Here is a 144,179-nt window from a genome sequence, read left to right as displayed (position 1 = left end):
GCATCTTAGAAATGTGTACCATTATTGACTTTTCTTGTTTTTATGGTTCTATCTTCTTTGATGCTCTGTCCATTTGGCTGCAACTTTGAGATTCGTTCCTTTACCTTACCTGTGCTTAGTTCTCCTATTTCTTTTTGCTTTTGTTTAAGGAAAAAGGGATAATGTTATACCCTACTTACTTGTATAACATGTACTCTAGCCCTGCTGCCTCTAGCTTCTCAGCCAGAGTGTGAGTTGGCCATTGGAATGTTGGTGTGCCTGTGATGCTTGGAATGCCTGGGTGTCTGAGTGGGATGAATGTTGGCAGTTTGATATGGGCTGGGCAGCTAGGCAGGCTGCTCCTGGTGGGGCTGGTACCACACTAGGCTGGCTGGAGTCAAGACAGATGTAACTTGAACTGGAGACTTAGTAAAGAAGACCTAAATATACATCCTGGCTCCTGGTGTTTTTCTACATAGGACACAACAGAAGGACAAGGGACTTTGCTGTGTGTTGTGTCACCCCTGCCTGGGAAGGACTTTTGCTGTATGCTGTGTCCTGAAAAGAAAGTCTCCAAGGGCCTGAGAAGAGCTGGTCTCCTGTTGTGGAAACACAGGGATATAAAAGTTTCCAAGACTACTTCGTGATCAAGAGAAATCCCTGCCAAAGAAGATCAGCTGAAGAGACTGAAGAGGAGTACTGCCCTTGCTGTGTGTCTGGGGTTGGCCTGCAGTTTGCTGTTTCTACTAAGGAGAGGACCAGGGGACTTCGCTGTGTGCTGTGTTCTCTGCTTGAAGAAGGACTTTGCTGTGTGCTGTGTCCATCTGTAGCAAAGTCTCCAAGGGCCTGAGAAGAGCTGGCCTCCTGTTTCCGAAGTCCCAGGCACACAAGGACTTCACCCTCAGCTTCCCTGAACTTCCTTACTGGGAGTTCCAGTCTGTCAGGAGGGCCTGTAACTGTGTCTGAGGCCTTTTTGCTTTGGGGATCTGGAAGCGCGACGCAACGAGAGAGAAGCCTGTCTGCTCGTGCCAATCTACCAAGGAGTTGAGCAGGGGTTATCTGAAGTGTGTATCCCCCTTACCCTGACTAGAAGAAAGGGTCCCTATTTGGTAAAAGGTACCTACCTCTGCCAACTAGAGACCCCCATTTATAACATTGGTGGTCAGCGGTGAGGATTTGAACCTGTGTTTGTACTTGACCCACAGTGATTGGTAAATCACTAGTTTAGTGCAGACCATTACGCAACCACATACTGTGTTTTGTTTTTGGTTCTATTTTTGAGTAACCTTGAAAGTCTCCACGCATCATTTCTCAGAAGGGTAAACCAGCAAGTGAGGCTGCGGAACTGGAGTTTGACATTGAAATGTTAAGTGATTACAAAGTAGGTCAACTCAAGCAGTTCTGCAGGAGCTTTGGATGTCCCATGAAGAGCAGCTCCAGGAAGGAGGAGATACAGAAGGCCTTAAGGACCTGGTGGGAGGTCAAAGAGGCTGGGGAGACAGGTTAGGTTAGGTTAGGTTAGGATTTGTTAAGCGCTCAAATCACCCTGCGGCATCTCGGCGCTGACTAGCAAATTCATCTGCAGCTAACAGGAACCGGGCAAACCTAGTTGTTAAAAGAGGAAGGCTTTCAGCTGTTTCCTGAAGGTACCATAATTCGAGATAGCTCGCAAGTCCTGTGGGAGCTGGTTCCAATACCTAGGAGCTAAGTAGGAAAATGCTCGACCACCAATCCGAGTCAGACGGATTCTTGGGACTTGTAATAGGCCTAGTGTGGTGGATCTAAGCCTCCTACTAGGGCAGTATTTAGTCACTTTACATTGTAAGTAGCGAGGGCCTTTCTCACTATGGGCGTTATGAGTTAGACAGCAGATTTTGAAGAAGGATCTTTTTTTTACATTAAGCCAATGCAATTCTCTAAGCAATGGAGCAGCTGTAGAGCCCGCCGGACGATTCAAAATCATTTGTGCGGCCGTATTCTGAACAATTTGTAACTTGGACAAGAGAGTTGACCCCACCTCTGCCAGTAGGGCATTACCATAGTCTAAACAACTTGTCATCATCGCATGAACCAAGGTTCTGCGGTGTGCGGTGTGAATAAATGGAAATATTTTCCGAAGAAGCCGGAGGCTATAAAAGCATATACCAGTAGTTGTTACGATGTGACCATCCATGGACAAAGACCGTTCAATTTTTATTCCCAAGTTCCTCACAGATAAATTAGGTGTAGGGGCGGCACCCAGTTGGTCAGGCCACCAGTCATCTGACCAGATAGCTGGGGCTTTCCCCATTAACATGATCTTGTTCTTACCTGGATTTAGTTGGAGATAATTCACCGTCATCCAGTTGAGATCAACTTCATACCATTAGCAAAGTGTGCTTTTTCTAGCTCAGGACATTTCCCGATAGTGAGCATGAGCTGTGTGTCATCTGCATATGAGATGATTTCGAAGCCCAACTATTCCACTATCTGAGCTAGCGGGCCATATATATGTTAAAAAGGGTAGGACTCAAACAGGAGCCCTGTGGGACCCCCTTGTCTAAAGGCAATTTAAGAGTAGGGACCTAAGGTGACCTTTTGTGTACTCTCCGACAGAAAATGTTGTAGCCATTTTAATGCTGTTCCTTTGAACAGGTGTATGGGGATGCACAAGGGGATGGTTTCAGGTCACAGGATCTGCCTGTGTCAAGAACAGCCTCTAGGGCTGGCAGCAACCATTCCGCTAGAGGTTTTTCCCCAGAGCATTGGAGGAAAACCAAAGGGTTGGAGACCATGAGTTGGAAATCCTGAGGCTCGAGGCCAAGTTGGAAGAAATGAAATTGACCTTGGCACTTGAATTAAGAATGAGGGAGCTTGATTTGGAGCTCGAGTGGCTTGAGGACATGAGTGTCTCAGCCCAGCAGAAAGAGATGTGTGTAGCTCAGGAAGTGAGTTTTGCTGAGTTGAAGCTGGAGTCCAGCTCTGATGGTGGCAGCAAGATTATGGCATCTAGTGCTGAGGGAGAAGTACACACACCCAAAGATGTCGGCCTGACTTGAGGGAAGGGGTTAACATACACCCGCAAGCTTGTTTCCTTTCCAGTTAAGAATTGGCTTGGTAGTTTGGTCTGCCCTGTTCCCATGATGCACTGGGCCAGGGTCAAACTAATTTACATATAGCCAGGTTCTGAGCTGGGATGGTGCAGTGAGCTAAAAAACGGTGATGGATCAAGCCCTGATCTTTTGACTGGGTATGAGTGTTCTGTTTAACTCAGATGCTCTTTCCATCACCACCCCCTTTTCTGAATCGTTTTGGCCACTATAGGAGTGGCAGGGTATGCTCAGATGTGAGTCCCTTGCTCACTGCACCATCAGGATTCAAGCAAGCCAGGCCGAAGACGGCTGTAATGCCAGAAACCGGTCCCGGAAGCTTGTTTCCTTTCCAGTAAAGAATTGGCTTGGTAGTTTGGTCTGCCCTGTTCCCATGATGCACTGGGCCAGGGTCAGACTAATTTGCATATAGCCAGGTTCTGAGCTGGGATGGTGCAGTGAGCTAATCAATCAATCAATCAATCAGGTCATTTGTAGAGCGCACTACTCACCCGTAGGGTCTCAAGGCGCTGGGATGGGGGGGGGGTGCCGTTACTGCTCGAACAGCCAGGTCTTGAGCTTCTTCCTGAAGGAGAGGTGGTCTTGGGTCAGGCGCAGGTCGGTTGGGAGTGAGTTCCAGGTCTTGGCAGCCAGGTAGGAGAAGGACCTTCCTCCTGTTGTCGCTCTTCGGATGCGGGGGACGGCGGCGAGGGCGTGGCTGGTCGATCTAAGGAGGCGCTTGGGAGTGTAGAAGTTGATCCGGTTGTTGAGGTAGCTCGGGCCTTGGTTGTGTAGGGCTTTGTGCGCGTGGGTGAGGAGACGGAAGGTGATTCTCTTGTTGACCGGGAGCCAGTGCAGATTTCTCAGGTGTCCGGAGATGTGGCTGCGTCGGGGGATGTCGAGGATGAGTCTGGCCGAGGCGTTCTGGATCCGCTGGAGCCTCTTCTGGAGCTTGGCGGTGGTTCCGGCGTAGAGGGCGTTGCCGTAGTCCAGTCGGCTGGTGACGAGGGCCTGGGTGACCGTCTTCCTCGTCTCGGTGGGGATCCACCAGAAGATCTTACGTAGCATGCGCAAGATGTTGAAGCAGGACGAGGAGACGGCGTTTACTTGTCTGGTCATGGAGAGGGAGGAGTCCAGGATGAAGCCCAGGTTGCGTGCGTGGTCCGTCGGTTTGGGTGCGGTGCCCAGGGTGGGGGGCCACCAGGAGTCGTCCCAGGCGGAGGGCGAGGAGCCCAGGATGAGGACCTCCGTCTTGTCCGAGTTCAGTTTCAAGCGGCTGGTCGTCATCCATTCGGCTACCTCTCTCATCCCTTCGTGCAGGTTGGCTCTGGCGGTGGCGGGGTCGTTGGTCAGGGAGAGGATCAGCTGGGTGTCGTCGGCGTAGGAGATTATGTTGAGGTTGTGTTGGCGTGCGATGGCCGCGAGGGGGCTCATGTAGACGTTGAAGAGGGTGGGGCTCAGTGAGGATCCTTGAGGGACGCCGCAGATGACTTTGGTGGCCTCTGACTTGTACGGTGGTAGGCGGACTCTCTGTGTTCTTCCGTCGAGGAAGGAGGTGATCCATTCCAGTGCCTTGTCCTGGATTCCGATGCTGCCGAGGCGCTGTACTAGGGTGCGGTGGCAGACAGTGTCGAAAGCCGCGGAGAGGTCCAGGAGGATGAGGGCCGCTGTTTCTCCGTTGTCCATCAGAGTTCGTATGTCATCGGTGGCAGCGATGAGGGCGGTCTCGGTGCTGTGGTTCGCTCGGAAGCCAGACTGTGAGGGGTCGAGGGATCCATTCGTCTCGAGGAAGGCGGCAGCTGTTTGTTGACGGTCTTCTCGATGACTTTGGCCGGGAACGGGAGGAGCGAGATGGGACGGTAGTTCTTGAGGTCGGTGGGGTCTGCTGTGGGTTTCTTGAGAAGAGCGCTGAGTTCGGCGTGCTTCCAGCTCTCCGGGAAGGTGGCGGTGTCGAAGGAGGTGTTGATGATGTCCCGCAGGTGGGGTGCGATGACAGCGTCGGCCTTGTTGAAGACGTGGTGAGGGCAGGGGTCAGTCGGAGATCCGGAATGGATGGAGTTCATTGTGCGGATGGTGTCTTCGGTGCTGATCGGAGTCCAGGTGCGGAGGGTGGTGGTGGGTGGCGTTGTTGCGGTTGTGGCTTGCGTTGGTTTGTTGCTGAAGCTGTTGTGTATGTCCGCGATCTTGTTGTGGAAGTAGGACGCGAGGGAGTTGCAGAGGTCTTGCGACGGGGTGATGTCATTGTTTCCGGCGCTGGGGTTGGAGAGCTCTTTCACGATGTTGAAGAGTTCCTTGCAGTTGTGTGCGTTGTTGTCCAGCCGGTCCTTGTATGTATTTTTCTTGGTGGCGCGGATCAGTTGGTGGTGTTTCCGGGTGGCGAGCTTGAGGGTGGTCATGTTGTCCGTAGTTGGTTCCCTTCTCCAGACTTTCTCGAGGGCTCGACAGTTCTTCTTGGAGCTCTTGAGTTCGTCGGTGAACCATGGTGTTTTTCTGCTGCAGGGTCTGTTGGGTGGGGTTCTCAGAGGGGCGAGTTCGTCCGCGCCGTTGTTGATCCACTTCGTGAGGTTGTCGGCGGCCTGGCTGGGGTTCGCTGAGCTGGCAGGAGGGTGCTGGCTCAGGGAAGCGGTGAGCTGGTTGGCTGTGATCTTGTTCCAGCTTCTTCGGGCAACCTGTTGCTGGTGGTGGTGGATCGTCGTTCTTTTGAAGCTGAAGTGGATGCAGCTGTGGTCCGTCCAGTGGAGTCCTGTCGCGTGGCTGAAGGTGACGTCTTTGCTGGATGAGAAGACGGCGTCGAGTGTGTGTCCGGCGAGGTGGGTGGGGGTGGTCACCAGTTGCTTGAGTCCGAGGTTGGCGAGGTTGTCGAGCAGGCTGATGGTGTTGCGGTCGCTGTTGTTCTCCAGGTGGAAGTTGAGGTCCCCCAGGAGGATGTAGTCGGCGGAGGGGAGGGCATGCGGGCTGACGAAGTCGGCGATGTCCTCGCTGAATCGTGTGCGTGGACCCGGGGGTCGGTAGATCAGGGTGCCTCTGAGGGTGGTCTTCGGGTTGGTGTAGATCTGGAAGTGCAGGTGTTCAGCGGTGGTTAGGGTGTCGTCGGTGTTGGTCGTGATGCGGATGGTGTCTCTGTGGATGATGGCGATGCCTCCTCCGGTCTGGTTGATGCGGTCCCTTCGAATGATCTTGTAGCCCTCCGGGATGGCGATGGCGATGTCTGGGGCTGAGGAGGCGTTCATCCAGGTCTCGGTGAGGAAGGCAACGTCAGGGGCGGTGGTGTCGAGGAGGTTCCAGAGTTCTACTGCGTGTCTGTGGACGGAGCGGGTGTTGAGCAGGATGCACTTGAGGTGGTTGCTGCTGGTGTACGGCTTGGCGAGTGCTGGTGCAGGATGAGTTCGGGTGCAGGTGAACTTGCAGGCGTGGCAGCTGAAGGGTCCGTGGGTGTGCTTCGGGGCGGCTCGGTGACATCCAGGGATGCGGTCGGTGTTGAGTGCGATGAGATCGGCGGCGTTGTAGGTTCGTCGGGTCGGCTTCCGTCGGTGGGGGCCAGGGGTCCTGGCGCTGGTCGCGATCCGGTCGCGGACGGGCGCAGACGGGCTTACCTTTGGCGCGCCTTCGGCGCACAATCGGCGCGCCCGCTGCGCGTCAACGCTGCGCGTTCGCACGGTCGCCATTTAAGGCGAAGTGCGCGGGTGGGCGGAGCAGCTGGGAGGCGGGAGCGGGGAGGGAACAGAAGAAAAAAAGGGGCGGGGTCGGCGGTGGAGGCGGGAAACACGAAGGGGAACGGGCAGACTACGAAATACAGGCACAAATGATGGTTAAAGCAACCCTAACACGGGCAAGACTACGAAGGAGAAAAACAAGCAAAATGATGGTCAGAAACACAAAACACGGGCAGAAGCTACGAGGGAAGAACAAGCACAAGTGATTATAAAAACAAACAGAGCAATGAAGGAGAAAAACAAGCAAAAATGATGGTCAGAAACACAAAACACGGGCAGAAGCTACGAGGGAAGAACAAGCACAAGTGATTATAAAAACAAACAGAGCAATGAAGGAGAAAAACAAGCAAAAATGATGGTCAGAAACACAAAACACGGGCAGAAGCTACGAGGGAAAAACAAGCACAAGTGATTATAAAAACAAACAGAGCAATGATAGCAGGGTCAGCCGGCAGCGCGGCTGGCAGCGAGGCAGAGGGCACAGCAGGGGGGCACACGCAGCAGCTGGTGGCCGTGCGGCGCGGGGGTGTCCCACAACAAAAAAAGCTAAAAAACGGTGATGGATCAAGCCCTGATCTTTTGACTGGGTATGAGTGTTCTGTTTAACTCAGATGCTCTGTCCATCACCACCCCCTTTTCTGAATCGGCAGCAAGATTATGGCATCTAGTGCTGAGGGAGAGGTACACACACCCAGAGATGTTGGCCTGACCTGAGGGAGGGGGTTAACATACACCTGGGGGTTCAAATTTATGAGGAAGCTCCAGTGGTGTGCAGTGTCCCTGAAGTAGATTGGGGAACTGACACAAGGGATCATATTCCTAGTGGTGGGAGGGACACTCTACTAACTCTAGATGAGTGGTACAGGGAGAGGGGTTCACCCATAGTAGAAGTCCTGTTGTGAGAGTGTGGAGACCACCCAGAAGAGTGTGGGTTGTGTGATAGAGCCAGTCAGACACTGTCTTGCCAATCTCAGGAGAGTGATGTGGGGTGCTTGTGTGAGGCACTGGATGGTGAGGCAAAGGGTAGCTTGGTTAACAACTGTGGGGGCTGTGTGATTTAATATTGGAGAGCATATTTTAAGTCCCTGTTTTCCTGAGCTATGCCAACACCCGGTGGATTGTGAGTTCTCTGAGCCCAGGGAGCTTGCACAGGAGGCAGACCTCTGGCTGTGTGACGGAGGGTCTGTAGAGGCATTGGGGAGTGATCCTAAAAGGAGTGGCTCAGCTTGGTTCCGGTCTTTGTGGGGGTAGTGGTTCAGAGTAGCCCAGCTCGGTCCCGGTGTAGTGGGAGGAGTGTAGGGGCTCACGTCCTGCCTCAGTGAAGAAGGAGTGAGTGTGGGCTGTGTCCCAAGGTGCCCGAAACCCAGTCTCAGAGCCTGGAGGGTTCCCTAAAGGAACGCCAGGTTGGGGGCCTTGGCTGTCCTAGCAGGCCATTTAAGGGTGATCTCCTAGTGTCAGAAGAACTTGGAGCGTCTGTAAACGGGGCTCTAGTGATTCTGGTGTCTGGTGGTGCCGCTCCTAAGTGGAGGGCGTAGAAGTCCAGATTGAGGGGCGAGAGGGTGAGTGAGTCCCCAGTGGAAGAACCAGTGGATCAGGGGCCAGCCAGTAGGGCTGAGCCTCCTAGGAGTGACCATGGTGACACCACTTCTGTCATGGGGGATTTTCGCCCACTGTCAGATGAACAGGGGTCAGGAATTCTGCGCCAGGCAGACTGTCACACAAAATGTGAGTCATGTGTTACCCTCGGGGGGATACTGTGTGAGTCCCCAGAAGGTCTGATGTGCCAGGCAAGTGCTCAGCCACGGGGTTCAGCCCCAAGGTTGAGAGGCCAGGTTCAGGATCTGCCTGACCTGGAGGGAAAGACATCTGTACCAGTGTCCTGACCGGTTTGTCTTCCAAGGCTACCACACCAGTTGGGAGTGTGCAGCACTCTGGAAGGGGGTGCAGAGCGAGGGAATCCTCGCCTCTGACCCCGGTGCAACCTGAGAGTTTAGACCCTAGGTTGTGAGACCAGTTGCAGGAGCGAGGTCCTGAATTGGAGGGGGAGTTGTGTCCTGAGGGTGCAGACCCTGGGCTGGTGGCCTGTGTCAGGATGCAATACCTGACTTGGCAGGAATGAAAGTGGAGAAAAGATGCCAGACACCTGGGGCTACTGCCCGCCACTTTCTGACACCACAGAGGGTAGAGAGGCCTGACAGGCATGAGGCCTGGCTCTCATCACTGACAGCTGTCAGTGGCCACTGTGGCTGGTTGTCTTTGTGGACAGAGTTGCCCCAGTGAGGGAGGCTGGAGTCACACCCTGGGGTGGACTGGGCCACACCGATGTGTTGGCCAGGAGGGTACTGTCTACCAGTACAGACGCAACTGTGGGCAAAGTAAGTTTAGGCGCTGCACAGATGGGGTCCCCAGGTGAGGAGAATGGTCCCCCATGGCTTAACCTAGTGGGCCCAGAGAGTATAGATAGAGGGATCCAACTGGGTTCAGGAAGGCATAGAACAGGAAGAGACCACTGCTGTTCAGTCCAGGTTCCATGTTCTATTGCCCCAAGTAGGGAATCTCATTGAGGTATTGATTAGTCTACCCTGGCTTTAGGCTGAAAGGGTTCGTTTTTTTTTAAATGGCCCTTTTTGCAGGGTTATCCTCAAACTTTTTGCTTCTTCCTCCTTTGTTTTTCCTGACCTGTGGTTGTTGGCTATAGGACTCTGGGCACTTTACTACTGCTGATCAGTGCTAAAATGCATATGCTCTCTGTGTAAATTGTTATTATGATTGGTTACCCATGACTGGCATATTTATCTTACCAGTAGGTCCCTAGTAAAGTGCACTGAGTGTGCCAGGGCTGGTAATTCAAATGCTACTAGTGGGCTTGCAGCACTGATTGTGCCACCCACATGAGTAGCCCTAAAAAGATGTCTCAGGCCTGCCACTGCAGTGCCTGCCCGCAGTAACTACCATGTCGACCTGGCAAGTGTATGCCAGACCTTACCCTTCCCTTTTCTTATACCTAGGATAGCCCTATGGTAGGCCCAAGGTACCCCCGGGCAGGGTGCAGTGTATGTAAAAGGTAGGACATACACTAGTGTGGGTAACATGTCCTGATAGTGAAATACTGCCAATTTCGTTTTTCACTATTGAAAAGCTATCTTGCCTATAGGACAGAATGGGGAATGCCGTGTAACATATTACCTGCATATCTTCCGATAGGAGTGAGATAGAAAATCGGAGTATGGTATCCCTGAACTCAGAATTTAATAACACATCTTTTAGGAAGGATGGTTTTGAAATTCTGTGTTTGAAAATAGCACTTTTAGAAAGTGGCTATTTTCTTATTCAACCTTTCTGTGTGCCTCTGCCTGTTTGTGGATTGAGTGTCTGGTTTGAGAGTGACAGGGGCTGGGGTGGCTCCAGGAGTCTGGGTGAGTCAGCACTAGGCTGAATAGACCTATCTGCATTTGGAGTGGTGGAAGGAGTAGCACCTGGGCCTGAATAGGGCTGTGCCTGCCTTCCACAATGCTGGCTCCACCTCCTGCGGTGTGTATGCTTACCCTGGCCCACACTAACAAAGGAAGAAGTTGTGCACTGGCAGTGCACCCAGAACTGGTTTGGACTGGGTCCAGGACCCCTTACACGTGGAGAACAAGGACTTTTGGGGTATAAATATGAGAGCTGAAACCCTTGAAAGTTAGACTACTTTGGAACCAAGGAGGAACCTTTGCTTAGGAGAAAAGCTGAAGAGCTGAAGTGGAAGTACTGCCCTTGCTGTGTGTTTGGGGTTGGCGTGCAGTTGCTATTTCTGCCAAAGGAAGGTGTTATACCCTACTTACTTGTATAACATGTACTCTAGCCCTGCTGCCTCTAGCTGCTCAGCCAGAGTGTGAGTTGGCCATTGGAATGTTGGTGTGCCTGTGATGCTTGGAATGCCTGGGTGTCTGAGTGGGATGAATGTAGGCAGTTTGAGATGGGCTGAGCAGATAGGCAGGCTGATCCTGGTGGGGCTGGTCCCACACTAGGCTGGCTGGAGTCAAGACAGATGTAACCTGAACTGGAGTGTGAGGCCTTTTTGCTGTGGGGAGCTGGAAGTGCGACGCAACGAAAGAGAAGCGTGACGCCACCGCAGCAGCCACTGTCGCATCATCGAGGAAGCGTGCTTTCGCTGTGCGCCGTCGCATCACCGGAGAAGCGTGCTGCCGCCACAGTGGGTGCCGTTGCATCACCGGAGAAGTGTGTCTCAGAGCCGTCGCATCGCTGAGGAAGCGCGCCACTGCTGATCGCCGCCGCAACACCGGAGAAGCGTGTCGCCGTCACCAAGGGTGTTGTCGCATCACCAGAGAAGCGTGATGTCTCAGAAAACCACTGAGTTTGCCGCACGACCATTGGGCATGCACGCATCGCCTCCACGTTGTCGCATTGCAACAGGGCCGCCATTTTGTCGGATAACACCAGATTGCTGCAACGCATCGAGGCGCCATCTTGTCGCATAAGAACCGGAGCGCAGGTAGAATCAACGCAACGCCTTCTCTGCGCCCCTTTTTTTTTTTTGCGTTACACATCCCAGATACTTTGAGACTAAAGTGTCGCATTTATAATCTACAAGTTAGTTTTGCAACAACCCTTTTTAAAGACATTCTACTGAGTATCTGTATGTTGGATTTTTGTGGTTCTGGTCTTGTGTAGTTTAGATAAAGATATTTTATTTTTCTAAACTGGTGTGGTGTCCATTTGTGGTGTTTTGACTGTGTTACTGTGAGTGTTGATACAAATACTTTACACATTGCCTCGGGGATAAGCCTGTCTGCTCATGCCAAGCTACCAAGGGGGTGAGCAGGAGTTATCTAAAGTGTGTATGCCCCTTACCCTGACTAGAAGCAAGGGTCCCTATTTGGTCAAATGTACCTACCTCTGCCAACTAGAGACCCCCATTCCTAACACTCACACATTTGGAGGTCAGGTTAAGCTCTCACACAGTAGTGTTAATGTTACATCAGGTGCAAAAGGATAGAACCTCTACATTTTTCTCTGTTCAGACGTTTGCTGTCCTGTATGCAGCTCTTGGGAGTTGTAGGGCGTTAGGGAGCATTCCCACCTACAGTTCCCTAATTGATTGGAGGAACTGCTTTAATAGCTGCCAAGTTTTCGGATTGCTGATGTGAGACATTTCCATATTCCGAGTGCACTTGTGTGCGACATTTTTGTGCATTTTGAATGACACTACTTTCAGAAATTATGACATGCAGTAAAGTTTAATAGTCAGTCTACCCCATGGAGAAGGTGTAACTACCTGTCCCAGAATGCAAAGTGTGTGCATACAAAATGTCAGGAACGGCCAAAGGTGTCAGCCATATGTGGCAGCCAGTTGGCAAATAAACTGTAATTTTACTATGGCACAGCTATGCTTTGAACACATCAGAGTGCTGATCAACTACTTAGGTAAGTCATGATTCCCAGTGGTGTAACGAAACTTGAGATGGTACCCCTGGAAAATACATGGAGGTGCCCCCTCCGCAGCCCACCAGCCCCTGGAGAGGGGCCCCTGAAGCTTGGGCCCCTCTCCACCTGTACCCTGGGGTCTTTTGTTAAGCCACTGATTACTCCACTTTACAATCATTTTGGTGTTATTATGCTTGTTTTAGATTAATTTTATATTTTAAATCAGTTTACGGATATCACTGTATTGTTATTGATAACAGAAATTGTGTGGCATCACTTCCTGTAACATAATTGAATATCCTAATTAGTTCTCCTGCCTGCTATTTTTTTTTTAACTTGAGAGCTCTGCTTAAATTAGCATTACCCCGGTAATAAGTAGGGTAACAATCATATACTCTTGAACAAGTTAACATCCAATATATCAGATGACATTCCTAAATGACTGATAGTTGCCATTAAATTTGTTTTAAGCTACATCATTGTAATATTACAAAGCCAGTCACCTCAAACTCATTCGGAGGGTATTGTAATGGTCTGGCAGGGTTTCTGGCAGGGGTGGCGGAATTGCAATTGTCTACAGGAATGTATACACTTGTAAATTGGTAGATGCCACTCAAAAAGATTGTGAATCAGCCCTATTTAAACTGACCATTACCCCCCAATTTACGTTGTCAGGATTATTGGTATACCGTCCCCCTGGGTTAGCGAGCTCATGGATAACATCATTACCGGATTTTTTAGCTCCAGTACTGCTCAAAGCGTCGAATTTTACGATCTTAGGGGACCTAAATATACATCTAGAAGACCACGAGTGTCCTTATAGAAATCAGTTTCTCTCCATTCTGGAAGCTTTTAATCTTCAACTTCAAAACACAGGTCCCACACATTGTGCCGGTCATTTATTAGACCCGATTCTGTCCAATCTTTCTTTAGACTGCTCTCGAGAAGCCCTACATATTGCCTGGTCCGACCATTTCGCCGTCCCTTTCTCTTTAGATATGGCTGAAACAGCAATAAGACCTGAGGTGGAAACTGCTAGGCCAGCTCGGAATTGGGGGAAGATCAACATGCCAGAACTCAATAAGCTGTTGATCAAAACACTTTCGTGCACTGAACTACCAGTTGCTGCACTCAATTGTGCCACTGAACTCTGGCTAACTAATGCTGTTAATTCGGCGTTACCGATGACATCGAAGTCTGCTTCCTTACATCATCCCCCGGCTCCATGGTACTCTGAACAACTTAAATGCCTCCGCTCACAATGTAAGACCTTGGAGCGTAAATGGAGACAAGGTTATTCCCTCTCACGTAAAGTCATCTATAAAGAAGCCTTGAAAAAGTACCACAATAGCTGTAAAACTGCTAAAGCAGATTATACTAAAAAAACTGTGACTGATGCACAAAATTGCCCAAAGGTACTATTCTCTGTTGTTAAAAAATTGACCGGTGCAAATTCTACTCCTTCCCCCCCGGCACTTGATGCCGCCCAGTGTCAATCCTTGGCAGATTACTTCATAAATAAAGTTGATCTTATCTACGACCATTTTACCACACTCCCAGGGACTACTTCTACTGTCCCTGATATGGTCCAGGAACCGGTGAACACCGCCATTGATGCAGTAATCACTACTTGGCAGCCTTTAGATGCCATCTCCTTTGTCTCCTGCTTAAATAGTGTGCGATCGGGCTCCCCACGGGATGCTCTCCCGGCCAAAATATTAAAACAATTAGATTCCCTCACACACCCTATTATTATCAAACTACTAAACGCTTCTCTGAGTGAGGCCCATGTCCCCCAACCTTGGAAACACGCCATGGTTGTACCTTTATTGCTTGGTCTTGAACATGTAACAGAGTGCCTTGAATTTAACACGTTCGCGGACGCTCAGCCAATGAAGGTCACGCAAGGCGGCAGCGGCTGAAGTGCGTCTAGGGACGTTCTTTAGCAGGCGCGCAGCCGCTGCCGCCTTGCGTGACCTTCATTGGCTGAGCGTCCGCGAACGTGTTAAATTCAAGGCACTCTGTTACATGTTCAAGACCAAGCAGGGTAGCGCTCCAGCTTATATTCAAGGGTTGGTAAAACCTTACAGACCCTTGCGCTCACTACGGTCATCGGACACTGGCAATTTCACAGTGCCAAGATGTAAGCTGACAAAAAAGGGAGGCCGTTCCTTTTCTATTTTGGGCCCTAAATATTGGAACTCCCTCCCACTGGCACTAAAGTTAGAGACCAACTTACTTCGCTTCCGTAGGGCTCTGAAGACACTACTTTTCACTAAGCGTAGCCAATAGTTGGTTGTGGCCTCAAGTCAGGTGCTGCACCGTCCTTTCTTCTACAGTCTATCCCTGGCGCCGGGAAACCCACTGTGGGTAGCTGTGCGCGATAAAAGCTTAAATAAATAAATAAATAAATAAATTGGCCGCGCATGGGGTGTTTCCTTTCACACCCCAGTGCCGTTCATCATGTTGGTTGTGTCCGCGGAGTAAAAATAAACGGACAGGGCAACACGTGGACAGTTTTGCAGCAGACCAAAGCCAGAGTGTGCGTGTGTTCATTGCGTGCCTGTTCTCATGCAAAACTCCATTGCCCTGCTAAGACCTACCATCACAGTCGAGGCCACCGACACATCAATTGGCGATGCAGGACGGGATCTACCACCCGCTGTTCGATGTTCGGCCGAGCCCGCCGCACTTTGCTGTCGGCAGCAGAGGGCAGTTTCACAGCAAACTGAGCGTGACTCCGTCGATCAGCCCGCACCACTTCTCCAGTAAGTGCCATGTGCCGATAGCGAACTCGCAGCATGCACTTTGTAACGGTCTAGTTGCTCTGCCGGCTGGCAGAGCCCCGGAAGCACCCACAGACATTGTTTCAACTCTCTGGCCAGGCGTGGCCGGAGGGTATAAATAAATGGGCCGGGGTCGCTCGTGGCTTCCGGTCCGACTAACGATAGTTCTGTCTGTTTTATTTGTCCCTCTGTATCCTTTGTTCCCTGTTTGCCTTCCTGCGCTACCTGGGAATTGGTACTGGTCCCTGGCTAGGGACCCCCACACTGGCGACGAGGGTGGGATGTGTGGCTGACCCCAGCGCCTACACCCGAGCCCTGTAGTCGGCGTCACCTGAAGCGGAGAAGCGCCGGCGACGAGCCCAGGGAGCCTGCAGTCGGCTCACAAAAAAGCAGAGAAGGAAAAAGGAGGTGAGCGGCAGTGCGACGAGGTGAAGAAACTCACCGGAGTGTCCAGCGCGGCTGTAATCCCGGCCACGAGGCCCGCCGCATAAAGGAACAGTGCACGCATGCACAATAGCATCCAAAGCCGCACGCGTGCAAAATGCCAGCCGCGCGTTGCGGTGATCATGCAGAGAGCTCGACGAAGGCAGGTCCCGGGGAGAGAGTCGGGCCAGCGTGAAGAGAGGCGCGCAGAGACTGAGAGCCAGTCTAGTACAACAAACATTGGCAAGATCAGGAATTTGTGCAAGCACGACCACACCACTGAAGTTTGCAAACAAGCATTGGCAAAGAAAAAATTAAAGAACTGTTGCTCAAGCACCTGCACGTGTGCCAGTGCCACAACCGGTAGGAGGAGAACCAGCAGCACACCGGGTTATTCAACACCGCAGGCCAGAACAGCTGGTCAATAGACATTTAGAGCAGATGGCTGAGATCAAAGCCAAGAAGGGGCAGCACAAACTCGTCACACATCCAAACACACCTTGCCAGTGACCAGGGTGCCCCATGTCCAATCAACCAGCACAGAATGAGCCTCCACAGCAGGCCGCTGCGCCAATTCATCCGCCTCCACCGCCAGCGCACTCACAAATCCAGGCACTACCTCCATTCAGTGAGTTGATTGATCCTTCAACTGCAGCACCAAGTTGGGCTGTGTGGATCGGGCGTCTGAACAACTACTTTATCGCAACCCGAGAAACTGACGGGGCAGTTAAGTGATCACTGTTATCAAATTTTGGAGGCGATGAGATATATAAGTTGTTCACGCACCTCCCAAACACTGGTCCCCCGAATGACTACGATGCGGCAGTCAGGGCCCTCAATGCCCATTTCGATCCACAGCTTAACCCACACTATGAACGTTTTAAATTTCGGCAATCCAGGCAAAGAGAGGGAGAGTCAATGGACGCTTTTCACGCCAGACTCAGAGAACTGGTAAGCACGTGTCCAGAGGATGATCAGACGAAAGAAGTCACCGCACAATTGATCCAAGGGTGTCGCAACAAAACATTAAGAACACTCATAGTCCGACAACCACGCATCACTCTGGAGGAGATTTTAATTTTTGCACGCTCCCACGAACTCTCTGATGTTCGGGCGACAGCAATGGAGGCGGCACTCAATCAATCGACGGGTGTGCAAGCAAGTGTGAAAACGGAGAGAGTGGACGCCGTCTGCACACCGGCACGGGTGGACGAGGAAGATGGTCTGCAAAGACGACACAACATGCCCCGTGTGGATATTGTGGCCGGGAGGAGCACAATCAGGATGGATGCCCAGCCAGAGGAAAAACGTGCTCCAAGTGCGGAATCCCTAATCATTTCGCGAATGTATGTCACGGAGGTTTTCGAGGCAGGAACACCAAGGGGAAGAAGTCCGTAGCTGGTGCGGTAAGACACCTATCGCTAGAAGAACCAACGGGGACACGAGCGGCGAGGACGCAGTCCACAGTTATCAGCGCCTGGATGACTCGTCAACGGAGGACGAAGAGGAATGCTACTTCGTATCGTTTGCGAACGATCTCAAGAGAAGTAGGAGGCCATAGCCCAAGTGCAACATCGAGATAGATGGGTCGTTAGTCACAGGCCTCATTACACAGGTCAATGTAATGGGACTGCAACACTACAAGAAATTAAACCAGAGGCCGCAACTCACCCCATCCAAAATCCGCATCCTAACATATGGGAGTCAGACTCCACTTCCACTCCGTGGGAAAATGGTAGTCCATGTGAAGGCGGAAGACAAGGAAGTCACGACCATGTTCCATGTGGTCGACTGGGAGGCGGACCTGCTTGTGGGAAGCCACACCGCAGAGGACCTTCAGCTAATAGCATTTGCCAACGCGGTGAAGATGCTCCAGACCGAAGACATTTTGGAGTTGTTCCCACAGCTATTCACCAGATTAGGCACGATCAAAAGGCCAACCGTCAAACTTCACATTGACCCTGCTGTACAGCCAGTGGCATTGCGACACCGGAGGATTCCTTTCCATCTCAGGCCGCTGGTTGAACAGGAACTCTTGAAGTTGGAGGAACAAGGGGTAATTGAAAAGGTATCGGGCCCCACCCCGTGGGTGTCGCCCTTGGTCATAGCAGAAAATCCGAAGCAGCCTGGCAAGATCAGAATATGCATGGACATGAGGATGCCGAATTGAGCAATCAAAAGGGAGAGACACCTCACGCCGACAGTTGATGATATCCTTGCAGACCTGAACGGCTCGCAATGGTTCTCAAAGCTGAATCTCAACGCCGGCTATCACCAACTAAGATTGGCAGAAGAAAGCAGATACATAACAACTTTCTCGACACATCTCGGCCTCCGCCGATACAAGAGGCTCAGTTTTGGTGTGTCTTCAGCCGCGGAAATTTTCCAGAACGCCGTAAAAGAGATCTTATCCAGGCTTCAAGGTGTGCTGAATGTAAGTGATGATATTTTGATCCATTCCAAAACCATTGAAGAACATCATCGACGCATCAGGGCCACGCTGCAACAACTTGCGGAGCATGGAGTGACACTCCACAAAGAGAAGTGCCAATTCTTCAAAAAGACAATTGATTTCTTTGGCTACGTCGTTAGCTCCGACGGGGTGAAGGTTGAACCTCGTAAGTCACAGGCCATTCAAGGTACTCCTGTTCCAACCAGTGCTTGAGAAGTCCGGAGTTTCTTAGGGATGGCAACATACTGCTCGAGGTTCATTCCAAACTTGGCAACCATAGCAGAGCCCCTGCGAAACCTAACGAAGAAAGAGACACCGTGGAACTGGACTTCCGTGGAAATCGAGGCATTTGAACAAGTAAAAGCGGCCCTATTGGACAGTACCACGATGGCGTACTTCGACACGACCAGATCCACCGAGATATTGGTCGATGCCAGCCCCGTTGGGCTATGGGCGCTACTAACGCAAGAGAGTGAACCTGGAACATGGGCACCGTTGTCGTTTGCCAGCAAAGCTCCCACTGCCACGGAATCGCGATATTCGCAAATCGTGAGGGAAGCTCTAGCGGTGAAATGGGCCTGCAACCACTTTCATCTTTACGTAAGCGGACACTCTTTCCGAGTGGTGACGGATCATCAGCCACTCATCCCTCTATTCAAGGGCACGGCGCCACATCCCACTCCCCGAATAGAGCAGTGGGCTATCCAGGTACAACAGTATCAAATGGACCTCATGTACAGGCCCGGAGCCAAGAATCCAGCTGATTTTCTATCTCGCCACCCTTCGGGGATCGATGAGTCTGAGGCGGAACATGAGACGACGACCGAGGAATTCATCAACATGGTTTCTCAATGGTCATGCCCGCGAGCCATGTCAATCTATGAAATAAAGGCGAATATGGACACTGATGTCGCACTCAAACGAGTGGTCCAAGCACTAAACAGTGGAAATGGGAAGGATTCCTCCGAAACGTTCATGGATGGAATGAGGCTGACAGAATCAGGTTGGGGCAATTATGGAGAATACACAATGAGCTCAGCATCACAGATAAGGGCGTAGTACTCAGAGGATCTCGAATCGTGATCCGAAGGATCTGCAGGAACATGCTACCCTTCTTGCGTATGAAGGTCATCAAGGAACAAGGAGGATGAAGTCGAGAATGAGAGAGAAAGTATGGTTCCCTAACCTCGAGGAAAGCGTGGACACAGTGGTTCGCAACTGTCAATCATGCCAGCTCACCAGCACGTCAGAGGCCCCCGCTCCCATCATTACGGAAGATCCAGCACCGTCCCCATGGTCCTGGGTGAGCCTTGATTTCGGAAGCTTCCCTGATGGGAGGGTAACAGTAGTGATGGTGGACAGGTACACCAAGTACCCTCTAGTGGAGGTCGTGCCATCTACGTCATTTGCCAACGTAAAGCCAATTCTGGCCAAGGTATTTGCACTATTTGGGCTGCCCCAGGTCCTCAAGACAGACAATGGACCTCCATTCCAAGGGAGTGAATTCAAGGAATTCCTAGAAGAGCTGCGGATTGGACATCACCGGATCACACCCCAGTGGCCGCAAGCTAATGGGGAGGTCGAGCGGTTCATGCGAACCATCAACAAAGTGCTGTGCATTGCCATGGCCGAGAACAAAGACCCTGAAACAGCTCTTCAACATTTTCTGAGGGAATACAGGGGTACCCCACATTGTACCACGCAACGCTCGCCCTGGTCACTCATGCTGACCGGTCCAAGACAGGACATGTTGCCCATGGCGGAAAACTGGGTCTCTGAGCCCTATGAACCGAAAGCAGCCCAGGAGAGAAGGCAAAACACCAACGAGAAGGCCAGTCGGAAGCGGAGGGCTCGTTCCTGGACGCTGGTCCCCGGGGACTCGGTACTGATACGAACCAGACGACCTGGTGGAAAGTTCCAGACCCCGTATAAAGCTGGCCCATGGACAGTCAAGTCAATTAACGGAACAGCCATCTCCGTTGAGAGGAATGGGGAAGTGGTGACCCGCAACGTATCATGGTTTAAGCAAGTTCCTCCAAGGGGTAACGTATCTCCCAGTGAGGAGGCAGCGTCAGCGGCCAGTCCGGATGTGAGCACAGTGGAAGTCGGCCTTAACGGATCGCTGGTGGCCAGCCCAGGCTCACCCGGGCAGGCTGAGGGCAATGAGAACTCCAATCGGGAGAATGAGAACAATCGACGGCCATACAACCTGAGGCCAAATCCTCGGCCTAGCCAGAGACTTGCTGATTTCATGTGTTGAACTTTTGTTAAAAGAAATGTTTACAAAGAACTAACTTGGGATGGAATGTAGTGGTCTAGTTGCTCTGCCGGCTGGCAGAGCCCCGGAAGCACCCACAGACATTGTTTTAACTCTCTGGCCAGGTGTGGCCGGAGGGTATAAATAAATGGGCCGGGGTCGCTCGTGGCTTTCGGTCCGACTAACGATAGTGCCGAGTCTGTCTGTTTTATTTGCCCCTCTGTATCCTGTGTTCCCTGTTTGCCTTCCTGCGCTACCTAGCAACTGGTACCGGTCCCTGGTTAGGGACCCCCACACACTTCACGGCCCACGCTGCACTTCAGCATTGCTGAACATCCCGTGCTCGACAAGCACACTTTTTGACAAATCCAGTGCCACCGAAGGGGGCTCAACTGCACACTTCTAATCTACATAACCAAAAGTGGATGTGTAAGCAAAAAAATAAAAAGAAGGAATAAAGAGAAAAAAGTAGGCAGCGCAGAGACAATGTCTGGTAAAATAAACCTTTAAGGAAGAGGTTCACTGTGCACCCTACAGGTGAATCGGCGTGAGTGACGAGCTCCATTCCATCCAGGGCAGTTGAGCATACAGGACGTCAGTACCCCCCATCGAACCTTTTGTCATAACCAATGATGTTCACGAACTGGCCAAGAAGGTATGTGAGGCTGGACCCCCCTACTAATACCACTCTCAAGGCTGCGCTGTATGCACATTTTGCCCCCTTGCAAATCTGGATTATGAATGCTTTCTGCTCAGATAAGCCTGCCAGGCACCGGAGGAGTCAGTAGATGAATTCTACATCAGGCTCTTCAAGTTGGCATCCACTTGCACCATCCCTGATGAACAAGATGAGGTCAACACATTGGCTAAGCTGGGAGAACACATTCTGCAAGTGCCACAGATGACATCGTTATCATCGACTGATCGAACATCTAGGACACCTAACATGGAGGCAATGCTCTAATGGGCCATTAAGTCAGAACCGGTCAATCAAATAGAGGCTGCCTCCTCAACCACAAAGAAAAAGGATCAACCCACGTCACAGCGAACAGGGAGGCCATGCAGGTGGTGCGGTGGCGCCACCACTCATACAGGTGATTGTCCAGAGAAGGGGTGGAAATGTTCAGCATGTGACAAAATGAATCACTATGCCAAAGTCTGCCAGTTGACACCCATCTCCAAAGGACAAAGAAGGAAAACATCAAATCAGGTGGACTCAGTCGATGATGGTGGATGATGAAGACATGGATGAAGACGAATCTGAAGGAACGGTCCATGTCATCCACATCATGTAAGAAGACCCAAGCCGCATCCGACGAGCTCCCCAGTGCAAATTTATGGTTGACGGTCAACCGATAATGGTGCTCATTGATACAGGAGCCTCAATAAACATTCTACCTCTGGCTCTACATCGAGGGATAGTGACACCCCCGGTTTTGCACCCGACCACCTGATGAGTGTATGCCTATGGCACTGCCAAGTGCCTCCCTTTGGTGGGAGTTTTGACCACCACTATCAGCCACCAATGTCAAACCATGAAAATAAAAGTTTATGTGACCAAGAAAGGGGCCGCCATGCTACTAAGCTGCCACACAATGGAACGGCTACAACTGGTTCAATTTGCTTTGGGGTGCATGTCAGCTCCCTTGACTCTTTGCTCGCTGAGTTTGAACAACTGCTTCAAGGCATCGGAAGTCTAAAAAACTACATGGTCCATCTCCACATTCACCAGTCAGTTCAGCCGGTGCACCTTAGACATCGTCAGGTGGCTTTCCACCTCTGCCCCAAGGTAGAAGTTGAGCTGTTGAAGCTGGAACAAGCAGAGATCATAGAGCGAGTGGAAGGTCCCACCCCAAGGTAGTATCCCATTGTGGTAGCACACAAGCCTAAAGGGAGGTGCACATATGCATCGACATGCAAATCCTGAATACTGCTATCAAGCAGGAGAGTCACCTGACCCCCACCGTCAATGACATTGTGGGAGAGCTCACCGGATCTCTTAGGTTCTTGAAGATATATCTCAGATCTGGATACCACCAAATTCTTCTTGCTACAAGATCACGGCATGTGACCACTTTTTCTACGCACCTGGGGCTATGCCGATATAAACGTCTCAGTTATGGCATCTCTAGTGCAGTTGAAGTATTTCAGGATATCATCAGGGGAGTGTTGACAGGGCTTACTGGTGTCCTGAACGTCAGTGATGACATTTTGGTTCATGCCCCCACCCTGGAAGAACATCTCCAACGTTTGCGATCTGCGTTTCAGCGGATGCGGAACTGTGGCTTCAGGTTGCACAAAGACAAGTGCGAATTTCTGAAAGAAGAAATCTGCTTCTTTGGCTACCGTACCTCTGCTAAGGGGATCAACCCCGACCCAGGCAAGGTCTTGCCATCCAGAATGCGCCTGCACCTTCCACCACCACTGGCGTAAGAAGTTTCTTAGGCATGGTCAGATATTGTGGCTGTCCCATACCAAATTTGACTCAGCTCACAGGGCTATTGCGGGAGCTCACAAAAACACTCAACCCTTGGCATTGGGGTCCCAAGCAGGAGGAATAAATCCAGAACACTAAGCAAGCTCTCTCTGCTGGCACCACGCTCGCCTACTTTGACCCCATCAACGACACTGAGTTGTCTGTTGATGAAAGCCCCACTGGTCTAGGGGTCGTGCTGTCCCAAAAACAACCGTGCAGAGAATGAGCAGAGAGTGGGCCACCATCGCGTATGCCATATGTGCCCTGACCCTGACTTAACAAAGATATTCTCACATTGAGAAAGAGGCGATCACCATCCATTGGGGCTGCTGTCATTTTCATATCTATCTTTACAGATACCCATGCACAAACCACAAACCCCTACTACCGCTGTTCAGAGAGTCAGCATCAAAGCCTCCACCCAGGATTGAGAAGTGGATACTCCAGCTTCAAAAATATCACTTTTCTGTGGAATACCGGCCTGGTTCACAAAATCCAGCTGACTATCTTTTGCGTGGCCTGTCACTCCTCAAGAGATTCAGGAAGCTGAAGAAGCAGAGGAGTATATCTGGATTGTGGTAGATATATCACGCCTGCTCCCTGTCTGGCTCACTGACATCATTGAAGTGACCCGAACCGATGACTGTCCCAAGCAGGTGATGGCTGTGGTCCAGTCAGGAAAGTGGGACATCATGGCGCCCCTCTCTGGCAAGACGGTAGAAGCCCAGAGTATATTCAAGTTGCTGCACCACATAAAAAATGAACTCTCTGTCTTGGCTGATGGATGCCTGCTCCGAGGTCCGAGGCTTATTGTGCCTGCCTGTCTGACTCAGCGAATGGTCGACCTGGCTCATGGATCCCACCTGGGAGTTGTGAAAACTAAAAACAAGGTTAAGAAACAAGATTTGGTTCCCCGACCTGGATGACAAGGTTGAGAACACTGTCCTTGTGGGTAGTGACCAGCCCCCATCCTTTATCATCGTACGCTCACCTGGTGTCTTGAGGTCAAGTGTAAGCGCTGAGTTTTGGCAGTCTGCCAGAAGAAAAACACTTCCTTGTTGTAGTGGATGACTATTCCCCCTACCCTGAGGTTGAGATTGTGAGACCCACCTCTGCGCAAGAGACCATCCCGAAATTGAAGAAAATTATGGCCACTCCTGCCTCATCAAAAACTGCACATGGACAATGGTCCTCCGTTCAATGGCAAAGACCTCACCCAATATCTAGAATCGCATGAGACCAAGCATTGAAGGATCACCACGCATTGTCCTCAAGCCAAAGGTGAGGTTGAGCGGTTCGTGCGAACCCTCACAAAGACAATTCGAATAGCCCATGCAGAGCAACTGTGCGTAGAAAGGGCGACCTATACTTTTCTGAAAGACTATATGTGAACATCCCATTCCACTACTGGAGTGGCTCCAAGCACTCTGTGTTTTGGAAGCGGGGATGTTGATGTAATTCTATGTCAGTCCACGGAGGCTCAGATTATGCTTCTCTTTGCTTTACTGACAAATACAGCAGCCAATAAAAAACTTTAAACTGGCATGACCCCGGAAGGACAACCCCCTCCAACAGTCTGCACCAATCACTGTCCAGTCCAATATATAATTGTCCATGTTAACAATACGACCTCCTCTTTCTTTGCTGCTGCAGCAGCGAGTTAAGTGCCCTTCATGTTACTTCTTTCTTGGGGGTAATGTTTATATGGGCGGTGGTTGTTAGCGGCGCGCGCGCGCGCCAGTGATCTTGTGATACTGAGCGGGTCTTCGCTCGTAGTTTGATGTGTTTTGTTGCATTTTTAAGTAATTATTCTTTTGCGATATTTGCCCCGTTTTTGATTGTGTATGCCCGCGCGTGTGTTTTCCCTCGTTCGGGACGCGACCCGAGGCATGCGGTGTGCTCGGCAGGGGGCGGTGGAGCAGGAGGAGGCAGACGCGAGACGCTCGCGCTCAGGAGGCAGTCGAGCCCGGCCCCACACGCGACGCGCATGCGCAAGGAGCCGGCTTTCGTTTTCTGACATTACCGGCTCCTCGCACATCGCGCGTCTTTGACTGCATAAGTCCTGGCCTCATTGAACGCTTGACGGAGCGTATCCGGATTAGAGCTTTGCTCTAGGGGAGTTTCAGTGTGCATACAGGGGTCTCCTTCCACCTTATAATCGGCCTCATTGAAAGTGGTGTTTTAGTTGCCTGTGTTGGTGTGTGTGCTAGAGGCACCCCTGGGCTACTCCCCCCCTAGAAGTTCCTCCACACCTCCCTGCTTTAGAGCTATGGCGTACTACGCCGAGGAGGATAACCAATGGGCAGAGTATGATGAGTATGAAGAATATGAGCCGCAAGAAGAGCATTTGGAGGAAAATTTGGTGGAGGCCCTGGATACCCATGTCCAAGGGTCAGTGAAGAGTGCGCTAGTCAAGGCTCTCAAGCCTTTTGCTAAACCCCTTCAGAATTATGGAAAGAGAAAGTTCAAATCAGCCAGGACAGGCGGTACCTCTTCTCAATCCTCAGCCCAAGTGTTGGCTCGGATGGCCAGGAATGTCCTGAAGGATCATGGCTCCATGGCGAATGACACGTCTGGGGATTCTTCCCCGACTCCACCGGATTCCTCTGATTCAGAGGTGGAATCGGTGGCTCCCAGAAAGAGATCTAGGAAGGTGAAGCATGCCCACAAGGCGGGCGATGGTCAGGTACCCAAGAACCTTCTTTTTAACCCCAACAATATTGTGCATCCTCGGTCCACTGAATGGGTGCCGTGCCCAGAGGTGGCACAGTATGTGAGTAACAACCTGCGACAGGGTTTCGACAATGGGGTGAGAGCCACATTGCGATCTGAATGCCCCAGGCCATCCTTGACAGGGAAGGTAGCTGACACACCGGATTTGGATCCCACAATGGCGGCGTTTATGCGAAAGTTTGCGAAAGATCCAAAGAAGGGGCTGGATAGAGCGTGGCGGGGTGTTCAGGACAAAATGTTGGATGTCACCGGACCCCTCACGAAGATTCTAGACGCGGCAGTTATGGCTAAAGATAAAAATGTGCCACTGGATGTATCGGAGGTTCTGGAATGGGCACAACGTGCCATGTGCTTTTTAGGAAATGCGAATGTGGCCGTATCTACAGAGCGGAGGCGCTCTTTTCTTATGAGACTCGACTCCCAGCTGGCGGAGATGGCCCCTTCCGAACCAGGTTCCCTAGCTAATGGTATGCTTTTCGGAGACAAATTTGTCAAGGAAATGGGCAAATACGTTGCCACCTTCTCCGCACTGGACAAGGCACAGTCCAACATCAAGAGGGTACTCCACAGTGGTGTTTTTGATAGGGCCGGACGCCCACGAGGTCGAGGGTCCGGCCGCGGTTATGCACAGACCTCGCATGGAGCAGAACAGAGAGGCAGAGGCAATCGACGCTCCAATTTCTACCCCTCCCGTGATAGAGGAGGTCGAGGCAAGGGGCAGAGAGGAAACTATCGTGGACAACAGACTAATTCAGGAGACTACTCCTATTCAGGTACGACTTCTATGTCCGTCAGAACATATGGTGGGGGGCAGACTGTCTCTCTTTCTCCACAGGTGGCGCCAACTCACGAACGACCCTTGGGTGTTACAAACAGTACAGGGTTTCCACATAGAGTTCTATGCCTCCCCGGTACAGCGGCGGAGACCAGACCCACTATATTTTTCCCAAACAGAGCAGAGTTTCATCGACGCAGAGATATGCTCCTTGCTCCAGAAAGGGGCGATAGTGGAATCCTCCCCACACGAGCTAGGCTTCGTCAGCACCGTCTTTGTGGTCCCGAAAAAGGACCAAGGGTATCGACTGGTGTTGAACCTCAAAGAGTTCAATGGCTGGGTTGTGTATCGTCACTTCAAAATGGAAGGGATACACCTCCTGCGCGATATCCTATTGGCACAGGATTGGATGGTGCGCCTGGACTTAAAGGACGCCTACCTGGCAGTAGCCATTTATTCTCCGCACAGGCGGTTCCTACAGTTTCAGTGGCGCAACCGGTGGTTCGAGTTTTCCGCCATGCCCTTTGGACTGTCATCCGCCCCATGGTGTTTCACCAAGCTGATGAAACCCATTGTGCAGAGGTTGAGGGAAAGGGGCGTTCGCCTCATTATTTACCTCGACGACATCTTGATTTTAGGACAGTCGCCGGAGGTGGTGTCACTCCATCTGTCGTGGACGATCCACCTCCTTCAGGACTTGGGCTTCCTCCTGAATATACAGAAGTCGATCTTGCAACCTTCTCAGGTGATGGAGTTCCTGGGTTTCCAGGTGGACTCGGTGAAAGCTCAGTTACTCTTGCCCATCAAGAAGAGGGTGGCGGTCAGGAAGGAGTTGAGGAGAGCGCTTGCCTCTCCGACAATCTCATTGAGGACTTTGGCACGCCTGGTAGGGCTACTGGCTTCTTCGATCCAGGCGATCTTTCCGGCTCCCTTACATTACAGGGCCCTGCAGCGTTTGAAGGCCTTGCATTTACGCAAGGGCCTGACCTATGCCCAACAAGTTTCCCTTTCTGCGGAGGCTCGTACGGAGATACACTGGTGGTTAGAGCATATGGATGCGTGGAACGGCAGAGCCATTTTCGCGGCCACCCCGGAGGTGGTGATAGAGTCGGATGCCAGCCGTTGGGGCTGGGGAGCCCTTTGCGGCTCAGTGGAGACCGGGGGCCAGTGGTCCCGCGAAGAGCTGTCTCCACATCAATTGTCTAGAACTCCTGGCGGGTTATTTTGCGATCCGCACTCTGTCCCCTCAGAAAGTTTCGTGCTGTATTCTCCTTCGCATGGACAATGTGTCCGCGGTGCGTTACATAAATCGCCTGGGAGGCACCAGGTCACGTCTCCTGGCGGAGATAGCCAAGGACTTTTGGCATTATTGCCTGGCCCATCAAATTTCGGTGACAGCGGAGTATATACCGGGGTCCGCCAATGTGACGGCGGATTGGAACTCTCGATACTTGAGAGATGCCAGCGATTGGAGGTTGCATCCCAGGATCTTCAAGGCAGTGGACCGCACATGGGGTCCGTGTGTGGTGGATCTGTTTGCCTCGCGGCTCAACAGACAAGTGCCCCAGTTTTACAGTTGGCGGCCGGATCCGTTGGCGATCAGCTCGGACGCCTTTCTTCAGTCGTGGACGACGGGCATTCTATATGCGTTTCCTCCGTTTGTCATGATCCCGAGGGTTCTGGCTCAGGTTCGGAGGCAGAAGGCGGAGGTGATCTTGATCTCCCCGTGTTGGAAGGCACAAGCATGGTTCCCGGGGGCGATGAGTCTCGCCTGAGCATCGCCGGTGCGGATCTCATCGTTTCCGGACCTTCTTACGGACCCGGTGGGTCTTTGCCATCCGTTGGTCCTTCAAGGGCAGTTGTCTCTTATGGCGTGGAGACTTTCCGGCGCCGTTGGCAAGTGCCGGGAGTTTCGCAAGACGCACTCTTTTTCTTGTCTCAGGCATGGGCACCTTCCACTCACAAGCGTTATGAGTCAGCTTGGAGACGATGGGTTGGTTGGTGTAACGAACGGCAGGGAGATCCGATGGGATCCGATATCACTGTGATAGTGAATTTTCTATCTGAATTGGCGAGGTCAGGAATGGCTTATAGATCGGTGAATAATTTCCGGTCAGCTATTTCGGCGGGGCACCCGCATGTTGAGGGCAAACCTGTGGGGGAGCATCCCCTGGTGTGTAAAGTAGTTAGGGGGATCCGCTTGGTGAACCCCCCTCAACCCAGGTACACTGAGCTTTGGGACGTTTCAGTGGTCCTGCGTTTTTTGACGGCCTCTAAATTTGGGGCTCATTCTGTGAGGGGGGCTATGGCCTCTAAATCCTATGGTGCTGGTTCTCGGCTTCAGGATATTATGACTGCGGCAGATTGGTCATCTGACTCCACTTTCAAGACGTTTTATCATAAGCCTATTGTGGATGTGGCCTCAGTGGTGGTGGAGAAACTTTAAACTAGCATAATCTGAGCCTCCGTAGACTGGCATAGAATGAAAAATTGTCTAGCAGACGCGACAAAGAATTTTCAATTCTATTAAGGACACGGAGGCGAGGATTATCCCACCCGGGCTTGCAGAACTGTGATTTCATGCATTATTGGATGATTATGTGATGTATTGTACCCACCCGAATGTTTATGATGGCTTGATTGTATATCCAGTTTGGGGAATAGCCATTACGACATATATTCTTGTTTCAGGTGATCAGCAGAAGCAGACTTGAGTCGACCAGCCTATGATCTGGGATTGTTTGCAGTTGTGCAGGTGGTGACTTCCTCGACGTTGGATGCGATTGTTGCCACGTTGGCCTCCAGTCTTGTTGGACGGATGATGTATTCGCAAAGAAAGAGGAGGTCGTATTGTTAACATGGACAATTATATATTGGACTGGACAGTGATTGGTGCAGACTGTTGGAGGGGGTTGTCCTTCCGGGGTCATGCCAGTTTAAAGTTTTTTATTGGCTGCTGTATTTGTCAGTAAAGCAAAGAGAAGCATAATCCTCGCCTCCGTGTCCTTAATAGAATTGAAAATTCTTTGTCGCGTCTGCTAGACAATTTTTCATTCCTCACCATTCGACTTGGGTGCTAGCCCTGGTGCCGAGGAGTCGTAACCAACCTTACAGAGAGGAGCAGAACCGCAGGGCGTCCCAGTACCGGATGGCCCAGACACCGAGACTCTCTGTGGGGGATTGGGTGCCCCACAAAGACTGTCACCCAGGGAGCAAGTTCATGTTATTTTCATTGCGCATCTGTTCCCACGCCAAACTACATCTCCTTGCAAAGGCCTAGCGTAACAGGCAAGGCTAACAACGCAATAGGTGTCACTCTCTTTTCAAAAATACACACCAATCAAACAGCAAGAATCTTCCACAGACTTCTCTTCGGTCACCCTCTTTGCAAACATGCACACCCTTCAAAAAATTAGTTTTTCTCTATTCACTGCAATGAGATGACCCCCTTAAACCCCTGGCCCCGCGCTCATCCCAGAGCCACGTGGTTGACAGGTATATTAAAACCAACATTATGTATACACACTAAGACATCTCTGCTGCAACCTCAGGCCCTTTGTGTGATTATTTTGTATGACTTAATGAGTGGTTCAAATCTGAGCGATGATTCGGTCAGTCAGGTTTTCGAGACCGCCTATACAGTGGTAGAGGGAGCTAGGCAACCAAACCAGCAGGGATGACTGAATGAAATTAAGCTTGGAATACGACTGCAAACATCGAAGCCATCTTGTAGTAGTAATAAAGAGTCTAAAATAGACGCCTGTAAATGTTAGAGTGCTCTTCGGGATGAACGCAAAATATTTTTTTTCCATAGGAAAAACATTATTGCTCCAAGATATATGTGATACTCCTTTGAAACGGAAGGTAGAAACGTCTTGTGCACACTCTATTTCGCATATTGGTGCAACAGATCGATGTCTCGTGTTATGTCTTCATCCAATCGATTACAATGGGCCAGCTCCGTGGTCGAATAGATTTGTGCAACGCATGCTCTGCTTTTCACGTATAGGCTGATAGGGATGCTCTTCACCCCTACGGTGCCACCAGATCCACTCTAGCCATCCTTGAAATCGTTGAGTATTTCTATTGGTTAAGGTTAGCGTGACGCGGCTAGCTGGCAGCCAATCCGTTCTTGCCACACTCTGGGTCCGGGTGTGAGTGCTGATACTTCCGGTGAATTCGGGCCGCTGCTTTCCCTCTTCTGCAGAGTCCAGAGCTGAGGAAGCGGCGGAGCTGCAGTGACAGGACCCGCGCCCCCCTAGCCTGCTGAGTCGTTCAACATGGCCCGCTTCGCCCTTCTACTCCCATCTGCCTTCGCCCTGTTGTTTTTCGGCGTCGCCTCAGCTTCTGACGTGCTCGAGTTCACCGATGACAACTTCGAGTCTGAAACCAAGCAGCGCAGCCTCATCCTGGTGGAATTCTACGCTCCCTGGTGAGGAAGAGCAGTGTGTTGGGGGTGGTGAAGGGTCGAGATGGGGGTGCTGGTCTGGGGGTTCCCCTTCCTAGCAGCTCGTGACAGGTGTAGGCTAGGTACACTTCAACTGAACCACCACCACACCCGAAATTTTGAAGCAAAGTTCAGTGGCGTTCACCGGATATTTAGCGACGTAGAGTAATCTGAGAATCCAGGTGAGCGGGAGAAAATAACTTCATCTGGGAGTGCAGTTAAGAGCCTTTGAAGTGCCTGGATTTTCGAAAGAGACGTCGGGCGAAAGTGCCTCTATGTGAGAGTCAAAAGCCCAATGATGTGAAGCGAGTGGCACCCTTCAGACGAGCATGACGGTGTCGCTCCAGTGATGGGCAGAGAAACGGCACTTATTTTTATATTGATCCATGTGTACATGGATCAATATAATATAGTACATGTATGATGAAAAAAGTGCATGACAATGTTTGTAAGGTCGCTAACCATATCTATAACAACTTATAAAGCACATATGAACGTGAACGTTTCAGCAGGGATGCGGTGGCCCTGCCTAGGAAGCTTGATTTAGTCAGTCTGTCACATGGAGTGGATTTGCGATGCAACTGGGGCATGTAGTATTAACGCCGAGAACTACAGGAGCTTCAACTGAATGGGCATGGAAGAGCCCAGAGTGATGGGACCCGCAGAGAGATATGGGTATTCTGTGGTACTGGAGAAGAACCTTCAATATGGGGCAAAGGCGGGCTTGCATTAAAAGTTACTAAAAAGCGTATGGTAAGGGCTCATGTAAGGGACGCGTGAAATACGAGGATGGGGTGAGCAGCGTGGTTTAAAGGAGAGGATCGTGTAGAGGAAGAGTTCTATGTCTTGTCTTGACCGCTAAGAACTACAGAAAGCCCGCTTGCCCTTGCAACAAGGCCGCATAATGTAGTCGCGGATAGGCTATGCCAAGTGAGGCTCAAGCAGTACATTTCACCCTAAGCCAAAGTGCCCATTAGCCATAATCTTGCTGTTGGGTTTCGCCTTGGGTGCTTCTTCTATGCAGGGGACCCACAAAACTGAATCGGCGACAGTCAATAGAAATCATCCTGCAACATTGCATTATGTGCTCAGATGTATGTTTATTTAGTTGTAGACTATTCTCTTCAGCATAGCATTCAGCTGTGGAACAAACGGAGCGCTTAAATTGAAGTGCTTTTATTTATTCATGTCGTTGGAAGGCCTTTTGTTGCAAGTGGACCGATCCTTATTGCGCTTTTACTACTATTCGGACCAGGCCATTTTCTGAATTTCCTGAAATCGGGCTTTGCTCTAGATGACGTGCGGCCGCTGATTAAAAACTGACAGGAGTTAACACTTTCCTTGTTTAACACTTTCTTGGCGTGTTTAATTCCTAGTGTTTGAGTGTTACAGTTTATTATTTCAGCAAGTCATGTCTAAAGCACGAGCTTCTTGATTTCTCAACTGCAATGAAGCAACCGTACATCAGTATCCAAAGGGTACGTTGCATACCGGAACAAGTCGACTTTCATTTCTACCGTCAGTTATTGCACCACACCGAGGCCTGTCTCCTTTGAAATTATGCCACGTTTTTATTGAGGCATGCTATTTGTAGTAGATTCTTGAGTCATGTGCTTTTGTCAGTTTGTAGTTTAAGTTGCTCGCAAGAACCAACCTCCCATCCCTTTCCGTGTTGCTAATTAAATGGATTGGAATGCTGGGTGAGGTGTAAGTGTGGGTGGTGTCTGTTTCTCATTGGCTGCCAGATGTTTTGTGGCTCCGTGTGATTGGCTTTTTAAAAGGTACCGATTTAGGTTTTGATGCACATAGTATGTGCTAAGGCGCACGGAACGTATTTTTTCGTCATTGCCAATAAACTGAAAAGCAGCAGTATTCATTAGTTAACACAAACGTTCATTTTCTATAATTGACGGCCAGTTATTGAAGCGGTCACACGTGGACAGCGATGCTTCATTTGTCCATGGCCTGCGTTCGATGTTGCCACATTGAAGTGTCATGTGGTTCCCTGGTATATTTGTTTTTTCAGATCCCAGTCCAAGTCTTTCTTTTCCTCCCAACACTATTTTTATATATTTTTGGAGTTGTAGGCAGTGGTGCTGCACGGATAGAACGTAGGCAATTCATACAGTCATTCCTCAGGTGCCGGCCTTTGATCTACAGGCCAAATTAGTTGCGAAGAGACCGTGATAATTTTTGTTATCTTTCTGTAGAAAATTCGCGTTCACACTTGACACAAAGGAAAAATTGTGAAGCACTTATCAGTACCAAAACAGTTATGCAAGAAACACTACTCATTAAAAATCCAACTCCAATTTATAAAAAAAAATCTTCTATAGATACATCTTTAAATGAACACCAAACCTCCCAAAATTACATGAAGGGAACCCGAGTTAGATTTTTGCAAAGTTTTTATAAGTCATTGCATTTCTCTCCAAAAATGTCTTAGTTTGCACAGTTACTGCTTTTCACTCTTGGCAGTAGTCTCAGGGGCAAAGTCAAAGTTTCAGATTGAATGCAATATAACTGTTTTCCTGTGCAGGCACGAGGTTTGTTCCGGTCAAGAATTTACCGGTGCACTTAGTCGATGAGGAAAATATTCAGAAAAGTTTAAGTCCTCTGCAGTTTGGGGCCGGTGTTTGGTTTGACGTCAGCGGACAGGTGAAGTCCAGTGATTCGGTGAAAGCCTTGGTTCTTGGTGATGCTAGAGGCTAACCAAGAACCAGCAATTGTCGGTAGTCTATGAGCTTTGGACTCTGTGCACAAAAAATTATCATTTTGCCGTAAGACGTCAAGGTGCAGTTCTGTGGAGAGAAATAGCACACTCTAGCACCAGACATGGGCCTAAGACTTGAGGCACCTCTGTCTCACAGGCTACACCAGTTGATTCCAGAGCTAAACCAGAAGCTACTGGTCAGCTGGGCACTTGTCAGGTGAAGGCTTCTTTAGATATTATGTCCCTGAAGCTTAACAGGATGCTAGCCAACTAACCCTTGGAGTCCAGTCACTGGTCCTTGGCACAAGTGGGAGCAGGTCCAGCTCTTGGGGTCTCTCGCCATGAAGTTGACAGTTGGAGCAGCCTATTCTCTTTTGTAAGTCCGTTGTTGCCTTCTTACGGAGGTTTATAGTTTTAGAAGGTGCATTCGTTCTGTGATTTCTGGGTCAAGCAGTGTTCAAACACCTGAAGCCAGGGATGACACTTTTATACCAATTTTGAAGTTGTGGGTGGGAGCGTTCCTAGCTACAATTTCCACGAAGCGACCCTCCTTAAATAATTTCCTGCGGAGTTGGCACTAAATAATCCCACAGTGCTTCTTTGTCCAAATCGAGAATTCTATGGCCCTTCTTCCCTGGGTCAGAGCTATGGGCACACCCCCGGAGATGTGTCCAGTATAATTAGCCTTACCCCCCTCCCCCGAAAACCTATTCTGTAACTGGTTTTCCCTCTCTGGAGGAGATGTCAGTCTGTGTACTTATCTCTAGTAAAAGAGAGGGACCCAAAGACCAAAGGGGTAGGGTATCAAAGGACAAATGTCAAAACAGGATTTCCCCTTTGGGTAAAATTCTATAGGATCTATACTTGCATACACAACATTAAATTCAAAGAGGAACAAAGAGTAAAATATAAAAATAACTTCATAGAAAATGTACAATTTATTCAAGCATATATTAAAAACACAATATACATTATTAATTGATAAAAACGATACACATAAATAAATAAATATATAGTAATACAACTTAAAAACACAAGAGTGGGACACAGAAGTAAGGAATACATGGTTTCTATTATAATGAGGCAAATACATTAGTCAAAAACGCAATCACACTCTAACACATATGTAGTTTTCGTAGTTAGGGTTGTTGTTTCATAGACTTAGCGTATTGCAACTCAAAAATTGCATTAATACGCCTGCCTTCTCTGCTGGAGGTCACACCTTCTCACTTCAATAGTCCCCTGGTTCCCCTTTCCTAGGTGTGCTTCATACGTAGCAGAAGAGCGGCAGGCTCTCTGATGAAAACTGCTGTAGTTATTTAGAAGCCGCTAATCTCACCTTGGGACATTAAGTTGGATTTAATGTAACAATTTTATGCCTTGGAGTACTATGTCTGGTCGCCCCGAAATGAAGTTGGCCTGTAATGCGTGGGCTAGTGTAACTCCATGCTAGCCAAAGGGACTACCAGCCTGGCTACAGTGAAAATAACAATTTCGAGTGTTCACTGTCCATACATGTCAATTATAAAAGGAAACTGTCCTTTTTTAATATTTTGCACCCTGCCATGTGTGCAACCAAGGCCTTCCCTAGTGTTGACATTTATATGTTAAAAGAAATGTTTTGACGTGGCAAAAAGTTGAGTTTGCCATATGGGGTGGCAGTTTAAAAGTTGCCCAACTAGGCTGCAGTGGCACACCTAGAGCCATATTTTCACCTGTTCACTGTATTGTGTGTGTGTGTGTCTTGTAAAGCGCACTGCTACCCGCACCGCAGGCCTCGTAGCGCTATAGACCGCTGGGGAACCCGTCCTGGCTTTCCCTGTGAGATAGTCCCTCCTGGGAGTCTCCAATGTGAAACCAGGCATACCCGGCGTTTGTGAGGGGCCGTTGTGGAGATGAGGCAAGCTTAATGCCCAGAGTTGCCGAGTGTGATCCCTGGTTAGAGTAGGCACCGAGGCGAGAATTATCGAGTCCGCTGATCCTGGTCCAAGACCCTGCCGCGTCGGGAATCGAACCCTGGTCCCAGGCCGTTCTCTGCTCTCGGGTCTGCCGCCTCTAACCAGTGAGCCACACCACTCCACTGTAGTGGTTATGTTAATTTTATTTATATAGCGCGTTAATGCACAGTGGCGTCTTAAGCGCTGATTGTTTTAGATTGCGGGTGTGATCACGACGGCTGGCCGAGTTACCATGACTTAAACAACTAGGTCTTTACAGCTTTCCTGAAATATAAAAGGTTGGGTTCATTTTTAATGGTTAAGGGGAGTGTTCCATATTTTGGTTGCTTCCATCAGTGATCTTTCCACCCCATCTAGTTTTCTTAAATGTGGGCTGTATCAGTAAGTTAGCCGAGGCCAAACAAAGTTTCCTAGCTGAAACATACTGCCTGAAGCTATGGTTCAGAAAGGCTGGGCCCAGGTTGTGAATTGCCTTACAAGTTAGGCAGTGTACCTTAAAGGTTATTGTTTAATGGGGCGCCAGTGTAGTTCTTTTAGCCTTTGAGCAATGTTTAGCGATTCTTAGTAGGAGTCTTGCTGCAGCATTCTGTAGTACCTGGAGTATATTCTAGTTGTATTTTGGAGTTATCAGAAGCAAACAGTTTAAATAGTCTATTTTGGAGAGGACTAATGCTGTAACTAGTTTCCTTTTCAGGCTGGCCAGTATAAAAGGTAGGAATTTCTTAATTATTCTGAGGATATTAAAAGGTGAGGAAGTCGCAGCTTTTACTTGTTTTGTGAAGTTGAGGTTTGAATCTATAACCACTCCTAAGTTTCGGGCTTTATCTGGGGGGTAGACTGGACCCATAGTGTTTGGCCATACATCAGGGCCCCAAAACTGTAATTCAGGCCCAAACAGCAGCACCTCCATTTTCTCCCCCAGAGTTTAACTTAAGGTAGTTTCACTCCATCCAGCTATGGAAGGCTATCATGCAGGTCTGGAATCTATTTCCAGTACTCCCATCGTTTTTCTCTATGGAGACGACAATTTGAGTGTCGTCAGCATAGGATGTGAGTGAAAAACCAAAATTCCTTATCCGTTTTGCTAGAGGAGAGACCTAAATAATAACAAGCATTTGCAATGCAATAGGTCTCGCATTATTAAAGTTAGAGCTATTGGCATTGTAGATGGCAATGCCTTTTATTTATGTTTTTGTTTTTAAACATTGACAATGCTAATAGCTTAGCCCCTTCGCTAAGCTATTGTTTCTTCGGTGTAGAAACTTTACAACCCTCTCCCAAAATGACCCTGATGTTAACTCATTCCTCATTCTCTTTAAGTTGGGTACTTCACGCACAGGCTGACATTTGATCGCACATCAGCCATATTACTTTCATCTCCTACTTGTTAAGAGGGCCCGGAGATAAGACTGTGATTGCAGAGCATAAAAGGTCAATACAAATGTTAACCCTAGAGATTGGAAAAGATGCCAAGTATTTGCAATGTCTAATTCCAGGTCACGTAGGATAGTTACAATTAAGCCAACTAAATAAAACCATTCTACTCTGAGCTTTGGAAAGGTGTCTGGCAGGTTATTACTCAACTTTTTATATGTGAGGAATATCGCTTTGGGGAGCAGAGGCCCATCCAGCAAACGGTCCTCCAGTGGGGAGGACTCCGGTATGTCTTTAAGGGTGCAAAACGCAGCCTGAAATGCGTGTCTTATTTGCAAATATCTGTTTATTTCTCCCTGAGCCAGGAGGTATAGGCTCTGAAGGTCTCCAAATGTAAGTACTGAACCCTTTTTAACCAGGTCCTTCATTGCTGAGATACCTATGAGGTCCCATTTGTCGAACCCAGGCTGATAACACAGCATGCCCAGCTTGTGTGTATATCATAGCGGCGTTGTTCTAGAGAGGATGCCCGCCCATCCCAGATGAGAATTAGCTATGTGTCATATTTCTAGTGTATGTTGGGTGGGTCCAAAGAATTTCCTTTTATTCTTCCTATCACTGGAGTATAAGGCCCCTAGGTAACCGGAGTGATCATTTTGAAACCTGTCGAGATCGTATGCCGGGTCATCAGGGGGGTGATATAGCCAGTGGTTAATAAAGAAGTAGGAATTTAAGTATGTCCAAACACAAGGAAACCTCACTTTCAAAGCAGTTTTTCTTCCTAAAGAAAAGATAGTACGTTATAACTGCACAAGCTTTTAGGACTGCCCAAGAGATCCAGATTAGAAGCTATATAGTGAGTAGCCAGACCATATATACTAAGAAACTCAGTTCAAAGTCCATGATGTGTGTTAAAGAGCCCTGTGAGGTTACCTCAAATCTGGTGTAATATAATCAAATATGTTCCTTCCCCACGGGTACCCAGCTTGCACCACATCTCTCAGAGTGAATAGGTTGGGTAATATACAAATGTGTATTTGTTTATGTTGAATAATGTTAGCAAACATTACTGCAGTGAAGTCCAATGCCACTACCGTGCTAATAAGACCTTTATCAAGTTATATGCACGTTTAGACTCTCAGGCACAAACAAGGAAGTGGCCAGAACGTAATAGGAAGAGTGGGTGAAAAAGAAAATATCTAAAAATGCAACCCCCCCCACCCGTTCAAGTTCAATTAAAGGTGAGTCGGTTAATCAGGCTTCTGAGATCATGGAGGTGGCAATACCTGCTTGGTCGCACAATCTTTCATGCACGCAAAGTCAATGAAATGAGTAGTAGTTTGCACTGAATAATACTTTCATATATGTTTATGCCTGAATACAGTACTCACAAAAGTACACAGGCCACTCTAAAGAAAGTTAGAAACTGCAAATTCTCAAATAATCCACTTCCAATGCCCTGCTCAAAAATCTCAGAGATAAAATTGATGGAACTAGGGGATAACATGCACTGTAGTATCGAACGATTTCACTTGCCAACAACTCTGTGCGGGAGGGGGGGGGAGACAAGAAGACTTGCTCGGTTACCAAATCAACATGCTTACTCTCATTAAATTCCTCGCCATAAAAAAATACACCGATTTTGGTTCGAACCCCGTCTCCACATAAAGATATGGGAATCAGTTCCCCCTTTACTGCTCTCCTGTAGTGTTCTCTCCTCTTAAAGCTGAAATAATGTAATACAGGTACTGTTCCACGAGTCATCTGCATCGGTAATAGACAAGAAAATCGATTCTTTCGCATGCATCCCACATACAACTTTCTCCCCATTTTGCAAGCATCTAAATTTGCTTACCCCCTCCTTCCCAGCCAATACAAAACGCAGGCGATAGTAATCGCAATAAATACGGCATTGCACATAGTTCTGCCAACATTACACGTTGGCGCTTTTCTCTTTAGCATTAGGATTACGATGGGACGTGCCACGTCAGTAACAGGTAACTGTCCTTATAGTGACAGCTCAAAAATAGTGCACAGAAAACTGTGGCTCCTCCCAGCAGCTTGTCCAGTACCCTGATTCCCCTTCTCTAGACGCAGCCAGTTTGAAGGAACATGCTGAACCAGTTTACATTAGTGAGCCCTCAATATATTTGGCTGCATTCTGGAACTTGTGGTTCTACGCAGACATCCATGTACACACTGTCGCTTCTCTTCCATTACTATACAGACCTTCATGAACGCATCCTTGTCAAAACACAAACTCTCCGGCGCCAGAGGAAGGCCCAAGCTCTTCTTCTCCATGGCTTGTCAAGGCTCGGCGCTGACAGCTGTTTAGGTACAGATTAAGTACTTCCGACAACTGAAGAGTGAGCGCTGGACAGAGATGTCCATACACATGACAACAACGATCCTGGCGACGTCATACGCACAGAACAGAGTCTGAGAGCGTCGAACGTGAACTATACCAGGACGCCTCCCTCTCCTATCGCATTGGATCACTGCGCGTGCGCACGCCCTGTGCTTTAAAGGGACAGCACGACGGATGAGCTGCGCTCGCTAAACAGGCTTCTAAAAAAGCAACGAGCATGCGCATCCTGAAAACGGAAGTTCGGGAGCGTCACGCCTGTCTTGGGGCGGGACTTCCGTTTTCCTCAAAGCCCGCGCCCACGGAGTTGATGCCCCGCGGTGGCTGCAGAAGTCAGGACGGAGTGGCGGCGATGCGGTGAGTAAGCTCTAGTTGTAAGGGGGGTGGCGTGTGTATGCGTGCGTGTCTGTGTGTGTGCAGGGGGTTGGGAGGCGGCAGCGTCTGTGTGTGCGTGCAGAGGGGTGGGGGCTGTCTGTGTCTGTGTGTGTGTGCAGGGGCTGGGAGTTCGTCTGCGCAAGCGCGGCTCAGACGCGCGCTCCCGCGGTCAAAACTGAGACTGCAAAAGCGCTCGTCTGAGTCGTGTCCACTCTCCTGAATACGGGCCACATTAGGTCTGTAGCAGACTCTCAATGCTCACGCATTGAGAGTAGTCTGCTCGACCTAAAAAGGGTGGGGCTCAGTGAGGATCCATGTGGAACTCCACAAGGCAGGGAGAAAGAGTGAGGTGAAGTTTTCTAATTTCACTACTTGTTCTCGATCTGCTAAGTAAGATTTTAGCAGGCTCCATACCTGTCCTGTGATTCCACATGTCTTTAGGCGGTTAAGTAGTAGGTAATGGTGGACTGTGTCATAAGCCTCTGAGAGATCTAGCAAGATAAGGGCAGCTCATTTTCCCAGATCTAAAACCTGCCTGATCTCTTCAGTTTCCTTGAGCAATGCTGTCTCTGTGCTGTGGCCTGTCCGGAAGTCAAACTGTATTTTCTAAGAGTTTATTTGTCTCAACATAGGAGACCAATTGTTAGTTCAAGAACTTTTCTGCTATTTTCATAGGTAGTGGAAGATTGGTCTGTAATTGCTTGGATCCTTTTGATCAAGGGAAGCTTTTTTTAAGAGCGGGATTACAACTGCTTTTTTTCCAGATTTTAGGAAACATTACAGGCTCACATATTTTGGAACATAGACGTTAGTTTGGGTGCAGTGGTTTCCGCTGCTAATTTTATTATATTATGTGGACATGGATCCTTTGGCGATCATGAGGTGGCACTTTTTAGTAACTTTATAATGTATTATGTTTACGGTGGACTACATTTAATCAGAGGCTTGGTTAAATTAATATCATAATCTCCGTGTGTTCCAAGTGTTGGTGCTATGCTTGGTCGTCTGGAAAGTTTTTGTGAATTTTTTCTACTTTTTCGAAGAAGAAATCTGCTAGCGCGTTACAGAAGGGCTGATTGGCATTTGTATTTGTGGTGTTTTGATGCAAAAAAGCTCTTTGGTTGAGTCTTAAGCGCTTTCAATCATATTGTTGAAATAAGCTATTTTGGCTTTTGCTATCCTGTCCCTGTATACTGCTGTTAACTGTTTGTATTCTTTTTCTTTCTCCTTATGAGACTCCATTTTCTTTCCTGTTTTCCACAGTCTTGCTTACGTTTTCTTAATTCTTGGAAACCAAGGGGCTGATGGAATTTGGCTTTTGTGTCTTATCATTTTGATAGGTGCAACTTGGTTGCAGCTGTCTCTAGTCATTTACTATATTGTTCGGCTGCGGTCTCTGCGTCACTTCCCATCTCTACCCTAATCTGTTAATTAAATGGTCCTCTTTCACATTTCACCAGTTTCTTGACTGGTGGTAGGTGTTGTTTTTCGCTGTGTTTTGGAAGTAGCAAGTCAAAGAATATTGCTTTGTGATCGGTTCAGGTTACCTGGATAGTGTTTATATAGACTAGGTTGGAATTGTTTGTAAAAATCCCGTCTAGCGTGTGTCCTGCTTGATGGGTTGGTTCAGGAACAATTTCCTCCAGGCCAAACGCAGAGAGAGTTTGTAGGATTAAGTTGTGACACAGTGAGTGCTGGAGTCCAATCGTGACCTTTTAACTTACTAGCCCTGAGTACACTTTGTACCATTAAATTTATGGACTTGTAGAAGTAAGGTAAATCTGCCAATCTGGGATCAGCCAAACATACATACACTTTTGACGGGTCAAAGCACATGCACTGGGACCTGGTCACCATGACCCGGTGCATTTAGATTAAAAAAATCAAGCAGCCTTGTTCCAAAGATTTTGGGGGTTGACCATACAAAGAGGCACTTTCTTACAACACTACAAGGAAAAGCACTTCCTCTTTCTTCATGGGAAAGCTAGCCCGTTTACTCTTAGTAGTCTTGTTTCTGGGCAATTCCTTTCAAAGAAAGCAAAACATGTATATAATGTTTTCTTTTTTCAGTCACAACATATTTTGTTAAGATTCATGCCACAGCAAGCCCCAAGGGGACCACATTTACATACAAATACATTGCCATGTATCAGCACAATTTTAACAATATAAGAGCAAAACAGTTGAACATAATACCTTATCGGAATCATTTTGCTTCAATCCCTGGCGGCAGCCCCCACACCCGAATGCCAGACTATACAACATTAAACAAAAAAAAAACAGTTGATGGACGAAATGCAGAACAAATCAAAACATTCACCCCCAGTCGAGATATATACAACATTAAACAAAAAAAAAACAGTTGATGGACGAAATGCAGAACAAATCAAAACATTCACCCCCAGTCGAGATATGGATTAAATCAATCAATCTTTTGCTCACCATGCCACCCCAGTTTAGACCTGGCCATATGCAATCAGTCTTGACCTTGTGCCTCATGGCCTGGCAGTTCAGGCTGGACTGTTCCCAATGGGCACAGGGTCAAGACTGATTTGCATGTGGCTGGGTTCAAACTGGAATGGCATGGGGAGCAAAAAAACAATGGATTTAGGCCTAGATCTATGTACTGAGGTGAATGCAAGACATTGTTCTGCATTCTGCCCATCAAAAGTTCTTTTTGCATTTGTCACCCCGAGTGGGACGGGTATGCCCAGACGTGGGTCCCGTGCTCTCCATGCCACTGGAGTCAAGCTATCCTGGCTGATGAAGGGTAAAACCTCGAAACCGGTCCTAGGGTGCCTGTTTCCAGTCCAGGGAGGACCTGGCCTGGCAGTTCGGGCTGGACTGTTCCCAATGGGCACAGGGTCAAGACTGATTTGCATATGGCTGGGTTCAAACTGCAATGGCATGGGGAGCAAAACAATGATGGTTTTAGGCCCGGATCTGTATAATGGGTTGAATGCAAGACATTATTGTGAATTCTGTCCATCAATAGTTCTTTTTGCAGACTATACAACATGTCATGCATCACCACCATGAGACCGAACCGCCTCATCAAGGGTTTGAGCCAGCGATGGCACATGGGTAAGGCCCCAATCTGCCCATCGCTTCCAAATTGTAAAAGGTTTTAGAGCATCCTTTGGCTCGTTTAACTGGTATCTCCAACCCCATACCTCTTATCCAGCTGCCCACAAGTGGCGGCGTCTCGGGCCTTCATAATCTGGCTATGTCTTACTTGGCAAGTGTAAGACCCAGTAAAAGGAGATGGCATTGGTATCTATTTCTCTCCCAATCCCTTCTGGGTTATGTGGCAAGGTCAATTTAGGGAGCATCCACCCCAGGACCACCGTAAGGCAGGCAATCGCCCCCCTCCAGAACCTATCTAGGATGGTACAGCTCCATACAGTTTGTAGGAAACTGACTTCAGCAATGCCACAGCGCAAGCGTGTCGTAGAAGCCACCAACCCAGCCTTCCGAAGCCTGTGGCGTGTCTGGTAGGCCCGATGCAAGTATTTGAAATGAGTTAATCGTATGCATGATGAGACCGCTGCTCCACTGTGGTACTCCATGGCCTCTGCCCAGTCATAATTGTATATGGGGCCCAGGTCAGATTGCAATGCCGCCCTGAGGGCATCAAGTGTGGAGGCATTATTCATGACATGCGATTGATATATTTTTGACATTTTATGATCACCCAGATCCCCCGTCAGAATTTGCCCATAAAGTGGTTAAATTTGGGGAGGGTCTTGAGGTCGGAAATGTGTGGGAGAAATGCAGGAATTTGCAGAATTGACTACGTGGCATAGAGTATCCTTACTACAGATCCTGAAACTACTAAAGAGCGCAACTCCTCATAAAGTCCCCTAGAGAAGAAATCCCAATCTGATCCAAACCTCAAACCCTGAAGATTGATTAGTTGAGGTAGATGTTTATTGGGCCATAATGGGTCATCTCTGCAACATACCACCAATCATTGAGCACCTGAAACTGGGAAGCTGCATGATAGGATTGAATACCTGCTGCTGCAATGTCCTCACAATACGTAGAGTGAAAGCCTGTTCGTAGTGCCACCAAGATGCTCCACTTCCCCACAGGAATTGGCCTAGAATAGAATTGACCTGTCGGAACCATGATGGGGGAATCTGGTATGGATGGTTTTGCAGTTGGTAAAGTAAACTAGGGAGAGACACCATTTTAATTATAGCGGAACGCCCATACAGGGACAGCCGCATTACCGACCAAGATCAAATCTTTACCGTGTATCGTAGGGACCAGATTACGTACCCAGGACACCTCTTGTGTATCTGACAAAAAGACTCCCAGATATCTCAGACCTTCGTTTGTCAGTGGCATGTCCTTTGCCCATCAGCTAATGCCACGCATCCCCACTTAGCGGCCATATACTGGATTTACTGACTGAGAAAGTGGCTCTATATATACTGGACAATAAGGCAGTACAGTGTGTATAGGGTCCACCAACCCCAAAGGTATAATGGAGGTTAAAGTCAGAACTGACCCTACTCTACAAAGTGGTAGCTTGCTCGAGCAGTAAGGCAGTACCAGAGGACAGTGTAAAGCATTTGTTGTACACACTCAGTCAGCAAAAGGTTTCACACACTCAAGAACTGAACTCCAGGCCAATTGTTATATCCTCAGATGTAGTTGTTTTATTTTTAGAACCAACAGTTATAAAAATATACTTTTCAAGGTACAAGTACTCTCAGGTAAATAGTTTTGCTGAGGGGCAATGAGTCTGTACACACAATAATTACAGGATAGCTAATTAGCAATACAGTTCTGAAACACACTCTAACATTGAGCTCAATGGGTTTTTCATAGGAAGGTACAGTTGATTACTTTAAGGATTACTTTGGTAGTTCCAGGACTGGATCTTAGATTCAGTCCTGGGCTCTAAGCTGAAACCAGATTAGCAAAAACGTTTTAGTTACTGTGATGAATTTTCCTGAATATAAAGCGGTTTAAGTTCACACTTAGAAACTTTTCAAGGTAATTCTGACAATGTTATTCAACGGGGAGGAAATTCAGGTTACAGGTAAAGTTCGATCGTGTTTTTTTTGTAACCCAGCACTAGTCTCCTAGGGCCAGCACTGGGTACTTAACTCAAAACAGTTGGGTAATTGCGTTTCAGTATTTTGTACGATTTCTAAAGAATATTTGCAGTTTTCCAAAGTAGACACTTAGAAGAAATTTCATAGAAAAGCAGACATTGGGTTCCTATGGAGAAAATACAGGTTACTAGTAAACCCACTAGGGATTACTTTTGTGGTTCAGTACCGGGCTAAAAGGTACAGTACTGGCTTCTCTTCTGATCACAGGTGAGTATTTTCGAATTTGGACTTTGGCTGATTTTATGGGAGTATTTTCAGTTTTCAAAACTTCACACTTACAAAATTTTCGAGTCAAAATGGGTCAATATTATCCAATGGCAGGTAAGTGAATTACCGGTTTCCAGGTGAGTACTTGGTTGATGAAGTTAGGGTTCTGGGCGTAGACTCAGGGGTCCCCCAGGGTCAGGTGAGTACAGTTAGTTCAGTCCCAGCGGCGCAGGGGCGGCCGGGTGCAGAGGTAGGCAGGCCCAATGTTATCCAATGAGGGAAAGGGGCTTTCGGTTGGGGGCTTCTGGCGAGCTGGGCTCCTGGTCACTTGCTCAAGGCAAGGGGTAAGTAAGATAGGACAGAGGTCACAGCCAGCGGCATTCGGGCGGCTGGGTGCAGTGTGCTTTTGAGTCGTCCGGTGCTCAATGTTATCCAATGAGGATCTTGAAAAGGGAACAAAGGCTGCAGGCTCGGGGACGGTGACTCTCCAGGGGTGACCAGCACTTCGAGAGGTAAGTTGGGATCTTGGAGCACAGGTAGGTACCCCAAAGGGAGGCACAGGGGGCTGCGGGGCGCCGGGTGCAGGGGTCTCTTTGGGGGTCGGAAAAGCTTACCCTCGGCTGGCCGCTGTTCGGGTGGCCCCTGGTTCTGAGTCTGCAGGCGTCGGCTGGTTCGTCGAGGAGTGTCTTTGGGCACTGGACTTCAGGTCCCAGTCGCCGGGGGGACGTCCTCATGGTCTTGGTTCGGGTTGGCCCGACCCGGGCTCGGCTGGTGCAGAGAGGACTGGTTCGGAGCTTCCTGGTGAGCACCAGGTGGGTTGTTGCAGCAGAACCTCTGCTGATGGGAGTCCCAATCATCGAGAGGGTCAAGGCAGGCAGGTCCTCTGGGTGTCCCAAGGTTGCTGTCCACGGAGGTTGCTGGGATTAGGCAGGAGCAGGTTCCACGATCAACAGGCTGGTAGGGCTGGGGCCAAGTCAGTGGTTGTTGTCCTGTTGTTAGCAGCTGCGCTTCGGATCTTCTTCTTGATCTTCTTTCTTCTTTTGATACCGGGATCTGAGGAAGGAAGGTTCAGGGAGCCCCTAAATATTAAATTTAGGGACGTTACAGGTAGGGCAAGGGCAGGGACCATTGGGTCCCTGTCCTGGGGCGAGGACACCCCCTAGCCTGCTCCTCTCCTGGGGGAGGAGGGCAGGAGCCTAACTGGGATTGGGTAGGGCTCCCTGATTACAATATGGCCGGAGCCCGGGGTCGTGCTTCCTCGCCTCCTCCACCTCAGGGGTGGAGTTGGCAAAGGTTGGCTCACCCTCCTTCCTGATGTAGTTTTTCCCGCCAGTCTTCCCGCCAGAGTGGGGGTAGAACAGGTGGGGGCCAGTTGCTGGGTACAGCAAATGGTCTGGAGAAACACTGAGACGGTATGCCTTTGAAGCTTCCCCCTGTCCATCCTGGGGGAGGAGACCTATCACCTCCCACAGGATGTGCATTGTTGCAGGCCCAGGAGAGCGGGGGGTTCTCCACCCAGGGGTCCAGCAACATGTCTGCGGTGTAGCAGCCTCTGCAGACACTCAGCGCAGGCGTGGATTGTAGGTTCGTGTTTGGTACCAAACTTGTCAGTCTTCAGTGTAGCCACTATGGTGCTGTGGAGTTCGTAATGACAACCTCCCAGCACCATGTACTCTTAAATGGCATCACTGCACTTACAGTGCCCTGGAAATTGAAAATAAGAATAAAAAGATAAATAGTAGCACAACAAAAATGTGTTATGAATGATTAAGGTGCGGAGCACCAAGTGAACAGTGCACGATTAGGTGGGTCCAAAAACCCATCATAACTACCTTATATGACACAGGATTGACTACCCTGATTAATCGCTGCACCATTAGACAAACAAGAATAATTGTATCAAAAATACCGGAGTGCTCCCCACGCCCTTCATTTTTCATATACACAGGGATGTGTGCCATGTCGACTCTGGGACCTGGAATTCTGGGACCTGGTCTATGGGTATCCGTAAAAAAGAATATGACATCTGCATATAAGGCAATGCAGTCGGACAGATTTGTAGTAAATTCAAAGCCGTGGATCAAGGGATCTATAAGAACCCATGTGGCCAACGGCTATATGGCAAGTGCAAACAAGAGATGAGGGCAAACCTGTTGAGCACTGTGTCCAGTGAGGAAGAGACACTGCTGACGCCAAATAAGTATAAAGCAATCTAATGTATGTCAGGAAGCGAGGGCCAAAATTCAGGTATTTTTAAAAGTATGAAGAGATTATCCAACTGACCGAATAAAGCACCTTCTTGATGTCTAACAGCTGGCCGGATGGTTTAAATGAATGACAACAGCGATAGCATTATGGTCCAGTCTGATGTTGCGTGTTGCCCGGCGGGGCATGAAGCCTGCTTGAGCTAGGTGTACCATGTCTGATAAGTGGGGCTGCAGTCGATAAGCAAGGGCTTTAGCCAGCAACTTCGCTTCTACGTTAAAATGGGATATCTGACGCTATGAGGCTTGACATTCTGGGGGGTGTACTGGTTTGAAGAAGACAACTGTTTCAGTATGTCTCTGTTCCGGGAGCAGGCGAGCAGCCTGGAATGCCGCTTGAACAATTGCTAGGTATTGTGTGCCTAGCTGGGATACGTACGCCTTATAACACTCGGTTGGGAATCTGTTTCGACTCTGCGCCTTTCCAGGCCGCATCTCCAGGAGTGCCGTCGCCAATTCCTCCAGCGTTAGAAGGGCCTCCAAGGACTACGATGCTCCTACTGACAGAACCTTTGGGGGCATATCTTTAAAGAAATGCTCAATCTGAGAGGCACCCAACACCTCTTTCGGGAGTACATGGGGTCTGATAGAAATTGGCGAAGCTGCTGGATCAGTGAGCAGGGTGCCGTTCATATCACAGACCCCAGGGAGTTGGGCTGGCATTGCTACCTGTCGGCACAGTCTATGTAGGAGCCTCCCTGACTTGTCACCCCATTGGTAGATTCTACTTTGCATGGCCAGCCATACACATGTGCCTCCTCCATCAGTTCCCCATGGTATTGCTGCTGGGTAAGACCCAATTACCGAAACGCCATAGTCCCTCCACCCTCTTGTCCCTGTTTCTCCAGCTCAAGAATGTGGGCTTCCAATTAAATTAAGTTGTCAGCATCACCGGTGCTCCGCAGCATAGAAACTGATAACCCCTCTAATAGTGTGCTTCATAGCCTCCCGTAGCGTATCTACAATGGGGGCCGTTGCATCATTCAGAGAAAAGTATTAATTTAAAGCCTAATGGATATGGGTTTGATAAGACTGATCTTATAGATACCATGGGAAAAGCCTTCTTCGGAATGGGGATCGGGACAGACCAACCAGGAGTTAGATGGCTATCGAGTAGTGATCCGAGAGTCCTCTGGGCAGGATAGAGGCCTCAGATACTCTGTGCACATCGCTCTGTGGAAGAAACCTAATCAAGCCTGGAGAAGTATTCATGCACTGGGGTGTAGAAGGTAAAACCCACCTCCCTGGTGTGGTGAGCCCTCCATGTATCCACCCATCCCACCAAATCAGCCAGAGACGTTAGCTGGGAATCTTGAGCCACCTTCACAACCCCCAATGCTTAAAATACAATACACTCACTTTGTATAAATTGATGTCTGATTTGTTTGTTTCTTAGTTACCTGTTTTGGTATTTTAACACTTTTTTTTCTTTGATTAAGCCTGACTGCTCTGTGCCACAGCTACCCAGGACTGATCTAGAGGCTTTATTAAAGAAACCTAACTGGATCTAAAAAATATTGACATTACATGGGAAGGTCTCACATCCACACCACATAATCCACTTTCCTACATTGGGTTCCCCTTGTTGAATTTCTGTCATTATGGTGTCATTTTCTTTGCACTTTGCCTCCAAGTTAAGCCTTTCTCTGCCATAGCTATGAGGGGGTTCAGCTCAGGATATTTTAGCAACTTTAGTGGTTCACCCTAACAAGGATTGTGAATATTACTTGAGGTGTGCTCTCCCCCCGCCCCCAGACAAATAACCTAATTTCTCACAATTCAGCTCTTTGGGACAGTCTGGGTTTTCTATTCATGCAAACGTATCACACAGCATACAGCCATTACAACAAAAACACATATTCATAAAACAAGCCTCATCTATTGACTTTGCCAATGTTTGTTGCGGAGTAATCCTGTATGTGAATGAGTACAAGGTAAATTACGATTCCGTAAAACGAAGTAGTGGGATTGATGCATTAATCCTTTTTTTTTTTTTTTTTTTTCTCCCAGGTGTGGTCACTGCAAACGTCTTGCACCAGAATATGAGTCTGCTGCAACAAGATTAAAAGGAACGGTATCGCTTGCTAAGGTCAGATTTTAATATTTGGTCAATATCCAGTCATCTAGATCTTCTAATGTCTTTAAAACTGTGGGGATCGTTATATATAAATGCTAGTTTGAATTGTCCAAGTACGGGATAGCTCCAGCTATAGAATCCTTGCTTAAACCATTCACTTAAGATGGTCTGGCCCCCGTAAAATTATTTAAGTCTTAAGAATTTTTTTCTGTTTTATCAGGTTGACTGCACAGCAAACTCAAACATATGTAACAAATTTGGAGTCAGTGGCTATCCTACATTAAAAATGTTCCGTGATGGGGAGGAGTCTGGTGCTTATGATGGGCCCAGAACGGCTGGTAAGTGACAATGAAACCTTTTTTGGGGGCTCTTTGTGCTCATACTTAATATTCCAGAATGAAGTTTCCTTAATCCCAGCTTAAAATGTAGTTAGTTGGTGTCACGCAAGTTCTCCTGTTCCTGTGGCCGACATGGCAAAAATGGAACTTCTGAAATTAGGATGGACTTGCCAAAATATTTTTGGGCTAAGTAATTACTGAACACAAAAATGTAGATTTTTAAAAAATGTTTGCCATGTACACTTTCTACAACCAAATCGGATGTGTCTGAAGCTCCCACTCAACACCCAAAACAATTGTAGTTGGCACCCTTTTGTAGTTGAGACTAACTCAATTGTGTTCACCTTTAGTAGCGCGTTTGGTATTTCTTTACTTCAGAGGACACGTTTGCTACCAGCCCCTTGAATTGCAATGCATGAAAGTCCTTTAAGCTATTTCATTTTTGTTTTTAAAGATGGATTGTCATCTAGAAAAGAAGTTTTAAAAATAGAGGTATTTTGTTTGTTTATAATTATTGAAAACATTTTTTGGGTCGAAATAAATGGTATATTTTCCAAATTTTTACAATGTTTTTTTCAGTGCTGTTGTATTCAATATGTTTGTTGTAGTGATTTCCCTTTTGGACCCACTTTGGTTCTCCCCCAAGTTTCATATTTTAGACGTGTTAAACTGACTTAATTTTTCAATTTTTTTTTTGCATGCTATTGTTCTTGGAATACACGTTGTTTGTTTTTCACCAGTCTTTCTAATTATGTAGTCTGAACGTGTAGTAGTACAAGGTTGGAGGCTACAAAAGAAGATGGTACACTGTTATGATGTTTGCTCGAGCACAGCACCTGGTATCTAGACCCAACATTGTGCCACAGCTGTATTTCTAACGCAGTGGTATTTATTATATTAAAGTGCTCTGTCCCATTGTGGGTTGGAGAGGAGCGTTTCGGCTGTGATGACTGTTCTGTAACATCTGCTGTATTCCACATGCAGACCTGCATAATATACAGGTATGGGGGTTAAGGCGATTCTCTGAGATCACACCGACCTCACCATGCTCTCAGAGCAGAGGTAGATTTAGATAGAGAAATAGTTTTAACATGGTTGGAATATTCATGCTCTTCACCATGTTCATAATGCTGGTTACATTATTTTGCTTCATTTGCCTAATAATCGCAGCAAGAACACGATAAGTGTCAAATGAATTGTAAACTTTCCTCATGTCTTTCTTGTGTTTACCCTGAGTGTGCATGGGTGAAGAATGAAAGGCGTAAGATCTGTTTCCACGATTCCCTTGGAGTTCAGAGTGCCATTTCGAGGTTGCCTGAACCACTTGTTACTTGGGGAAGGTTAGGAGTTCAGGTGAGGCACTGTGAACCTGTCCGGAATTGGACATGTGGGTTTGTAAGGAGTAGATGGGCACAGTCCCAATATCCATCTTCCAAAATATCGTCCTCTTCACCATAGTAGGATCCTTATAACATGGTTAGTGCTATGTTAGCATAGTTTTTAACTTGCGTTCCTTGACTCAACAACAGGTCTCCACTTTGTTGTAAAAGCTAGCGTTGAATTATAGCATTTAAATGTACGTTTTTACCTCTACAGATGGCATTGTCAGCACTCTCAAGAAACTAGCTGGTCCAGCATCGGTGGATCTAAGGTCTGTGGAAGAATTTGAGAAATTTGTTGGAGATAAAGATGCTTCTGTGATAGGTGAGTAGATCGGGGCTGTGGCTGTTTCTGGCATAGTGACATGCTGAGTATAGTGTATTAAAGAACTTATTTAAACAAATTAATCTTGTGGGAATTATTTGAGCAAGAATAATCTTGAGTATTTGCTATTCATGCTGGAACATTTATTGTTTCCTTTCAAATGTCACCGTGGTTGGGCTTCTCTCGCAAAGTAAATACAACTGCAAGCCTTACATATAGCTATCTGATCAGTGAGGTTAAATGTCGTTTACACTAAGTTCTAGTGTTATTTTTTCTGTCCAAACTCATCTCTAGTGAGGTTCGAGTGAACAGATCAAATATTTTAGTAGCCTTGTTTCTGAAAAGCTTTCTCTTATGTTTGCTTGCTGCTGGTTTTTGCTTTGTTTTATTTTTGTGAGTCTGTATTTTTTATGAAGGATCATTTCCCTTCTGAACGACCTACTTTTTCCAAGGCATGAAAATGATTGCAAGTCAAATGTTTAGACAAGCCTGTCTTTAGAATGTAGGTTTTGTCAGTGTGCTTAAGATGTTTCTCTTCCTTTAGGTTTCTTCCGAGAATTGTATGGTTCAGATCATTCAGAGTACTTGAAAGCAGCCAACACTCTGAGGGATAACTACCGTTTTGCTCATACAGACGAGGATGATCTAGTAAAGAAATATGAACCTGATGGCAAGTAAGTACTGACATTACATATTCCATTGAAACATGAGTCATTACTCATTGCAATACATTCTGTTATTTGCTTTACCAGAAGTTGGCAGTATATCGTTCATAGTTTTTAATATATGGCAATTGTTCTAAATGAGTACATTTTCAACAAGTGATTTGTAATCATTTCTTCGTGTAGGAGAATCCAAGTTACTGCCATATTAAATGTGCTTGGTTTCCCTAGTCTTGAACCCTTGTCATTCAATGAGCTTCGATTGTAAAACAAATAGCTGTCAATATGCCCTTGTCCCTGTGTATCTTATTAGACAACCCTTTTCTTTGTGCGAAAAGCAGTTTTCCTGCCACATTGCTATCCATTGTCCTTACAATGTGTTCTTGACTAAATGTAGCTAGGACGTGTGGAGAATGTTTTTACGCAAGGCCTATCATGATTCATATTCCATACCATTAGTATTTGAATAGATATTCTAGCTAAAAGTGTTTGAGTTTCAGTAGGCCCTTTCTAATTATGTACTTTTCTGTGAGCTGCAAGTTTGCTTGCTTACTTGGGACTACAGGTGTAAAGTTAGTTGGATTTACAGGACTAGATTGAACCCCTGTGTAACAACTTTAGCAGGGTATATAAACTGGGTTAAAGGTTTGTCAAATTTGAACTTCGGAGTATGACTTACTTTCACTGCAGTCTATGATGCTTAGGGGTGAAGATGCCCACATAATAAAAGCCTGGACCACTTGGGAAATTACAGGAGTGATGGTGGTAATCATGAAACTACATTTCTCAAGAGTCTTTTTCAGGTACCCTTAATGTTTTCCTATGTGTTTCAGATTAGTTACCATCTTAGTGAAAGGTACTGTGAGCAATTGCAGTTGTTTATATGTGGGGGAATCAACCGATCTTGAAGATACAGTTTAAATCGTTCCAGTTGGGAGTTTTAGATGGCTCTTCCTCATAATGTTTGTGTGTACATGGCGGTTTTCTATTGCATGCAGTGTTATTTCCCACCTCGCAGACAGATCTGTGGGAAAAGGGTGAGTCTATTTTGTTCATGTGGCATGGATGTGGTATTCCCTGTAAAAGTCTGTGTACTGCATTCAATTTGGAAGCATATCTTGGTAGAGTGCAGTGATACGGTAGCATCATTCAAAAACATGGTGGGGGTTACTTTTCTTTAGATTGTGAAGATACATTTTACACCTGCAGCACAACCTTTTGCTATAATTCAAATGTAATTTAAGAGCCGGCAGGTGGCAACACGGATGTCTATGTATAATACAAACCTAAGTCACTCTACATGAGTCTGTCTTAACCTAGGAAAAGGAACTACCAGTCTAAAGTGCCGTGTTATTTTATAGTATGCATGTCGCCCTGCAGTACGAACATTGTCTGGAAAAGGAAATATAACAAGCACTTGAGTTAAAGGTATGACACAGCCTGAGGGGAAAATAAGATTAGCCTGAGTGTGGTGGAAGCTGCATAGCCGTCATTGAGATCTTAACCCGTCATACACAAGAAAAAAAAACATTTTCAAGGGAGACCAGGGAGGGAGAAATAAAATTTGTTTTGCTAACAACTTTGGCTCCAGCTGACACATCTTCTCTAAATTTGCACCAAACTTAACAAAAGAAGCCCACCTTTGTTTAATCATCCGCCATCTCCTGCTGATTGATCGGGGAGATTAGGTGTTAGTTTCAGAAAACTTGTATAGATATTTAGATCAGAATGCACTTCAAGTTGGAAGGCTTCCAAATATTTAAACCGTGGCGTGTAGTGGCTGCCATATTTGGATCTCACTTGATGCCTCTTGACTACTATGAAGTCCTTAGACATCCTACAGGAAAATGTTCTGGGGACACCGGAGAATAAAGCACACACCCCACCTAGGGGTATGACTGAGATGACTTCCCAGGTGGAGCGGGCCTGCAAGGTGTGGGCAAAGGCACATCCCAATGTTTATTGAACACCTCTAAAAGTAAATGAGTGGGTACAGAGGTAAGGGACTGCACACGTGGCATTGCCAAAAACTACATCCTGTGGTCATGAGACCATCTGCAGGACTGCCCTTCAGAATTGAGAACACAACTTGGCCAAAGGGCACTCTGTGCAGGCTTCTACATCTGGGTTGTGGCAAGATTTGGGGCCCACAGTACAACGGTTATATCGAGCATTTCACCTACTATTCATTCTAACTATATACAGAATATTTTCTTCTTCCATAGCGTATGTTTTATGAATCCCTCGGTTTGGAGAAGTTGTTGTTGTTTGGAGAAGGTGGTGGTGTTTTGGCCAGACTGGAAGCTTCTAAAGCTTGGGCACTCTCAAACATTTGCCCGGGGCAGCAAATAACGGATTGTGGTGTGACTGAGGGCTGCACTGATGCCAGCAGGGTGGCGGTGGGGGGTGTCTGGGTGAGTCGGGGATTGAGCAAGGAGGTCTAAAAAAGTTAAATGTATTTCCAGGTTAATGAAGGGTATTGTTTTCTGAATATTAGTGCTCCACAACTAAATAGCAGCTCATGCTGCTGTTCACCAGGGGGGGCCACATGTACAGGTCAAGAGTCTCAAGCGGACCCCAGGCCGTACGTGGAGTATCACTGTTCTAAAATCTACCTTCTTTCTGCCAATTTTCCTGGCCAATCCTATGACTTAACATCCCCTTTAGCACAGTCCGATGATACTGGTCTTTAATAGTTTAATTTTTACCTCCCAAGTAATGGTTTGTGATCCTCTGTCCCACCAAAAGATAGTCTTCATACTATTTGCATTTGTTGTTTTTAGGCTTTTCCTCAAAACCATCCAACAAATTCAAGCTCTGTTCATGAATTGCTTGTCCTGCAAGGAAGGAGGTGTGGGAGAGTCAGTGCTGTCTGCGTACTTTGTTATCTGATTCAGTCTGTGTAGTTTTCCTCAAAGGCTAGACTTCAATTTGATAGCTGGTGGAGCACCTATAGTCAAGTAGTCATGACATTTGTCTCGCTACGCCCGCAGCGTGATCAGGATTGAAGTTGTGATTGAGGCACAGTGGTGGTGGTGTGTGCACCAGCTGCTCCTGGTCCTTTCGTATTCCTTTAGGGGGAAAAAAGTATTTTTGGTAGACTATTTGCTTGTAACAGTTAATATTTTGACTGGTGAAGGTCTTGTACTATTAAGTCCGTCTGTACACTGTACCGTAATACAGTTTGCGTAGCCCACATGCAAATGCATTATCTATTTTTTTACTCTTAGTAAGTTTTGAAAGTGCTGCAAAAGCCTAGAAGTGTGACAAAGCAATTACAGCACTGGTTCAGTATGTAAAACATTTCAGTAGCAGAAAGTGAGGTGTATGCACATAAGTAGATGGCATATTTATTTATTTATAACACTTATAAAGCGCGCTAATACCAATCGGTGTCATGGCGCTGAAGTGGTAATTCCCTGAGAATGGGCAATTGGAGACTAGAGGGAAAAGAGCCATGTTTTCAGATCTTTCCTGAATGCCAGCAGGTTCTCGTTTTGTTTAAGGGTAAGAGGAAGGGAGTTCCACGCCATTGCTGCTCCTCTGACAAAACTCCTGCCGCCCCAGCGCGCCCTCCTGATGCGGGCTGTTTTAACCAGCCCCAGACTGGCCGACCTAAGTTGTCTCCCTGGTCTGTACCATTGAAAATGATCCTGAAGGAACAAAGGGCCAAGACCATGTAGTGCCTTAAAGACAATACAGAGGGCCTTAAACAGAATCCTCTTCCGCACCGGGAGCCAGTGCAACTTCTCCAGTTCCTTGGTAACTGAGGAGAACGTGGGCAATCCCCCGATAAGGCGGGCAGCCGCATTTTGTAGGACCTGAAGTTTGTTGAGCACCCCCTGTTGTGCCTCCAAAAAAAAGACTATTACAGTAATCGATGCGTGAGAGTATCAGGGCTGTCACCACCAGCAGATTAAAACATATTAAAGCAAATATGCTCGCCATGCACAGCGAGGGAGACCAGGCCAAACACCCAACCTACCACAGGCGCCCATCTCCCTGCGGACACTAAATCCACATTTAGTTTTATATTTTGCTGGTACGGCTGTATTTCACACCTGATGGTACTGCAACACCGTGCCAACTTATTCGGCCAAGTTCATACCAAGTAGGGGCTGCGACACTTAAATCAGCTGTGTGTGTGTGTGTGTGTGTATATGTATATATATATATATATATAATATATATATATATATATATATATATATATATATTCAATAACAAAGTGCCCACGAGCTTCGGGGAGCACTCAACAGCGCCTCCACCATCCAGTGCTTGTTGTCCGCCCACCTGTTAGAGACCTTAAGTTATATTTGCTGCCTGACGCGTTTCAGGGTAGGAAACCCTTTCTTCAGAGGCTTCTCGGCTTAAAATCATGGCGCTACAGCGTTTGTGTGTTCTCTACGTTCTTTTATTCAATACTGGCCCCACGTGACATCAGGGGGCCCTGCTAAGTGCAGTATGCATGCCCCATGCATTTTGGGACATGTAGTTTCACAGCGCCATAATGTACCTTTTTTTCGCCGTGTTGAAATGTCTTCAATAGATTGCAGACTCCTGTGGGTATATATATATATAATTACCTACTGGCGGTCACCAGTAGGTAGTTATAGTTAGGATCGTTTTCCATAGGAAATCCGCAGCATTCTATTGGGAATAACTTTGGCGCCGAATGAGGGATCTGCCTGTAATTTTCTTTAACTTTGCCTGGCTGCGCTCCGCTCCTTCCCTGAAAGTTTCGGGGGGATCCGTCAAGCGGGGGCCGAGATGAAAGGGGGGTCCCAAAACGTGTTTTCCCCTTCTTAATTTCCATAGGGCGGTTGGACTCACTTTTAGCCCGAACGGCTGAATGGATTTCTACCAAACTTGGCAAAATTGTAGGGACTGGTACCCCGATGTGCCTTTGCTATGTCTCAAGATATATGCTCCAGTGGTTTTTACGAAAATTAACTTTGAAAAAATATATTGGGCTACATTGGGCTATATATATGTTAGAGCCCAAATGTAGCCCAATGTAGCCCAAAGATGGCCACCAGAGACAAAAAAAAAAACAAATGTAGCCCAAATATCAGCCAGATGTAGCCCAACTATAGCCCAATGACAGAATGTCCCAGAGTGTTCTAAAGAACAACTAGAGCGCGAACAGTCTTACTTATGACAAAAGTATGGCACACCTGAAGTCATCTTGATTGGAATAAAGTGTTAACACTTAAAACATTTAATTTGCAAAGGAACAAAATGAGGGGTTTCATTTTGCCATAGAAATTTTATATTCACTCAAAAAACCATAGGTTCTACACCAGTTATAGTTAGGTGGAAATTTTACTCGCATAAAACCATTGAAATTCCCACGTTATAGTTAGTTGGACTCACTATAACTTGCGCGTGCAATGCACTGCTGATGACGTCCCATATTACATCACTCATGACATGGTCAGTGACATCACTCATGACATCACTGATGACATCTCAAATGACATCACTGTTGACATCATCCAGTGATCCATCATCCAACTAATAACCCATATACACACTCATGTAGCCAACTCATGCAGCCACTTATACACAAAGTGAGACACAGATACAGATATTTAAATATTTAAACATTACTCGCTAATATATGTATTCACTAAGATACATTTAATAAGTCAGTTAACCAATCAATTTTACACAAAAAAACATCCATTTAGACATTTATTTACCCATCTATTCTTCCATCAACCTTTAGATATACATATATAAAAAATATTTATTTTTCAGAAAGATACACATTCACTGGATGATGTCAACAGTGATATAATTTGAGATGTCATGAGTGATGTCACTGACCATGTCATGAGTGATGTAATATGTGACGTCATCAGCAGTGCATTGCACGCGCAAGTTATAGTGAGTCCAACTAACTATAACGTGGAAATTTCAATGGTTTTATGCGAGTAAAATTTCCACCTAACTATAACTGGTGTGAAACCTATGGTTGTGTGTGTGTGTGTGTCCGTGTCCCCGTGTGTCCGTGACAATGCAGTATTCTCACCCGGTTCCCCAGCTGCAAGGTCAGCCGCTCTAGCCGTAAGGCTATATTTTCTCCCACTACTTCATGCTGCGACTGCACTGGATCCTGTGGGTAGACCGGCTTGGGGGTGCGGGGGGTTTCTCTCCTGGTCCCATCCACAAGTTCCGATATATATGTGTGTTTGTGTATATACATACGCACACATATACATACACACATATACATACACACATCAGGGCTCGACAAATCCACTCGCCCGCTCGCATTTGCGAGGGAGAATGGATGAGGACGAGCTATTTTTAGGTCCTACTCGCCCTTTCTGGCGAGTAGGAAATCAAACTAACTTTTGTCTTCCGTCTTTAAAAACAGAGCAAAAGTGACAAGATAACACGATTTAAAGGCATTTTTATTGCTCACAAAGGAAATGAGCAATAAACATGCCTTTAAATCTTGTTATCTTGTCACTTTTGCTCCGTTTTCAGAGACGGAGGTCAAGTGGGTTGGAGTCAGGTCGAGGGGATTTTCCATGGTACTAGACCTGCAGGACTAGTACCATTTTTCGGATTTGTCGAGCCCTGCATATACATACACACATATACACACACATACATATATACACATACATATATACATACACATATATATATACATACATACATCTCTGGGACATGGCACCAAGTTTGAGTCCTGTAATGGCTGCTGCTTTTCCCTCAGTCCGACTGCTTCGTACGGATGGACGAGTCCTACAGTTCTGAAACGGACGACGGGGGGAGGGGGGGGAAGGCTTCTTTGGATTCGGATTGAAGAGGCACTTTGATTTTTAAAATAGTGGACAGATGTGTACCAAATATAAGTTGTTTGGCGTACTCTGCTAAGATCAAGCATGCCAATTTAAGTATATATCTGCAGAGGTAAAAAACTTAATGTGTTCGAGTTGGGTGCGGTAGGGGGGGAATGTTAATGGTGGGGGCAAGATGTACGAAAATACGTCTTACCAATTGTAGCTCAGATTGTTTATTTTTGTTTACGCCTATAACGCAAACCTCTGAACAAATTTACATCAAACTTGCCATGAAAGTAAAACTTTACTCCAAGTATGCTTGCCATATTTGACTTGTTTTTTTAAAAAAGTTTGTGACTTTGCTTTAATTTATTAATGCTTATGTTTATCTGTGCGGTTTAAAATGCAAATCATAACTCGTGCCACCCTTATGTGCCTGACTCTAAGGGAGTCTGACGAGTACCCTGGTAAATGAAAAAGTGGATTCACACAACAGAAGAAACCTGAATCTCATTGCGCAAGTATCAAATCCGAAATCAATCACACCAACTCACTTTAAGGGACCAGATTAGATTTCCATTTTGGCCACTTCCAAAATGGTTTTAAAGGTGATAGTTGAATAATCATGCTGTACTGGAGTGACACATTATTACCTTGGTGTTACCGGCATTGTGTTGCCTATGTAGGGGTATTCCAAAGTGATGAGGTATTTTTGGACATAACTGCAAATGCACCAAAGTAGTCACTACTGGTAATCTTGCACAGAGGGACCACTAAGATTACTTGTCTAATGTGGTCTTGATTATTACATTACAGCACAGTTTATATTTGTAAGTAGCTGTTGATTACTTTTATTGAACTCGAGTAGCTCCTATTGCAAGAAAGGTTTGTTAGTTCAGAATTACTTGGGTGAATAACTTTGCATCACTGTCAAGTATGCTAATAGTCATACCTGAGGTGAGGTTCTCAAACTTTAACAAAAAAAAATGTATTATGGTATAGTGACCCGGTTTTCTGATTCTATGAGGACTAATCTGAAGCAATTTAACTTTGAATACAATGTAACAAATTTATGCTACAAGAGCATCTCTTATTTCCATAGGAACCTGTATAATATCCTGGTTCACATAGGTATCTTATGTGATACCTATGCCACACTGGGAGCTGCACCGACACCCACTAACCACGCACGCAACCTGGGAGTCATCCAGGACTCCGGTCTGTCTATGACCCAGCAAGTGAACGCCGTCTACTCCTCCTCCTGCTTCAACACCCCACCCTGGCTCTGCAAGATCTACAGATGGATCCCACCGGCACCAGAAGGACAGTCACCCAGGCCCTTGTCACCAGCAGACTGGACTATGGCAACGCTCTCTACGCAGGAACATCAGCCAAACTCCAGAAACGACTAAAGGCATACAGAACGCCTCATCCTTGTCATCCCCCGCCACAGCCACATCACAGGCCACCTGAAAGACCGTCAATGGCTCCCCATCAACAAGAGGATCACCTTCAAGCTCCTCACCCACGCCCACAAAGCTCTCCACAACACCGGACCAGCGTGCCTCAACGAACGACTCCCCTTCAACACCCTGAACCGCCAGCTGCGCTGACCTCTTCCCTCGTCACCGTCCCCCGCATCTGTCAAGTGACCAGCGGTGGCAGATCGTTCTCCCATCTCGCCGCAAAAACCTGGAACACCCTCCCCATCCGCCTATGACAGATCCAGGACCAGCTGACCTTCAGGAGACTCCTCAAGACCTGGCTATTTGAACAGGAGCAGCACCTCGCCCACAAACCTGTCTGGTGGTGGCAAGGTGCCTACAGCCAGTCTGTGACCACACCAGGGTTGGTAGTTTCAGTGGACACCTCTGAGGTGCTCTCTGAGTACATGGTACATTAAATCCCACACTGGCATCAGTGGGGGTTTATTGAAAGGAGTAGTTTGGTACTAAACACTCCTGGGTTCAGAGATGCTGGTGTTGAGTAACTAGAACGGTCTAGTTTCCAGCCCTTATTCTCTCTATGGCTTCCATGACCCCTACAATATTTAAGAATGGCCCTAAATATAGTAGAGGCATATCTGTTCAAGCAGAAATGCCCACGCCTGTGGTATAATGCACCTGGTTTTATGGCTGGGAGGCCTGCTAGAGGAGTGACTTAGCGACACTTTAGGCAGTAAGCCATGTAGAATTTGTTGTTTGTATCTGCACCAGGCCATTCATGCTGCAGTGGCAGTTTGCATGGCCTATAGAACCCTCTGCAGTCCCAATACCCTGGGTACTATGGTACCATTTACATAGGACTTACAGGTGGCCTGAAGGGCCAATTGTCTAATAGTTTTTACAGAAGAAGCACTGGCACAGGAGACCTCATTGGCAGGGACCCTGTGCACTACAGTCGAAACCACATCAATGCCAGGGAAAAAGTGGGGGCTAACCATGTTAAGAGGGACTTTCTCACAACCCACTAGGCCCAATATGTTCTGGCACATTCATGGAACAAAAAGACAAAATCACAACGAATACCACTTTTAAGCGGAAATACTTTTTTTATACATAGCAGTGAAACCACATGCGTTCAGTCATAAGGACCGGACTGCCCCAAAACACCCCAAATTTGTAGCATGGTATTCTTTTTGAATACAGGAGTGCCCGATAGAAGTCCACCATTAATCATTTTTCAGCGTATTTATTGCTTTGTTCACCTGCGCAATTGAGTGTTTCTCATTAGTAAATTCTTCATTGTTTTGATTCTCTACTGGAATGTTCATTTGGTCCCTTTTGGAAATTTGAAAAGATGTCTTCAAAATGTATGATTGATGTTTGCATCTGTACATGTTGCGTTAGTCACCACACCAAAGACTAATCTGGCAGAATTGCTTACTATCTTTTTTGTATCCACCGCACCTTTGGTTTCACCCCATTTTGTTTCCTAAAACTATTTTTTATTGAACTAGGGTATACAATTTTTGGCTTCTCTCTTTTTCAGGATTACTTCAAATACTTTGTGCTTTTCCTTGCAAGTTGACCAAACTGTTTTCCTTGCTTAGGTGCTGCATCCTTTCAGGAGGTTAAAGCTTATGATATTTTTTTAATAATGTAATTGTGGTGATCGGAGTAGTTTGTGATGCTCACTTGTTGACACTTTGGAAAAGGATAACTATCCCTAGGTTTTCTTGGCTTATTACCCTGCTACTTATGCCTGGCTTTGTTAGCGACTATTGAGCAGTAGTCTTTCTCCCCATGAACTTTTTATCTTCAGGTATCTGGATATTTTGAGTGACCTGTGTAGGACTGTGATTGCTTTTGAGCCTCCAGGTGGTTACGGCTTGTTTTGAAACTAGCTCAGCTGCTTCACACTGGTGCATGTAGCAAGTGCAGGGACCCGTATCGATAGCAAACACATTAATGTGCTCATTTAGCTTATCGCATTCAAATCTCTCACAGTTAATACACTTAAGTGAGCTTTTTAAATGATATTATTGACTCTTTGTGAGAGCTATGTACAACATGTATCTTTGTAGACACCAACTAACTTTAAAAAAAATGTATTTAACAATAGACCATTTGTAACTAAGAGACTCTGTTATTGGTAAAGATGTCTGATAGTAATGCAAATGTTGACCAATCTCAGCCCAAAGTAATCTTCTATAATATCATAGTATGCGATTGCAACTTCAGATATCTCTGAAAATTGTAAGCAAATTCAAACCTAGAATTGGCATTTCAAAATCATTTTTATAACCAAAATGATCATTTAACAGAAGAATTAGCTAGGGCTCTGTTAAATATGTAGAAGTGGCACAGTATCTGATCCTAGCCGGTTCTGTTTGATCTCAATGCGTTATCTTGTGCAAATTAATATTTTAATTGTGCTTCACTTACATTGAAACCTGGACATGAGATAAAATGTTGTATTACGACCTGCTTGAATAAATGGAAATTTGTAAAGTGATGTAAATATTGAGAATGTGTTAAAGAAGTAATTTATTTCTTCTATAACAGCTTCTGCTTGACTGACTGTTTTGCTTCCTGAACTTTACTTAACATGAGTTTGTTTATCTTAGAGGAATTATCTTGTTTCGACCTGCACACTTAGCCAACAAATTTGAAGACAGCTCCGTCTCATATGCAGAAGATAAAATTTCCAGTAACCGAATTAAAACGTTCATTCAAGAGAACATGTAAGCTCAGCATTTTGTATTTCTTAGTACTTCCAATGGTAATGATTGTAAAATTTGGATTTTGTTATGTACAGCTCTCTGGTTCTGACATTTTTCTGTTTTACATTGTATTCGTCCATACTAATATTTGATTCTTGTGACAGAGTTTTGAAATGTACTTAACAAAGCTGTGTAAATTGCTTAAGACATTCATGCTTTTTGTTACATGCCATCTATCCCTGTAAACGAAGTATTAAAAAAAAAAAAATGTATTTGCATTTGTTTCTTGTAGTTTGGGTATCTGCCCTCATATGACAGAAGATAATAAGGATCAGATCCAAGGAAAGGACCTCCTGGTTGCCTATTATGATGTTGATTATGAGAAAAATCCAAAAGGCTCCAACTATTGGCGTAACAGGTACGTTTTCTGTTGAAAATCTATCAACTCAGTCAGACTGGAGGCTTTGGTGTTTTTAGGTCGGGCCTAAGGGCAGCACACATGTGCTGCTTGCTCTGTGAGGCATGCTGTATCGGGGTATGCTCTTGAAGCCCCGCCCACTTGTCATTGGCTTATGTTATTACCCTTTGTAAATGCTGGCTTCTGATTCGTACATAGGCTTGTTACTACCTCCTTAGTACCGCCTTGACTTCACGTGGTGAAGTGTGGCTCACCAATTAGAGCGGCAGACCCTGAGGCAGAGGTCTGGCCTGGGACCAGGGTTCAATTCCCGACGCGGCAGGGTCTTGGGCTCATTGTCCACGGACTCGATAATTCTCGCCCAGGTGCCTACTCTAATCATGGGTCCCACTCTGCAACTCTGGGCAATAGCTTGCTTAATCTCCACAACTGCCCCGAAAGCGCTAGGATGCCTGGCCTCACCTTGGAGGTGCCCAGTAAGGGGGCATCTCGCAGGGAAAGCCAGGAAGGGTTCCACAGCGGTATACAGGGCCAAGATACCTTTCAGGTGATAGTGCGCTTTACAAGTATGTGTATATATGTGTGTATATATATATATATATATATATATATATATATATATATATAGTTGGATTCCCAACACCAGCAAACGCAGCAAGGCAGCCACGCACGCAAGCAGGAACCAGCTAGACCCTTGAAGGTGCAAAATTTTCTTTATTTAAATATAGCCCAGCACCAGTCCACCATGACGCGTTTCGGCTAGGGATAGCCTTGATCACATGTCAGCGTCAAAGGGGCTGACCACCTATTTAAAGTGCAAGAGGTGCCATCACATGTCATAGAAATCAAAGAAATACTCTTGATATTATTTATATATATATATATATATATATATATATATATATATATATATATATATATATATATATATATATATATACACACACACTTTTCTGTTACACGGAACTCTTTACAAGTTGGTGATCACTATTTCCTTTAAAGTTCCCTATTTCACCCACTGCATCATAGCACACGCCTGCTTTGTTTTAAATAGTTAATACATTTTAATTCAAATCCACTGTGGCTGCTACCACATTCTCCCCGATCCCGGGATTGGCAGCAGCTTGTAATGTGTTAGCGGCGCGCCATGTGCGCTTTCACTGCGGCTGCCCCAGCACTCCTGGGATGCTGGCAATGGTGGCTGCTTCTAATGTGTTAGTAGCCTGCCATGCTCACTGACTCTCTCTGCATACGTAGCGCTGACTATGATACCCAGAGCGCCAAAGGTACATTGTTACTCTTGTTGTTTTTACTTGCAATTAATAAATTACAACGCTTTCATCTCAGAATGGTGACATCTTGTAATGTTAGCAGCGCCTTCACTGTGGCTATCTACCCCCTTCCCCGGCAGTCGCGAACGCCGGCTGCTTCTAATATTTGAGGAGCGTGCCATGCTCACTGCCTCTCTTGGCATCTGTAACGTTGACAATGGAACTCAGAGCTCCAAAGGTACATTGTTAACTGTTTTTGTTTTACTTTGCATGTATATAGCGCACCAGTTTGCTTTCAGGATGAATTAATTCATTACGCTTTCATCGCATAAATGACAATTATCGCATATAATGCAAAAGCAGATACATTAAAAGTGGCCAGGTATTCTCAGAAGTGAAGATGTCTAGAGAGATGGTAAAGGAGTTGAGATAAATGTAAACTTCCCTAGTGCCATAAAGGCGATCGAATGGATGTATGTACATACATATGTAGGTCTATAGGTATGTACGAGTATGTGTATATATCCACATCATAAGTGCCACACGGAAACTCTTAATGACTGGTGCATCCAAAGTGAGCGTGGCTTCACAAACCAATTCAAACTACAAGTTTCATTGGAACAAACTGGAGCACTCAGCAGGTTCTGCACAAATAATTTACTTGACATCCATTAAACACATTTTGCTCCCTTTCTCAATACTGGTTAAACATGTGTCTTGAATAGCTCCCATTAGATAAACATTTGTGGCAAAGAAAAGAGGACTGCACTAGTTCCTGTCCAATACTTCTTTTCAAGCGGCCATATTTGCATGTGTTGTCCAATATTTGTAATCCCGGTGGAAATGTCACATATTCCGCTGAAGCCAAAATGCCTGCATTCCTGCAAAAAATTTTCTCGTTGACCATAATGCATTCTTTTTTGATAGCAAGAGAAGTAGGAAGAAATATAAGACCTTTTATAGCCTGAGTCCAACACTGCATACCACCTACCTTGAAAAGATATTTGACTGCAGTGCTTTCATTATTTTGTAATGTGCTAAAAAGCAACTGCCAGCACATACTTCTAGTCATCTGAGAAACTACTAACAGCATGAAATGATTTTATTTTAATCCAAATTTTATTCTAGAGGAATGTTGCTCAAGTCACATTTCGATCATGTGCTCATTTTAATTTAGTCACATTTTTGTAATTCTGTATTAGTATGATTAAAGAGCTTGTAAGTTGTAGAAGTAAAGACTTTAGATTGGCCTCTAAACTGTACATAATATACTGATGAGAAAAACCGCTACATTATGTGAAAAAAAATAGAGAAAACACAGGGTAAAGCGAGAAGGGTATGACCCCGTACGTCCCTTCACTGTCAAGACATCAATACAAAATGTGTACTGTGGCTATTGTTTAGGAAACTGTGTAGTGTACTTAGCGCTACTATTCTTTAACAAATACACGTTTTAGGATTATCCTGAGAAGAGAGAACTCAACCGAAGTTTATTAACTAGGAAAGGTATTCCTTAGTGGAAGAAGAAAGCTCTCACACTTAATAGTGTCATGTTTCATCCTAGGAGTCCTTGATAACACTAAATGTACCTGAGTGGAAGATTCGTATTAAATCACTCAAGTGTGTCCTACAGAATTGTCTGTGTAGGGGCTTGATACCCTAGATTTTAGGGGGAACCAGCATGTTGGTCACAGGGGGGGGTGTACTTTAGTCACACATTCATCAAAATGTATGCCACTTGGTACTACATCCGTTCAGCCCGTAAGATAATCTCCCACTTTGGTGCATTTAGTGTTATCTAGGAACACAATTTATAATGACACTACTGATCCACATGCCCTGATGAATGTCCCAGACTGCTAAGGCTAATCTAGTTCGGCAGAAACATGTTGGGAGACAGGTTTTAATCATACCTAGTTCCGTTACAGTCTTCGAGGAGGTTAAGTAAGTCTCAGTGGCACTGTCCTACCGAGGTGGGGAGAGTACTCCTATGATGAAGCATGACACTATCAAGTGTGTGAGGTCACCTCTTCCACGAAGGATGACCTTTCCAAATTAATAAACATAATTGAGTTTTCTCTTCTAAAGATAATCTTTAAACGTGCATTCATTAAAAAAAAGACGAGAGATTACTTAAATAAGGTAATCAAAATTAAAAATGTGTTTTGTTTTTAAAAATTAGATTATCTTGAAATGTTTTTAACTCAAAACGAAACCTATGCCTCCTTAATGTCCAAGAGTTGATGTACTTACTGAAGGAGGTCTATACCATGTAGTTTAAAAAAATATATTTTTATTGGTTAGCTTGCAACTTGTGGGTACACAGTTCCGCAAAGGAACCCAACCAGATCTGCTATAATCATATAGTAGTACAAGCATTTTGTTTCTTAGAAGTACAACAGCAAACCTAACCTTGTCACCACCCCCCACCCTGCCCCGTGCTGCGATCACTATTTCGAGACACAAAGCAACTTGCTCATCATAATTATGGCACTTTTCACAAGTATTATCTAGCCTATACAATCCTTTTCTACCCTCGCATTTATGCATCATGCCTGCTGCAAAGTCAGGGTTCCCAAGTAGGTAAGTGGTCTGCCGCTCCTTGCAGTATATCAAATCTCGGATCCACTTTTGAACGATTGGGGTAGTTTTGGCGCCCCAGCATTGTCACAGCCGGCTTTGCAAATAGTGTTGAGACAGCGACAGTTCGCCTGTTGCATGGCTTGAGCTTCTGAACCATCCCCATACTTCAGGAATGCCCACCACATTTTCTAACACAACCTCAGTAAGCACTCTTGTTACTTGATTCCAAAATGCAAATATTTTAACGCAGCTCCATGCGAGATGCATAAAGTCAGCATCATCCTGCCCACATCTGATACAGCTCGCATTATCCCCTAGGCCAAACTTCTGCAATTGACTTTGCTTATAATACAGCTGGTGCAGATATTTGAAATTAATGATACGGAGATTGCAGTTTGCCATCAGTTGGCCAGTCAGCTCGCAGCAGAACTGCCACTGTTCTAGCGACAGATGGGACCCTAGCACTGCATTCCCTTTATTGAATGAAGGATGTTCAGTGAGTTCACTCTCTCATTGACTCATTGTACAGTTTTGTTATCAGACCCCCTACGTTCTCCCCAGCCAGCACCACCACCCTTGTTTTCGGCTCTGCTGGATAGTCAGGGAAAATATCTGACCGCCTGCCTTACCCTAACGTATGTAAAGCCCAGCATTACGCCATGATCCCGCCCAGCTCGCAGCTGCAGGAGTGATCGGAACTGGCCATTCTTATACAAATCTCCCAACTGTCTGATCACTGCCGCCCTTAGTGCCCGCAAAGCTGCCTGCTCTTGGGTTGCAGAAATATCCGGATGCGTAGCAATCTGTAGCGCCGGGGCATATAGATAATCCAGCTGGGCCTGCTTAGCCAAAGTCTTCCATGGCCATGCAGTGCATCTAACAGAGTTAATTTCAGATGTCGGACCCCCCCCCCCCCCCTCCCAACAGCACTGCTGCCTTCAGAGGAACCGGGTGCACAATGTCTACCTCAGTCGCAGCATGTGGCAAGAACCGCTGTGGGAAGTACTAATAGTGTGCAAACTGCGCCTGAGCACACCAATAGTACAACCGCATATCAGGTGCCTCGAAGCCTTCCCGATCGAACAGTTGTGTAAGCATGCCCCAACTGCATCTGGGTTTCTTGCCTCCCCAAACAAGGGTCAGTAGGGCCGTCTGGAGTGTATTGAGTAGTGCAATAGTCAGCCGAATGGGGATATTTTACAAACCAATAGAGGAGTTTGGGCTATACCATATAGTTAATGCAAAAATATTTGCTTTTCGTCTGATACAGACCTCTAGCCTCCGATTCCTTCCCTTTGAATTCCCCAGGTGTCTGTGTAGATCTGGAGGAGCTTTCTTCGATCTTGTAGGTGGAGGCAGCTCTGCGTGGAATCTTCAGCGTTGTCTACACCGGAAGTTGGAACACCATGGAACACAAGATGGCCGCCTGGTAGGAGCTCCTGTGAAGAGCTCCCAGTGCTGGGGATCCTGTTTCGGGCTTTATCCCGTTTAGCACCCGTTTAGCACCCATCAGAACGCTGAAAAAGTAACTTGAAGAAACAAACAAGTAACTGGATCACCACAAGTAACTGGATCACCACAAGTAACTGGATTGCTGACCTGATTTACGGAGGCTGGAGCCTGGGGTGCATCGCGACCTGCCACTGGACACTCGCCTCGGGCTCCCACATCGCGTAGCCGGGACTGGGCGGCTGGGGTTCAGCGAGACTGCAGAGCCAGAGTTGATCGACGAGTCAGGCGGTTTGGCGGAGGTCAGTGCCTGCAAAGCCCCGTGACCTGCCTCTGGTCATTTCCCCCGTCGAGCAGCCGGGACTGGGCGGCTGGGACTCCGGGAACCGGCTGAGCCTGCACCGTGGTTGGCCCTGGGCGGCTGGGGCTCCAGGAACCGGCTGAGCCTGCACCGTGGTTGGCCCTGGGCAGCTGGGGCTCCAGGAACCGGTTGAGCCTGCACCGTGGTTGGCCCTGTGATCGGCCCGCACCACAGCTGAGGATTCGTAGCGGCTCTGGGGAGCTGAGGGAGGCAGAGGCGCGAGTTGCGGCGCTGGTTGCTGCGACCGGCGGGGTCTGGCAGAGAGGAGCCACCCGTTGTAAACGCGGCGGCCTCGGAGGACCGGGAGCCCCCCCCCCGCCCGATCCGCGGCGGAGACGAGGGCTGTTGCGCTTTTATTTAGGGCTGCTGGTTTTTATTTATTTATGGTGAAGCAGTGGTCCCGGCTCCACGGCGGAGGAAGCGCGGCGGCATCAAAGGGCTGGGAGAGGCCCCTCCCCCCCAGCGCGCTCCTCGGCAGAAGGGAGCTGGTACCAGATCGTTGCGATCAGCTCACACCTCGGTCCTCAGACGCGGCCCACTAACGGGACCAGGAGGGTCGTCTGAGGAGTGGAGCCTGCCATCGGAGGCTGGAGAGACAGAGACATTGGAGGGCTGTGGGAGAGACCCCTCTCCACCTCTGTATTCAATTTGATTAAGCATTGTAACAGCAACCTGACCATCTATGCTGGCAAAATCAACATGCAATCGATGCAGCTGGCCTATAAGGTATTTATTTATTTCGCCCCACCCGCCTGCTCACATCTTAAACTATCTCCTTTGTGCAAAATGGCTGGGGCCATAAAACTGTAGCAATAAATCTCACTGATCCCCCTGATGTCCACGAGGCTCTTCAGCTCAACTCCTCCACACAAGTCCACTAGAAGTAGAGATAAGCTCCCCTCCTCAGCATACTACGAGCTGGGCTTGCTCTAATTGAAAGTGAACCTGCCCTCCCTGATGCACAAAGTAATAGCAACTGACAGAGGACTAATCTCTCGATCTCCCCTAGCGGTTCGGCCATCTTAGACTGCCTATCCCTGGCGACCATCATGGACTAGTCATTCCTCTCGAGTAAAAGTTTGCCTTACTACAGTGGTACTTTATGTATATGCCTAGTTGTATCTTGCACATCTCACTTTTTCTTCAAATGTAACGCACCGACGCTACCTCATATAGTTACATCATATATTTACACATCCCACTTTTTCTTCACCCTATGCACCAATTGCTACCTCATATATTTGGGTTGCTCACTAGGGTCACTTTAGGTCTCATATAATTTTTGGTTGTAATTGTATTTTGCTGTTGACTCATATACCTCCATTTATTTTTGACTACACACTATTGTTAGATAGCATATAACTTGGGGTGCAACTTTATATTGCTAATGATTCATGCACCTCATCTATTTGGAAACACCCATTTTTGCCTTTTACGGTGGTATTATATGTCTATAATCCCAATGGTATACTGCACATCCCACTTTTCCTTCACCCTATGCACCAATTGCTACCTCATGTATTTGGGTTGCTCACTAGTGTCACTTTAGGTCTCATATAAATTTTTTTTTTTTTACTGTTATTAGGTTTTGCTACTGACTCATTTATTTTTGACTACTCACTATTGTTATATAGCATATAATTTTTGGTGCAACTCTAACTTGCTACTGATTCTTGCACCTCAGTTATTTGGAAACACCCATTTTTGACTAGTCACTATTGTCACTTTTGTTTTCAGGTATATTATTATCTGCATGGATATTTCAGTCTAGTATATCATCAGTATTAAACCTATAGTCCATGCTGTACATGTTTGTTATCCACTACGACCTCATTGTAATGCACTGATTAATTGTTCATATTGACCGGTTACACTTAGGTAACCTGCTCCCATTTCAAGTTTCTTTCCCCTATACACCATTTACTACCTCACATACTCGGGCTGTTCATTAATGCCACTGCTCTTACATGCAATTGGGTATTAGTGTATGTGTTTGTATTCTGCACCAGTTTATCATTATTGTGCACTCTACATCTGTTGTCACATGCAATTGGGTTTTAGTGTATGTGTTTGCATTCTGCACCAGTTTATCATTATTGTGCACTCTACATCTGTGCATCTGTTGTTGCATGCATTGGGGTATTAGCGCAAGTGTTTGTATTCTGCACCAGTTTATCATTACTGTGCACCCTACATCGGTGCAATACGCACCCACTACAGATCTTATCCCTGGTGCATTGACTACTACCGCATACACATTGACTGCCCACTAGTGTCACTTTCACTCCATGCAACCAGCGATTACTGAGCACCCTCCCACACCTACTGACTCTGTCACCCCATCATGGAGCTCATCGGCAAGCACACATACAGAATCAACTACCCACCCACACTCACCAAAAAAGCCGCTAAACGCTTTAAACACAACCTTTTGAGGTCCCACCCGGAAATACCCTTTGCAGACACCTACTACTCACCGGTTAATGGTGCCGTAAACATTGATATCATCTTCCACACCGCACGCAGAGCCCAATGGAGGAAAACGTTCCTCTCTTTACTCACCGTATCCAATTCCAGGAAATCCGCTCATGGCCTAACACTATCCATCACACCATCCCAACTCTTCCCAGGCAGAACCTCCATCACTATCTACAACAACGGGATTGTCCTAATCCAATCCACAGACAGGAACCTGGAACTACTAGACAACCTGTTCCATACTTTCTTACAGCACCTTTCCAATCCGCGGACCCCGCTCAGTCCGATCACCCTTGACTTCACAGCCCCCAACCATAACGATGCTAACACAGCTCAGTCCCTAAACGACACGCACCTCTCCTCCACCACCGGCACCGTCGTCGTCCACCCACCTACTGTAACGACCTCACACTCCTCAATCACAGACTTAGATCTCTCCCCGACATACACCAGCAGCACCCCCTCCAGCCTCACCAACGCCATGACACCCATTCATATTAACCCCTCAATCACAGACTTAGATCTCTCCCCGACATACACCAGCCGCACCCCCTCCCGTCCCACCAACACCCTGACCTCCATTCATACCACTCACACTTCTCTCCCCCCTGACACCACAACCCCCAACTACTACGCCTCTAGCATACCTCAGCCCCAAATGGACATGCACCTCTCCTCTACCAACAGCACCTTAGACATACACCCACCTACGGTAGATACCTCACACCCCTCAATCACAGACATAGATCTGTCACCCATATTCACCAACCGTACCCCCTGCCCCCTGTCACCAGCCCACACTCCCATTCTTTTCACCCATGACAACACAGCTTCCACCCACAAGCTGCCCAACCGAGTTCAGCACCAGACCGACGCGCACACAGACAATCCCCACCCTTTATCCCCCCCAACTTGAAGCCCCCACTTCCACACATTAACTAATGATTCTGAGCACGCCACTATCAATTCAACTCCGCCTCCGCAAAAAAGAACCTCATACAATGACACTCCCCCCCGATTCTCACCCCCATTACCCCACATGCGCCCCCATCACAACTAACTTACGCCCATCCTCCACTATGCACTCTCCACCTACCACCAATACCCTCCTCCATTCTATGTCATCCTACCCCAACCCTCCAATACCCATCACCAACACAAATCCCACATCCGACCACGTTATGGCCTCCCTCCTCCAGCTCAAAGAAGACATTCACATCATCAAACAACTACTCCGCTCGCATTCCAGTCACTCCTCACCCACCACCCTCCACCCTCCTCAAGCTCAAACAAGACATTCACATCATCAAACAATTACTCTGCACACATCCCGGACACCCCACACCCGCCTTCACCAGCACCACCCTTCCTAACAGGACCTCCACTCGGGCGGCTGACTCTCGCACTCAACGCCCCCCGCACTGGATCTCCATCCCTGTTCGCAATCGGGAAAACCGCCCCCATCGTACCTGCAACACACTATCGGACCTCGACACAGTCACCCTCCTCCGCTCCTACGACCCAGCTCCCCTTAACAACATACCCTCCACCCTCCGCGCCATTCCAACGATTCATCCAAATCCCCTTAGACCCCCACGCAAAACAACAGAATCTCTATCCTTAGTAACCTGAGAAAAGTCCCCCTCTCTAGAACCCCCTGCCACCCTCGACACACCCCGTCTCAAATGCACCCTCCTCAACTGCAGATCGGCCTCTAGGCACTCCTCTGCAATCGCTGATCTCATCTTATCACTGGACATAGACCTCATCATCATGACTGAAACCTGGCTAACTGAATCTTCTACACCCATACTGGACATACTGGTTCCCCCCAACTACCACATCACCAGATTAGACAGGGTTGGTCAAAAAGGTGGGGGAATTGCATGTATACACAGGAGTAACCTCTCTGTCAAGAAAGTAACCTCTCCCTCCCTACCCTCCCCAACCTCCTGTGAATACATTTGCCTTGATATTCTCAGTGAGGGCAAACCGATATGCTCTCTCCACGGCATTTACCATCCACCAGGGGACAACTTTACCTTCGCGCAACAAATTATGGATTTGATCACCACCAATTCGGGGCGACAACTCACACAAATATACCTTGGTGACTTTAACCTCCACTGGAACGATCATAATGACGCGGTGGTGAATAGTCTTAAAAACTTCCTTGACGCCCTTGACCTCACCCAAATATGCAACAGCCCGACCCACGACAAAGGCTCTATCATCGACCTTATCATCGCCAAAGAAGACTCTATCCAGCTCGAATCTATCAAACCCTGTGACTGGTCAGATCATCACATTGTCACGTTCTTCATCAACGAAAAAGTCAAATTTAACCCGGTTCAATCCTTCAAACCCAAAGTCTGGAAAAGAGACTTGAAAAAACTCAACCCAAACTCTCTACCTCCCAACAGCTGCAATATATTACTCCCTCCCACTGGCGTTGCGGATGTCCAAGCCTTGACTGATCACTATCTCAACGCTATGACCTCTTTAGTTAATGAAGCTGCACCTATGCAGCTAAAAAGAGCATCCGCAAAAATGTCAAATCCTTGGTACAACGGGAGTCTCAACGACGATAGACGGGCCATGCGAATGGCAGAGCGCACCTGGAGATCAGCTCCCTCTGCACTGCACCTAAAAATGCTGAAGAAAAAGAGAAATGCCTACTTCAGGAAAATAAAACGCACAAAATCGGATTTCTTCAGCCGTCAGCTTGACCAAGCCAAAAACCGCCCGAGAAAGCTGTTTGAGCTAATCAGAACGCAATCCAAGGATCAACCCCAACCACTCAGTACTCTGGGCGAAGCACCCTCCTGTGAAGACTTTGCCTCTTTCTTTATCCAAAAAAACAGACAACATAAAGATCGATCTCCTCATTGACGTAAGTCTCTATCCCAAACCGCTCTGCACAGCACCCGCTGAACCAAAAAACAATGCTACATGGTCATCCTTTGCCACCTACTCGGAAGAAGAAATTGGTAGACTGCTCAGCACTGTGAAACCAGCCAATCACCTCTCGGACCCCCTTCCTGCCAACGCTGTCAAAGACCTTACCCCGTCGCTCCTCCCACTTTGGACTAAAATCATCAACAGCTCTCTTCAACAAGGGACCATTCCCGACTCCCTCAAAGTTGGACAAGTCACACCTCTACTAAAGAAACCTACAGCCGACCCCTCTGATCTAAATAATTACCGTCCCATTACCAATATTCCGACTCTTGCCAAACTACTGGAAAAATGCGCACAAACCCAATTGACTAATCACATTAATCAGTTTGATCTACTCAACACTCATCAATCAGGCTTCAGAGCGGACCACAGCACAGAAACTGCTATGATACACATAATTGACGACGCCCTCCAAATCCTAGATCAAAACAATACCTGCCTCCTTATCCTTCTGGATCTCTCCTCCGCATTCGACACTGTCAAACATGAGAACCTACTTGATCTATTAAACACAAGAATGGGTATATCTGGAACTGTGCTCAAGTGGTTCACGTCCTTTCTACACAACAGAACGCAGAAATTCAAGAGTAACAACTTGATGTCTTCTCCAATACCGGTATCGCTAGGCATCCCACAAGGATCCTCCCTATCCCCAACTTTGTTTAACCTAGTCATGGAACCTCTCACCACCTTGCTACAAGCATCCAATGTTCGATTCCACATGTATGCCGATGACACCCAACTTTATCTCAAAGTACAATCACCCAAAGACATTATGCTCTTGAATTCAACGATCAGAAGCACCCAAGCATGGTTGGCCGCTAATCATCTCAAGCTCAATGCTCTTAAAACAGAGTTCCTCTTGATCTCACCTCCTGCGAAGATCACTACCACTCAAATCTGGCTTAAACACTTAACTGCACTCATTGTTCATCCCACCATTGTAGACTCAGCAAAATCTCTAGGCATAACACTTGACACCAACCTCAACATGCAGGAACACATCAACAAAGCAACTAAAGGGGCGAACTACCAGATCAATACCTTAAGGAAACTCAAACCCTTCCTTCCAGCCAAAGATTTCCAAACTGCGGTACAAGCTTTAGTCATCCCTCGAATAGATTACGGCAGCATCGCCCTCTGCGGTCTCCCCCTAACTACCACGGCACCCATAAGAGCTTCTCTAAACGCTGCAGCGAGACTCCTCACCGGATCAAGAAAACACTCACACATTTCCCCTGACCTGAGAGCCCTGAACTGGCTACCTTTTGAAGCCAGAATTCATTTGAAAATCGCCTGCATCACGCACAAGGCTGTCCACATGAGCTCATCCGGATACCTCGCCCAAAAGCTGTCGATTTCCGGAGGCTCTAGAATCACTAGAGGCACAAACAATCTCCTGCTAAAGCCCCAAAGATTCCGTAAGGAAAAAACGTATAAACGCTCCTTCTCTGGAATGGCACCCAGGATCTGGAACTCACTCCCCCCTGAAATCAGGCTCATCTCCTCTACCATACTTTTTAAGAAAGAAGTAAAAGCTATCCTCATGGCGAAATACACTTGAATTATTACTGGGGATGTTAGTTACAGACGCTCTTTCATTCAGTTTTACTGACCTTTTTTGCATTTTTGCATGACTCGTGTTGATGACCTGCCTGAGTGTTTACGCTATCAAGTATTTGTACTTGTATCATTATTGATGTAGCTGGTGGTCTATGCTCCCACATGTACCTTCCCCACCCCAATACTATTTGCTCACACGTTGTTCTTTTCGTCTGTAAAGCGCTCTGATATCTGCAAAGATCTTGTTCGCGCTATATAAAACTTTCAAAATAAATAAACAAAATAAAGTTATGTCTGCATCAACTATATAGGTGCCACCTCGGCATGCAGCAATCAGTTGTTTTCTTTCTATCAAGACCGCTACCCTGTCACTTTTTGATAAGATTATTCAACTTTTTGTTGACCGCTTTTTTCTGACGTGGTGGATGGTATGCCCTCTTAGACTTCAGTGTTCAAACCGTGTGGCATCTGTCCCTGCGCATATTGTTGACTGGCCTGCATTTGGTTTCCTTGTGGTCTCTGGAGCGTGACCACGACTCAGTCATGCTCAGACTGCTGTGCCATGTCCCCATAGGCTTTGAGGGAGCGGTCCCTGAGCCTGCTTGCGGCCCAGCAGACGATGCCACGCCCAACTCCTCGGAGGTCGCAAAAAGCTCCAGGAGTCCGAACACCTCTTTGTCCCACTCACGATTCTCGGGACACTCTAGTAAGAGGCACAAGAAGTTTACTTCTCCCCATCTGTCGGCCAACCTGATGGGGAGCCTCAGCGTTCAAGGCCTCGTTCTCTGAACCCGCGTGCGGGTCTGCTCTGCACCTCTCCGCTTTTCTGGGAGCCGGAGCACCCAGAAGTAGGTTGTGGTAATTCCTGCTACTTTGTGGTCCTGAAAAAGGACAAAAGGCATCGTCCTGTCCTCAACCTACAAGCCCTCAACTACTTCCTCAAAAAATGGAAATTCAAGATACATTAGCTCAGGTCCTGTCTGGACTTGGGAGACTGGATGGTAGCATTGGACTTGCAGACCAGCCCTTTACCACGGGGTCTCAATGCACTCTGATGCCATTGATGAGGATTTTTTACTGGATACATTTGAGCAGTCACAAAGGTCTACGCAAATACTACCTATGATCAAAGGAGTCATTAAACATGCCCCAGACATATTTAAAGACCTTGTACGCTGTAGGGTATTAAATCCAAGAATAGAAATACAGACCAGCACCATCTGATCCAGTCTATATTAAGGGACATCTGCCACTAGACTCTTTAGTAGTGTCTAATGCACGGAAAAGAGCAAACTCCCAGACTTCTGGTGACACGCCCCTGCCTGACAAAGAATCTAAAGTTATTGATGCGTCGGGGAAACTGATTGCTGTGCAAGCAACAAACATATGGCGCATAGCAAATACACAAGCCCTGCTCTCACGCTATGACGGGGCTCACTACGACCAATTAGAAAAACTGATGGAGCACCTCCCAGATCAGTACAAAGATCAGGCAACAGAGCTCATACAGGAAGGCAAGTTAATATCCAATGCCTCAATTAAATGTGCCCTAGATGTAGCTTACACAGCATCCAGAGCAGTCAATACTAGTGTTATACTCAGGCGACATGCGTGGTTACGCATTTCAGGGTTTAAAACGGGTACAAACCACCATCTTGAACCAGCCCTTCAATCAAAACCAATTGTTCGGGCCGGAAGTAGACAACACACTAGAAAAGATGAAAAAAGACACAGACACAGCTAAGTCTATGGGTGCATTACAATCCACACAGACTAGAAGTTCTTTTCGCCGCTCCTTTTATAGAAGAGGCTCCAAGCAAACCGGCGCAGATACAGCGTCATCTTTTAAAACCAATACACAGACCTCCTCTAACAAAAGCTACTTCAGAGGAGGATACAGAGGCAATAATAACAAGGGAAGAGGTAGAGGTAATAACAACAACCGCTCCTCTTCCACTCCCAAACAGTGACTTCCCTATGCTTCCCCCACAGCATTCCACTCCTGTGGGAGGCAGATTATCACAGTTCCTACCTGCCTGGAATTCCATCACAACAGACAGGTGGGTAAGACAAATTATCCAACATGGCTACTACCTAGAACTCAAAGCAACCCCCCCCCCCCACCCCCCCAAACATACCACCCAGGCAGCGTCCAATGTCCACAGACCATATTACTCTGCTTCAACAGGAAGTTCTAGCACTTCTACAAAAGGATGCTATTCAAGTAGTTCCTTTAGAGGAACAGGGGTTTACTCCTTGTACTTCCTAATTCCCAAGAAGGACGGGACACTACGACCAATTCTCGACCTCAGGCCCCTCAATCATTACATACAATCAGATCATTTCCACATGATCACTCTGCAGCAAGTACTCCCACTACTACAACAAGGCGATTTTCTTTCAACACTAGACCTAAAGGACGTCTACTTTCACATTCCTATACATCCTGCTCACAGGAAGTATCGAAGGTTTGTCATACAAGGACAGCACTATCAATTCAAAGTCCTTCCATTCGGGGTCACAACAGCACCACAAGTGTTCACAAAGTGCTTAGCAGTAGCGGCACATCTCAGAAGACAACAGATACATGTCTTCCCTTATCTAGACGACTGGCTCATAAAAGCAAAATCATACAGTCAATGTGTCAAACACACAAAGCAAAAAATTCAAACATTGCACGACTTAGGGTTTACCATAAACTACACCAAGTCGCACCTAGAGCCTTTGCACGTTCATCAGTATCTAGGAGCTACCATAGACACATCTATAGCTCTAGCGTATCCCAGTTCAGCCAGGATACAGAGCATTCAGACCGTAGTCTCCATTTTTCAACACCAGCAGTCTCTCCAAGCCAAAGTGTTCATGAGACTAATAGGCATGATGGCGTCTTGCATCTTCATAGTTCCACATGCAAGACTGCAAATGCGCCCATTACAAGAATATCTAGCACAACAGTGGAATCAGGCTCAAGGTCCGCTCTCAGACCTGGTGTTGGTGGACAGCCGTACATATCGCTCTCTGCCATGGTGGAACACCAAAAATTTAACAAAGGGACGGCCGTTCCTAGAGCCTGTTCCACAGATAGTGCTCACGACGGACGCATCCCTCACAGGATTGGGAGCCCATCTCTTACACTATACCACACAAGGCCAATGGAACAATCAACAAAAACAGTTCCATATCAACCATCTAGAGCTGCTAGCAATTTTCCTTGCACTCAGAACATTTCAAGTGCAAGTACAAAACAAAGCTGTCTTAATCCGGACGGACAATATGACAGCCATGTACTATATACAAAAATAGGGGGGGACACTCTCTGCAATTGTCCCAGCTCGCACAGAACATTTGGAGATGGGCCATTCCTCAAAACATACACCTGACAGTAGAGCACCTTCCAGGAATTCACAATCAGATAGCAGATCTGTTGAGTCGACAGTCACAACAAATTCAGGAATGGGAGATACAACCACAAGTTCTTCAGCCATTCTTCCAAAGATCTGTTTGCCACCCACGAGAATACAAAATGCCCAACCTTCGCCGCCAGGTTTCCACACCCACGGTCGGAGGGGAATGCGATATGGATGAACTGGTCAGGCAGATTTGCGTACGCTTTTCCCTCTCCCACTCATTCCATTAGTAGTGCGCAAACTCAGACAACAGTCTCTCAAACTAATACTAGTAGCTCCCACATGGGCACGCCAGCCGTGGTTCACCACACTGCTGAATCTCTCACTAGTTCCACATCAAAAATTAAAGCTCACGCCCTCCCTGTTAACACAGACCATGGAGAAATAAGACACCCAGAACCAAGCCAACTGAATTTGGCGATCTGGCTCCTGAAGTCTTGGAGTTTGGTTACTTAAACCTACCACCAGACTGTATGAACATCATTAAAGAAGCTAGAAAACCCACTACCAGAGCGTGTTATGCCGCTAGGTGGAAAAGATTTGCAATATACTGCAACAATAATCGCATTGATCCACTGGATGTTTCCATCCAAAATATCATTTGCTACCTTCTACACCTACAAAGGTCCAATTTAGCTTATTCTTCCATACGCCTGCATCTGGCAGGAATCACAGCCTATTTACAGAATAGACAACATCTATCTCTATTCCGAGTACCTGCGATCAAAGCTTTTATGGAAGGATTAAAACGTATAATCCCACCTAGGTTACCACCTGCTCCAGTATGGAACCTAAACGTGGTCCTTACAAGACTTATGGTACCCCCTTTCGAGCCTTTACATAAGTGTGAATTGCAATTAGTAACATGGAAAACTGTTTTCCTTGTTGCCATCCTCTCTCAGAAGTGTTAGCGAAATACAAGCATTCACAATACAAGAACCATTTTTTCAAATGCATACTAACCAAGTGGTTCTTAGGCCTAATCCAAAAGTTATTACTCCTTTTCACCTTAACTAATCAGTAGAGCTACCTGTGTTTTTTCAAAACCCGGACTCTGTTGCAGAAAGGGCTTTACACACCTTAGATGTTAGAAGAGCCCTGTTATACTACACAGATAGGACTAAATCCTTCAGAAAGACAAAACAATTATTTGTTTCTTTCTCTCCTCCACACAAAGGCAACCCCATCTCTAAGGGGAGAATTGCCAGGCGGATTGTAAAGTGTATACAAATATGCTATCAAAAAGCTAAACGTACACTAGCATTTCCTCCTAGAGCACACTACTCTCAAACTAGGAGCCTCCATGGCTTTCTTAGTGAATATACCACTAGAGGACATATGCAAAACAGCAACATGGTCTACAATACACACCTTCACTAAACACCATTGTGTTGATGTGCAAGCCAAGCAGCAAGCTGTAGTAGGCGAAGCTGTCCTTAGAACACTGTTTCAGAATACTGCAACGGATACAGGCGACCATCGCTAGGGGAGACACTGCTGCACAATCGATGCACAGTATACGATCTGCCTCGAAAGGAATACGCTACTTACCAGTATGCATCTGTTCTTGGCATGTAGAGCTTAAGAGTCGTATACGCCCCTCCCCGGGGCTTGTATCCATTCCAGTTATCATCTTAATTAGATGCACACGCATGGACATCCTTTCTTTATCTTTACTTCTACTAACTCCATCATTTCCCATCATGGCGAAAAACAATCTAAGGATGGAGCCGATGCCCATGCGCAGTATTGTCCAAGGGAGGAGTCACCTATCTCGTGACTACAAAGACTTCTTCCAAGAAGACAACAACCTGCAATCATCCTAGCCCAAGACCAGGTGGCGATCTAATGCACAGTATACGACTCTGCAGCTCTACATGCCAAGAACAGATGCATACTGGTAAGTAGCATATTCCTTTCAGGTCTTCCCATAGTTGGACGACTGGTTGCTGAAGGCCCCATCCAGGGAGACTGAGAGGGAAGCAGTCCGCGCATGTACAAACCTATTCCAGAATTTGGGTCTTACACTCAAAGAGAAATCATCTCTGATTCCGTCCAGGACAGCGCGTTTCCTGGGGTCCATCTTGGACACAAATCTCAACAAGGCTTTTCCATCCCTAGAAAGGCCAGAAAAACTCCAATCTATGCCGCTGCTATTGAGAAAGAGTGTCTTTCAGTACGCCGTTACAAATCCTTTCTGGGGTGATCTCCTCATGCATTCCTCTGATACCTCACTTCAGATTGCGGATGCGGACTTCAGGAACAGCTAGACAAACAATGGAGGCAAGTTCACGGCTCATTCGACGACAAGGTGATTACTGTAGCAATGAAAAGAGCAGCCTTGTGGTGGACGAAGCAAGAAACCCTTTCCCAAGGTCTATGCTTCGTAAGCAATCCGGCTCCTCAAGTGGTGACAACGGATGCTTCACAGGACGGCTGGGGTGCGGTGCTTCAAGATTTTCATGTCAGCGGGCATTGGTTGCCCCAGCACCGTCTTCTTCATATCAACCTCCTAGAACTCAGGGCTATCAGGCTAGCACTACAGGTGTTTCTCCCACGACTGTAGGGGTCGGCGGTTCTCGTCCGCACGGACAACACCACGGCCATGCAAGGAAGGGGGTACCAGATGTCTTCAGTTGTCTCAAGAGGCCCAGAAGATTTGGAAATGGGCTGTTCTTCACGGAATATCGCTGCAGGCAGAACATCTACCAGGAGTTCTAAACGAAAAGGCGGACAGACTCAACAGCTGTTGTCAGTCAGCCACGAATGGGGAACTGAACCAGGTGGTCTTGGAGATTTTTCAACGGTGGGGCAAACCCTCAATAGATCTATTTGCAACCCGATCAAGAAGAATTGCCGGTCTTACGCAAGCAGACTTCACCATCGAAGATCATTAGGGAATGCGCTTTCGATAGCTTGGTCAAGAGTATTTGTGTATGCCTCCCCCCCCCCCCCCCCCCATTCCGATGATCCCAAGGCTTCTCAGGAAGATCAAAGCTGAACCGTGCAAGATGATCTCAATAGCTCCTGCTTGGCCGAGACGGTTCTGGTTCACGGAACTTCACCTTCTGTCTCTCGTCCCCCCTCTCCCTTTGCGGGCGATTCCGGATCTTTTCACGATGTCCCACGGGCAGATTTGGCATCCACATCCAGATTAATTACACCTGACTGCATGGCTCCTGAGCAGCGAGAATTCATGAACCTTCCCTTCTCGAATGAAGTAAGAGAAGTTCTGTCTCAAGCTAGAGCCCCTTCCGCAAATAAAACTTAGTTTGAAATGGAAAAGATTTAGCATTTGGTGCCGGAAGGAAAGTGACCCTTTCTCTTCTCAGCCTCATCAACTTCTAACTTTATCTCTTGTCCTTGGCTAAGACCGGATTGGCTCATTCATCCATAAAAGTTCACTTGGCAGCGATCTCTCGCTACAGACGTTCTGCATCTGGACTTTCTCTCTGGTCTTCGAGAATAATTGAACAGTTTCTTAAGGGTTTATTCCGATTCTTTTCCCTGGTGAGGCCTCCGCCTCCCACTTGGCATTCAAATTTAGTTCTTGCACAGCTCATGAAAAATCCCTTCGAACTGATTCATCGCGCGGACATGAAATTTCTTTCGTGGAAATTGGCTCTCCTTGCCCTCACATCGGCAAGATGCATTGGGGAATTGCAGGCTCTCACAATACAGGAACCTTTTGTCCAGTTCAAAAGAAATACCGTGATTTTAAGAACTAATCCGAGGTTCATACCTAAAGTGCCTTCAGACTTTCACCTAAATGAACCTGTGATTCTTAAGTCTTTCTTTCCTCACCCTTCCACACCAGCTTAGAGGTCACTCCATTCTCTGGATGTGCAGTGGTGCTTGAAATTTTATTTGGATCGCATTAAAGGGTTTCGTAAATCTTCACAATTGTTCATCACTTTTGGCGGTCCTCGCAAAGGCCTTCCACCTTCAAAGCAAAGTATTGCGAGATGGATCTCCAGTGCCATTCTATATTGCCACTCAACAGCGGGTAAGCCGCTGGACAGCAGGATCAGAGCACACTCCACTAGATCTGTGGCTTCATCTACATCTCTCTTCGCGGGAGTACACATCAGAGACATTTGCAGAGCTGCGACTTGGAGCAGCGTGCACACATTTACGAAGCATTACTGCTTGGAATCCCTGACACAGGAAGACACAGCTGTGGGCCAGGCAGTCCTGAGGAACCTCTTCCACTAATTGGTGATCTTTCCTTACTATCCCTCCTTCCTATTTCTGCACATTTTGTATTTACTGTGGGTATAGATTATTTCAGTATGATTTACTTCTTCTATTATGATAGTATGGATACTAACATGTCTCTTTATTGATGTCACAAAATGTGCTTTATTACTTACTGCTAGCCACTCTGATACAAGCTATGGGAATCTATGAAAGTTCCAATACTGGGGCAAGAAAACAAGTTACTTACCTGTAACTTTGGTTCCCCAGTATTGGTAACTTTCATAGATTCCCATGTGCCCACCCTCCTCCCCTGGGAAAGCTCAGCCTTCTGCAGATGTGGTTACTGTTACACAACGGCTACGAAAATCTGAGGTTCCTTCAGGAGGGTTCCATGGGGTGAGGCTCTTCTGATTGACTGATGCTTAGTTTTGGTCTCTTTTACAAAAAGAGGCTGATATGCTACAAAAGGGAATGAGGCCTGGGCCTTTTTCTATCTCTTTTGTACCTACTGCTATGTTATTTTTGTTACCGAGACTCCCATTCCGACGATGACTGGGAATTATACAAGCTATGGGAATCTATGAAAGTTACCAATACTGGGGAACCAAAGTTACAGGTAAGTGACTTGTTTTCTTGTTCAGTTCCAGTAACTACTGTGGCATTGTGTACTTTTTGAAGACCAAAAAATAATTTTTGCTTTTACCATTGTTTGTTATAATGGTGAGGGCCTGGCAGCTCCCACCAATAAGGTTTTACAAAAACAATGCCAAAACAAGTCACACATTGACAGAACTAAAAAGCTCACCACCAATTCTTGACCTACTTGCTTTGCCAGTGCTTGTTTATTCTTGTTTCCCATAATCTTATTGAAACTGGTTACACTGATTTTACATTATGAATATTTTTGGGAAATATTAGTATGCATCAACACGTTACTAAATGATGCTGCAAAGAAATGGGACCTGAAATTTTTACAGTAGTTTATCAAAACGTTTTTTCCTGCTTTCGTTTTTTTATGAACAATTTATTTTGAAAGCAAGGAATCAGTCTTTCTTCCAAGCTTCTGTAAACATTTGCATCAAATCAAAGAGCATTCTAGGAGCATTATACATAGCCATATATTGCTAATGTTTGAAAACGTGTGTACACATTTTAATACTGGAATCACTGTCAGTAGTGCAGTCGGAGGTTACAACATACTTAGATCACTCACCCTAATCATAAAGGCTTTCAATTAATGAACCATAAATACAAGTTTGAACAGCATTAACATATGGGCTAAAATATTATCTTAACAGCAGACAGTGCCCTTCCCTGATCCATAATGTGGTACTGCAAACTGGCAGACAAAGGGTTTGTGCTGCAGGGGGAAGGCCTACTTGTCCCAAGAACAAAATACACATGAAAATGTGTTGCCCTTGACCCCAAACAATATGTCCTGGGCTTCCGGCTATAGGAATTCCACATCCCTGAGTGCCTGATGTTGTACTTTTATAGTTGTCACTGGTGTTTCCTCAGTGAGCCTTTCATTTATTTGTACATGAGCCTATGAATCCAGATTAATTTACATTTGTGTAAGACTTGTTGCTTTCTGCACTATAATATTTACTTCAATATTTCTTACTAGGGTTATGATGGTGGCAAAGAAGTTTTTGGACAATGGACATAAGCTGAATTTTGCAGTTGCTAATCGCAAGACGTTTGGCCATGAAGTTTCTGAATTTGGTTTGGATGGTAGCAGTGGTGAGCTCCCTGTTGTTGGAATTAAAAATGCCAAAGGCGAGAAATATGTCATGCAGGAAGAATTCTCGTAAGTAATTTGCATGCACCTTGTAATATTTGTAGTAGAAATGTTACTTTGTGTATTTCATCTCCCTTACTATGACCGGATGCCACCTCGATAATAAATCATGTACTACATGTTGCGTTAGTCTATGTTGGCTAACCATTATCAGTAATAGTTACAATAATGTATGTTTAGAATCTCTGAAGGTATGTTTAAATAATTGTGCTTGTTTTTATTTCAATGGCAGGCGTGATGGAAAGGCTTTGGAAAGATTTCTTCAAGATTATTTTGATGGTAATCTGAAGAGGTACCTGAAATCTGAACCTATCCCAGAGAGCAATGATGGTCCTGTGAAGGTAATATTGTGTTTGCCTATTAAATGCAATATGACTGATTCAGTTTGAGGCAATCTGTGTGTGTGGGGGGTGGGGAGGGAGGAGATATCAATGTCTTAATATATTTATCTCTCCTGTTGTTTACTCCTGAACATTAGTAGTCTTTTCTCGAGGTTTATTGAGAACACTATCTGTGTTGCAGTTGCTCATTGATATTTCAGTAGGGCTAGCTAGGATTTGATATTTAAGTATTTAATCAGTGTAGTATATTGAATCTTTGAACTTATGCTTTTATTTTTCTTTAGGTTGTTGTAGCTGAGAATTTTGATGACATTGTCAACGATGACAGCAAAGATGTTTTGATTGAGTTCTATGCGCCCTGGTGTGGACACTGCAAGAATCTTGAACCCAAGTACAAGGAGCTGGGTGAAAAGGTACTTCTCACCCCAGTCCCCTTCCTGGCCTCCTTCATTACCAAACACAACACCAGTGTTCATGAGGACTTTCAACCCTGCACATTCCTTTCAAACTTTGCCTTTAACTTTCTTAAAGGGGGCTTTTTTCAAATAAATCTGTCCACTTGGCTTACTGAGTCTTAGTGACACAAAAGATTTCCTGACCTTGTGAACAGCCTCATCCAGTTTTCCAAATAGGATCATGCTTGCACATTTGGTGCCACAGATGGATAGGTACATGAATAATAGTACTTGTATCAAAGCCTGCTGTACAACAGCAAAGCGTGCCAAGCAACTTCCGAGTGGTGACAGTGGGCTATACCAATAGTAGTCTGACCACTGTGTTGTAGGTGGACCAGAAATGTGCAACCTTACTGTTGAGGAACTGCAGGGACCTGGTAACACAGACCAAACGAAGACCACCTTGGGTGAAATGGTGGACAGCTACGGATTTGGTGACTTGTACAAATGGAGTCTTTAGGCCAAGTCTTGCCTGTCCCTCATGTGAAATTTAGGAAGTTCATGTATTTGCATGTTGCATCTTAGCGCAGTAAAACTAAACTGGTGGGTTATGACTGAATTGCAGAGACCACCTTGATGCTTGTGACAGACTTTTGCACCTTCAAAAGCATGTTTCAAAATAATACTTCCTACTTTCATTCTGATGATATGGATACCCTGGAGTTGCATTTAAGTAAAAATATATTCTTTTTGAAGAATTCTGTCAAAGTGTGCCTTTTACTTTGGTTACACTCTGACAATGAGATTTATTTGATGGTCATCCCCACTTTTTTGGGTGCGGTGTGGGCCTGGCTCAGTAGTATTTTTAGATTAGTCTTCAGATGGATCATAGCCTCCATGCTTAGTATACCTCCGCATCTACTTCACTACTAAACCCTGTTGGTCCTGATCAGTGCCCACTGTTAAAACTTGTATAAAAGATATTGAGAGAAACAAGAGTTCTTGCTGGATTCTTGTAATGATAGACCTAACTCAGTCAGAATGTGTTTGAGGTACTCTATCAAAAAGATACTCCAAAAGCAACCTACTAGAGAAATAAAAAATTAGGGTAGGTTACGCTCATAGGAAGAAGAACAACCTATGTATGAGGAGGGATTAAACACTATACCACTAGGGATGTGTTTGATATGCTAACCATATCTATGTGTATGGATGGGGGGGGGGGCAACACTAGTTGTTTTTAGTTACCCTCACACACCCTAGTGGTGTCATGCTTCATCATCGGGTCACCCCGGCTCCTATAGGCCAGGGTGGGCTCAACCACAGTATTGGGAAGCTCTTAAGATAATGAAGGAAAAAGGGGTATATATAAAATACCTCAATCAGATCCCCAGTGTCCCTTTATTCATGGGTCTGGTTGGGTTATTAAAAATGGAATAAAAGTAGGGTTTGTTAGGATTTTTATGGTCCTATGACCCTAGTGAAGTGCCGACATGTTTCAGTCCTTATGAGGCCATAAAGGTCCCGGACTTTCTTCAGGGCAAGATTCAAGGACCCTACCCTAATTCTTTATTTCTCTAGTAGGTTGCTTTTGGAGTATCTTTTTGATATAGAGTGTCCACTGGGAGGACATACTCCATATACCCTCTCTAATCCCCCTCGGGCCCCTGATTTAATTACAGAGGTCCTTTGTCTTACAGTGTGTTTGAGGTAGCCTTGAGAGTTCAAATTTAACTGACATCTCAAACCTCAAATGATCCAGTCTGTGTATTCAGTTCATTTCAAGTTTGTCAAATTCATTCCTTGTTTGTCAGTTTGACCTGGATGTGAGCCATTTTGGAATGATTGACAAATTGCTGCACTTCAGTTGGCTTCTTTTTGCCTTGCGTAGTGGTTGATCGGAAACTTGGGCATTGGGGGACTTTTAATTAGAGGGAATGCAGGCATTCAAAGTGGTTTAAAATGTAGACTAGATCTTTTGGGTAAAGTATGAGCTATGCTTATGGTCACCAGTTAGACCATTTTTAGGTCTCGACCTGCCAATGCGCTTGCGCATTGCAGCTCGAGACATATAGAGGCGCATCAGGAAAGCTTACCAAGAGGGCTTTGGCAGGCGGATTACGCACAGTGCATGTGCTCCGTGCACACGCTTGCCATTTGCGCCCTGACGCTCGACATCAGACTTCACCACCACCATTTGTCTGGTCCTCATTAGACTTCAAAGCTGCCACTTTCCCGCCCGCCGCAGCAGACTTCAAAGGAATGCTCCCCCGCCACAGCAATGCCGAGAGCTTGTTTTAAAATTGCACTTTAAACGAAGCCTGCTCACAGTGAGTAAACTACAGAGTCTGAGCACCCATTGTGCGTTACGTCTCACCGGGATTGCTTGATCTCTTGACTCTTTTGTCATGGCATCATTCGCAAATCCTTCCAATGCTTACCTCATCCCAGACGCTCCTGACACACATTGCTGTCTATGCTTGCTGTACATTTTGGGACCCGAGATGTCCAAATACCACACTGGGTTTTAATGCTTGAGGCCGACTCCCAACTATCCCACCATAAGAGCCGTCACTCACACCACAGCGCAGCAACTTCGTGTCACTACAGGGGCTCTCGACGAGCAGAGGCGGGATAATGCTTGCGTCTCCCAATGCTCTGGGCTGCGCAGCTCGTACCCAGCCGGTTCTCGGCCTTTATTTGTTTGCCTTCCTTCCATCTTCAGCAGCTCACTAAGTAACATCGCGTTTCGCCACAACTTGGCTCTTTGTTCTAAAGCCAATGAATGACCCCGATGTGGCCTGCTTTATCTGCCGGTCTGCTCGCCAGCGTGTGGCTTTTCCTTAAACTGGGACAGCTCTGAATTCCTTACTGCACACCGCTGCGGACACCAGTTTGGAGGGCATACCATTAAGCTGTTTTAATGTTTGCAAGTGCCAGTTCCCAGCTTTTCACTGCACTTCTTCGACCTGTCTGGTATCGGACACAATCCTTCGGGCGCTTGGACTTGTTACAATTGATTTTTTTTTAAACCTATGAACTTCCACAAAGGGAAATAATTTATGATAGTATGTAACCACAGTGTAAGGTTTGAATAAGTTGCCACTCACTTCATTACGTTTGTCTTTATAAATTTGCGTGGGTAAGTGTGGCAGGAAGGAAGCAGGGAGTACAACACACAGTTTAGTTCATGTGACCCAGGCGCGTGCACAGGACTTCGCTCCCCCTCCCACAAAGCAAAACAAGCCAAGAACATCAAAGCGACCGGCCGCTTTGATTCCATTTGCCAGCAGTTACTTCACACGCTGCAGGTCATAAACAGGACCATCTGCTCGTGAAACATGAACCTGTCTTTCCCCAACAAAAACGCCACAGAAATGCAGAGAGCTTGTTCTCCTTCTGCTCTGCTTTCCTGTCTACCCCTTCTTTCTTCTACTTTCTGGCCCTTTTCTCATGTTTCCTCTAATTTCACCGTTTTGCTACCTTTCTCTTCCATCCTTTGTCCCTCTTTTTCTATTCTGTTTTTTTCTTCCTTTGCACTGCTTTCCTCTCATTTTCTTCCTACTTCCTTTTCTGGCTTTCTCTCTCTCTGAGTCAAGGGCTGATAATGAAAATAAGCCCCGATCCCTACAAATGAGTGCAGACCTGCCAACACCGGCAGAAATTAGGTACTGTCTGGGCAGGCACTGGCAGGGAAAGCCATTCCATCGGATTAGCAGATATCAGCAATGGACAGGGCACTGTAGAAGGTTTGAAGTAGGCTGTGAGGGATTCGTAAATGTACCTAGTTAGTAGTAGATGGTGTGAAGGAAGATAACTGACTACAGGAAATATTGCCTTTAGTACTCTTCCTGCCACAGACGCTGCTTAAATGTGTAAGTCAAATTTTCATCCGCTCCTTCGGTCTGTCTCTTCTCTCTCTTTCTCTCTGCCCCCTATCTATTTATCAATCCTGTAGATCTAGCTATCGAAGTGAAATTATTCTCTGCAATTTTTACGATTAATCTAATGACCGTAAAAGGAAGCAGCTTCCGGAACTGTCTCTAAGACCATTTCCACCATAGCTATGAAGCTAGCGCTTCTGCAATTTACTTGGTGAGAACCTAGCATTTAATACACATGCAGCGCCGAGAAGCCTCAGAGAAACAGATCCTTGCGGAGTTTTTCGGGATGCTCTGAACTAGAACACTTCCAAGTATATGTCCAGGACAAAAGGCAGAATTGTACTGACCAGGTAGACGTCAGTGAATGTACTGACCTCTATGAGTCGTTCTGCCTATAGACTTCACAGAGGAGCTGAATTAGATTAGAATTCCGTTTCGCCCTCATGGCGCCATCCAGTGTAGAGAAGAAATAGTTATTTGCCCATTCACGCACCCCACTAACCATACGCACTGCGCATTCTGGCATGTTGTTGTGTTTGGTGAGGACTGATTGGGGTTTGAGATGCAGCCTGAAGTCATTACCGGATGACCCCTCTCAGAGCGCACTATTTCATTCCTCATATGAGCCGCTTCGAAACAGAGGCAGGCCAAGACCAGCAAAGACACCTCCGGCGAACCATGCAATCGGGGCAACCGCCATTTAAGAATTTGATATCTTAAAATGAGTGTTTCATTCTGATCTGGCACCCACTTGTCTTGGTAGCAGAGGGACCATAGCGTCCCTGGGGGGCATATTTACAAGCTACGTGCGCCGCCAGTATGTCACTTTTTCCCATATTAAAAGTGAGGGTCCGGCGGTGCAAGTGGCTTGTAAATAAGCCCCTTACTTTTCACAGAATCCCTACATTCCTCCTGGGCTTCCACACACGCAACACCCCCCCCCCCACACACACACGCAACCCCCCCCCCCACACACACGCAACCCCCCCCACACACACGCAACCTCCCCCACACACGCAACCTCCCCCACACACGAGCCGCTTCGAAACAGAGGCAGGCCAAGACCAGCAAAGACACCTCCGGCGAACCATGCAATCGGGGCAACCGCCATTTAAGAATTTGATATCTTAAAATGAGTGTTTCATTCTGATCTGGCACCCACTTGTCTTGGTGGCAGAGGGACCATAGCGTCCCTGGGGGGCATATTTACAAGCTAAGTGCGCCGCCAGTATGTCACTTTTTCCCATATTAAAAGTGAGGGTCCGGCGGCGCAAGTGGCTTGTAAATAAGCCCCTTACTTTTCACAGAATCCCTACATTCCTCCTGGGCTTCCACACACGCAACCCTCCACACACACGCAACCCTCCACACACACGCAACCCTCCCCACACACACGCAACCCTCCCCACACACACGCAACCCTCCCCACACACACGCAACCCTCCCCACACACACGCAACCCTCCCCACACACACGCAACCCTCCCCCACACACGCAACCCTCCCCCACACACGCAACCCTCCCCCACACACGCAACCCTCCCCCACACACGCAACCTCCCCCACACACGCAACCTCCCCCACACACGCAGCCTCCCCCACACACGCAGCCTCCCCCACACACGCAGCCTCCCCCACACACGCAGCCTCCCCCACACACGCAACCTCCCCCACACACGCAACCTCCCCCACACACGCAACCTCCCCCACACACGCAACCTCCCCCACACACGCAACCTCCCCCACACACGCAACCTCCCCCACACACGCAACCTCCCCCACACACGCAACCTCCCCCACACACGCAACCTCCCCCACACACGCAACCTCCCCCACACACGCAACCTCCCCCACACACGCAACCTCCCCCACACACGCAACCTCCCCCACACACGCAACCTCCCCCACACACGCAACCTCCCCCACACACGCAACCTCCCCCACACACGCAACCTCCCCCACACACGCAACCTCCCCCACACACGCAACCTCCCCCACACACGCAACCTCCCCCACACACGCAACCTCCCCCACACACGCAACCTCCCCCACACGCAACCTCCCCCCACACGCAACCTCCCCCCCACACGCAACCTCCCCCCCACACGCAACCTCCCCCCCACACGCAACCTCCCCCCACACGCAACCTCCCCCCCACACGCAACCTCCCCCCCACACGCAACCTCCCCCCCACACGCAACCCACACGCAACCTCCCCCCCACACGCAACCCACACGCAACCTCCCCCCCACACGCAACCCACACGCAACCTCCCCCCCACACGCAACCTCCCCCCACACGCAACCTCCCCCCACACGCAACCTCCCCCCACACGCAACCTCCCCCCACACGCAACCTCCCCCCACACGCAACCTCCCCCCACACGCAACCTCCCCCCACACACGCAACCTCCCCCCCACACACGCAACCTCCCCCCCACACACGCAACCTCCCCCCCACACACGCAACATCCCCCCCACACACGCAACCTCCCCCCCCACACGCAACCTCCCCCCCCCACACGCAACCTCCCCACACGCAACCCCCACACCCACGCAACCCCCCCACCCACGCAACCCCCCCACGCAACCTCCCCCCCACACACGCAACCTCCCCCCCACACACGCAACCTCCCCCCCACACACGCAACCTCCCCCCCACACACGCAACCTCCCCCCCACACACGCAACCCCCCCACACGCGCAACCCCCCCACACGCGCAACCCCCCCACACGCGCAACCCCCCCACACGCGCAACCCCCCCACACGCGCAACCCCCCCACACGCGCACCCCCCCACGCACGCACCCCCCCACACGCGCGCACCCCCCCACACGCGCAACCCTCCCACACACACACACACACGCACCCCCCCACACACACACACACACACGCACCCCCCACCCCCGCGCGCAACCCCCCCCCGCGCGCAACTCCCCCCCCGCAACCTATTTATCGCCCTCACTCTGTCTGTCGCCCTCACTCTATCGCCCCACCACAGCATCAATCTGTGCAACCATTCAACAACAACTGGTTCAAATATGTTCTCTCAATGTTTCAAGCTTTATTACAAATGTCACAAAAAGATGTTAATATGTCACTTCTGTTATTGGATTTTCGTCACAATAAAATACACTGAACATAATCTTTACAAAAGTTATTTGCAAAAGTTTAAGCTATTGCCATTATAAATTACAATAACTTTTAAGTATTAACTATTAAAAAAATAAAAGCCATTGTTATTTGTAATATCAATACATCTAAGTCACGTAAATACAACACATATTGCATTACAAATGCTATAGGTGTCACATTTGCTAAAGTTATAACTATTGCATTGTAAATGACGAAGCTATTAATTTCACTATTTTCAAAACCAACACAAATAAAATATTTGTCATTTACAATACCAATAGCTCAAACTTTCCTTTTGCAAGACCTATTGCATTGCAAATGCTTGTTATCAATTCATCTTAATGGTGCTTTGAATTCAGAGAGCAAACTTGTAAACCTAATCGTAACGCCTTGTGTTGCCATAAATTAAATCTTTGAGCACAAGTCGAGACTATTGGTATATCCACTTCAGGCACCGGGGCATTTTATTTATTTGAAGGTTTTTTGTGAAGCAGTGCATAAATGATGCATCCAAGTGGTAGGGAGCCAGGGGTGAGACTGCTCTTACTTGGCAGCATCAAAGGTGTTCTGCCAAGCCACACATAACCTATAATGTGAAATTAGGTCATTTTTCAATCATGTAGCACAATGATCACTTTATGCCTAATTAGCATATGTCCGTTTTGGCCACCTGACCGGCTAATGGTTCATGGAAAGATAGGGTGCACGAGGCCTAGATCTAGTATGCCCAGATTTGTAACGTGGGACCATAGTCCAAGGTGAAGAATGGAATTAAAAGTTTTTATCAAACTTAATAGCTACTCGTAGACCATGAGTTTCAGGGGAAGAAGCCTGCTGCAGGTTATCAGGTTGTCGAGGGAGGCAGATATCAAGTGCATAAGGATGATAATGGTAGGGGATGGTAGCATTGAAAATGCCCGTGGACAGTTTTGTGGACTATTCAAAGGGTCTTGAATTTTGATCTTTATCTTGAGAAGAAGCATGGCTTTGGACCCTTTGCAATTTTTCCAAAGCATTTTTTTCATTTCTTTGGTTCTAACAATTTGAGTAATCCAGACGAAACCACACAACGTTGAATCAGAGCAATTCTTTATTTTTTTGATGGGGTGGGACTTTGTTTCCTAGTGGGAGATTTAAATGATGTAATGCATTTTTGGCAATGACTTTTCCTTATTTGAAGGATGGATCCGTTTATTTAACTAGGAAAGAGGGTGATATTATGGTTTTACAGGGCCCACTAAAATATTTGTTGTTGTTTCATGTAGAATGGGGTGTTCGCCTTGTCTAGCCAGTAGGAGCACCAAGTAAACCTGTCAGTGTCCTCATGTGGTGGCTCTTCATATATTGTGCCTATGCAAGCCCCCAGGCATTTCATGAATCAAATGTTCTTGTCCCATGTATCTAAATATGGAGGGCCAGTAGTTTGTTTAAATAAAAATGATTTAGAATAAATAAGATTGCCTGCATAAAGTCAGAAGCCTCCAGAGAGGGATATCTCTACAGTGTGGTGTAACTAGACTTCAGATAATTTTCCAAATACAAAATTAAATTTTGGGAATAAGATGCATCATTTATATCATGAGTGACTATCTTCTCCACATTAAAAGGGGGGAGCTTGAAGCCCTCAATTTACTTCAAAGTGTATGTATAATGAAGAAGCCACCACTGAATTTCACACTAAGTAGTATGTTTTTACCTTGATACTTCTGCCTCCACTGTCCACATATGCTGTTCAGATTGAGAACAATACAAATCTGGTCCTTTTATATTTTTTTAACAGCTTTCTGCTGATCCAAACATTGTTATTGCCAAGATGGATGCCACTGCAAATGATGTGCCTTCTCCATATGAAGTCAGAGGGTAAGTAGACTCTTGCAAGCTGTGACTTGTGAAAACGTACTTACTTTCTTTTTAGGTTACACTAATGATGAGCAGCTGGAATCATTAATTTTAGGTTGCAGCCTACCAGACAGTGCAGCTGTCTGGTTTTCTAAAGATATCTTGGGGACATTGAGAAAGTGGACCTTTGGAATGCATTCCTCCTATTGCTTTCCATTGGCTTTGTGGTTTGTAACTCACATTTTCTGGCTTTCTGTTTGCTGGCTTCATGTGCTTTAGGCTGTCCAGCTCGACTTTGTCCCTCCTGTTGCCCAAATCTTGTTTACTGTATTGTTCCACAAACTCTTTCTGTAAACAGGTCTTTAAATCTTGTTCTTATCTTGTCACACTTGCTGGGCATTCAGAGACTGAGGTCAAATGTCTGGCTGTCTTCCACGGAGCTTAGTGGTTTCTTTCTGACTTCAAAGTGAAAGGATTTGTGACATTTATGCTAGGTACTGGGTGTCTCCTTTAGGAAGGCTGACAGTTCTTTTTTTTTTTTTCTAGCACACAACAATGTAAAAGTCTGTAAATGAACTGCTGACTATCAAATCAATGCATTGGATGATGACATGGTCACAGACTATCGTTTGTGGGCTGCATGCTTTTATCAGTAAAACTGTATGTTAGAGGAAATGTAATGGTTATTTCAATTCAAGATGTGCTGTCTGTGATGGTAGTATGCTACCATACAATGCATACTCCACACCACTCTACACCACTGCACGCCGATGCACTGTACCCCACACTACTCTACTATGCACCACTACACTCTGTGTCACTCCACCGTACTCTGCAACACTGCACTCTCGCCAAAGCACTCTACTATGTGCCACTCCACTGTATGCCAGTGCACTCTGTAAATCCTCTCTACCCACTCTAATCTACTCTGCACCACTTCACTCTACGCCAGTCTACTCTGCACCACTACACTCTACGCCGCTGCATTCTACACCATTGTACTGCCACTGCACTCTACTCCACCCTGTTCTACTCTGCATCATTGTACTCTGACATTGCTCTCCAAGTCAGTCTACTCTGCGCTACGGCACTCTACTCCAATGAACTCCATGCCACTCCACGCCGCTCTACTATATATCACTGCACTGTATAACCAAATACTCTACAACACTGCATTCCCTGCCACTGTACTTTTGTTTCTCCATTTTACGCCGCTGCACTCTACGCCAATCCACTCTAAGCCACTGAAATCTACTCTTAACCTACTCTATGCCCCTTTCAGTTTACACCACTATTCCATGGCACTCTACACCTATGTGTGCTACACCAATTTACTCAACCAGTACATTCTACCCTTCACAGCTGCACTCTGCAAGTCTACCCTGCATAGCGCCACTTAACTCGATGCCACTCTGCATCGCTCCATGCTATGCCAGTGTACTCTACGCCAATCCACTCTGTGGCATTACTGCACTCTACGCCAATGCAGTCTACTACTCTGCATCACTCTACATTAGTGCCCTCTACACCACTCAACTCTGCACCACTCTACTCCAGTGCACTCTAAGCCAATGAACTCTAGGCTACTCTACTCCAGTGCACTGTACGCCACTTTAGGTCAATGAACTCTGCTATTCTGCGTCACTCTACTCTATGCCAATGCACTCTACGCCACTCTGCATCACTCTACTCCAGTGCACTTTACTACTCTACCTCATTCTACTCCAGTGAACTCTATGCCACACTATTCTGCATTGATCTACTTTAAACCACTCTGCTCTGCCCCACTCTGCCTTACGCCACTACTCTGTCTCACTCTGCCCTGCACCACTCCTCTGTCTCACTCTTCCCTGCACCACTCCACTCTCTGGCACTCCAGTCTTCGACTCTGCCCTCTATGCCACTACTCTGTCCCACTCTCCCCTGCACCACACCATGCCACTACTCTGTCCCACTCTGCCCTGCACCGCACCACTTCCCTCTACGCCACTACTGTCCCACATTGCCCTGCACAACTCCACTCTACGCCACTCTCTGGTTCTCCAGTCTTCAAAGCTGCACTCTACGCCACTACTCTGTCCCACTCTGCCCTGCACCACTTCACTCTACGCCACTACTCTGTCCCACATTGCCGTGAGTACAGTAGCTTTGCATTGTACTCTTCGCTAATCCACTCTAAGCCACTACACTGTACTCTGAAACAATCTACTCTACGGCAGTGCAGTCTATGCCACTCTACCCCACTCTACGCTATTCATTATCGCTGCACACTACAACAATGCTCTGTTCATCACTTTACTCAAAATAAATAAACTGTGTCACTGCACTTCATGACAAGCTACTCTGCACTCTGTTGCGGGCACTCTGTCCCAAACGAATCTAATGTGCACCTCACTCGGACACTGTGCTCTATGCATCTTCACTCTGCGCCTCTACTCCATGCCACTATGCATCACTGCACTCACCAGCACTCCGGTCTGGGCCACTCCACACTGATCTACTCTCTGGCACTCTGGTCATCTGTCCTGCAAGACTCCACTCTCTGGCACTCCAGTCTTCAACTCGGTCCCACTCTGCCCTGAACCACTTCATGCCACTACTCTGTCCTACATTGCCCTGCACCACTCCACGCCACTACTCTGTCCTACATTGCCCTGCACCACTCCACGCTACTCTCTGGCACTTCAGTCTTTAATGCTGCACTTTACGCCACTACTCTCTCCCACATTGCCCTGCACCACTCCACTCTACGCCACTTTCTGGCACTCCAGTCTTCAACGCTGCAGTCTACGCCACTACTCTGTTCCACTCTGTTCTGCACCACTTCACGCCTCTACTCTGTCCCACACCACTACAATCTACGCCAATCTCTGGCACTCCAGGCCTCAACGCTGCACTCTACGCCACTACTCTGTCCCACTCTGCGCTGCACTCTACGCCACTACTCTGTCCCACATTGCCCTGCACCACTCTACGGCACTCCAGTCTTCAACGCTGCACTCTACGCCACTACTCTGTCCTGTACCACACCACTCTACGCCACTACTCTGTCCCTCTCTGCCCTGCACCACTCCACACCACTCTATTTTATACAGCTGCACTACACACCAATGGGCATTATACCACTTTACTCAAAACCAGCACCCTCCAAGCCACTGCACTGACACTATTCTTCAGCACTGTACTCTGTACCTCTGCACTACACTGTGCCACTCTGTGCACCGGCACTTGATGCTGCTGCATCACTCTATGCCCCTACACTACTCAATGCTCTTACTCTCTACCCTTGCACTCCAGTGCCTCTACACTATTCTATGCCACTCTGTCCCTGTACTGTGTGCCTCTCCGCCGCTCTGCTTTACGCCGCTCTACAGTAGTCACCGCTCTGCTCTAAAATGTTTGTTTGATCTGTTTTTTGATTTTTGCAGTAAAATAAATACAGTACAGTACAGCACATGCATGAGTAATTTATGTACGCAGGGTTAACATAGGTATCAATACAGCAGTTAACCATGTTTGAAACTCTACAGGTGACTAGAGTCTGTGATAAACCAATACCATGACTTAAAATACAGTTTGGTTCACCTGAGTGGCCTATACCCATATTCCTTCTACGCTCCAGCAGTCCCACACCTTTAAATGAAATTCAAGTTTTTTTGTCTCAAGGTGAGGCCTCTGCCTCTGGCCTAGAGCCTCTGTGGTAAATAAATAAATAATACCCTATTTTTGACTAGACTTATAGCATAACAGATAGCTCAATAAATAAGAGTCAAGATTCGAGGTAGTAGGAGTTTCTGCAGGTTTATTACAGCATAAGGACAGGATCAGGACAACCTGCATAGGAACAGAATGACAGGGCCCAGCAGGACAACTGGGGCCCAGCAGGGGAAAAGAGGCCCAGCAGCTGCTGGGGCTAGGTCTGGGATGAGCGCTGGGATGAGCGCGCTAACATTTAATAACAAAACATTGACTTATATACATAGCGCAAACACATAGCATTACATTGCAGTGGGCGTAACAGTAGGTGGAGTAGAAGGCGTGACGCGTAGCAGTCGCGAGAGATAACAGTAAAAAGAGGTGTAACTGGGAGTTTACTTAGACATGTGATGGAAAACGTAACAGAATATGTCATGAATGGGCGGAAACATTGGAGGGGGCTACCTAAGGAGCCGGGACCTCTAACCTAATGGTGCGCGAAAACTAGCAATGACGTGTTACTAGGAGAAGCTGGGGGCTACGAACTCTGTGCTAGGAGCAGAGACTAGAGTCTGGAGGGTCGGAGCGACATGTACCTAAACCCTATCTGGTATCTACTGTTTAGGGAACATGTTGATATAAACTAGAAGTCATGAGGGGAAAAGCTAACTTGATTCTAAGACTGGACCATGCATTATTCTACATGTAGTGCGTGATGAAGAATACTAAATGACCATTAAATACAGTATTTCTCTAACATGGAGACGAGAAGGCTAGACAATGACGGAAACTATTGATGCAGTTCAGTAGCTTAGGAATGCAGAGGAGGAGGACTGAACTGATAGCAGGAACCATAACATACTTTTGGCAGACTCAGAGGCAGAGCCGGGGTGCACCGGGCACTGCAAGGCAGGAAGTAAGTGAAGGGTCGAGGATACAGGTGGGGGCTGTATCGCTCCTCAGCGAGGCTTTCAGGAGACAGGAGCTGAATCTGTGGTCCGGGCCCTTTTGAGGCCTGGAAACGGGGACTTTATAATTGAATAACGTGCACACTGAGAAACGTGGCAACATTACTTACATAGGCCTGATATTCGTAGTATTCACGAGGACTGGAAAATAACATACCAGAGGTGGACACAACTGTAATTGCGTCTTTAATCAGAAATGGGGAATAACATATGCATATTGGTCATGCACACATAACATATGATGGATGAGGCGTAGGGACACAGAACATGGCAAAATTTACTTTTCCACATTCCCTCCTTGTCACTACGTTTCCATCAGGAAACATCAATATTCATGATACCGTCTATCATTTCATACAGTACCATTTGCTCGTCTCGAATTGTCTTGGAGCGGGATTTAGAACAGGGCTTGGGACTAGGAATACAAGAGGTAGCACACATGCTGCAAATCGCAGGGCCACATTGTATACAGAGGCAGCAGCTAAATATGATCGCTACTGCAATACCTAAAAAGGACAGGACTTTCCATCCCCATGCGGAAATTATATTCCAGAACCAACCGGACCATGTCCAGGTGCCTAGATCTTGGTGTAACAGATGGGCAATTTTATGGAGTCTGGTTATAGCTGAATAAACAGACGGCGCGTTATTTGGAATGAAAATACAACAACTGGATCCGAGAACTCTACAGGCCCCGCCCCTATCGGCCAGTATGACGTCAAGGACGAGACGATTCTGTAAAACGACAATTCTCATAAAGGATTGTTCTTCGGTTAAGTTACCTAGAGCGGAGGCAGTCTCATCTACTACTGCTTCAAGGGTTCTTGTTAACCTACGGATTAGCTTACTATTTACAACTGTACCTAAATAAGGGAACACACCTTTATCTATATCAATGAATTGCTCTGCGGCGGTTTCAGTATAATCGACAATCGGGAGATTTCTCTTGTGTCTAGTGTGTACTAAGAAAGAATTCCTATGATAGTCAGGTGGGGCTAGAAAAACAGGTGGCAGTAGGAAAGCAATGTAACAGGTTCCCTCCCAATCGAGGGGCAGACGGACATATGCAGTTTGACCACAAATAAAATAAGAATGACGTGAAGCTTTGAAAATAGATTTCCCACTGTCACTATATTGGATAACAGTAGTACATTCACTATGACCTATGTGTACAGACCCATAACTACGGACACATAATTCGCCTTTGACTGGTAGTACTGAAATAGCAGGTAAGTCTGGAGTAGTATCAGACTGAACATTCAGAACCATGAAATTCGACGAATAATTACCTAAATTATATACTTCGTTTTCTAAATCTAAACCTGTTCTGTGGGGGAGACCTTGCTTGTCTGGGAAACATGTACTGTTAAGAAAAGACATATCTGTTGAGGATGACGTTAACGTGGACCATGCTCCACACGAACCATTGTGTGAGAATGGATAAGGAAAGAGTGGCAGAACTCCCTTCGGTGTCTGGAAAGGGGGGAGTCGACCACACACCCAACAATTAGTGGCATTGCTGGTCTGGTGTGAATAATGTAACATACGGATAAATGTGTTATTACGCATGGCGAGGCGGTATGCATATTCGTGAGGAGGCAGATCACTAAACGTGTGCTCTACTGTAGCATGAGCAGACATATTTACATGAGGAACTGAAAAACACAGATAGAAAGCATAGCTGGTGCAGGAAATCATTATGCTGAGAAATAATATGAAACTCAGAAAAACGATACATTTGATTGAACTTTGACTGACTCTCTCACTATGGGGGTCTATTTTATACATGTCAGAAACAGTCTAACCGTTTCACCTAGGGGAGGACTTATACAATCAAACTGGCTGACTTATTAGACCTGAGCTTTAACTTATACTCTTGTTGCGGAGTTTTCTCTAACAAGGGAGGGGTTGTAATAATGTCTTGTGCGGGACAGTCCTTTAAAACAATGTTCTGGCAATCCTTCGAATCCTGGGAAATGTTCTTGGAAATGTTTTTGAAGACTGGTTTCGATCCTTTGAAAAGTTTTACATGAGAAAGGTGGACCCACCCCTTCCTGCCTTCCAACTTGACGGCAGTTCGGGTGGTCAAGAGGACCTGACGTGGCTCCTTCCAACGTGGTTCCAGCGGACTTGATCTGTCAAAATTTCTGATCATCACAAGGGAGCCTGGAACGACCTCGTGCGGTGCCACCTCGGTATTGTCTGGAAATGCGGCGGCAACCTGTGAACGACATGAGTTGAGGGCAGACATCAAGGAAGCTAGGTAATCTGTCAGCATATTACATGAAACATCGGTAATACTTCGGGGTCTAGGAGTACCCCACATATTAGGGGGGCGGCCGAAAACGACCTCATACGGGGACAGACCTGATCTGGAATGTGCGACCATACGCATATAAAATAAAGCGACTGGCAAAGCTACTAACCAGTCCACACCCTTGTCTTTACATATTTTTGCTATACGGATTTTCAGAGTCTGATTATGCCTTTCGACTAGTCCAGCTGCTTCTGGATGGCGTACACAATGGAACTTCCACTGGTACCCTAACAACAGGGAAACGTGTTTCATGAGTTCAGATGAGAATGGCTGGCCGTTATCAGAATATACGACTCTAGGGAGTCCATATCTAGGGAAAAATTCACGAACCAACTGCTTGGCAGTGGTCGCGGCTGTGTAATCTGGGACTGGATATGCTTCTGTCCATCTGGACAAAGCGCATACTACTACAAGGACATACTTGAAACCTCGACATCGCTCCATCTGAATATAATCCATCTGGAGGACCTCAAAAGGGTGGTCAGGGGGCTGGAAACCACCTTGTTCCACCGGGACACTTTTACCTGGATTAAACTGACAACATATCATACAGGTACGGACTTTCTGCTTGGCTGCAGCTCGTAAATGCTTGTTGAACCAAATGTTCTGGATACTGTCTAACATAGCTTTTTCTCCTAAATGTGCTGGACTATGTGCGGTATTGATAATGACTTGAACCATAGAATCGGGGAGAAACCATGTGGCTCTACCCTTCGTTAACCATCCTTGATCTGTCTGGACCCCTCCTTGTTCAGACCATTTCTTGATTTCATCGGGGGTAGCATGTAACTGTATATCTATGACATCTTGTGTAGGGTCCTTAACTGTCATGCATGTAATCGGATCTGGAGTATGTGTCAGATTAACTGGAATGTCTGGAGTTTGTGCTGTAAGCTTGGCTGTACGGTCTGCTAGATCATTACCTTGGGAAATAATGTCAGTGACTTTCGTATGTGCTTTGCATTTCATGATAGCAATAGATGTCGGTAAATGTATGGCATCTAACAGGGCTTGAATAAGGAGACCATGCTGAATCTTGGTTCCATGAGAAGTCATAAAACCTCTCTCCTGCCAGAGCACTCCGAAGTCGTGTACAACTCCAAATGCGTAACGTGAATCTGTGTAAACATTAACCTTCAGGTTCTTGGCATGTATACAGGCTTGTGTCAGAGCGACTAGCTCTGCTGCTTGAGCGGACAGAGTATCAATACGGTGTGTTTCAATAACTTCAGTGTCAGTAGTCACTGCATACGCGGCGACTAGTTCTCCTGTACTAGTTCTCATACATGAACCATCCACATAAAGTGTCAGGTCGGGATCTGGTAACGGAATGTCTGTCAGGTCTTGTATTGGCTTTGTCGTAATGTTAACTACTTCCACACAATCATGTGGGTCTGGATTTGAATTAACTGATGGTAACAGTGTAGCGGGATTCAGGACGTTGCAGCGTCTAATTTCTGTGTGTGGCTGGAACAGTGTCAATTCATAACCTGTTAAACGTGCAATTGTCAAGTGCTGAGTTTGTGTTCGGTTTAAAAGAACTTCTACTGAATGTGGGACCTGTACTGTCAGGGAATGTCCTAAAACTATGGAATCACTTTGTCTGATAGCTAGTGCTGTGGCTGCAACTGACTTGAGGCACGCAGGCAACGCCTGGGCGACTGGATCTAATGTGCTCGAAAAATAAGCACAGGGCTTGTATTGACCTGCTTGATCTTGTGTGAGGACAGATAATGCTGTACCTTCGCGTTCTGTAACGAAAAGTGTAAAAGGCTTACTGTAGTTCGGTGTAGCTAGAACTGGAGCTTGACATAGGGCTTTCTTTAACTCGTTAAAACTAAGTGTATGGTCAGATGTCCAAGGGAGGACAGTCGATACGGCTGCCTCCTGTGTCGTTAACTGTATCAGTGGCTTGGCTAGGAATGCATACTGGGGAATCCATTGTCTACAATAAGAAGTAAGGCCGATAAAGGCACGTACCTCCTTCTGGGTTCTGGGCTGGGGAAGACTCGCTATTAACTGGATACGGTCGGGTGTCAACTGCCTACCCCTCTTGGACAGCAAGTGTCCTAAGTATACCACTTGCTGGACACAGAATTGAAGCTTCGAAGGTGACACCTTGTGCCCCATCTCGGCTAGAAAATACAGAACTGTAAGTGATGCTCGCTCGCAAGCACGTTCAGAACGGGCTGTGATCAGTAGATCATCGACATACTGGAGCAGGGCAGTGTCAGTTGGCATGTGAATGTTGTCTAGTTGTCTCTTGAGTGCTTGACTGTAAATACTAGGGCTTTCTGTGAAACCTTGAGGAGCGCGTGTAAACATATAGCTCCTTCCATTTAAACAGAATCCGAAAAGAAACTGGCTGTCTGGATGAATTGGAACACTAAAAAATGCATTCTTGAGGTCTATGACAGTGAAAAACATGGCTTCGGAATCAATGGCTGTTAACAGGGAAGAAATGTCTGGGACGACTGGGTACTGAGGAATAATACATTTATTAAGCTCTCGTAAATCAATCACTAATCGATATACTGGGGGTGCATTCGGATCAGTACGTTTCATGACTGGAATGATCGGAGAATTGCATACATTGGAGTCAGTTTCTACAACTACTCCTTGAGCCATGAGCTCGTCAATAATTTTGGATAAGGCTGCTACAGCCTCAGGTGGCAATCTGTACTGCCTGATTCGTGGTAACACTACACCTGGTTTGAGAGTCACACGATAGGGTGTGATTTGCATGTAACCTACATCAGTTGGACCTTGCGCCCATAAATGCTGCGGAACATTAGACAATCTTGAATCAAAATCTCGTAATACATAGTGACCCTTAAAGTCACGTAGGAACAGACGTATTCCCTCTGGGGAACAGCAAATAACTGCACCTAATTCTTTCAATGTCTTAATGCCTAATAGATTTTCTGGACATGACTTAGTAAGTAACAGATCAGTAGTACGGGACAATGGACCTACTTCTAGAGTAACTGGCTTAGATATTTCATTAACTATGGGTTTTCCTGAAAATCCAAGGGAAACATTTCTTGAGCCTGAGAGCGGAGCCCCTGGAACTTCGGCGTGACTAATTGTGGTCCTACTTGCCCCTGTATCGATCAAAAACTTTCTGTCTTTCCCTAATACTTGACTGTGAACATAGGGACCTTCTTGATCTACAGGTATCTCGATGAGAGGCAAGCCTACCTCCCTCTCTAGGCTGTTTCATGAATACTGCTGGTACTCTGGATACTCGGACTGTGCATACTGGTACATCTGCGATGTAACGTGCTGTGTTGCAGCAATAGGCTGCGGTACTGTAACTGTCTGTGGTGCATTCTGTGACTGAGGAGTCTGTGAAACTTGTTCTTGTCTCGGCGGACGTGGTCTTTCTTTAGTCTTACCAGTAGCTATGTTGTGTTTCAGAACTGCACACTCGTTTATAAAATGACCTGGCTGTTTACAATAATTGCAGTTCCCTTTAACGGGAGCTGCAGGATGACTGGCTTGATTCGGACCTCTCTTCTGACTGTCTTGAGGAATAGACTGTGCAACTAGCACTTTCATTTTCGTGTCTTTCATACGTTTTCTTTCGTGTTCTTGCTCTTCTCTAATTCTATTCTGGTGATACTGAAGCATCTGGAGCATCTGGGACGGAGTATTTGCTTGCCAGGTGCTTTCGACTTTCAAAACTCGGTTTTTAATTTGTGGACTTGAATTCTCGACTAATTTGGTAACGAAAAGATGAGGGTATGACTCACTACTTGTCTTGAGACCACTGTTAATACTGAAACATTTCTCAAATCTAGAATAAAAATCACTAATATCCTCATCTTGTTTCTGTTTACAGGCTGAGATTGCATCCCAGTCTTCTTTCCTAGTTGTCAATAATCTGGGTAAAACTTGAATCAATAATTCTGGTAATTCTTTACATTTATCTCCGAGACCGGTACCTGGTACTCGTGCCTTGTCTTCAGCTTCTAGAGCTGCCCAATCAATCTTTTTCTCTCCCACCTCCCATTCTTTTTCCTTTAACTTTTCATACACCCCTGTGGGCAGCAGGACCTTTAACATTTTAATGATATCTGGGTAAGTGTATTCTCCCATACGGAGCATGTCCTTTAATTCTCTATGGAACCCCGCTGGATCTTTGTCGTGACAGGGGATTAATTTCTTCATTTCAAGAAGTTCCATCTTTGATATCGGAGTGTATACAAACACTCGTTGCATTACGCCACCCGCCCCTTGGACTGGGTGGACTTCTCGTAGCGGATTCTGTCTGTCTATGTAGAATGGTTTACTTTCTGGGGGTGAGACATGAACAAAATGCGGGTTCAGGAACGTTCTATACTTGTGGCGCTGTTCTAGAATGACACTAATTAAATCGGTACCTAGACCTCTCCATCTGTACTGGAGTAACTCGTTCAGGATATCATGTAACGGGCCTGGATCAGAATGTTGACCCTCATACAGAGTAATGAGGTGTTGGATCATATACATACCCACCAGTCGTTGCTCGGCTGGGGGCAGTTTCAGAAACATTTGTGCCACTATTTCGTCTGGAAAAGTGGTAGAATCAGTAATCCATCGGACTGCTGATCGGGCTAGTTCTTGTTCATGCATAGTACTTAGTTCACTGTAACCGACTCGTGATTTCAGGATGTGATCGGTAGCTTGAAATACTTGTTCTAGGGAACCTTGTTCTGGTGCTAGATGATGAAAAATAGACTTAGGTTCTAGACGTAAATGGCGATCTGGAAATCTGGATTTTCCTACATACGCTATTCTGGCGGGATTCTCGTCTTCCTCTTCAGGATCAGAGATACTTTCTTTCTCGCTTACTTGTGCTGCTTTACGCTGTTCGTGTAACCTTATTATTTCTTTACGAATTTTCTTGTACATACTTTCCATGGCACTAATGGTCTTGTGCTTACCCTCGGCTATATTATCACTCCACCTTGTTAGAATTCTCATTTCGGCGGGATCTTTAGACGGGTAATCTTGTTCTCTTATTAGACAATTGATCAGGAACTTTAATACCATGAGCTGAATCTCGGCTTTCCTTTGAGACATAATCTCGCCAATACTTTCTGGATCATCCCCTGTACGGATGAAACGATATATTCTGTCTAGATCTTCTTTCATATTTGGTAAGGTGACTAGATACTCGGTCACCCTTCTTACGCGTACGGAATACAAAACCATATTATACTCGCCTGGGACTGTGTCATAGACACATTCGGCAAGGGCTTGTCTGATTTCTGTAACAGACTTATTACTTTTAGGAGTACGCTGTGATGCTTGAGCATGTAATTCGAGTGCTGATAAACGCTTGTGTGGCGGCGGGGTTTGAGGAGGACCTCCTCCTGCGGCCCCTATACTAGAATCGTCGACTGACATTCTTCGTGCTTGCAGGGTCGGTAATTGTAACGTGGGCTGAACTTGTATGGCAGGCTGACCCGGGGGTACCGTAACAGGTACTCCGGTGTCTGGAGGAACGGGAAGTGCCTGATTTACAGGGACAGGTGGAGCGCGAACTGGATTTGCATATTCTGGAACTGTGTCGTCCAAATAGGACGAAATAAAAATATCAGCTGCGGTCGGTTTGTGACGTAGCTTGGTCGGAACTAATGGTGGCGGGAAATTACTGGGTGCCTCTGGGGTCGCTTTTGGCAAACCTTCGGCAAGGAGAGGATACATACCCTTAATAAGGGCATGCCTCTGTCTGTCTGACTGTTCGACTTTGACTTGTTCACCTATCTCGATTAATTCTCTTTCTTGGGCTCGTTCTTGGGATTCTCTACTTAACTCTGACTTTCTGACTTCCTTTTCCGTTCTTCTATGCGCTTCCTTACGCCATAACTCGATGGCATCTTTCTGTGACTGTCTGGCTTTCTTTTTCCATAATGCTTCTTCTACTCGCATGATACATTCGGCATCCCATGTACCCGATACGGGCCATCTATACTTTTCTTCTAACTGTTTGGTATACTCTACCCATAAATCTAGATACAATATGGCGCTTATGCCATGTTTCTGATACATAAAGTGACCTGGACTGTCCCTAGGCGGAACAGGAACTGCTGCTTCCAGCAGACCCTTTCTAGTTTTTAACTGACGTAACTTGGAAAAGAGCGGCATTCTAAACTTGAATCGGAACACAATACAATACACGAAAAACAATAACAATTGGGAAAACAATTCAGGCATACCACGACATTGGAAATACATTAAACAACATTATAAATAACAGTTCGAACAGAATACTACCTGAAAATACTGAAAACAGAAACAGAACAGAATTCTCGAGAACGGAACAGACTAGAGTTACTGGATGCACTGCTGTAACAGTACGGAACATACCGGTCCCATAAAGGAACGCATCAAGACCCGTATCCACCTAGGTGAACACTTCGTTTGTGGGCTTGGGTACCACCAACCCACGGACCAGGAGTCAATTTAGACTGACCCTGTCTAGACACTACCCCAGCAATGGTACTCACCGGGCAGCACGGAACGGAAGGCCTCGGACGGGACTGGACTACGACGACGAACTTCGGACTTCGGACTTCAGTTACGGGTGGGCCTCCGGATACCTCGGACCTTGGACTCTCGGCTTGGGCTCTGGTCGGGACTCGCCACGTTCCTCCACCGTCTCGTTCGGATGCTGGACCGCCTCCTCCGTCTCCTCCGTGGGCCTGAGGGATACTTGGAGCAGAAATATCTGCCAGTGCACGGTATGGTTCCGTCACGACTGCAGAGGGTCAGGGGGTCGCGTGGCTTCACCGACGCGTGGGGAAAGGGCAATTCCCTGTTCGGGCGCCATTATGTGGTAAATAAATAAATAATACCCTATTTTTGACTAGACTTATAGCATAACAGATAGCTCAATAAATAAGAGTCAAGATTCGAGGTAGTAGGAGTTTCTGCAGGTTTATTACAGCATAAGGACAGGATCAGGACAACCTGCATAGGAACAGAATGACAGGGCCCAGCAGGACAACTGGGGCCCAGCAGGGGAAAAGAGGCCCAGCAGCTGCTGGGGCTAGGTCTGGGATGAGCGCGCTAACATTTAATAACAAAACATTGACTTATATACATAGCGCAAACACATAGCATTACATTGCAGTGGGCGTAACAGTAGGTGGAGTAGAAGGCGTGACGCGTAGCAGTCGCGAGAGATAACAGTAAAAAGAGGTGTAACTGGGAGTTTACTTAGACATGTGATGGAAAACGTAACAGAATATGTCATGAATGGGCGGAAACATTGGAGGGGGCTACCTAAGGAGCCGGGACCTCTAACCTAATGGTGCGCGAAAACTAGCAATGACGTGTTACTAGGAGAAGCTGGGGGCTACGAACTCTGTGCTAGGAGCAGAGACTAGAGTCTGGAGGGTCGGAGCGACATGTACCTAAACCCTATCTGGTATCTACTGTTTAGGGAACATGTTGATATAAACTAGAAGTCATGAGGGGAAAAGCTAACTTGATTCTAAGACTGGACCATGCATTATTCTACATGTAGTGCGTGATGAAGAATACTAAATGACCATTAAATACAGTATTTCTCTAACATGGAGACGAGAAGGCTAGACAATGACGGAAACTATTGATGCAGTTCAGTAGCTTAGGAATGCAGAGGAGGAGGACTGAACTGATAGCAGGAACCATAACATACTTTTGGCAGACTCAGAGGCAGAGCCGGGGTGCACCGGGCACTGCAAGGCAGGAAGTAAGTGAAGGGTCGAGGATACAGGTGGGGGCTGTATCGCTCCTCAGCGAGGCTTTCAGGAGACAGGAGCTGAATCTGTGGTCCGGGCCCTTTTGAGGCCTGGAAACGGGGACTTTATAATTGAATAACGTGCACACTGAGAAACGTGGCAACATTACTTACATAGGCCTGATATTCGTAGTATTCACGAGGACTGGAAAATAACATACCAGAGGTGGACACAACTGTAATTGCGTCTTTAATCAGAAATGGGGAATAACATATGCATATTGGTCATGCACACATAACATATGATGGATGAGGCGTAGGGACACAGAACATGGCAAAATTTACTTTTCCACACCTCATCTTCAGTCCAGTGGATGGTCTGAAGGAGACCCAGTTGTGCCAGTACTTCAGGGTTGGGTAGGATTATTTCCCCTCAGCTCCTATCACTCTTGATCCGGATGCTGTGAGTTAGAAATAGCTTTGTCCTGCTACTTCCACTGGCATTTGGCGCATTGTCAATACCCAAGCATTGTTGGCAAGATATGACAGGGCACATTATGATGAACTGGAGTCCATAATGCAGCTCTACCAGACAAATATAAAAATAGGGCCAATTAACTCTTACAAGAAGGTAAAAATATTACTAATACTTCCATTCGTTATGCCCTAGATGCTGCAGATACTGCCTCAAGGGCAATCAATACCAGTACCCTTTTGCGCAGACATGCCTGGCTATGTATTTCAGGTTTTAAACCTGAGGTACAAAATTCCATCCTCAATCAGCCTTTTGTCCCCAGGCGTCAGACTGGATCCAGACTGGATCCGGAAAATGTTGCTAGCAGTATATGGCGTTGTATGCGCCGAGATGACGTCACGGAGACTACTTGGGCACCACCCATGCGCGCTGACGTCCGTTTTCTTTTTCCGCACCAGTAAGCGCAGATCCGGTTAGAGCACGTCACTTTTTTACTATCTTTTTTGGGACTTTTGTCTCTTGTTGATATTCTCTGATGCGTAGGGATGCCTGGTTTTAAGTCCTGTTGGGCCTGCTGTCGCAATACGTCGGTTCCAGACCCCCACGACATCTGCCACTACTTCCTGGAGCGCGACTACGACTCCTGGTCCTGTCTGGACTGTTGGGCCATGTCCCCAAAGGCATTGAGGGAGCGGCGCCAGAAGTTGCTTGAAGTTCGGCACTCGTCCCAGAGCCGTTTGTGGTCCAGGGGCCGTGCTAGGGAACGCTCGCGGGGCCACAATCACCGCTTCTCAGGCTCCAAGTCTTCACCCTCGGATTCGGTTAAGAGACGACACAAAAAAGTCGAAGAAGCGTTGTCTCTCTGACATCCTCCCCCCTCACCTACTGTCCCCCCCTGCCCCACCCTTTGTCTGTCCTCAAAGGGGGACAGGGGCCCCGCCCCTGCAGCTTCTTCAGAGCCTGGGAGTCCCGCGGCCTTCCCGCCTTACCCAGGTCCGTTGGCGACTCCTGCACAGGTGCAATAGTTTCTTGTTGCCATGGACCGTCTGTTTAGGCATCTGGCTCCCGCCGGTGCGCCTTTGGACCCTGCGGTCCCGTGTCAGGATCCTGCAGGTCCGTCTATTCCACTGGCAGCTCAGGCCCCGGCGCTGCAGGATCCTGTGCCGTTGGCTCCAGCCACGGTGCCAAGAGGTCCTATGCTTCCAGCTCTGGCCCCAGTGCCACTCTCTGCTCTGCCTGTGGCGCCGCAGTGGATGCCGTTGGTTCCGCCTCTGCCCCGGTTCCCGGACAGTTTTGTCCCCGCCTGGGATCCGAATTGGGTTGTGGCGCCTGTTGGCCCAGGCCGGTGCCGTTCCCGACGCCGTGTGTTCCTCACCCCGGTCCCTGCCCTGCCGCCGCATTCTGCGCGGCACACGGCGGAGGTTGAGGACAACTGGGAAAGGTCAGAGGACCCTCTTACTCATCAGTGCGACTGAGCAGGATTGGGCGGAAGGCTTGGAAGAGGCTGGCGGCCTCGACGTCTCCTCTGACCCGGGGTTTGCCTCTCCCCCCTCCTCCACTATAGAGGAAGGTGCCTCGTATACGCTGGTGCTCCATCGGGCAGCTGAGGTCCTTAACCATGATGCCCCTGAAGACTAATCTCCTCACTGAAGTGCTCCAGTCGGCGTCCACTTCATCGGAGCCACTGCTGCCATTTAATGACTCCTTCTCTGATAACTTGTTGGGCACTTGGTAGCGGCTGGCCACAGGGGCGCCTGTGGATAACCGCGTCGCTGAGGCGTCATCGCCGGGTGATCCTGCCTTTCTGACCACTCATCCTATGCACGAGAGCCTGGTCATTCAAAATTCGACGTCCCAGAGTGCTTTTCCCACGGCTCTGCCGGATAAGGACTCTAAGAAGCTGGAGCATTTCGGCAAACGGTTGTTCTCGTCTGCCAGCTTGGAGCTGCGATCGGTCAACACTGCATGTCTATTGGGCCGTTATTCCCACACGGTGTGGGATACCATTGTTCAGGTGTTGCCTCAGTGTCCTGAGGAGGTCCAGGCTGTCCCTAGCTGTGGCCGAGGGTAAGGACGTGGCTAAATTCGCCATTCGTTGTGGCTTAGATACCGCGGACTCCCTCGGTAGGGCGATTTCCACGACTGTGGCACTTCGTCGCCACGCCTGGTTGCGATCTACCGGGTTCTTCCAGGATGTCCAGAGCTCGCTCATGGACCTGCCCTTCGATGGCACTCGCTTGTTTGGTGATAAGCCCGACCGTGCGCTGGAGCGGTTTAAGGACTATTGAGCTACAGCCAAGTCCTTGGGCCTTTCCGCCATGCGCCTGGCCACGTCTACTTTTCACTTCATTCGTGGCCAGGGAAAGAGTGCCCTTGCCCGCTCGTTCAGTCAAAAGCCTGCGCAGAACCAAACTCGGGGTGGAGGCCGCTGTGGCGGCTCCGGGGGCCAGCGTGAGGGTCAGTCCACCTCCCCCATGCGATATCCGCCTCGAAGCCTTCCTAGTCTGAGTTTCGGGACGCACCCCATGCCAGTGGGGGTAGGATTAGTCATCACCTTCCCCATTGGCGTTTTGTCACTTCCTAATCACAAAAAACAACCTGGAGGTCTAAAAGGGAGCTATTCGTGATCCCTAAATACACTAAACTCCTATAGAAGTGAGTAAGTGTGTAGGGTAATAGATCAAGCGTACTACCTTGAGAAAGACAGAGATACGACCTCACAGTCATAGGACCCACTGCGATTGCTTGAACAGACCCATACAGAGCAAAATAGGATTCCCATCAACCAAGTGTATATCAAATGTTTATCATTTGGTCATCCTGACTGGGCTGGCGTGTCTCTTGATCTGTAAGACCATGCCATGCCTCAGACTCATCTGGGTCAGACCCTCAATCGCCGTGATGACCCTAGAGCTAAGATCTGGAAGGGAAACCGTGCAGTGCCAAAAGGAAAAAGGTGGTGAATTTAAAAAAGGATAGAGAAACAATAGAAACAACTTTAATCAACATTGTTCTCTCCCTTATTAAAACCGAACAAGTGGAGCAGTTTAACCAAATAGCTGCATATCAAAGGCCAACATGTTTCAGCCAAATTGGACTAGTTCCAAAGGCTTTCGTCAGGGCCACAGTTCTGAATACTTGCTACTGCATTTCAAAAGTGCAAAAAATCAAAAAGGATATAAGTGTGCAAATAAAGATTAATTCTCCTCTGTATCAACTTGGTGTATCATCCATCTGTATAAAACAAACAATGCAAGCAATGAGTCGTATTGGAGGAAGTAAAACCATATTTAACTCCATATCAGTGAGTCCACATTCAAAAATTATTCGTACTCACCCGCATTGTACAGGGAGTGTGCCTCACCTCTCCTGGAAACCTTGCTCAGGAATAGAAGGAGGTCCCGCTCTACAAAAGGTAAGGAATGGGTGTCTATGAAGAGGAGGAGTAGGAGGACCAACTCGTGTTATCCCTACCTCTACATCCGTGCTCACCCCCACTTAATCAAAAACCTCTTGGAGTACTGTTAAAAGTCTAAGAAAGACAGGGGCAGACCAGGTTACACCAGCACCTGAGTACCCAAGGTACCTCCTGCATAGAAAATACCCATATCAATTGTAAGTTCCCAAAGCCATGGAAGAAAAGAAGAAAAAAATTAAAAACCCTTTAGTAATAAGGACTAACCTGTCCGTCGCGACCTCTTAGTGCTCATCTGAGCTCAGTGGGAGGCAAAGCACACAAATGTCGGCCTGATCAAAAGCTAAAGAAACCGGAAGTGGGCGGAGCTACCGCAACCAGTATCGATATTGTGAATCCAGCTAACCACTTCAATATGGTCCTTACTATCGTAGTTCTTGTCATGTAGTCTGATTACAGTTAAAGAGCAGGGTCGTATACAGTTTCTCAGAGTCGCTGCTATAGAAATTGCAGTCTCGCCTCTCGTTCGTTTAGTAGCGTAATCACGTGAGATTTTAAACCGGGACTACCAAATGACATCACCGGTCATGAAGATGTAGTTCGAAAGGCTAACTGGGCCCCGTCAGCCGAGAGACTGTCACTCAATACCGGGTATATACAGATAATGCATCGTTCAGATAAAGAATGTGTTCTTAGTCTCTTTTTATCATAGTGGCAAACAGTATTAATTTATAAAACGAGAAACTCGGGCTCCAATCTAAATGATGTCGGGCTATAATATAGATGGTGTCTCGAGTATATACTCTCGGTCTGTATTAACATCCGCTATATAAGCGCCATTTAGGTAGTTCAACATTTCTTAGTGACACTGTGTGTAATGCGCTGACAACTGTGAAACACAAGGAAGGGAACTACAAAAAGCCTCATATTTCAAGAAAAGGGGACATTGCTCAAACCCTTATTAACAGATCGCTAATAATCACAGGGCAAGGAATTACAAACAAACTGTAACCAAGCTTAAGGATAATAATCCCGATTAGTTTAATTTAAACAGCTTGATGAGAGCCATTTTGGTCGTGCTTAAACCAGTCAGTTATAAAGTATAATAGGTCATCAAAAAGATCCTGTGATAGCATTTAAGTGCCCTAATCAGAGGCTACCTCATTCAGCAAATAAAATGGAAACAAATACCCAAAACTTGTCGTTCAAGCTATATCTTGAGAAGTGCCCTCCAGTGGCCACCCAGGGTAGTTGGTGGACACATTAAGTAACTATGTTAAATGCATGGTTTGCTTATGGTTCATAAGGGGACACCTTCGTGCCTCGCATCAAGAACGACTCAGAAAAACAGATTTATTCAATTCAAGGCCACCCAGGGTATTTAATCATTCAATCCAAGCGTATCGGTGGACAGTTTGAATATCCATTTCTGTTCTTTTAAGAATAAGAAATTAGATATGTCCCCTACATGGGAAGGGATATGGGGTTTGTCCAGTACGGTCCATACAAAGTCTGTCTCAGAATGATTAAATTCCAAGAAATGTTTGGTCAACTTCGACACAGTTTTCTTACATCTGAACAGGCTCTTATGTTCTTGCATTCTAATACGAACCTTTCGAGTCGTCATTCCCACATACTTCTTATTACATGGGCAGATGATTTGATAGATCAAATTGGTGCTATTGCAGTTCGTGAAATGTTTTAGCACCCACGGTCGATCCGTCCCAATGTCCACTTCCAAAGTACGGGATGTCCGAGGACAGACCGAACAGGACCCACATGGGTGATGTCCTGTCACTGCTGGAAGGTCCCAACTAATCGCGATTGGGTCAATGGCAGATCCTCTCTCCCTTCCCCAACGGGAGCACACAGTGGTGACTGATGCGTCCCTCCTGGCATGGGGAGGCCACTTGGGAGAGGCGGAGATCAAAGGCCTCTGGTCTCTGCCGGAGTCCCGGCTCCATATCAACCTATTGGAGCTTCAGGCCGAGACTTGCACTGAAGGCATTCCTTCCTTCTGTCCGGGTAAGTGTGGTGCAGGTGTTCATGGACAACACCACTGCCATGTGGTATTGCAAGAGTCCTGGACCCTATGCCAGGAGGCTCTGCGCCTCTGGACATGGTTGGAACATCAAGGCATTACCTTGGCAACACCTGGCAGGTTCTCAACGCCAGGGAAGACTAACTCAGCCGCCGGTGCTTGATGGATCATGAATGGCGTCTGAACTCTGACGTGGCGCAAGGTCTCTTTCAGCAGTGGGGAGGGCCTTGGCTAGATCTATTCGCCACCGAAGAGAACGTGCAATGTCATCAGTTCTGCGCGTTGGAATTTCAAAGGCGGCACTCGCTCGGCGCGCTTTTTATTGCAAGTGGAGTTGCGGTCTATTGTATGCCTTCCGCCTATAAGAAGATTTGGCACGACCGGGAAAAAGTAATTCTTGTGTCTCCTGATTGAGCACGAAGATACTGGTATCCTGACCTACTCAACATGGCGATCGATCACCTGATCCGACTGCCTCTTCGGGAGGATCTTCTGTCACAGCAGTAGGGGATGGTCCTCCACCTGAACCTGTCCAGCCTCCACCTCCGTGCGTGAAGATTGAGCGGCGACAGTTGACAGCTTTCGATCTTCCTCCCCAAGTCTGTGATGCCATTCTGGCAGCCAGGCGTCCCTTCATGGAAACGGTACACGCCTGCAGGTGGAACATGTTTGTGGCATGGTGCACAGCAAAAGTCTGTCTGCCTCTATTTCCGAAGTTCTTTTGTTCCTTTTTTCCTTTGCACCGGAAGAGCTCTGCTCTGGGAACTATCAAAGGTTATCTTTCTGCCATATCTGCCTTTCTACGGCTTCCAGATCAGCCAAGTCCCTGGTTGTTAACCGTTTTCTGAAAGGCATTACGCGCACTTTTCTTCCTGTGCTGTTCATCATGCCTCAGTGGGACTTAAACCTTGTCTTGTCTGATGTGCGCTCCCTTCAAGCCCCTTTATAACTGTCCCTTGCGTCGTCTTACTCTCAAGACTGCTTTCCTGGTAGCTATTACCTCTGCCATAAGAGTGAGTGAGCTCCAGACTCCTTCTAAACCTCATTTCCTTTCTGTTCATCCGAACAAGGTGGTTTTAAGGACCCGTCCTTCTTTCTTGCCAAAGGTTGTCACGCAATTCCACATGGGGCAGACCATCACTTTGCCCACCTTCTTTCTGCTTCTGCATCCTTCGAAAGAGGAAGAGAGGCTCCACCGCCTGGACCCAAAACGTGCCCTCTCGTTCTATCTGAAGCGCACACATCTGAAAGAGACTCGTTAGTGATAGATTCCTTACCTTAGAATATCCCCAGGCGTCAGACTGGATCCGGAAATTTTTTCACGTAGCAGTACCCTTGCACGTCGGTAGGCGTCGTCTGCGGCTCCGCGTCCGTCGTGGGCGCGGTGATGATGTCGTCAAGAGTACTTAGACGCCGCCTCCGCGTGCTGACGTCAGTTCTTCTTTTTTCCGTGCCAGCAGCGCAGATCCGGAAAAAGTGGTACCTTAGTCACTTTTTGACTAACCTTTTTTTGATCTTTTGATCATCCTTTTTCGAAGTCTTCGACTCCGAACGGTGCCGGTAGGGATGCCAGGCTTCAAGCCCTGTGAGGATTGCGACTGACTGATGTCGGTCACCGACCCTCACCGTCGGTGTCTCCACTGCCTCGGCGTCGATCACGACGACAAGACCTGCCCTGACTTCGAAGGCTAGGCAGGAGCGGTCCCTTAAGCAGCTCGAACTCCGGCAGTCGGCCCCGCGCCGAGAACGGTCCCGGTCCGGACGGAGGTCGAGGGACCGGTCGCGGGAGAGGAGCCAGTCGCGGGAGAGGAGCCATCAGAGCTCCGGGAGTAGACATCACTGCTCCGGGTCGAAGTCGTCAGGTAAGCACTAGAAGTCGAAGAGACGTCATCACTCTTCCGACTCCACTTGGTCCAAGCCCGCTACAGGTTCGCCTGTAGATAGGAACGTGGCCAGACGCCACCGCCCGGCCCAGGGCGACCCTTGTTTCCCGTCAACCCACCCCACCCCTGAGAGCCTGGTGATCCAGGCCTCCAATTCCCAGACCGCATTCCCATCTGCACCGCCGGACAGGGAATCCAAGAGGGACGAGCAATACGGCAAGAAAGTATTCACCTCCCTGAGTCTGGGACTGCGGTTTTCAAACACTGCGTGCCTCTTCGGTCGTTACACCCACTCTCTGTGGGACACGCTCGCAGACGTGCTGCCAGAATGCCTGTTGGAGATACGGGCTAAACTCGGCCAAGCCCTTGTGGAAGGCCGAGATGTGGCACGTTATTTGATCCGGTGTGGACTGGATACCACGGACTCTGGGCAGAGCGATGGCAACGACGGTGGCAATTCGTCGCCACGCCTGGTTGAGGTCCGCCAACTTCCCGGCTGATGTCCAGAATACACTCCTGGACATGCCGTTTGATGATGGCCGTCGCCTTTTTGGCGACAAGGCAGACCATGCGCTTGAGCGCTTTAAGGACTCCAGGGCTATGCCCAAGTCCTTGGGCCTCTCGGCCCCGTGCCAGCAATCGGCTGCCTTTAACTCCTTTCGTGGCCACGGAAGGGGTGTACCCACACGTGCTGCCAGCCACGCTCCGCAGGGTAATACCCAACGCGGTGGCGGCCGTGGGAACCGCCGTGGTGGCGGTCGGGGACAACGGCGAGGTCAGTCCACACCTTCCCCCGCAGCATCCGCCTCAAAACCCTCCTAGTCCGTGCTTTCAGGCCCATGTGACGCCAGTGGGGGGCAGGGTTTGCCATCACCTCCTCCACTGGCGCACTGTCACCTCGGACAGGTGGGTGCTGCAAATCGTCCGAAGGGGCTACTCCCTCCCCTTCGAGGCGACCCCTCCAGCCATGCCACCGCAGTACCACCGAGTATCGGGGGATCATTTGTGGCTTCTGCAGGAGGAAGGTACGGCCCTCTTGGCCAAGGGGGCCATCGAGCGTGTTCCTGGGCCAGAAGTAGGGTGTGGTTGCTACTCCCACTACTTTCTGGTACCCAAGAAGGGCAAAGGGGGCCTACGTCCTATCTTGGTCCTACGGAACGTCAACGGCTTCCTCCGGAAGGAGAAGTTCAAAATGCTGACACTGGCTCAGGTCTTAGCTGCCCAGGACCCAGGAGACTGGATGGTAGCGTTGGACTTGCAGGACGCTTATTTCCACATCCCCGTCCTGCCGGCCCGCCGGCGCTACCTGCGGTTCACGGTTGGCCACGAGCACTTTCAGTTTACCGTGCTCCCCTTCAGCCTTACCAGCGCCCCACGGGTGTTCACAAAGGTGATGGCGGTGGTCGCAGCTCATCTGCGCAGGTTAGGGGTTAGAGTCTTCCCCTACCTCGACGACTGGTTGTTGAAGGCGGGCTCGCCCCAAACAGTAGTCAGCCACCTCCAGACAACGGCAGACCTCCTGCACCAGCTGGGGTTCTCCCTCAATGTGCCGAAGTCACACCTGTGCCCCTCTCAGAAGCTTCTCTTCATCGGAGCGGTTCTGGAGTTTCGGGTTTATCCTCCCGAACAGCGGGTCCGGGATATTCAGGCTCTGATTCCACTCTTTCAGCCCTTATCCCGGGTCTCGGTCAGGTTGACGCTGCGGCTTCTGGGGCTGATGGCCTCCTGCATCCTACTGGTGCATCACGCCAGGTGGCGGATGCGGGCTCTGCAGTGGGACCTGAAGTTTTAGTGGGCCCAGCATCAGGGCAACCTGTCTGACCACGTCCTGATCTCGGAGGGCACTGCGAGACAACTGCAGTGGTGGCTCACGGACCGCGATTGGGTCGGCGGCAGATCCCTCTCCCTTCCCCAACCGGAGCACGTAGTTGTGACGGACGCCTCCCTCCAGGGCTGGGGAGGCCACATGGGAGAGGCGGAGATCAGAGGCCTCTGGTCTCCGGCGGAGGCCCGGCTCCACATCAACCTTTTGGAGTTGCGGGCGATTCGTCTAGCACTGAAAGCATTCCTCCCCTCTGTCCGGGGGAGTGTAGTGCAGGTGTTCACGGACAACACCACCGCCATGTGGTACTGCAACAAACCGGGCGGGGTGGGGTCGTGGACCCTTTGCCAGGAGGCTCTGCGCCTATGGCAGTGGCTGGAACGCCAGGGCGTGACCCTGGTGGCTCAACACCTGGCTGGTTCTCTGAACGCCAGGGCGGACGAGCTCAGCTGTCGGTGCTTGATGGATCACGAATGGCGTCTGAACTCGGATGTGGCGCAAGGCCTCTTTCAGCGATGGGGAGAGCCTTGGTTAGATCTATTCGCCACCGAAGAGAACGCGCAATGTCATCAGTTCTGCACGTTGGAATTTCCAAGGCGGCACTCGCTCGGAGACGCTTTTCGTCGCGAGTGGAGTTGCGGTCTATTGTACGCCTTTCCGCCTATACCACTTCTGCCCAGAGTGCTGAAGATCAAGCGCGACCGGGCACAAGTCATCTTTGTGGCTCCGGACTGGGCACGAAGGTACTGGTATCCAGAGCTACTCAGTATGTCAGTCGATCCCCCGGTTTGTCTGCCTCTTCAGGAGGACCTTCTGTCGCAGCAGCAGGGGACGGTCCTCCACCCGAACCTGTCCAGTCCCCACCTCCATGCTTGGAGATTGAGCGGCGACAGTTGAGGCCATTTGACTTGCCTCCTGAAGTCTGTAACGTCATTCTGGCAGCCAGGCGTCCCTCCACGAAGTCGGTATACGCCTGCAGGTGGAACAGATTTGTGGCATGGTGCACAGCAAAGGCTGTGGATCCTCTTGCTGCCCCTCTCTCTGAGGTTCTTCTCTTCTCTTCCTTCTTTCTCTTGCCCAGCAGGGCTCTGCTCTGGGCACTATCAAGGGCTACCTTTCTGCCCTTTCAGCCTTTCTAAGGCTGCCTGATCAACCTTCTTTGTTCAAGTCCCCTATTGTAAATCGTTTTCTTAAAGGCATCACACACACACACGTTCCCTCCTGTTCCGTTTGTGATGCCTCAGTGGGACTTGAACCTTGTTCTTACGTTTCTGATGTGCGCTCCCTTTGAGCCACTTCACAACTGTCCTCTCCGCCTTCTTACTTTGAAGACTGCTTTCCTGGTTGCCATCACCTCTGCAGGAGAGTGAGTGAGCTCCAGGCCCTTTCTTGTACTCCTCCTTTCCTTTCTGTCCATCCGTACAAGGTTGTGTTGCGTACTAAGCCATCTTTCCTGCCCAAGGTTGTCACAGCCTTCCACATCGGGCAGTCTATCACCTTGCCAACCTTCTTCCCGCCACCGCATCCCTCTAAAGAGGAAGAGCGGCTCCACCGTCTGGACCCAAAACGTGCGCTCTCATTCTATTTGGATCGCACACGCCAGTTCCGGGTGGATGACCAACTCTTTGTTAGTTACGTGGGCGCTAAGAAGGGGAAAGCGGTGCACAAGAGGACCATCTCCCGGTGGATCATCTTGTGTATCCAGGCATGTTACTCCTTGGCTAAAAAGGAGCCCCCTGTTGGATTGCGGGCTCATTCCACCCGAGCCACGGCGACTAAAACTGCCCTGAGCCGGGGAGTGCCCTTGCAGGACGTTTGCCAGGCAGCTACGTGGGCCTCGCTGCACACGTTTGCAAGACACTACTGCCTCGACAGCCAAGTCCGGAGGGATGGCTTCTTTGGCCTTTCTGTCCTCCAGGACTTTCTGGTGTGATTATTGGTTCGCAGACCCACCACCGGGGTTGGTATTGCTGGGGTATCTATTCTAAGGTAAGGAATCTATCACTAACGTGTCTCTTTCAGATGCACAAGTTACTACTTGTGTAACGATATATCTGTAAGAGACATTAGTTAGTGATAGATTCCTTACCGACCCACCCATCCTCCCCGTTCTGCGAACCGATTTCTAGGGTTAGGGTTATCCCCTTTCAGGGTCCTAGTTTCAATGGCACCAGTGTTGGTTTTTAACATGGCTCAGCAAAGCTGTGTCTATGAACTGACGTCAGCACGCGGAGGCGGCGTCTAAGTACTCCGACGTCATCACGGCGCCCACGACGACTGACGCGGAGCCGCAGACGACGCCTACCGACGCGCAAGGGTACTGCTACGCGGAAAAAATTCCGGATCCAGTCTGACGCCTGGGGATATTCTAAGGTAAGGAATCTATCACTAACTAATGTCTCTTACAGATATATCGTTACACAAGTAGTAACTTGTGCAACAGTTAGGGTGGATGACCAGCTCTTTGTTGGCTACGTGTGCGCCAACAAAGGTCTGGCCTTGCACAAACGGACCATGTCCCGGTGGGTCGTTTTCTGCATCAAGGCCTGTTACTGTTGGCTAAGAAGGAACCTCCTGTGGGGCTGCGTGCCCATTCTACCAGGGCAACGGCAGCCACTACTGTTTTGGGATGCGGCGTTCCCTTGCAGTACATTTGTCAGGCAGCTACATGCGCCTCACTGCACACGTTTACCAAGCATTACTGCTTTGACAGTCTAGTCCGGAGAGACTGCTTTTTTGGCTGTTCTGTTCTCCGTGACTTTCTGGTGTTATCCTGTTCGCAGACCCACCACCGGGGTTTGGTATTGCTGGGGTATCTATTCTAAGGTAACAAATCTATCACTAACTTGTCTTTCAGATGCACAAGTTACTACTTGTGTAACGATATATCTGTAAGAGACATTAGTTGGTGATAGATTCCTTACCGCCCCACCCAGCCTCCCCGTTCTGTGAACCGATTACTAGAGTTAAGGACATCCCTTTCAGGGCCCTAGTTTCATGGCACCAGTGGTCAGTTTCTTGCATGGCTCTGCGTTCCCGGCGCAGAAAGTCTTGTACAGAACTGACGTCAGCGCGCATGGGTGGCACCTAAGTAGTCTCCGTGACGTCATCTCGACGCATACGACGCCATCTGACGCGGAGCAAACCTACCCCACCTACTGACGCGCAGGGGTACGGCTAGCAACACTTTCTGGATCCAGTCTGATGCCTGGGGATATTCTAAGGAAAAGACTCTATCACTAAACAATGAATGAAAGGATTCGGGGTTGGGAAGATATTGTATCCATTCCTCACACAAGTTTTTATGTAGTATGTTCATTTTGAAGTGAAATGGACACAACTGTTGAAGGGAAAATAAGCGCACTGGTATTTTTCAGGCTTAAAAAAACCCCAGATTCCATATTTCAGAATTCCGTTGGGGAAACACTCACAAGTTAAAATGACCGAAACATGTGGCCCATCCATCGTCCAGTGAGTTGCATGTTGATGCAGTTGCAAAGTCTTGAAGACACACTAATTGAGCTGGCTTGATAGCCAGATAATGCATGCTCCCTCTAATACTTGAAGAAAAGTTGATCCTTAAGTGGTCTGCTGCTGGCTAGGCAAAGTGATTTTGTGCAAGTACGCTTCTGTTGGCACAAGTATTTTGTAGTGAGTTTGAAATAAAACCGTTTGAGAATATTTGCTTAACCTAAAACAAGTTAACCTTCACACTTGGGAGGATTGCCCGTCTCAGTGATGCTGTTCTCGGGCATGTCATGCCTATTCTGATATTCGAATGTTAGAAAGTTTAATAGTTTAGGAGTATAAAACATGTATGCTCTCTTGAATATGTGCGGAACAAAGGATTTGAGTTTATTTTCACTCCCTTTTTTGCTGAATCGGCTGGTTGTTTAAGGATTATTTGTGAAGCGCTGTAATCTGTTAAGTACTCGAGAATGTAATGAATCTCACTTATAACCTTCCCCACCCCAAATTTATTTGTGTTTGTACTGCAGTTGCCAGATTTCTATCTGTAGGTACAACCTCATTAGAACAAATATGTGGCTTTTAGCCTGCTTAGGAAGGTAGTGCAATTTTTCTTATGCTCTCCATGGATTAAGACTCCAACTAAGTATCAATTATTAAGAAGGAAAGTACACGGTTAACTTGTACACAAGTTTATTTTGGCAAGAATACATATATTGAAGTTCTGTACAATAACTAAAATAACTAAAATGTTTTTCTTTCAGATTCCCGACAATTTTCTTTTCACCCGCTGGTCAGAAGCAGAACCCCAAAAAATATGAGGTGCGTGAAGGTGCATTTGATACAAACTTGGGTTATTTGGTGCTGTGTTTGACGGAGAGAAGAGGGAGGAATCTTATTGTCCCTTAACAAGATGGCATGAGATAATTGTCGGCAAGATTATCCCTATTCAAGATCTAAGAGTAGACCTTTTAAATCCCAGAATATAGAATTTAAGTAATGGAAGAGGTAAAGGTGTTGGACAGAAATTGGTGGCACATGAAAGGAGTGGAAGTGGGCAACAAGTCCTCAAGCAATGCCAATTCTTTGCCAGCGTTGTTCTTCCCAGTATTTTTGTTATGGACTTGGTTACCAAATAAAAAGATGAAGCAGTTTGCAGCATTTTAGTAAGATCATGCATGAGCTGTTCAGGTGTGAAAAAGATGCATAGATATTAAAGCAATAGGGAGCAAAATCATGATTACAAGGCAGGATGTGCACTAAAACAATTCAGCAGGTGTAGCTGAATAATAATGAAAATGTGTTTATGGTCTTGTTTTAGGGTGGGCGAGAAATCAGTGATTTCATCAGTTATCTAACAAAGGAAGCCACAAATCCACCAAACATCAAGGAAGATGACAAGCCAAAGAAGAAAAAGAAAGAGGAACTGTAAATTGAGCAATCGACCAAAAGCACTATTTTAAAAACCACAAAGTGAATGTGTTGGGAAGTACGCATTGTGGGGTAGGGAAGAGCTGGAAATGTGAATTCTGGGTGAAGAGGAGGAATTGGACACATGAAGCAACATCAAGACACAGCCAGTGTAATTAGCCATCTGTCTCAATTACTTAATGTACATGACTTTTCTTAAATGCACTGTTTTCTTTTTAAGAACATCGAAGGTCCAGAACCAGTCCATGTTTATGGTGAGGCATGGGGCGGGGAGGGGGGTGGCACAAGGTTAATCATTTTTGAGGGCGGGACAGGGAGGTCTGTAATTTTTTTTCTCTCCTTTTTTGTACATTTGGATCAATGAAACAATAAATGGACGCCACCTTTAAACCAGTGGTCATTCTTGTGTGAAGTTTTTAAATTTACTGGTGAAATATGCATTTGTTACTGCAACAGTGTGTATCCCAATCATATCTTTAAGCCAGCAATGGATAGTTAATGTTCCAAAACTCCAATGTGATTGTAGTTTTGGGGATCAGTAGAAATGTTGCATTGCCAGACTAACTTATGCTATGGTCCTGCTTTTTGAAAAATGCCTATTTTCTATCATGGGGTCTCAGTAAAGTTAGACCAGATTGTGAGAGACCTAGGGAGAGCGCGTAAAGCAGCCGAGCTGAGCGGCGGGAGCCAGGAACCGCGGACCAAGAATCCGAGAAACCGCAAGCCACTCCAGGAACCACAAACTGCTGCTGGGAGTCGCGGAACTACCGGGAGACGTGAGGAGCCACGTGGAGCAGTGTGGTGCCACGTAGGGCTGCGGGAGATTTGAGTGGCACCAGGAGAGTACCCACGTGCCGCCACCCACACTGGACTCATCCATCAAGTCACAGGTGCCAAGCGGGGAGATGAGCAGGCATTGGTGCTCGAGAACACCAAGAACTGAAACCTGAGATTAGTCAGAGTAATGTTCTGCCCAGCCGAGAGGCAGAGTGGCACAGCGGTGTAGCAACCGGCGAGCGGTAAGGGGGCTACTGTACAAGCAACGGTGAGTGAGGAAAAAACTGGAAAAGCCTGCACGCTCAGTCACCCCTCCCTTCTCCTCCCCCCTGCTTCCTCCCCCTTCCCCCTCTCCCTTCTCCCCCCCCCCCCTCCACCTGCTTCCCCCCCTCGTATCCCTCGCATCCCCTCATATCGCCCACGCAGCCCGGACCCAGCTCAGTTCCACTAAACATCGCAGGGAAAAAGAGAAAGGGGGAGAGACTATCACCAGGAGCACAGATACCTGGCTGGTGGCTAGTGTTGGTGGCCATTGGTTGAGAGCTTGGAGTGAGCAGCGTGGCAAGAGAGCATGGCAGGGAGAGCAAGAGAACTAGTGCGAGTGTCCGCAAAAGGACAAAGGCGCACAGACCGCGCAACAGCGGAGAAGGCTGCAGGAGTCCAGGCTTTCCTTTTTGGTTTAGCCCGACTACATGGTGAGTAGTGCGAGCACAAGTGGAAGAGTGGAAGAATGCTAGTAGGAAACCGTGCTCACAGACACTAAAAACTAAGGGAGTGTCTTTCACGAATCTTAAAACATCCTCAAATACCCTTCCTTGTGCGCTGAGGACAATGCTCAAGGGAAAACTGCTCAAACCAAAGAGGAGGGATGCTGTCGCGGACTCTGATAAAGAAGCCCCCAAGGGCCAAACAACTATGGTCACAAGGAGTATGGCTCAGAACGCTAGACAAGAGTCGAACACTGTGAGCCCCTTTTTACAATCCTTTCAACAAGGGCTCAGCACCCACTATTTTCAGACACCGGGCAGATCACCACCCACTAGTATGCCTGCCGGGGGGGCCGAAGAGCCGGAAAAGGTCACTGCGGGTAACCCCCAAGCACCTTGACCCGGTCAGGCACTCAAGCAGCTCGATATTAAAAACCCCACATCGGGGAGAGGAAGCAACTTTCTGCCCAATGAAGGGGTCCAAGAACGGGATACATGGGCACAGGGAGATCAAAAATCGCCCCTTCTAGCGGGTGTTAAATACTAATCGCAGATGAAAATAGCATAATATATAAAGAAAGGAGGGACGACTCTGACCCCGGGAGGCTCACTACAGTCGCTCGGATCGGAATGAAGACCATTGACCTGATACACAGCCTCTCACCAATTAAAGCCTTGATCCATTGGCTCCAGGAGGGAGACATGTCGGAAGGCATTGAGGGCAAAGATCCAACGCATACTAGTCCGCGTGACACCTCACAACTAAGTTCAAAGGTTTCATCGACTGGACGACGACACCTCGACTCACCAGATATAGGAGATTTCACCAACTCCTTTTTACAAAAATTAGAGCAGACAAATGAAAGAAATTTGGAACTTACTCCCCTCCATATCGGGAGAGGGGACGTGGCAGCAAATCGGAGCAAAGCAAGAGCAGGGATGTCCCCATTGACAGGCCTGAAGGATCGAGATGAGCAAGAAGACACCTCCCTTCTGACAACCATTATAGAAGCTCAGAAGTCAATAGCCAAGGCCCTGATATGGCAAGCAACTAGAATGGAGGTCCAAGCTGACCTTCTACTATCAACAGCCCAGTGTCTAGAGGAGCAGGGCCGCAAACTGGACTAATTGGAGGTAACAATCCAATATAATCAGACAATGATAGCTTGGACAAGCTCAATCGTAGACATAATAGATAAGTGTGCTGAATTGCCATAAATTCTGGTGGATATAGTATCACTAGCCAAGAGCATGGGCGAATCACCAGGAACAATTGAACCGCTGGAAAAAGGCAGTCTCAAAGTGGCCTTCAAGGGCAAACACTGGCGAGGGAAATGGAAATAAAAAAAAACCTAGAGAACGAGAAAAAGAATCAAAATACTCTGGCATCCCCCGATACAGAGCGATACTGAGGAAGCTCTGGCAAGATCTGAGACCAAGGAAGCCAAAGAACAGGAAAAAAACATGGAGGGAAAACCTGAAGCCAGAACAGAAGGACCCTTAACAAGGAGGGCAAAGAAAAAGCTGAAGACAGCTGAAGAGAACTAAAATGAAAAGAAGATGCATCCTACCGGCAATGTTGAATAGCCATAGGCCTGAGGAGAAAAGCAACTCTCTACCACTCTACCTGATTTTTAATCCCAAACGGAAGATCATGGACCAGAGCCTATCATGAAACAAAGAAAGGGACGGTGCAATTCAACAAGGCATAGTTCAAGAAAACCAGGCCACCAGGCTGACCTACCACACCTAGCAGTGTCCTCATCAACGGCAGCCCTGTTAACAACAAAGGTCAGCATGGGTAAGGAGGACGCCGCTACACAAACAAGGCTCTATGATCTATTGGAACTGGAGGGTCACAAAGCCCCTATGGAGCACAGTACATCGCCATTGATCGAGCAAAAGCATGTAGTTAGCCCGCTGGGAAATAACTGGGCGGAAGATGAACAACATTGGCGAACCCTGATCAAACCCTCCCACAGTTCGGGGGGGGGGTCATGCAAACAAGTCATCTTGCGTATCCATCCACATTCTACGAGGTGGCGCTCACCCCCAGGTACCACATGACAGGGCCTTATGACATCTTAAACAGAACTAATATCCGCAGACTTTTTGGCCATGTCAAATCACTGTCTCGGATCACTTTGGAAAATCTAGAGTGGGTAAAGTTCAAAAGGCCACAAGGAGACGGTCACGGCGATTCAACTATTCTGGGCTTTTGCGAGCAATCCCTCCAACAGGCAGTCCTTGGTGAAGTCCAACAATTTGCATGTTGCGGCATGGAAGTAACAGAACCCACTCAATCGAATTACCCCTTCCTCATTCCTCAAACGGAGGGGCAGGGGCCCAACATCAATCCTGGAAGGCATCACCCAGGAAACGAGGAGAATACACTAATGAACGCCCCAAAACACCAATTAAATGTCTCTATCTTTCAAAGAGACAACCTACGAAGAGTGCTAATGGGTCAAACAAAACAGGCTACAAGATGCGACAGCTGGCAACAGCACCCCTAGCAAAAACCAAGTCCTTGATAGAAAAGGGAGGGTAACGCTGGTGCAGGAAGATCTTTACCAAGACCAAAACTTGGACCTCCACCAAGATTTAACCCTCATATTATGGAACATCGCAGGGTTAAACAAAAAAAACTGGGACCAAGGAAGTACAGGACTATTTCGCATAAGGGGACATTATTTGCTGTCAAACTTGGCAATGACTTCAACACCCGTAGTGGGCTTTCATGAACATCTCATTAATGCAACAAAAAAAACCTCTTCGGAAGTCCATCGGGAGGGTGTGTGTGTGTGTGTGTGGGGGGGGGGGGGGTCTCTATCTTCATAAGCCACGCGAGAAAACTCAAGCCCACAGAAATAAGAGTGAACTCCCCAGACCTGCAAGCAATGACAATTGCTGTGTTAAGGGAGGGCCTCCTGCCATTTAATCTGCTGCTCATAAACTGCTATATTCACTCGGCACTGACTACTGCAAGTATGAAATCTCTTACCAACACGCTGGGCGATATATTAATAAAATACGAACACTGCATAGTAATCCTCGCAGGAGACTTTAACTTGAGAGGCTTGGAAAGTGCCCTGGGAAAACAAAACAACCCGCAAAAGGCAGCCCTATTGCTTTGTCTTCTTAAACATTAAACTCCACTCCACCCACTTCCTGATGAAATTACGATCACCCTCATGGTGCTTTAAACCATTGTTCTCTAATATATCTACCATAGATTATATATCTCAACGAGAAAATGGTGGAGGGGCTGGAAAATTTCCAGGTCAATGATTGAGGGGGAAAGTGACCAAAGGCCTCTCTGCGCAAGATTCAACTTGGGTATGGAAGCAACTGACCTCCAGAAAATGATGGGAGAAACCACAGGGGATGAACGCTTCAGAGATACAAAAAGAATAAAATGGTCAACCTCTCTCGAAGGCAAAATGCAGGAGTGGGTATTAACATGGCAGGCTCGAGGATTACAGGAGACCGACTCGGAGGTGATTGGTCGTTGGGAGGAACTGACAGAAGACCTGTGGCTTAAGCTGGGCAAAAATCACTGTAAAAAAAAAAAAACTCCTGTCAGAAGGCTCACTCTTTAAAGAACCAACAGACATCGAAGAGCCTGAGACAATGTAAAGGAGCGCTAATGGAGGCTCTTAGAAGAAGGAAAAAAAGAGAAACCTGGGCAGAGGGGACCTCCATAGTAGCACTAAGCCGCCTTCAGGAGGAAAGTAGGTGAGCAGAAGAGGAAAGATATGGAACAAAAATGGATCACGGTATTTGCCCTGCTAAAGGAAAATAACCATGCTAAATGATGGAGGTACTTCAATCGCCTGAGGTCTCAACCTAGGATCAAGGTGAACAATATTGCAAGCAACGAGTGGGAACAGTACGTAAGGGGATTATATACCAAAGGTACACCAGCTACTGAGCAAGACCCTTTAAAGAACATCCGGGAAACAGGCTCCTACATAGCCACTCTCCCCAGGCACACAGAAGACGCAGGACAAAGGATGCTTGAGGACGATGGATTTAAGCCGAAATAATGATGGAGATTAGGAAAATGAGGAATGACTGGGCACCAGGCCCAAACTGCATTCCAGCCATGGCTTTTAAAAATGCTCAAACCTTCTTTTCCACAGTCCTCGCCCCCTTATACAACTTTTCATATGCAACGGCAATAATCCCTCACTCATGGAAAGGATCTATCCTCTTCACAAGAAAGGCGACCACCCCAACCCTGCAAACTACAGGCTAGTGGCCCTGCTGGATGTAGAAGCCAAAGCTTTTGCCAAACTACTATTGAGAGAGCTAGAGGACTGGACTAATAATGAAATCGTACCATTCTATCAGACGGGCTTCAGGAAAAACAGTGCAACAACAGATAACATCTTGGCGCTGGCCTACATCTCAAAACGTGTTGTGAAATTCAGGCACCCTCCGTTGGTCCGCTGTTTTATTGATTACAGCACAGCTTTTGATTAAGTCGATAGGGGCAAACTCTGGGGAAACTGCTATCCTGTGGGGTACCTCCCAAGCTTTTGAAAGCCATCATATCCCTTCACGAATGGACCTGTGTACAAGTCAAATTAAGCCCCACAGCTCTATCAGCAAAAGTAGAAACCAACAACTGACTGAAGCAGGGCTGCGTCCTGGCCCCCTATTATTTAATCTTTATACTGCAGATATGGGAGGATCCCTGACAGAGGCAAGTCTAGTTCAACCGAGACTGGGCACGGCGAGAATGGCAATTCTACAATATGCCGAAGATACCGTAGTGATGGACCACACAAGAGTGGGCCTTCAAAGAGCACTTAAAGAGCTGGGAGAGTACAACAAGGAGAATCGCCTGACAGTTAATCAAGGCAAAACAAAGATAATTATATTTGGCAAATACCTGCATAAAAAACAAGCAGTCTGGAAGTTGGTAGATCACCAAATTGGGACCACCATAGCCTAGAACTATCTTGGTGTTTTGTTTAACGAGAGGGCAACATCGGCAGCTCATTCAAAACATCTAACTGCTAAAATCAACAGCACAATTTTATCAATGAGACACCTGAATCGATGCTTGACTAGCCCCACAGCAGACTCAATGCTGAAGGTCCTCAGGGCAAAACTAATCCCAGCTGTTCACTACGGTCACTTGGCATTTCCAGGAGCTTTAGATAAACTTATAGCAGCAGTGCAGGTAAAAGCCCACAAGATTGTGCTGCAAGTACTTAGAAATGCAAGGAACACAAGATTATGGCTGGAATTAGGCCTCTGCAAACCCAAACTGGCCCTCCAGGGAGTTCTAATAAAATACTATATCCGAGTCTTCAAAGCACCGCTCAACTCTCAAACATTATCTTGCAACAATTTTCAGAGAAGAGGACTCCCCCTTGTACACCAAGCTGGGTAAAGCAATAGAGACCCTAAACATAGATTCCAACAGTCTGTCCCAAACAGATATCCCGCTTAAGGCTTGGTCAAGCATCATGAGACGGCAAATTTGCTCCATATCACATGGAAAGGATCTAACCGCACTCCAACATAACGCCTATACGAAGGCATTGGACGAATCTTACACCTTGGGGAAAGCCCAACCATACCTAAGGGAAGCTCCAGGGGCTCAGGCACGCAAGAAAATCTTTTTTTATGAGGCTAACAGCACTTGCAATTGGGGATTTCAATCCAGCATGGGCACGAACAGACGGAGCCTCCTCATGCCACCTATGCCATTACCAACGGGAATCCTGGCTTCACTTACTATGCTGTTGCCCCAAACTCACCAGTGAGTGACAGAGGCTGCTTCGTCCCATCTTCAGAGCCCTTGTCATAGGAACTTGCAAGGAGGCATCACACTGGTGCTTTTCAGAAATAATACACCAACTGGCAAGAGCGGCAACACTTACTTACCAGATTGGTCAAGCATTAGACGCTAGAGTATAATTGAATCTGAAAGAGACACGTTCGTGATAGATTCCTTACCTTAGAATATCCCCAGGTGTCAGACTGGATCCGGAAATTTTTCTGGAGCAGTACCCTTGCGCGTAGGTAGGTGTCGTCTGCGGCTCCGCGTCCGTCGTCTGCGTCATGGGCGCCGTGATGACGTCGTCGGAGTACTTAGACGCCGCCTCCACGTGCTGACGTCAGTTCTTCTTTTTTCCGCGCCAGCAGCGCAGATCCGGAAAAAGTGGTACCTTAGTCTTTTTTGACTAAACTTTTTTTGATCTCTTTTGATCATTCTTTTTTGAGTCTTCGACTCCGAATGGTGCCGGTAGGGATGCCAGGTTTTAAGCCCTGTGAGGATTGCGACCGACTGATGTCGGTCACCGACCCTCACCGTCGGTGTCTCCACTGTCTCGCGTCGACCACGACGAGAAGACCTGTTCTGACTGCCGGGCCCTGATTTCGAAAGCTAGGCGGGAGCGGTCCCGCAAGCGACTGTAACTCGGGCAGTCTGCCCCGCGCCGAGAGAGGTCCCGGTCTGGACAGAGGTCGAAGGACCGGTCGCGGGAGCGGAGCCATCGTAGCTCCGGGAGTCGACATCACTCCTCAGGATCAAAGTCGTCAGGTAAGCACAAGAAGTCTAAGAGACGTCATCGCTCTTCCGACTCCCCCCGACGCTCGCTCGACGCGGCCGGGGGTTCAGGTGACACCGCAGGCGTCGTGTCCGGCCCCATACCCGCCGGTCACTGGGCTGCGCAAGACGCCGGAGGAGATCGAGCGGTTCCTCATGGCCATGAGGTCTCTCTTCTCCGACGGGCTCCGTGGCGCCTTCGGGCCCAGCGGACCCGTCTGGGGGCCCTAGCGGGTCGGGGGCTCCGGCCCCGACGCCGTCGAGTGCTTCGGCCTCGGTGCCGCAGGGCCCGGCGCCGCAGGGCCCCACTGGATGACGTTCCGGGTCGTCGCCGGTGGACCGAACGACCTCCTCCGCCCCGGTCCCTCAGGTGTCACCCCTGGTGCCGTCTTCGGGCGGCGCCGTCCCCGGGCCTCCCTCGATCCGGCGCCGCTTCAGACGCCGTTTGGAGAGTTCACCTTTCATGAGCCGGCCTGAGTACCAGGAGATGGGTGATGAGGAGGATTGGGAGGGATGTGAGGACCCTCTGACACGGGAGTGTCAGTCCCAGGAGGACTGGACAGGTGGACTTGGGGATGCCAGTGGTCTGGACACATCACCAGACACTGGCTTTGTCTCCCCTCCTACCGTGGCTACGGAGGAGGGGGCTACCTATAGTGTGGTGCGGGCGGCCAAGGCCTTGGGCCTTGAACTCCCCGTCGCGGCCGTGAGGACTAACCTCCTCACTGTGGTCCTTAAACCGCAGTTCAGCTCGGCTGAGCCTCTGCTGCCGTTTAATGAGGCCTTGACCAACGTTCTTTTGGGCACTTGGTCCAGGCCCGCTACAGGTTCGCCTGTAGATAGGAATGTGGCCAGATGCCACCGCCCGGCCCCGGGCGACCCTTGTTTCCTGTCCACCCACCCCACCCCTGAGAGCCTGGTGATCCAGGCCTCCAATTCCCAGACCGCATTCCCGTCGGCTCCGCCTGACAGGGAATCCAAGAGGTACGAGCAATACGGCAAGAAGGTATTCTCCTCCCTAAGTTTGGGACTGCGGTCTTCCAACACCACATGCCTCTTGGGCCGCTACACCCACTCCCTGTGGGATACGGTCGCGGAAGTGCTGCCAGGATGCCCGTTGGAGGTACTGGCTAAACTCGGCCAAGCCCTTGTGGAAGGCCGAGATGCGGCACGTTATTCTATTCGGTGTGGACTGGATACCACTGACTCACAGGGCAGAGCGATGGCAACGACGGTGGCGATCCGTCGCCACGCCTGGTTGAGATCCGCCAACTTCTCGGCTGATGTCAAGAATACACTCATGGACATGCCGATTGATGGCCGTCGCCTTTTTGGCGACAAGGCAGACCATGCGCTTGAGCGCTTTAAGGACTCCAGGGCTACGGCTAAGTCCTTGGGCCTTTCGGCCCCGTGCCAGCAATCGGGTGCCTTTCGCTCCTTTCGTGGCCAAGGAAGGGGTGTACCCACACGTCCTGCCAGCCACGCACCGCAGAGTAATACACAGCGCGGTGGCGGGCGTGGAATCCGCCGTGGCGGAGGTCGGGGACAACGGCGAGGACAGTCCACACCTTCCCCCGCAGCATCCGCCTCAAAACCCTCCTAGTCCGTGCTTTCAGGCCCATGTCGCCAGTGGGGGGCAGGGTTCGCCATCACCTCCTCCACTGGCACACTGTCACTTCGGACAGGTGGGTGCTGCAAATCGTCCGAAGGGGCTACTCCTCCCCTTCGAGACGACCCCTCCAGCCATGCCACCGCAATGCCACCGCGTATCGGGGGATCATTTGCGGCTTCTGCAAGGGGGCCATCGAGCGCGTTCCTGGGCCAGAAGTAGGGTGTGGTTGTTACTCCCACTACTTTCTGATACCCAAGAAGGGCAAAGGGGGCCTACGCTCTATCTTGGACCTACGGAACGTCAACGGCTTCCTCCGGAAGGAGAAGTTGAAAATGCTGACACTGGCTCAGGTCCTAGCTACCCTGGACCCAGAAGACTGGATGGTAGCGTTGGACTTGCAGGACGCTTATTTCCACATCCCTGTCCTGCCGGCCCACCGGCGCTACCTGCGGTTCACGATTGGCCACAAGCACTTTCAGTTTACCGTGCTCCCCTTCAGCCTTACCAGCGCCCCACGGGTGTTCACAAAGGCGATGGCGGTGGTCCCAGCTCATCTGCGCAGGTTAGGGGTTTCAGTCTTCCCCTACATCGACGACTGGTTGTTGAAGGCGGGCTCGCCCCAAACAGTAGTCAGCCACCTCCAGACGACGGCAGACCTCCTGCACCAGCTGGGGTTCTCCATCTATATGCCGAAGTCACACCTGTGCCCCTCTCAGAAGCTCCTCTTCATCGGAGCTGTTCTCGACTCGGCGCAGTTTCGGGTTTATCCTCCCGAGCAGCGGGTTCGGGATATTCAGAATCTGATTCCACTCTTTCAGCCTTTATCCCGGGTCTCGGTCAGGTTGACGCTGCGGCTTCTGGGGCTGATGGCCTCCTGCATCCTTCTGGTGCATCACGCCCGGTGGCGGATGCGGGCTCTGCAGTGGGACCTGATGTTTCAGTGGGCCCAGCATCAGCGCAACCTCTCCGACCATGTCCTGATCTCGGAGGGCACTGCGAGACAGCTGCAGTGGTGGCTCACGGACCGCGATTGGGTCAGCGGCAGATCCCTCTCCCTTCCCCAACCGGAGCACGTAGTTGTGACGGACACGTCCCTCCAGGGCTGGGGAGGCCACATGGGAGAGGCGGAGATCAGAGGCCGCTGGTCTCCGGCGGAGTCCCGGCTCCATATCAACCTATTGGAGCTGCGGGCGATTAGTCTAGCACTGAAGGCATTCCTCCCCTCTTTCCGGGGGAGTGTAGTGCAGGTGTTCATGGACAGCACCACCGCCATGTGGTACTGCAACAAACAGGGCGGGTTGGGGTTGTGGACCCTTTGCCAGGAGGCTCTGCATCTCTGGCAGTGGCATCAGGGTGTGACCCTGGTGATTCAACACCTGGCAAATTCTCTGAATGCCAGGGCGGACTAACTCAGCCGTCGGTGCATAATGGATCACGAATGGCGTCTGCACTCGGACGTGGCGCAAGGCCTCTTTCAGCAGTGGGGAGAGCCTTGGTTAGATCTATTCGCCACCGAAGAGAACGCGCAATGTCATCAGTTCTGCGCGTTGGAATTTCCAAAGCAGCACTCGCTCGGCGACGCTTTTCGTCGCGAGTGGAGTTGCGGTCTGTTGTACACCTTTCCGCCTATACCACTTCTGCCCAGAGTGCTGAAAAAGATCAAGCGCGACAGGGCACAAGTCATCCTTGTGGCTCCGGACTGGGCACGAAGGTACTAGTATCCCGAGCTACTCAGTATGTCAGTCGATCCCCCGGTTCGTCTGCCTCTTCAGGAGGAGGACCTTCTGTTGCAGCAGCAGGGGACGATCCTCCACCCGAACCTGTCCAGTCTCCACCTCCATGCTTGGAGATTGAGCAGCGACAGTTGAGGCCATTTGACTTGCCTCCTGAAGTCTGTAATGTCATTCTGGAAGCCAGGCGTCCCTCCACCAAATCGGTATACGCCTGCAGGTGGAATAAGTTTGTGGCATGGTGCACAGCAAAGGCTGTGGATCCACTTTCTGCCCCTCTTTCTGAGGTTCTTCTCTTCCTTCTTTCTCTTGGCCAGCAGGGCTCTGCTCTGGGCACTATCAAGGGCTACCTTTCTGCCCTTTCAGCCTTTCTGAGGCTGCCTGATCAACCTTCTTTGTTCAAGTCCCCAATTGTAAATAGGTTTTTGAAGGGCATCACACACACGTTCCCTCCTCTTCCGTTTGTGATGCCTCAGTGGGACTTAAACCTTGTTCTTACATTTCTGATGTGCGCTCCCTTTGAGCCACTTCACAACGGCCCTCTCCGCCTTCTTACTCTGAAGACTGCTTACCTGGTTGCCATCACCTCTGCCAGGAGAGTGAGTGAGCTCCAGGCTCTTTCCGCTAAACCCCCTTTCCTTTCTGTCCATCCAGACAAGGTTGTGTTGCGGACTAGGCCATCTTTCCTGCCAAGGTTGTCACGGCCTTCCACATCGGGCAGTCTTATCACCTTGCCTACCTCTTTCCGCCACCGCATCCCTCTAAAGAGGAAGAGCGGCTCCACCGTCTGGACCCAAAACGTGCGCTCTCTTTCTATCTGGATCCCACACGCCAGTTCCGGGTGGATGACCAACTCTTTGTTGGTTACGTGGGCGCGAAGAAGGGAAAGGCGGTGCACAAGCGGACCATCTCTCGGTGGATCATCTTTTGTATCCAGGCACGTTACTTCTTGGCTAAAAAGGAGCCCCCTGTTGGATTACGGGCTCATTCCACTCAGGCCACGGCGACTACAACTGCCCTGGGCCGGGGAGTGCCCTTGCAGGACATTTGTCAGGCAGCTACGTGGGCTTCGCTGCACACGTTTGCAAGACACTATTGCCTGGACAGTCAAGTCCGGAGGGATGGCTTCTTTGGCCGTTCCGTCCTCCAGGACTTCCTGGTGTGATTATTGGTTCGCAGACCCACCACCGGGGTTGGTATTGCTGGGGTAAGGAATCTATCACTAACGTGTCTCTTTCAGATGCACAAGTTACTACTTGTGTAATGATACATCTGTAAGAGACATTAGTTAGTGATAGATTCCTTACCGACCCACCCATCCTCCCCGTTCTGCGAACCAATATCTAGGGTTAAGGTCAACCCCTTTCAGGGCTCTAGTTTCAATGGCACCAGTGTTAGTTTTTAACATGGCTCGGCGCTTCTGGCGCAGAAAAGCTGTGTCTAAGAACTGACGTCCGCATGCGGAGGCGGCGTCTAAGTACTCCGACGACTTCATCACGACGCCCATGACGCCGCAGACGACGCCTACCGAGGCGCAACGGTAGTGCTACGCAAAAAATTTCCGGATCCAGTCTGACGCCTGGGGATATTCTAAGGTAAGGAATCTATCACTAACTAATGTCTCTTACAGATATATCGTTACACAAGTAGTAACTTGTGCTTTTCTTCAAGCCCATGAAAGTCTGAGTCAGATTAATGCGCCAACAAGGTGTCACTGTAACATCCATGGGCAAAGACCTTGGCCGCTACCTCAAGTATTATAACTGGAACATCGCCACATTAAAATTAAGCTCCTGGACTGTACGCAGAAAGTTCCCTGTAACACAAGTTTGACTGATGGAAATGGGGTTTTTAAATCTCACAGGAGGCCAAGGGGGGGAAATGGTGGGGGGGGGGGGGGGGGGGAATGGGTGGGAGGGTAATGGGGGTTGGTTTTAATTTTAGCTTTTTACTGAAATGGATTTAAATAATCGAATGGTCAATAATATCAATCAATCAAGTTAGACCAGTCTCCGAATACAGGTGTCGGACACTATCCCTTCCATAAATTTCATTCATGAAACCTAGCATGGCACTATGCTCATGATTTTTACAGATCTGGGTCATGACTTAACTGCACTTATCAGTGCACAGCACCTTCGTGGAATTCCGTTCACAAGGTCAATTTAACGAATTTCATACATTTAACTACGACACATTTTTTGCACTATTCTAGTGTTTGCTTTCCTTGCTTTTTTTCCCCTTTTTTTTAAGAATATGGTGTTGGAGATGCACTGTCCTGCCATTTAGTATTTGGTGTATTAGAAGTTGTTAGTATGGGAACAGACTTGTCCCCCCAACCCTGAATTTACACTGGCAAGTGCGTGGTATCCTGGTTTTTGGATTTCGTGTTCCAGCCTCATGCTACTTTAATGTGTGTAGAGGCCTAGGCCAGTACCTTGACATGAGTAAAAATCCGTTGAAGTGCCGCTTGTTGTTTTTATTGGGCACCCCTTGTTTTCTTTGTCCCAGTAATTCTTTTCTCTGTGCCTGTTTCTGCGAGTCATTGCTTCTTTCTGTATGTTTTATGAATGCTAGTGTGTTAAATCGTCTCTGTATGTGCATTGTGGTTGTGTGTGGTCCCCATCTCTGTGAATGCCTCTGCATGGCTCAGCTTGTGCGAGTCTGACTCTCACGCTCCATGCTGCCTGTAGCTCCTCCTGTGATTCACTGCAAACATCAGCCTTATGCATTCCGCTCACCACAGGAAGTCCATGGGTGCCTTGGAGCGGAGAGGTGCAGTCTGAGTGAGACTCTGCTGAGGCAGCCTCGGGTGGGTGCTCGTGAGGAGTGGAGACGAGGGGAACCCTGACACGCTCTGCAGGGCGCACGGGACACTCCCACGTGAGCGCTCCTTCCACTTCCCGCACCTCATCGGAGCCAGCGGCCATGGCTCGGGCACACCTCTGACCCCTGCCCGCCCAACACCTCGGAGGACCGAGCCCGGCCCCTCCATGTTCACTCGAGCTGTCAGCAGGCTGAGCCGGAAGAGACGGCCTCCAGGTAAGAACAGTGGTCGAAGTGGGGGAAAAAAATGTAGGGGAACTGTGGGCGGAGTCTCAGAGGGCGGGAATAACCTGAGCATTGGATCAGTGGGCGGAGTTAGAGGTGTAGCCAGGATGCACAAAACATCCCAATCTTTAGTATTTGTGTGGCATTTCACTGACCAGTTACAGCTTATTATGTTATGTAATTCAACCAATGGATACACATGATTATTTAACGATTAATATCAACTATTGACATTAGAAACATATTCCACTTTGTGAATTTATTTTAATCACAGAATGTCCCAAAAATGCTTAAAAGCGGAAGCATGAGCCGTTTGTTTCCGAGCCATGGAGTTTCTGTCGTCAGCAATATACACAGAGACAATCAATTTTACGTGTGTAAATGACTGTATAGGAAATGTTACATAAGACAAAGGACCACAAGGTGTAGGAGTCACATAATAACCATACTAGTAGACTGTATAGTTTAATAGTGATTGGCCTGGAGAAACACAAACTCAGAATTTAAAACTTAATACCATGATTGGGGGTTCTCTTTAAAAATCATTATTGATTTGTATCAAAAATAACACTTTTTGCAACATTAGGATAATCAAAGGCTTAGGGAAAAAACATGACGCTCTAGTTTATACCTTGCAGTTTGTATGCAGCTCTTAGATGAAAGTTAATAGATCACTGTTCTTTGTTAGGATTGTAACTTATAAACTGCAAGTAGTAAAAGGATCTCACTGACAAAAGCAATAACCCACTGACCTATTTAATATATGTGCACTTTGTGATGGGCCTGGTACATTTTCTTTGCAGCAGGCACATTAACCCTCTGCGCTATCTTTCCATGAGTCAAAACTTCCACTAGACAAATCTCTGCTCTCGCTCTAGGAAGAAGTTTATTCATCAGAGTTATCATGACATTTTTATTATTGCTGAAAATAGCTGGTGGCCAGGAAGGAGGCAGCATGTGCTTTTAAAACCATAATATACGACGCCCCCACTCAAAGTCACCGCCTGTTGCATTCACACCAGTCGCACCGCCCTAGAGCCAGCTCTTCTCAGGGGTCCTGTGACCTCAGTGACAGTCACTGTTGCTCTAGGGTCTGCTACTTCGTAGGCCTGCCCGCAAGACTGGAGGAGAACTTCAGTATGGATTGTGGTGGGCAAGCCTTCAAGGTGAACCCACACTTGACACTGCTAGGGTCCACCTGCTGGTGCTAACACACCAGGGCTTTTCTGGTGCCTTCTAAGGTCTGGCTTTGGAATGTGCTCCCTCAGGAGAGTGGTCTGGGGGACTGTTCATGAAGGCTGAACCTGGTTCCCCAGTTCTAAATTTAGCAGCTCTGCCCCCAGTGCTACATCTGCTCCCTCACCGAACACCATACTGCCCCACTGAGTGAAACTCATACTGCCTTCAGCTACAATTTAATTTGACCTGCTATAAATACCTGGATGCGACTCAATTCAAATTACACACTAGGCAAGAGCAATATGCTGCCTAAAAGATAAGGTAACATGCTGGAAAAAGCAAACATTCATAAGGAATGAAAGATTTAATAAAGCATGTAAAATGTTAGCAGGAACATGGTGAACTTAACGCTTTTACAGTCATTATTCAGATATCAACAAGTATTTTTGCATGAAAAGTTAAGGACATAACTACAGGGCCCAGAAAGGACCCATTTCAATGTCCACTGCTTATATGCTTACAAAACGTAAGCAGTATGGTTTCAAAAGACCACATTTGTGAACACAAAGCTGCCGTACACATTTTGTTTTCCAATCCACCCATCAACCAGGTATTGCAGTACCTCCAGGCAGGGCCGGTCCTAGGATTTTCGGGGCCCTGGGCAAAAGGGAATGTGGAGGCCCCTGAAATCTACATAAGTGACACCTTCTGATCTCGGGGAAGCTGCTTTGTGCAGACTCCACTTGGGCCACAGCTCCTCTTCTCAGCCACCCCAAGCAACTCTTGTACAGCACATTTCGAACTGAAGGTGTGAGAATTGCTTGGGGGCTGAGTTAAACCTGTGTGGGCTAAAGTGCTGACAATGGGTGCCCTGCCGAGTCTCTGAACTGGCTGCCTGAGAGGTGTACCCTCCCCTAGGCCGTCCCACACCATCCCTTAGAGGCCCCAGGAGGGGGGCCCCCCCTCCCATGAGCCCGTTTGTGAAGCATTTCTTTCACTCTGATCAGCAGACCTACACGAGGACTAGTGGGGTGTTAATTGCCATTTCCAGCAAAAGTGGTTTTCTTTTTGCATCCATTTCACAGGGGTACAAATGGAGGACAGGAAGAGACGGTGAGAACCATTTCTTGATTCATGATTTGAAAAGTGAGAAGGAGTTAGACAGAACGAGAGGGAATAGGAGTAAGAAAGAGGGGGCAGCTGCCAGCGTCAGAGCAGAAGCGGACACCTTCCTTGTCTTGTCTGGGCAGGAAGTAAGAGCCTTTTCCTTCTCTGCTCCCCGCCCGCCCACGAACAGAATATTTCTGACGTCCAGGGACGCATGTTCATAATAAAAAAGTAGGGGAACGGAATCTACAGAATTAAAGAAGTCTGCCGTTCCCGTCCACTTCGACCACTGAGTAAGAACCCCTCTGTTAGACCGGGCGAGGGTCCTCTCTTGGGGGCGCGCCAGAGTCTGACTGCAGGACTCTCTCGCCGGAGCTCTGCTGAAGTCGGGCTGCAGTTCACAGTGGGAGGCACTTCCTTATGGACAGAGCAGATGTCTGGCTCCACGTAGCCAGACTGCTCTCTCAACTGATGTCTTAACTGTAGGACACCCCGGGGAGGCAGTCGCTACTATAGGGACTCAGCTGATGTCTGACTGAAGGGCACGTTCTAGGCAAGGGGCCTCTGCTGATGTCTGACTGCAGAGCACCCTTGGGAACTGGGTGCCTTCAGTGGAATTTGTCTGCACAGCTGGTGTCCATCTTTAGTGTACATTGGGGCTGTGTCCTCTAGCTCTCAGCTAGTGTCCGAGTGCAGGGCACACATGTGGTGGGAGGAGGGGGTTCCCATACTTCCTTACAACCCCTTTCCCTCACATGAGACATGTAAAATGCGGAACAGAGACTTGCCCTTTGCCATGATTCAGCCCCGGGCTTGCAGCCGCGAAGGGAGGGGTGTCTGTCTCATCTCATAGCCAACCTATCTACTCTAGTGAGTTCTTTCTTAATATGTTGTTTCTTAATATGTTGAAGACTCGTCTGATTCCCTCTATTCTTTTTCACTCTCCAGAGTCTCCCTATCTCTTCCTCTCGCTCACTCCCTTCTATACGTCTCTTTACAGATTTTTTTTTTCTCTGCCGTCTCTCTCCTTCGGTCTTTTCTTTCTCTTCCTCGCTGCCACCCGCTCTCTCTCTCCCATCTCCCCGCTGGTCTCCAATATCTCTCTCACTTATTCGAGGGTTATATCCCTTTTAGTCTCTCCAGACCCCGGTTTTCTGCCTCTGTTGCACTCGCTTTTAGCCCCCCACCCCCCTTTCGTTCCCTCCCAACCTCTTTATTCTCTGACTTTATTGAGCTTTCCTAGTTCGCCAACTTAGGCCGCAACGGTCAAAGTACAGCTAATGGAAAAACAGTGTTATTCGTAACTTGTGGCTTTTCTGCTTAGATATCAGTTTTCCAAAATAAACATAAACGCGGTTGGGTTGAAATGTTTCGGTCGTTTGTAGCAGGATGACAGGATAGAACATCGGCGCCAGCTGTCTGTGTTTTCCGGTGTTCTAACGAGGATCTTACCCTCATCGAGCGCTGTACCCCCTACGTCACAGGGGGTGCAGCGATTCTCAGAACCAAGCTATCGGCCGGCGTTCCCCCATCGAGCTTTGTACCCCCTACGTCACGGGGGAGGAGTTGTTCATTGTTCGTTGTAGCTTCTGGCAGACGGTCGCTGTGTTTATCGTCGCCCGCCATTATTTTCTAAAAGTGGAATTACGCAAGCAATTCTTTCAAATTGATGGAAATAATTTTTGTAACATGTTATTTGCATGTTTAAAGGAAGTTTTTTTTCACATATTGTTTTAATCGTTCGTTTTAATTATCTAAATTTTGTCAAACTACGTCACGGGGGAGGAGTTGTTCATAGTACGTTGTAGCTTGTGGGAGATGGTGGTCGCTGTGCTTAACCACGCCTGCCATTAGTTTCTAAAAGTGGAATTACGCGAGCAATTATTTGAAATTGATGGAAATAATTTTGGTAACATGTTCTTTGCATGTTTAAAGGAAGTTATTTTTCACATATTCTAATCGTTCTTTTTAATTCTGTAAAGTTTGACAAACATGTTTTTTTCGAAATTGATTTTTTAATATATAATTTATAATATTATATTTATCTTTTAATTTCTTATGGAATATATAATAAATGTTATAATATATCATGATATAATAATTATGAAGAATTAATTATTTTTATTAATAGTAATTCATTCTTAATAATATAATATTTATGATTTATAATTTTTTTTCAAAAGGGAGCTTATATCGGCCGATTGTCGTTTGCCTGTGTGGATTTACTAGGCTTTGTCTGGCGTTGATGGTGAGCAGGTAGTATTTGTGCTCCCTGTGCTTTTGTATACCCCTTTGGTGAAAAGGGACCTTAAACAGTCCTGATCTATGTTTTTATTGTGCGTTTGCTAGGGTTTGGCTGGCGTTAATTGTGAGCAGCTAGAATTTCTGCATACTGTGGTTTTCTGTACCCCCTAAGTCAAAGGGAGTTTATACAGGCCTGCTCTTGGTTTTTAGTGTGTGTTCACTAGGGATTGGCTGGCGTTTATTGTCAGCAGCTAGTATTTCTGCTCACCGTGGTTTTGTGTACCCCTGAGGTCATAAAGGGACCTTAAATACAGGCCTGTTCTAGGTTTTTAGTGTGCGTGGACTAGGGTTGGGCTAGCGTGGATTGGGGAGCAGGTATTATTTCTGCTCACCGTGCTTTTGTGTACCCCTAAGTCATAAAGGGAGCTTATACTGGCCTTTTCAACTTTGCCAGTGTGCGTGACTAGGGTTTGGCTGGTGTTGATGCCGAGCGGGTAGTATTTATGCTCACTGTGGTTATTGTATACCCCCTAAGTCATAAAGGGAGCTTATACAGGCCTTTTCTACTTTGCCAGTGTGCGTGGACTAGGGTTTGGCTGGTGTTGATGGCGAGCGGGTAGTATTTATGCTCACCGTGGTTATTGTGTACGCCCTAAGTCATAAAGGGAGCTTATACTGACCTTTTCAACTTTGCCAGTGTGCGTGGACTAGGGCTTGGCTGGTGTTGATGGCGAGCGGGTAGTATTTATGCTCACCGTGGTTATTGTGTACCCCCTAAGTCATAAAGGGAGCTTATACTGGCCTTTTCAACTTTGCCAGTGTGCGTGGACTAGGGTTTGTCTGGTGTTGATGGCGAGCGGGTAGTATTTATGCTCACTGTGGTTATTGTGTACCCCCTAAGTCATAAAGGGAGCTTATACAGGCCTTTTCTACTTTGCCAGTGTGCGTGTACTAGGGTTTGGCTGGTGTTGATTGCGAGCGGGTAGTATTTATGCTCACCGTGGATATTGTGTACCCCTTAAGTCATAAAGGGAGCTTATACAGGCCTTTTCTAATTTGCCAGTGTGCGTGGACTAGGGTTTGGCTGGTGTTGATGGCGAGCGGGTAGTGTTTATGCTCACCGTGGTTATGTGTACCCCCTAAGTCATAAAGGGAGCTTATACAGGCCTTTTCTACTTTGCCAGTGTGCGTAGACTAGGGTTTGGCTGGTGTTGATGGCGAGCGGG

The 144,179-nt window shown here is 47.7% G+C and overlaps 1 protein-coding gene across 1 annotated transcript; it reads left to right on the top strand.

Annotated features, from left to right (window-relative positions):
* The first annotated feature begins 30,183 nt into the window (after positions 1 to 30,183).
* PDIA3 (protein disulfide isomerase family A member 3) lies at positions 30,184 to 124,368 on the top strand. Its single transcript, XM_078683283.1, has 13 exons — positions 30,184 to 30,521; positions 48,932 to 49,010; positions 49,219 to 49,336; positions 50,933 to 51,040; positions 51,585 to 51,714; positions 62,569 to 62,685; positions 62,957 to 63,082; positions 84,983 to 85,165; positions 85,389 to 85,497; positions 85,782 to 85,910; positions 94,690 to 94,769; positions 123,312 to 123,369; positions 123,869 to 124,368. The coding sequence occupies exons 1-13, from the start codon at positions 30,370 to 30,372 to the stop codon at positions 123,977 to 123,979; spliced, it is 1,500 nt and encodes a 499-aa protein (XP_078539409.1). The 5' UTR covers positions 30,184 to 30,369; the 3' UTR covers positions 123,980 to 124,368.
* Positions 124,369 to 144,179: the final 19,811 nt, after the last annotated feature.

This window comes from Lissotriton helveticus, chromosome 3_1 (genome assembly GCF_964261635.1).
Source record: "Lissotriton helveticus chromosome 3_1, aLisHel1.1, whole genome shotgun sequence".
In the NCBI taxonomy this organism is placed as follows: domain Eukaryota; kingdom Metazoa; phylum Chordata; class Amphibia; order Caudata; family Salamandridae; genus Lissotriton; species Lissotriton helveticus.
The sequence above is the reverse complement of the archived record's forward strand: the minus strand, read 5'-3'. Positions and strand labels throughout refer to the sequence as shown.

Bases quoted from the DNA above. Each gene is read 5' to 3' on its own strand.
- PDIA3 (XM_078683283.1), top strand. From the start codon at position 30,370: ATGGCCCGCTTCGCCCTTCTACTCCCATCTGCCTTCGCCCTGTTGTTT. The intron at 49,337-50,932 runs GTAAGTGACAAT...TTACCTCTACAG, and splicing joins TGATGGGCCCAGAACGGCTG to ATGGCATTGTCAGCACTCTC. The intron at 63,083-84,982 runs GTACGTTTTCTG...ATTTCTTACTAG, and splicing joins TCCAACTATTGGCGTAACAG to GGTTATGATGGTGGCAAAGA.